General features: G+C 46.7%; 1 protein-coding gene, 1 long non-coding RNA gene and 1 other non-coding gene across 4 annotated transcripts; all 3 read right to left on the bottom strand.

The window, feature by feature from the left end:
• Nucleotides 1-42,716: 42,716 nt before the first annotated feature.
• LOC144142332 (solute carrier family 26 member 10-like) lies at nucleotides 42,717-102,911 on the bottom strand. 2 transcript variants are annotated; one of them, XM_077673754.1, is made up of 17 exons: nucleotides 102,585-102,911; nucleotides 74,721-74,984; nucleotides 67,263-67,373; nucleotides 65,864-66,033; nucleotides 64,914-65,078; nucleotides 63,612-63,767; nucleotides 60,027-60,109; nucleotides 57,896-58,043; nucleotides 57,165-57,278; nucleotides 54,086-54,163; nucleotides 52,893-52,988; nucleotides 51,671-51,777; nucleotides 50,102-50,168; nucleotides 46,357-46,493; nucleotides 45,322-45,424; nucleotides 44,208-44,262; nucleotides 42,717-43,613 (listed from the first exon to the last, which is right to left on the bottom strand). In XM_077673754.1, the coding sequence occupies exons 1-17, from the start codon at nucleotides 102,631-102,633 to the stop codon at nucleotides 43,462-43,464; spliced, it is 2,055 nt and encodes a 684-aa protein (XP_077529880.1). In that variant the 5' UTR covers nucleotides 102,634-102,911; the 3' UTR covers nucleotides 42,717-43,461. The 2 variants fall into 2 exon arrangements, with proteins under 2 accessions (XP_077529880.1, XP_077529879.1); XM_077673753.1 differs by lacking the exon at nucleotides 102,585-102,911 and adding an exon at nucleotides 87,651-88,461.
• On the bottom strand, nucleotides 92,854-92,925 carry Trnap-cgg (transfer RNA proline (anticodon CGG)). Its single transcript has one exon. It is a non-coding gene; the product is annotated as a tRNA-Pro (tRNA).
• A 26,562-nt stretch (nucleotides 102,912-129,473) lies between the features above and the next one.
• On the bottom strand, nucleotides 129,474-144,178 carry LOC144142331 (uncharacterized). Its single transcript, XR_013316944.1, has 3 exons — nucleotides 144,079-144,178; nucleotides 140,731-141,119; nucleotides 129,474-138,071 (listed from the first exon to the last, which is right to left on the bottom strand). It is a non-coding gene; the product is annotated as an uncharacterized LOC144142331 (long non-coding RNA).
• Nucleotide 144,179: the final 1 nt, after the last annotated feature.

The following is a 144,179-nucleotide window of genomic DNA, read 5'->3' as shown; positions in this document are numbered from 1 at the left end:
CTCGTCATCTATGCCAACTATGCTGAAATAATTTACAGAACGCTCAAGCAGTTCCTTAAACACTCGTTAAAGTGGCACTATGTCGTTTAAATAATGCACACGAGAGTACGGGAGAGCATAAGGTTAGTCCGCATGAGCCCGATTCACGCCCGTATTGCTGTCTAGCTGTACTTTTGATGCTTCCTTGTATGGTGTAGGAAATGCTTACTCTGAAACTTAAAAATGAATGATGCGGGTAAATTGAAACTGAAGTTATTTTTAAACACTTTGAGGTTACTTGCGCACAATAAGGTCTGGAGTCCATTAGTTATGTTCCGAACCCTATGGGTGGGGTCATACGAATTTAGTTACTAGAACAAGCAATTCGAAAGAGCTGTTTTTTTTTCTTCAACCTTCTTGCCAATTTTGTGACGTTGGCTGGCACGAGTGGAGTTTTTTCGGATTGGCCTGGCTGCGCCACTTGCGAGGTTCTCCGATCAAAGCAGCCGACAAAACGAGTCGGTCGACCGGTCACCCCACTGGTCGACCGATGTCGATCGCGAAGCGAAACGTGAGTTCATACAAGATATTTCCTGCGATTAAGGTTGCTCTTATTCGTTAGTTTTGCAGTATGCATTAGGCACAGGAAGGTCTCTGAATCCCACACAACTCTACATTAGCGCGTATGTTATCCGTATTTCGCTTTACGACGCTTTGCTAACTTCATTTCACTAGAGCTACTGCTGCATATGCGTGTGCGTCTACCACGCTTTGAGAAAACGTAAGACTATTAAGAAGCAGGAGAAGTGTTACTGAAGTTAGTCTAAACAATAATACTGAAAACAACCGAAGCATTTATCAAAACGCTAAAGCAAAGTACCAAAGGGTCTTCTGGTTCAAGAGAATTCATGGTCTCTGAGACAAGCACACATTTGCGATCACCTCGCAGTCGTTGAGATGTTTGTGTGAGATACAGATGAGCTTACTGCACAAGCATTATTTGAGAAATGCTCAACTCCGAAGCTCGGAAAGCTGGAAACGAACATGTTAACAGCAGTGCCCGACATGAATGGGTAGGCCTTTTTTTGGTATACCCGTTACTTTCTGAGGAACCTTTGTGCTCCCGCACCTCATTCGGACAGCATCTCACTGGGCAAGTTCAAATATCCAAAGGCCATTTAGGGAGAAAATCTTAGATTTCTGTTTTTATGACCCGCATGAAGCACAGAAACGTATTGTGAGGTTCACAAAATTGTTCAGGAAATTGCAGCTCCAGCACCAGAGGAAGGTTCTACGGGCGACGCAGCGCACGCCGTTATACCAGGAAACCGCACAGACGGGGAGAGTAAGCCGATGCCGCACATGCACAGTATGAGCTGCCTCGAGAAGTGAATACAAAGACGGGGCCGAACAGGCGGCTCCTGGCGATGGCTACGGTGGAAATAGCTTCGTAAAATACTGTTCAGAAGGTTGATCAAGTGCTGATGGGCATGGCCGAAAGCTCAACAAAAATTTTAACAGAAGATCCACAGAAAGTCGATTCAGGCTTTGAATTACAAAGTTCGAAGCAGTCTCTTCAATTTTTCGTAATTTTTATAGAGTATTCATCATTATTTTTTGCATAATTTTACGCCGCAACCCGCATTGCTCCCCAGCAGGGGAGTCACCGATCGCGTGCACACACTGGCGCCGACAGTTGGCCGACGGTCGGCGTCGGGGCGCCGAAAGCTTGCAGACATTGTGCAGAATCGGCCAACTGTAGGGCCTCGTGTCACTATGCCTTTAAAAACCCGGTGGGTACCCTGGAAATGAATCGGAGGAGTTCCAAACATGCGGGCGAAACACCTCACCAGTTAACGTCTACGTTGATGTAGAGCACATTCAGCCACTGCGTACGCCTAGGTTCGTCATTTGGCCGTGACTACGACACTTGGTCGCCCCGAGTGCCCTCAATGGTGCTGGCCGGCTTATCGGGCACATTCTCCAGCCTACAACCCATCAGAAGCACGGCAACCCAATTTCTAAACTATCGCAAATGTGCGACAGGGAATAACTTCGGAAGAATAACGTTGCACAGAACTGAAACAGCAAATTATGTGGACAACTCTCTCAAAATCCACAAAAAATACCTTCTGGCACTTCTTTTTTTTCGCAAATGTGACGAAAGGCCTTCTTTTAAAGAATAAAAACATTGGCACAAAGTCAGGTGCGTATGGGTGAATTTTGAGCGTAGGTTTAGGTCCCTACTGCAGTTTTGTTGGCCATCACAGAAACTCTATGGTATTTTTCTACTTTCCGCCTTTATCACTAAAGTACTGCATCGTGCACCAATGTACGAATAAAAGTATTTATTTGACCCAGTGTATAAAATACACACAAAAATAGAAATTTTAAAAGTCACTTCTGTGTCCCTTTAATTAACAATACAAAGGGCATTGCTTTGCGGCGCACTTTTACTTTTTGTCTTCTAACAAAAGTTTGTTTATTTCCTGTTCAACGCAGATGCCAGTGAACAAACATGGGCACACTTAATAATACTTCTCAAACCCGCCTCCTAATCTACTTCTATTTTACCGGGATCATCCTTACTAAGAATCTTTTTTTTACTCAAAGGGCACAAATACAGTTCCAAGTAATAGGTTTCACTGACAGCTTTTTGCAGTCTTTTGGCGTCAATGCGAATGTGTTAAAAAACTTTCGTCATTAACATGTGCGCGTTGTAATTATGGGTCACCACGAAACATTTCACAGATTGGTGTCCGATGAATGCATCATGAATACCTTCAACGTGACGCAGTCCAGCCCTAAAAACGGATTTCTTCCTGGCCACTGGTTATCTCCTTACAGCTTTTGCCTGAAACGGCAGCCGAAACTAAAACTTGTTTCCATGCGCTCTGTGAGTCATCTTCTACGCTTACCGTCTTTGTTGCTTGAATGAACAAAACACCTAATCTGATTAAACATCTAATATCATTCGTTACAGATGACAGCAGATAAAAATTGCAAACTCAACTGTCAATACAGTACCGGTAACTATCGGAGCACAATAACGTACGACGCGTTAGACGGAATGCTCTGTGGTCTATACAAAGTAAGGCCTTCAGCATACTTTCGAAATAACTACTTATAGACAGGAAGCTAATATTTATATTCCCTGGTTCTTCTAGGCGAGCGCACACGCAATCCATTTTGGGCGAGATAATTCCGGGGCACGGAAAAAGCTTGGACAATTCTTTGCCGTGTGATACGAATCGTAAAGCGTACGAGCTAAAAATATTGGCGCACTGAACTAATTTAGGAGCGGTTAAAGGTCAATGGGAGAGGTTTTCTTCCAGTCGTGGACCTGAGTAGGCTGATGGTAATGCTCATGATTATGATGATGATGATATTGTAGCAAAGTGATATTTAAACATGAACGCGTAATATAGCCTAACAAGAAGATATGTGCCAATTTAACTATCTTGTAAGGCACAAAAAGCCAATCACCCTCAGTCATTACCTCTAGCTAGGTTATGGCGGTTTTAACGCGTAAGAAACGCAATATTGTAATCATTTATACGGACAATGCCAGCTGAAAAAGCATGTTTATGTTTCTATGGGAAGCTGTACTTTCTTAGTTATTGGGACTAAGAACAGGGCTAGCTTCGTCACTGTAATGTTTAGCGTGTTGCTGTTGGCAAAGTTGGAGTGAAGAACCTCAAAAAACAAACTGCGCGAAAATTAACGGGGACAAGAACACATGAAGACAGCACAAGCGCAGTGTGCTCTCTTCATGTGTTCTTGTCCCCGTTAATTTGCGCGCAGTTTGTTTTTTGAGATGCATCATTACCAACTCGCCCAACTTTCAGTCCTTTTTTCCTTCGAAAGAGGCGAAACTAAACAGTGAATGACGACTGAACTTTTTTTTGCACGGTGAAACGTTTCGTGCCAGTTTCGTGTTGGAACTGGTTTGGTACCAGTTAGAATTTAAATAACGAGAGAAACATCGCCAAAAACAAATATGTAAAATTGAAAAAATTAAAGCAGTTCTACTTCAACGTGAAAGCTGTCGAAGAGGGGAGCAGTGATCCGCCAGAGGGAATGTCGCGCCCTCTCTTGACTAGTTTCAGTATCAGCCGGACATTGATACTGAAAGTAGTCAAAAGACCGAGCCGTAGCCCCTGAAAGACCTATAAAAAGATTAATTTTTCATTCATTTGAGGTAATTAAGGCTTAATTCATAAATTGTTCCTTATATATTTGCGTACTTATTTACGGCCTAGTAACGGCAGCCTCTGTGGCGACGCAAAGCTCAACTATCACCCCTAACATTTTGCGTATCAATAACGTGTACCCATGTGGCGCAACGGGGTAGATATAGGCTTCGTAACGCTTGGGCCCAGGTTCAATCCAGACAAGGGGAAGCGGTTATCTAAGCCTCTGTTGGGGTGCGTGACGCCGTGACGCAGGACGAGCTACGACAACCGACCGGGCCCCTAAAGTGCACCGCACTTACAATGCAACAAAGGAAACAGTTGTAGATAAACGACACCTACGCGTTACAGTAGCTGAGGGCCCCCACCACCGTCTATTTCTTTATGGCACTAGCATACACTTTGGGCTAAGATTCCAAAAGCTGCTCCCCCCGAAGATTTGGTAAGGGAAGTTAATGATTATCCGGGGCGTGGACTACAATCTTGCTTTTCGCTTGTAACTAACTGCGCATGGGGCGTGTAAACTTCTTTTACTGTTTCGTTTTTTTTTGCAACCATTCGCCAAAGCTGAGAAATGAGTCATTTGTTCACTGGAGCCTATCCCATCCTAATGCTAAACACAAGACTTTGCAGCAATATGCAGAGATCATCTGGTGGGTTTATTAGCAACATGTATTTCCAGTGCACGATTGTGTGCGTGTGAACCACCAAATTTCATCGGTGGGAGTTGAGAAAACACCGTATTCCGGCAGCATTTTTTTCTCTTTTTACACCTCTTGTTTTTTTACTCTCGACTTGTTCGTATTATGACAATTTTTTGAACATTTTGCCTATGAATATGCGGTTGGGAGAGTCACAGCACAATATTCTTAATGTCAACAAGCGTATTTATCCTGAACAAGAGGCAGATTTTATTGGCCATTGGTTCATGCCAGAATGGCACCTTTTAGGGCATACAAAACTGCATCTATTTTCTACTCAATTTTTCCCGCTGTTATTATCGTGCACCGTTTCAACATACAATGTGGTCACGAACTACGTAAAATCAGCTTTTAATATTTTAGTTATATTTCCCAATATATCATTACTAATGAACTATTTTGCCTGTCACTATTTTTTTCAGAGATGCTTCAATGGTGCTTGCGTCTGAAAACGATCACAAGGCATTCTTATAGTATAAAGAAGAAAAGTTTTGACGTGTTTCGCCAGCTGCTGCTGACCTATGATGTGGAAAAGCTTGATAATGATGAACTAAAAATGACGACGTTGAGCAGCTAGTTCAAAAACATGCCGTGTGTTCGACTGAGCACAGCGCCCAACTGCTAAGAATGGTTGATATTATAAGTCAAATGAAAGGTCACAAGCTAGCGGATTGTTTTATTATATCCAGCGAATGACACGCATTGTTCCTCCTTCAGCTTAAAAAGGGCCTCATCTAGCTGTGAAAGCAGATGACCAAGAGGCTTCAGAAGCGAACGCAGCAGACTTGACCACATGAATGAGAGCACAGACTCCGTGGTGAGCATTAGCTTGGCTTTGTTCCCACCAAAAAAGCACACTTCCTTCCAAACCCCCCTTCGTGTATGTATACTTCATCTCTGGGAGGCCCATCGGAGCCTCACAAAACGATGCAAATGACAAAGCCGCAGTCACAAGCTCTTCCTCAAAATTGCAGAGATCAATAAAGAAGCCACTGAATACGCCATTCATTTATATAAATAGAATCGGCTTAAATTGCGTCACAGCTTTCAAGGTACCCTTACCACTCACATAACATGGTATTTACTCAGGCACCTCATTGACCCACTCTCAAGCAATAGCGAGACCCAACGCAATATGACTCGGACCCTACATTCTTTCAGCGGATCACCCCAAGATCTCATCCTAACACTCATCTGAGCACCTTCCGCCATTTCTTACCCCACCCCCTTGCACAGGATTGACAAACAATGACTTACGTAAGGATTTGCAACTACACAAAAAGGAAGCAGCTCTGTCTGAGTGCGATATCAATAGCACCCCGTGACCAGACCAAGCCACTTACTGCCTTCTTCCCAACTCCCCAAGTCCCAAGTCCCCAAGTCTTCTTCTTCTTCTTCTTCCCCAAGTCTTCTTCCCAAGTCCCCTCATATCAATAACCTAGACCGATCTCTGTGACTTCCTGTGCGGGCAAATTAGTGGAACGTATGTCACTAAAGCGCCTCCAACCCTTCCTTCCGTTGCTACCCCCGGTCCTTTCTTGCCTTGGACTAAGAAGGAGCATTTGATAATGCTTGGCCTTCATTTATTTTATCCCATCCCAATCAATCGGGCTGCAGCCGCCGCAATTACTCATACATTACAGAACTTCTTATTCAACAGCAAGCTACAATTCCCGTGGGAAACGTTAAATCTCCGCCTGTTGCACTGGGGGATCAGGACACACCTCGAGGTTCAGCTCTTTCCCCAGCAATTTTCAATATCGCCCTCCTGATTTGCCCAAGCAACTTGGAGCCAATGCTTAAATACATCGCGGACTTTACGCAGACATCAGACACCGATTCCGTGGGAAACATCCAAGTCTACCTTCAGCAGGCCACCGACGTCGTTCCCAACTATTCCTTCTTTGCGGATCTTCAATGATCCCCCATAATCTTTGAACTCGGCATCGTCCATAAACATCCTCCTGCTCTTCAGAAAAGACCAGTCGGGATCCACCTCGATGTCCATACGATACGGCACAGCTCCTTACTTAAAATTTTAGACGTCACTGTCCAGGCCAATACACGCAACAATGAAACTTTAGTATCTAAACTTTCCGAGGCTTTTAACCAAGCCTCCCACATGCTTCGCCGCGTTTATAACCGCCGGCGTGGCATGACGGTAAACGATATGGTCCGACTGGTTCAAGCTATCCTGATCTCACCTGTCACATGTATCGCACTGTATACTTTACCCTCATCGAAAGTGACACGGACACCATTGACAGGTTTATACGCCTCGAGTTTCGCGATCGCTGCGCCGCCTGACGCCGCTCCTCCGCGGCGCTTACGGGAGCAGCGCTACGTGGCTGATAAGGGTTCATGCAGCGTTTTGGTTCTCTTTCGCTTCTTTGCGCCTTTTCGAACCCTAAACAACTTGTTAAGGTGATGTCTCTAAGCACATAGCACGTTCAGGGCACTTGAAAAAAAAGTCACCTCCTGTCCACTGGGTGAAGAAGGATGACCAGCAAAGCTGTGGTGCCGAGCCTCAACGTGAGCGACAATACACTTTGACCAGGTCGCAGTTAAGGAAGCAACACACGCTTGTTTGTAATTTGCGATTGAGAATACTTTCTGGTTGATTACCTTAACGAAACTTGGACTAACTAGAGCTTTATTGCGGCGGACAAACATGGGGCTGTTCGTTTATTTCCCGCAGAAGTCCATGTATTGATCGCAGACGAGAATTCTACAAAATTTACAACTTCACTCCGAACTATGTAATTTTGAAAAATATATGAAATTCGGCGTATTATTACAGTCGTCTCAGCGGCTGATTATCAGATAATTTGTTTGGAATAGTTGCAGTAAAGGAGGAGTTAGATCCACTTTCTATTATCATACTCCCTCCGTAGATGGACGTGGTTCACTGTGCAACCTTCAATGTGGGAAAGCCATCTCACAAAGACCAAGCTTACAACGATCTTGTTAAAGTGGCTTCACTTCTAAACACAAATGCATTGCTGGTAAGACATTTATTTAGGGGGAATATAAGACCACCTTTATTAAAATATGAAGGCCCAATGACTTTTTTTCTTTTCTATGAGTTTTTTTTTCATGTGGCGCTGTTTCACGATCCCTGGGATTTGAGTGGGTGCCGCCACGTGGCGCTACGCTCGCCTGTGATTCTTGTCTACAGCGCTGTATTGCCGGAGACGATCTGCTGGAACCTAGCCAGAGACAGCTTTCTTGCAAAAAAACAGCTGCGTCTTGGTAGTGCTGGAACGCCAACAAATGAGCTATTCGAGGACGCGGTTCTGCGCACTTCTAGGCCGCTCTTACGGGCGTCGGTGACGAAAGCAGCATGTCACCACTGTCACCTCGGAATACGTCAGGCACAAGTGAATTCTATTGTCGCCTCTTTTAGACCTGATGTGGCACATTGAGAGGTTGGTTTCGTTTCCAGCGGGGACAACGAATGCGGCTTTGTTTCGAATATATACGGCGTAGAAAAATACGTTTTGGGGGTGTGATTACCCAATACCTGGCAATAACTGGCGCCTTTTACGGGAATAAAAGCCACGCGAAAACGTTAAGTTCGTTCCAAGGCTGTGCTTAGTTAAATATGTGCCCACTCACGCCTTATAGCTGGGACCAAGGAAAGTTAATCAAACCACGGGAAAATAAATGGTCTTACAAGTCAGGAAGAAACAGAACTGCTCGTACGGGAATAAAAAAACCCAGTGTAGTTTCGGAAATGCTAAAGACGTTTGTCGAAACTTGAGCAACATATGACTCACCGGATTAACAAGATGCGAAATCCACTGATTTCGCAACACAGGGGGGGAGGGGGATGTACAAATTCGTAGCGAAATCAAGGAATCAACATTTTTGTAATCACATACACGAGCTGCGGGTTCACTTTCCTTTTGTTTTACGACTTCAACGAACAGCTGATCACTTGGGGGACACCCTTTTTTTTAAGTATACCGTAAGTAAGTATACATTAAGCAAGTTCACAAGCGACAAACGGTGTCGTTGGAAGAGTGTGGTATCTGGTAAGACATGTTTTCAGTTTGTGTCATATTCTGCAGTCTCCCTGTGTCATATGACGATGTTTCAAAGAAGCGTTCAGTCGCGGACGCGGATTGCTCTATAAGTCCGTCTCCACGCTGCTCGCGGAAGATATGGGAAGCAGATCGATTGCGAGCGCTTACCTCGCGACAAGACGACCCAGCATTAATTTTTTGTCGTGTGCCGATTCTCGCGTACGGTTCTGCATTATCCATCGTACTTATTTCGCAGAATGTTGGTGAAATTGATGCCACTTTGGCTGGTCCAGGATATACGGATCAATATCTGAGGTATGAAGCGTAACTGGAGTAGTCAAGTATGAGTGGTCCGCTAGATTATGTAAGAACACAAAACCGATTTGCATCGTAGTGTATTACTGTAGCGTGATCATCTGAAGAAACACTGCTTACGGAGATACTGTTAATAAATTTCCCAACAGTGGAATTACAATAAGCTCTGCACACATGCCGGTTTAGCGACGCCGGCCGGTGACACACGCCTGGCGCTCATACACACTGAATGTACCGCACTAAGATCGCGTCAGAAACATTTAAACTATCGTAAATGCGCCAGATTTGCCAACAGAGTGGTTGCTTCACATAAATAATGTATTTACAACGCATACAAACGGTAAATCTCAGTCGTGAACGTCTCGCCAAAGCAGCGGCGACAGGGGTGAGCGGGCCGCAAACTCCCGCGACTACTTTCGAAACACGCCGGTAGGTGGATTTTAGTGGCGCCCCTACAGGCAGTGCTCGAGGCCTATACGCAAGGCATTCCAACAACTACTCAATCTTCCTATGAACACCTCCACGACCCGTCTCTTCCAACTCAGCCTTCCCAGCACTGTGTCAAATTACTGAAGGTCATTTATCAGTCAATGTCTCCGACCAACCGATCAAGCCAACCCAACCCAACCGATCCGATCATCATCATCACCAGCCTATCTACACCCACTGCAGGGCAAAGGCTTCTCCCATTAATCTCCAATTATCCCGGTCCTGTGCTAACTGCGACCAATTTATCCCCGCAAACTTCTTGATCTCATCTGCCCATCTAACTTACTTCCGCCCCCTGCCACGCTTTCCTTCTCTAGGGACCCACTCTGTTACCCTTAATGACCAACGGTTATCTTCCCTTTGCATTACATGCCCTGCCACCGTCCATTTCTTCTTAATTTCTACTAGTGTGTTCTGAACACGCATTTGTTCCCTGACCCACTCAGCTCTCTTCTTGTCCAATCAAGCCAACCCAAAGACTACTTCTTTGAATATTCCTGAAAAGTATCCGCGTCCCATGTCAGTCCACTGCCTCTCAGCCCTTCCCTGATCACAGGAAAAGTCATATCCGGGTTCACCCTTTGACAAAAACAAAATACACCATCTTCCCGTAAGGGAACCCTGAGTAGTATGCGAAGCAGCCATGGGGTCGACTGAAGTTCCCATTAGTGTTCAGTTCGTCGTTTCCGTTCACGTTCAGCTTCGCGTGCTTTCGTTGCATCAGTAGCTTCTTGACGTAGTTTGAATGAGTGAAGGACATACGGCGTGTTCGTAGCACATGCTCCCGACACGGTTTGTAGCGCAGTGGGAAGAGCGTCACTTACCTCCCGTTGCGGCCAGAGAGTCGTTGGATTGAAGCCGGGCGCCGCCGAACTATTTCTTTTTATAGGGGACTGCGCTGACGTCAGCCCAAACGCTGACGGGGCTGAAGAGACGCGCATGCGCAGTAGAGTGCGGACGGCGGACAACGACAAGGACAACAAGGGAGGGAGGGACACAGCCCCGAGCATGAGATGCTTCGCATCTAAAAACATGCACCCTTACCTACATCTAGGCCGCCGAAAAGCTTGAAGCCCTGACCACGAGGCCATTTTCGGAAATCATATAGACGTCTCCTATACCAATGCCTGTATCTACCCCAACGGACAGCATGAAGTAGCCGTAGTCGCCAATAAGTCCCTCCTGTCTTCGTCAACATGGATTACCGAAGAGTTCGCCATCGCATTAGCCCTGGTTCATATGAAAATCCCATCACAGATTCTCAAGCAGGCTGCAGACGCTTCCTAGCCGGGAGGGCTGCCCGCTAAATTTTGAAGCAACTGTCTCAGCCTCAACCATTCCGGAAAGTCAACCTCATCTGGACTCAATAACGGGCAATAACTTTGCTCGCCAGCAAGCCAGCGCCCTGTCCCTCCAGGCTGCTGAAAAGGCCACATCGTTGGTCCCTCTTGTTACTTTTCAAGATATACCAGCTCAAACGACAGCACTTCCTTCCTCCACATCCTAAACATTCAAGGTTTAATCGTGAACGTATACATAAACTCAAAACCACCGTCATCACATCGTGTACGTTAAATCAACGAGCCCGCAAGAACGTGGGGAAACAACAAAACGCTGCATAAAATCCTACGACACGTGTACAAACCCAGAATAATAACGACATTGCACAATCCACCGACCTTTTTCCAAAAAAAGCCAACTCAGCGTCTGATAACATGACAGGCGGTTGACTGACGCATTTCCTTCTTCTTTGATGCGAAAAGCTTCAGTTATCTCTCCTGTGGCCCGCTTTCTGTGTGAAGAATGTGTGTGGCAACTCAGGACGGCACGTGCGCCCCCCGGGTTGTGGTTGTGCCGGGGTTGCGCCCTCCGGGGAGCGCTTCGTCCTGTGTCCTTTTAAGTGCGAAGCACTTCTTAGTCGGGCCTACTCCTGCTTCCACCGCCGTCCTCCGTCCGCAGCCTAGCAACGGAGCTAGCTACCGTGCCTAGCAACGGCGCCGGATTTCCGACGCGTGAGGGCGCTCGCATAGCGCCCCCTCTCCCCCCTCGCCTACTCTCCTAAAGACCCTTTAGGAGAGTAGGCGAGGGGGCTCCAGCTCGCAACACCCTCTCTCGGCGCGCCAGCCAGGCCACTACACTATATAAAAAAATAAAAACAGCATCCGGCGCCAGGTTTCGATCCGATGACTTTGCGGCCGCAGCGCAACGCTCTACCGACTACGCCACGGACGCGACGCTGATATCAGTGTTAGTAACGCGCCTTATATCTTTAACGCATTCAAACTACGTCGTCAGCGGCGTGCGTTGGCGACTCAGCGGCGTTATAACGGCTTGATAACTGCGTGGTGTACACGTGATACTACAAACCCGCTAGTTCTGCATTCTCTCACGTGACTGCGCCTCCTCTCCCTTCACTCCGGTCGGCGCTTCGCAGCTGCGGACATCGAAACCCTTAACGGTCCACTTTAGCGACCACAAGGCGGTCGTAATGACCGTCGCATACAACGACAACACAAACAAGTGCTGAAATAAATACTGTCGTTTCACTTTACTTTGCGTGTGTGTGTGCGTGATTACATTCCCTCTCGAACATCTCTCGAACATACACGTTAATTCACCAAGATTTCCGCAGAGGGACAAACGAGACGTGTTAAGCCGAACGTGATCACGAGGGGGTGTTAATGTAACTAACGGGCAAAATGCCACCAAACTTCAACAAACTCCCCCTCATAGCATCACCCCGTGCTTCGCACTTCCTCATACTCCCCTTCGGGGAAATGCGGGGGAATTTTTTTTGTCCGAGTTTTGTTTGCGTGGTACCCATCATGCAGGGAACCACTCTTGCTTCACCGGTTCAATAAAGCGTTTACTGCTATTACTCTACTACTAGTACGGGTCTGTCGCTGCTGCGTTTTTGGTGCATGCAGGATGATTTCGCCTACAGGTCCCGCATTGCTTGCTGACGCTGTGAAGCTGAAAGAACGCAAAGGTAAATTCAGTACAGAAGGGTAGAAGCCCCTTACGTACATTCACACCCGCGATAGTTGTCACGCTACCATTGGTAACCTATTAGAACATTATACTATGTAGGGATCCGTCCCAACTCGAGAAGTCGATCGTCTCAAGACAGTCATGAATAGGGAGCAAACTCTAGTGGAAGATATTCTGCGTCAAAAAAAAGAAAATTAGCTTGGCTTGGCATATAGCGCCAAGAGCGGACAACCAGTGGATTGCCAGTAAACGGAATGACTACATAGAGATGGGACTAAGGCGACTGGTAACTCGATCGAGGGATGAGAACAAAATTTAGTGGCAAAGAATGCATTCAGAGTGAGGGAATGTATAACTTTATTGCCCCTGAGACGGTGGTGAGGGATCATTCTTCCCCCTCAGACGGTTTCCAGGAGTCCTTGGGCCCTGGCATCGTTTTCGGCAATCTTGACTGCCCTGGGTCTTGACGTATTGATCTGAAATCCGGATCACAGTCTCCCACCTCACCGAGGAAGTGCTGTCCACTGCCCACTCAGACGGTTTCCAGGAGTCCTTGGGCCCTGGCATCGTTTTCGGCAATCCTGACTGCCCTGGGTCTTGACGTCTTGATCTGAAATCAGGATCACAGTCTCCCACCTCACCGAAGAAGTGCTGCCCACTGCTTGAAGTATGCTGTTGAATTTAACGGGGCCGGCCCATTGAATGTGTTCAAGGTCGGCCCTTGCTGAACATAATGTACTTTTTTTTCATAGTTCCCGCGGTAACGATGACTGTACGTCACCGGGCTCGAGAAGTGTTAGGATTGAAGCAGGCGCCAGGCTATTGGCTGCCACTTTCGCAAGGTGGGGTGAGCTGCGGTATATCTGGACCTCCCAAATCGTTAATGATCAATGGACCCGATAGGTCACGATGCGGTTCCTACCCCCGTGCGGAACGATGTCTCATCAGGCGTGCCTGGGCAGTGCATTATAGAGGCGGTTGCGATTCTATGGCAGAGTTTTTTTTTTACGTGCCAGTGGTCATAAAAAGTGGGATCAGCGTATTACGGCGTTTACTGTTTGCGCCGCGCAGGAAGTGCCGGTTTTGTAGTTCTCTTAGAACAGATAATTTTCAATGCGATGCGAGCCAGGTGACCCATCACGAGCTTGAAAGCACCTGGCGCTGAAACAGCTTGATAGCAGCTGTCGCTACAGCTGCCGACGATGCTATTTAAAGGCAGGACTTTTGCTTGAGCTGAGACGGTCGCTGCGCTAACATTAAAGGGACCCAGAAAAGCCTTCTGTAAAAGTTACAAAAGGCCTGTATTGTCACGTAGCACCAATATAGCGATGCAATGCCGTTGGAATTATTGATCTACATTCAGTATTAGCTGCGCCAGAAGCAATTAAATGCACCTCTCCCCACTCGCCGATCGACTCCTCCTCCCTCTCTGCCTCCTTCAAAGCAGCTAGCTACATTCCTGCGCCTAGGCTCGCGTCAATCACTGCGGACCCGCCTTTGCCGCCTTTGCCTCGGGATCGCGCAGGAAGGAGGAAGAGCAGCCGGAAGCCAATGGCAGTGACGCCGCCGGCGGCCGACCTTGCCGGCGATTGGGCGAATCAGGGGGCGCCTTCGCCGTTGCGTCAGCAGCGATCGCCGTTGCGTCAGCCGCGCTCGGCTCGCTGCGGCGTCGCGCTCATCGGCTGAGAAAGGCGATCTTCAAAAATTGTTTACAAATTATCTATACAACGTATGGGGCTCACACTTGGCTCAAAAATCCCCCGTTATGTGTTCTACCACCTGAATGCATTTGATTGCCACCTTCACAAAGCTTTTCGGGGTCCCTTTAGAGGGTTGGCTCTAACCGAAGCGTTTTGGTGGTGTTTCGTGAATCGGTGCTGTGCCCAACCATCTTTGATTAGTGTTAGCGGTACGCTGCCCCCAGCAAAAGCCATTACCATAATGTTGAAGTTTTTGGGATCTTCCGTCCAACAACGGATGGCAGTTAATGTCGCGGAAGGTAGGCAGGCAAGGTAAGCAAGGAGTGCGCTTGACTAAGACGAGGACGGCTTAGTCAAGGATTTATAAGCATGCACGTAGAGAGAGAAAATTTATTGCAAAATACAGTTAAGAGGGAAGGGTGGCCGCCCCTATGGGCCTGATGGTGGCAGCGGTGCCTCGGTTCACCAAGAAGAATCGGAACCCTGGATCCGAGCTACCCAGCGCCACTTCCACTGCTCGTCTCACCTTTTGGGGAAAAGGATCATTTGGACATGCCCACATAAATTGGGACACGGTGGCCAGAAAAGCAAGAGATTGAACCAGGCACAGTATCTAACTTATCGTGTTTGTTGTCTTCGTCGACGCGGGGAGTTACCAGGACTTTGTGACGGCACGAGGCCAGAAATGATTATAATGACAGCGTTGAATGCAGGATTACTGCTGTAAATTCAGCACTGTTTATAAAAAACACTGATGTCACGTATTCCCGCAGTAGATTGACCAAGAACCTTCCGGGCTAAATGGGGATTGGCCTTTAACACGAGGCGCTGTCTCGACTGATTCAGTAAAAACACAAATCCAAAGCTTTTCTAAAAACATGCTATCAAGCCATACTTTAAATATTGTGCTAAAGCAGGCATCCTAAACGTAATATTCTTAAGCAGTTCGAAAGCCTACTTGTTGAAAGCAACGTCTTTCAAGGGAGCAACAACTTTCACTGTGAAGAGAAGCACACTGAATGGTCGTTACGCCATTTATTTAATAAGGAGAAGCGCATCAAATCAAACACAAAGAAAGTACACAGACTTTTGTCAAAATATTGCTTTTCAGCAAAATCACAACTTTTGGAAACCTTTACAGCTTTTTTTGGAAACTGAATTTCAACAAACAATTGTAATTAAGCTGCAAGCCGACATGTATGAGCACACAGCCTAATCGTTTTGTGTTCAAGCGACAATGACTACACAAGTGTATGGACTGTGTAGCTGCCAAATAGGTTTGCCGTCGCTTGGAGAAATACAGGTCTCGGTATCGGCCGTCGTGGCTGCGAATCTCCATGGAACAATCGATGTTCATCTGAAAAACAAAAAAATCTAGATACAGTCGAACACGCATATATCCAACACGGATATTCTAATTGTCTATATCGAACAGTCCGAACATCCCCTTGGAAATCCCACGCAAAAGTATAGCGCTGTTGCACACGCGTATCGAACTCCCGATCGCGGGCACATTCGATATATGTCGCAAGTGTCCCTGAAAGTGTGCTTCTCTTGTTGGTATGGGTGCCATGATTATCACTTTATGCGGGTGCTGCCGTGCTCGGTGAGGAGAAGGCGTTGCCGCGTCGCTTCGACGGCCTTCAACATTTGCTGGCACGCTAACATGGAAGGAAGCCGCATGGCAACGAGAACGCAGGGAGTAATTGGGTGCGAAAGGCAGCAAAGGACGAGGGCAAACCGACCGAAAGCGCTGGGTTTCTAGCATTTTTTTGCGTGTTTGAGCGGTTATCAGTGGTGGATCTTGGAGGAGTACCTATGTGACGCGGTATGTCTTTTTTTTTTTTTTGTCCGCGGCACGCGTTTTGGAGCCATGGTCACGGCCAAACGGTAGAATTTTGATTCAGCAACGACAGCGGGCATTATTCGACGGCTACAGGCCGGTGAAAGGACGTCGGCTGCATTTCTCGCAGTGTTTCTGAAAGCGATGCGCCGCATCAAACCTGGCGTTATGGCGAAGGCAGCGCGGCCATGGTCCCACCGTTCCGGGGCGTGTCGTATGCAGAGCGGCCTTGTTGCCGGCTCCAGACGAGAGGTACAGTAATCCCTCGTTATAACAAAGTCGCTTTACTCGAAATATCGCTTTATTCGAAATTTATTCTGGTCCCAACCCAAACGCATGCATTTTAGGCCGCATTACTCGAAGTGCACGGACAGCTTGACCCGCTTAGAGCGATGTGGCAAGCGGAGGCATGGCCGAGCGACAGCGACCCAGCGGTGAGTCAGGCTGCCAACGGGGCGGGTAAACACAAGCTGGTCTTTCCTCAACGATTTTCTCGAGCCGGTCATGCTCGATTCGCGCCATCAGACTTTAGACAAACCGTCCGAAGGCATGATGGCGTCATTGAATTTTGTTCCTAGACATCGGTCAATGGCGTGGACGCGACGCTGCGCGAACACCAACACTCGAAGCGTAGAATTAGCAGTGTCGTCGACAGCGGGGCGCCGAAAAACTCTTGTTTTGCAAACTTCACTGCGGCACACCTCGGGAAAAAATTTCCCGGAGATCAAGCCCATAGTGCAAAACCGGTCCGTTTTCATGATAGCGCTTTGCACCCAAAATAGGCGGTTAATCGTTTTTTGAGCGCAACAAACAACCTCAGACTTGAGCCACGGCATTGGCGGTGCCTTCCAGCGCGAAACTCGCGTAGCGTCCAGTGATGCGCGCACGCACCCCTGTAAATTGGCCACAGCCACTGCCACTTTTATGGGCGGCGACCACTGCCTGATGCGATGCTTGGTCAAATTGGAGCAAGGATTGCTTGCGCCCGACAAGAACTTGAAACAGCCAAAGCATACTGCTTCTTTTGCACCTGAATAAGGCTTTGCTCAACTGAATACATTGTGTTTTAATTCCTTGCAGTTGTGTTGCCATTAAAGCTCAACTGCTTTAGCTTTTTTGGAGTGGTCGCTTATATCAAAATACCGCTTATAACGAAAATTTTCGCCGTTCCTCTGACTTCGTTATAACGAGGGATTACTGTATTCGGATACCGAAGACGATGGTGCTGAGTGCGTCTAGAGTGAATTTGGAGAGTTCTCAGCATTCCCATGCGCCATTCCCAATAGCACAATGGCACATGAATTCGTAATTGCTGACGTCGATTGATTGATTGATTGTGGGGGTTTAACGCGCCGACGCAACGCAGGCGATGAGGCGCGCCGTAGTGGAGGGCTCCGGATTAATTTCGACCACCTGGGGATCTTTATCGTGCGCCGAAATCTCGTACACACGGGCGTTTTTGCTTTTCGCCTCCATCAGAAAAGCGGCCGCCGCGGCCGGGAATCGAACCCGCGACCTCGTGCTCAGTAGCGCAACGCCTTAGCCACTGAGCCACCGCGGCGGGTTGCTGACGTCGATGTGCAGGCTGTTGCGTACCTCATTGCTGCTGAAGAAGCGAACCCTACTAGAGGCCCTTATAACTTCCCTAAGCTCCTACTGCTGCCGAGCGTGCGCCAGCGTTCATATTAGCCATTGTTTTGGCACAGTTAGGACACCCGAGTTTCTCATTTTGACGGCGTTAGTTCGTTTGAAGGCAGTCTGGCGAAGTTCATTAATCAGAAGAAGCAAACGAATATCAGGCTTCTTTCATGTTAAACTGCGCTGCGGTTTCAATTTTTCGTGCTCTGAGGAACTAGTCAGCAATGTACCGCTTGAGGCGACTCTGATGTGCGGAGTTTGCAAATAAGCACAAATAGGCATAGTGTATATTTAGAAATATATCGAACTATTTTGTGCTCCTCTTGGAGTTCGATATATCCGCGTTCGACTGTATTGCTTAAATTTGTCATTTGCCTAAGATCGAGATACGCATTCGATATAAATTCTCATAAAAGCAAACTAAGATAGTTAAGAATAAAAAATGCCCTAAGCTTAACTAGTTCTGTCATAGACCACATCTACCACCACGATAAGGAAGCAGCAATTTACCTTCAGAAAATTATCCCACGCTGTCTATATCCAACCAGCCTCCGGTGAATTAGGGCCGCATGGAAGAAAAGAACGAAAACGTGTTTTTTTTTTTTAATAACCCAGTGTATCAAGGCTGCAACTGAAGAACTTAGTTACTCTTAGGCCTGAAAAAAATCTACTTTTCAGAAGTACTTACGTTTAGCCCTGAAAGGAAATCTAAAGGAATGATGTAACCGTTACATTGGCTTCCCAGCTGCAGCATGCAGAAGTCTGAATGGCGCTAATTTACACTGATATTATCCATAAAATAACTCCATTATTTTAACCGTGACACATTTATTAGCATGTCTAATTACCTTCGCGCTGTCCTCTTGGTTGATCGTGATATGTCAATGCTATTTAGCAGTTGCGTGTGCTGTGCACTATTTTTACACGGCCTGTGGTGTAACAAATACCTGTCGTAATATTGCACCCTTCCCGTGCACAGTATCTCGGCGGGACAGCACTGATACTTACTGCCAGTGCTCCAACAGCTACGATCATGCTAAAAGCATCCCTTGCCAACAAAAACATTCGTAAACACGGTCACAATAACAACATCGCTCGGAGCAATCTGTTGTTGCCACCCAGCCTTAATCTTGTACTCGTAATTTTAACCAGTGGACAGCGTGCGTAAACTTGATACCAGCAGTATACCTTATTACCACCTAATTTATACCAGCACAGAGAGTGTACTGTTCGTCTATACACCATAATACGTCGGCGGCTACTGTAAAATACCAAGTGTTTTGTGTTAGTCTACTTGTACCAGCACAGCGCTTATCATTGTAAACAGTGCATTATTGTTCTACAGAACGATTCTACTTGTGTATCAACAGTAACCAGCATAATTGGTGCAGTGAACACTAAAATCGCGAGGATTGAAAATATTCAGCAGTAAAACAAATCCGCAGCTCCATTTTTCGTGTACCAGCACAGTACTCAGTGTCGCGAGTCAACAATGCCAGCACTAAAAGACTTGCTTAATCGTACCAGTAGCGAGTATTGCGGCTACAACCAGCACCATAACCAGCACAATTACCAGCGCATGCAACATTATATCGGTGCTTTAGGCATGTCACGCAGATGTAACTGCAGTAGTAATCACCTCTTGTTCGTACATTCTAGGGGCCAAACGCCGTCACATAAATACCAGAATAACAACATCTCAATTTATGCTACTAACACCAGCCAAATAGCGATAGCTAAACAGTTTCCAGCACCCTAAGACAAAACTGCACACAGCTGCCTGATTACATCAGTAACGTGAATTGCCGCAACAACCACCACAATACCAGGACAGTTATGATTGTACCAGCTTCGTAAATAAGTCATACTGTTGCACCAGCACCAGGAACCAGCACTATATAAAATGTGCGTTATTCTGCATTTCCACAGTCTATGAGCATGAACTTATTACCAGTACGAACACCCCAGTTCTTCCGTAAATACCAGCACAATAAACAACGCCATTAGTTTTCATTTAGGAGCGTCAACTTACTATGCATCAAATATTGTATGGGTGTTTTAAACAGGTCACGCAGATGTACCAGCAGTAGTAATCACCACTTGTACTTCGTACATTCTAGGAGAGAAACGCCGTCACCCAAATACCAGAATAATAATATCTCAACTTAAAGCACCAGTAGGAACAACTGAATTCATTCCACGAATAACACCACAATAACCAACACCATTGGCTTTTATGTATTTTAGTAAGTAATAGAGCCTATGGTCGCACTCCCATGCGCAATATCACTTTGTTTTACAATTGTTACTGCGCCATAAGTGCAAGTGGTTGCAGTTGTAAATTTGTTTGCAAGCACTTCGTGTATACCACCGCTCCAATACTAGAATTGGTACCAGCACAATACCGGTAGTAAAACCGTTAGTTTTAGGGAACTTGCACACGATGGTTACACTTCTATTATAACCCATTCTGCTCTCGAATCTGCAAGCAGCAGTGCTTTTGTGTCATTTCTAATGCGCACAAAAACTAATAAAGCAGTACTCATACCACCCAGCACGCCCAACACGTTTGCGACCAGCATAAACGCTTACGCATCAACACTCATTTCCAGTTTCATGATGACTAATGCCTCTTTGTTACACAGCCATTGCCACTTTTGGTGTACACAGGGGAAAAAAGCAATGAACAAGCAATGTGACCTCTAAGAAAAGTTTCGTTTGTGTTCAAGCTAATCGTCAGCCTGTAACCCAAACGCCTCCGCAATACATCGTATACAGCATACCAGAAGTGAACTCATTTAGGATGATGATAAACTATTGGAAGCAAACGCCTGAACAAGCAAAAAGATAGACCACCTTTGACTTCCAAGGAACACGGTCAATGAGGTGCTGTAGGGATTTCAGCCAAGAACACGGCTGCCCTAAAAGATGAGCGAATGCACGCGGTAGCACCGCATTCGAGGATAACAATAAATTACTACGTCACCCGTGGTGTTGAACTCGGGAGCTGAAAATAAAAAGGAACAGAAATTGTTAATTGTGAAATGAACACTACTCGTTATTCACGCATTTAGCAGGGCCCAATAACAACAATTGAAAAGTGGTGTGTCTGCCCTAACAGCAAAATATCGTGCAAAAGCGGCAACGTTTCGTGCAAAGTGGCAATGCATAATGTTGTTGTGCTACCTAGTGGGCATGTAACACTTTACAATGCTTCACAGTACGCACGCAGTATTCCGGGGCTCGAATTGGTTTATTATAAAGCGCTGCTCGATACACCACTGCGGGTATGTGCTGGCCCCACTTTGTGTATGTAGCGCATTCTTATATCTGCGCATGCCCTACCCTCGACCCCAGCGCACTGAACTCCACCAAGCCGCCATTCTCTCAGAGCCAAGTAAACAAACCGGCTGCTGCCGCTTGGGAGGTTTGTGCAGTCTTGTTTCTACGCTGTAAGAGGGGGCCGACATCTTTTAGATGCGGAGCATCTCGTGCTCGGGGGGATGTCACTTGTCCGTGCCCCATCCGCAGTGGTTCTGATGATGATTGTGGCAGGATGCCCTTAGGGATCGGCCAACCGAAAAACCATCACGAGATAGCTTTGTGTTTACCCACCGCCGTCATCTTCCCGTAGAGGAACCGCTGAAGAAGAAGAAGGAGAAGACAAAGCTGTGAAGAGGAGAACGTGTACGTTGCTCTGAGCCGGTGCACCAACGTCAACAACCTTTACCTCGCCAACGCTGACGGAGACTACCGATTCTACCAAAGAGATGACAACATCGACAAAAACATGATGGACGAGTTTCGGCGCCTCGAGAACCACCCCCTACTCACCGTCACACAAAAGTACTTGCGTGCCTTTGCCACCGGTGTGGACCCGGACGCGGAATTCCCTCTGGAGCTACTAAACACCAGATCACTCAACATAACGGCAACACAATGGAACCACACGGAGCCCCCATGATGCTTCGCATCCTCATCAGGGTTCCCCACGGGAAGATGGTGTAATTTTTTTCTTCTTCGCATCGCTGCGCGTTGTCTGTCATCAAGCGAAGCGGCATATTGTCCGCGCAGGCTGCCATCGCCAGCGGTCGCCGTTTAGATACGCCGGACACGTGTGCTGCCATCGGATTCAAAAACCGCCGTTTGAAGAATATATGCAGCGTGGGCGTATTTCTATCCATGTCACAGTGGGCACACTACTTCAGCAGGCCATACTTCGCGCGTCGCACCACTTTCATACCGACGCGAAATGGAAATTTTGACTACCAAGCGCGGCACTTCAGCACACGACGCACGCTCCGAACGAACGCCCGAGTGTCAAGACAGCGGGGAGTGTTCGCTTGGCCTTGTCCTGACGGGCTAGTTTGTGTAAACGGCCGCTAGGCGGACTGGTACTTGAAAGAGGAGGATTATGTCGGATATGTGCAGGAGTTCAGGAGCTTAGGCGTAGTGTTACTCTTTAAGGTGTTACGGCGTCAACCGTTACACGCAGGTTGATTTACAATAAGCTCAATGAGTGCTTTCAGCGCGAAAGCCTATTCGGCTACATCTGCCAGTTTCGCGCGAATTTCGTAAACCCCGTTTCGCGAAGCCTGTTTTGTGGAGCCTCACTTATGAAGCCTGCTTCAAGAAGCTTCTTTCATGAAGCCACACGTGTTTCCAGCTTATAACCTGCTGAGGCAAGCGTCGATGCTTAGCCGAAAAAGGGGGTGACGCAGGAAATGCAACGATCTGACGTAATATCACCCTTTGAGGTCAAACGTCGCCAACACCCCGCCTCCCGAACCCGGCTTCCTAATGTTTTACGTCTCTCTCGTACACGGAACTCGACTGGGAAAGCGTATGACGTTGATTCGCATGTTGTGAAGCTCAGCTTGAAGAGCCAAGTTAAGCCTAAACATGGGACGTGAGGCCCAACGTCAGGCTTTCAGGTCTGAAGTCCTCAACAAATATTTATTGAAAAAAAGTACTCATTGCATATCCAGCTGCGGGTGCCTGTTGACGGCATAAGATCTCAAAAGCAAGGGATTAGGCTTAAGTGGTGAATACCCAGCCGTTGGTGCAATCAGTCTAGCAGAGAGATAAATACCCCGAATGAAACTTAAAGATGTCCTGAAAGGCTTTTCGAGCCCACCAAATGAACAAGCGCTATCGTAAGGTTGGGTGGTCAACGTCATCTGTGTCAAGTATAACTTTTTACGTTCAGTGGAAAGCTCACACTTTTGTGGCAACGTTTGTTGCCGCGTTCCCACCCTTTCCTGTGTGTTTGGGCTCCGTCATACCTACCCACGTGCGTCATCGATTCTCCCATGTGGATCACGAAGCATAAATCCTGCTATTGAACGGCTTTTTATCGCACTTCCGGTAAGGATAAGCGTCGTCTGCTCAGCGTCGACGGGTCGCGACGGCACATTTGGTTATTTAGCGCTTCCTGCAGCAACCTTAACGCTATCGTGTTCGTCTATATTTATCTTTTTTGCTCTATTACCACGCTCCTCGTTTAGGCGCTTTCGCTGGGCCGACACGACGGCGACGTTGACTTGCGAGTTGGCAGACCGCCATGCCACATGACGCCGCCGGCGACACGGCCACGTCGATTGATCGAAAGTCCGCGTGGTGTGACTGACTCGCTGACCGAGCCCGCCGACAATACCGACAGGCCGAACGGTTGTCGAGAATCGATCCAGAAGCAAAAACTGCGCCCCGACAACATTAGTGCCGGAATGAATGCGACTATGTTCTGTTAGTTCCTAGAGTGTGTAAGCAAGGTCCATGGCGCCCATACAAACTCAACACTAGCGCTAATGCAATTCGTATTTCGGCTTACAACGCTTCGGCCGTTCGCTTCAGCGACAGTTGGTTTCGCGGAGTTGCAAGTTGCAAACTTCATATTCGTGTGCGACAAGCAACGCTTGTAGACGAAATAGGCTCAGTTAAAAGCAGAAGAGAATTTGCAGAAGGTTTATGAGGTAATAAAGAATCAACATCGACCAAAGTTCAGAGTAAAGCGTGCAACAAAAATACGGCAAGCCCTATTCCCGCAGGGCGATATCGCACTCGCAGCCGGGCACACATTTGCAATCCCTTTTCTCCCGCAAACAGTGATTTTGCTGGAGATCAGCTATGGTGGGGGCTTCCTGGAACCTTACTGCGCAACTGTTATTGAAGAAATGTTCGTTAATCATCCAGGAATTCTTAAAATAAGGTAGCAAACATTGATGTGACACAAAGTGCGGCCCTCTGTCTAGTAAACAGGTTATTTCCCGACAAACTGCAGCTTTTTCGTGGCGCCGTGGATTAAAGCCTCGATCGTGCTCCCTCCATCAGAGTCGAGGGTTCAAATCCCAACAAGGTCTTGTTTTTTTTGTATTCTTGTGCTTTCTTTTAAGTGGCACGGTTTCCTAATCGTATTCCTGAATCCAAAACAAAACTGTTTCGTTGAACTGTGGGACTAAACGTCAATACACCGTTGAAGTCATAGGCGCGATTTCTTCAAATTTAACTCCTTCTTTGTGTATATAAAAAGGCAATTGTTCTTTCAGAGAAAGAAATTCCGATGGGTGTGTTCTGCAAAATCGCCATGTCTTTATACATAGTAAACATCGTTTCCTACATTCCATTTAAACAAGACAAGGTAGGCTTGAAGGGAGCGGGAGGGGAGAACTACAGGGCAGCTTTTGGCAACCAAACCCTCCACATATCGCAACTGGCAGCACTGAGGACGCGAAAAAAATGGACGAACAGCCGTTATAGAGAGAAAAGGGCCTCAAGGCCATCAGGGGAAAACGCCAGGGTGGAATAACTGCTTTGTGCAATCATATGCACAGCCGAACAACGAGGCAGCCGCGCACGGCCCCAAAACTCACACTTCCGAGACCGCTCGTAATATCGGTTACGGTGTATTTGTCTATAGTTTATGAACGGAGGGTCACGTATAGTTTCCCAAAAAGTGCGGGTATATAAATGTTTAGGACCGATTGCAGTACCGGAATGGAATACTACCGCCTGTGTACGCACGTGCATGGAGTCACCACAACACGACCAAGCTCGGCATTCGCGCAAACGAGCGGTCAATTAAGCAATATATAATCTGAAGTCGGTTCGGAACGCATGTACGTTCTCACTCTAACAAATTTTGAGGCGATTCATTAGTCATTCGGTCACATATTTTAGACTATCACATATACAACGACATGTCGCCGAGAACGCGTTCTCGGGTCGTTCTCTGTTCGTTATCTTTCGGCGTGGTGTGGAAGCGTTAAAGTCCCGCCCCATTCCTTCCGTCAGCTTTTCCAACCGTGAGCGGAGGGCAGGATTCGTGACCAGAATGATAGAAAAACGGTGCGAATGGAACGCGGGAAGCCAGACGGCCCCGTCCCAGAGCGATGCTGCCCCGCAGAATATCGCAGTAGAAGACGCCCGCAACCGGATGTTCTTGCAAACGTCACTGAGAAGCAATGCATTATGGGCAGTCACGCTAGCGCATGGCAAGGAGATGTACGAAGCAAGGCAGAAACGCAGTGCTGACGAAAATGCGATGTTTGATGTGCAACAACACTAATACTCATCCCTTTAACTAAATTCTTGAGGGAGGTATTACTAGAACATAGATTTACCTGACTGTAAAACCTATGTACCGGCAAAACCTCTTTCTGGGCAGATTTACCCGAAGCGAACTATTAGACAACGCTTTATAATCTTGGTGTTCATGGGTATGCACCAAGCAATCAATTCTCCATTCAATCAATTACTTTGAGCGGGTGCACTACGAAGGTCAACCATAAAGAAATCTGTGCCCGTACTCTCAGGCCTATGTGTGTGCACCCCAAAAGCCTAACAAAGTTTTACATGCCCACACGGTAGCACATGCCCGCTGTGGGGTGCGTCTATGCTTTTTAAGCAGGAATGTGTGCTGCTGTAGCGCGATATTTCGTGGGGGGAGGGGGCCCCATACCGTTTCCAACTTTCTTTTTCGTATTGGTACTGGTAGATGCAGTTATACCTCAAAGTGTTACGTTAGGTCTAACTTTCGGTAGTTCCAGTATATCGTTACCGTGCTTATGTTACCGTATACGGTCACTGTGGGAGTCTACTGCGCATGTGCGACAGTACCCGTGAACAGTAACTTACCGGCACAGGTGTTACCGTCAACACCGAGCTCCTTGCGTCGGCAGTGTCCTTTCGCGTCCGTATTACAGCTAATGCACTGCGCTCGGCGCTTCATGTTCGGCGCTTCATAAAGGTAATCCTATAGTTGATGTTGTCTATTATGTTATTATTGCTAAATGATGCTTAGAAGTACGACAAACGACGATTTTCCTCAGATGGGCGAGCAAAATGGCCGCCCTAGTCGTCCTAAGCCTCGTCCGGCCCAAATGGTTTAAATGCATTTATGAACTCGGAAAGCGCTCTTTCACCTTGAAAATCGTACTGGGCAAGGCAGTGTAAGCTATTGCGTAATCATTACAACATATTTTACTCATTTTATGCTGAAATATCTAACGTGGGCGTGAATGCTGCTTAACGTTATTTAGTGTCAATTGTGCCCACTTTATGGCGGCATTAACATCATGTTTTCTTTTTTTAAGCTGTAGGGAATATATCTACGAGTATGCCAAAAGAAAATTATTGTATTGCGAGTGCCTAATTTAAAATTCAGAATTCTAAACTCCGAAATTCTAGCCATTTCAAGCATAAGCAAGCAGTTCTGGGCCACAAAGTTTTGTGTCATTTGCTTTCAGACATTCTTCGGAAATCTTTACTTGCATTGCGGCAGTCGGTAAGCCGGAATACGGAAATCGGAAACGGAGTGCTCAAACAAGGCCGTTTTTTTTTTTCATCGGTAAACGAAAACACCTGTTTCTGGTAATGCGTTAAACGATAACGTAAACACGGTAACGGTATGCTAAAACTCTCTATTGAATGCCTAAGCGCCAACGTTAGGTAACGCTAACGTGAAGCTGACGATAGTGTGTCGGACTGCGTGCATTATTTTGTGACGTTAACCATCACATTTCACACTCTGATGACTGATAAGCTGGAAAATACGCAGCCTTTACGAATAAGGCTTCGTAAATAAGGCTTCATCAAGCAGGCTGCACAAATTTCCTGGGAAACTAACTGAGGCAGGCTGACAAAGAGCTTTCGCACTAAGAGTAGCCCGCCCGCTATGTTCTCCTTTCTCCTCCCTTGCACAACATAGCGAGCAAGCATTCCCAAACTGCGTTCTAGTTGGGGAATGCTTGAACGGTGAAGGTTGCTCTGCAACACGCGCTCTCCCCGCCTCCCGACTTCTTTTCGACTGAGTCTCGTGGACCTAAGGCACGCTTCATATAGCTTGCAGCCACCCCCCCCCCCCCTCCCCGTCCGCATTCAGCGTCCGACTGCAGCTCGCGGTGCTTTGCAAGCCAATGTCTTTTTTAACGCTTGTTCGCACTGAAAGCGGACTTATTGCATTTCAGGGAGAACAGTGCGAATGAAGCCGAAGGACAAAGTGCGTCCAATGGATCGGGCTACCAGTAACATCTTATGAATTGGTTTAGGAGAGCAGATCAGATCAATGCCTGAATGACTTCTGCCAGAACGTGTCCCACTTGCAAGGATTTACGACGCCACGGCCAGAAATTTCACGCCCTGGAGTTTAGATTTTCCATAAGGTGGTAACATGTGAGCCTTCAGTTATTGCCTTACATCTAAAAAACAGAAGCCGCGGGTTCGTTTAGAACAATCTTGACGGGTCATTACTCGAATAACAAGTTATTCTCACTTCACGTCCTTGAGATTGAATTCACGAGAACGCTAAAGCACAGGTCTTTCAAATGCGGTTATGGCTTTGGTGGGTGACCGCCATTAGGAGACCCAAGATTCTGTGACGCCCCCATAGAGTCCCCATTGATTCGCATACTTCCTTCGATATCTCGGTTATTCGGTTCAACTTTGCGATTAAATTTGTATAATTATTATTCGGAGAGGAACTGATTTTTTATCTATAGGCCCTTCAAGCATAACGAACGTGATGACACTTTAGCGCTGTGCCAGTGGCGAGGCTATTGTGTGTGGTGCTAACATTACAGTCAACGTCGCAGACGAGAGGGCAACGATGTGCGGTCACGTACGTTCGGGCAGGTTCAACCAGGGCCATTCCCTCTTGGCGCCCTCGGGGGAGGCGGAGTCGTTGGCCCCGCTGCCGCTGTGCCTGCGCAGACCCTGTCGTCCTTGAGCCTTGGCCCAGCGTATCTTTCCACCGAACATCATTCCGAGAATAACCACGACGAAGACCAGCACCACGCCCCCCACGCAGATGCCGGCCGTCAGACACTGCCGCCAGCGGCCCTCACCACCTCCGTCCACGAACGCAGGCTCCGGCCTGGCCGAGCGACACAAAGGAGGATGAGGAATTCACGTATCAACGCGCAATCTGTTGTCAAAGCAGGTGTACACCTTTCGCATTGTGAATATTCTAAAAATTCAAATTTAAATTGTGGGGTTTAACGCGCCGAAACCAAGCCTTTTGTCGCTTTTCGCCTACATCTAAAAGTGGCACTGTAGCCAGGATCGGACACGCCTCCTTGGGCTCAGCAGTACAACGCCTTAGCCACTGAGCCGCCGCGGCAGGTCAAGAGGAAAGCATTAGACGTCTCACCAGATGCGACAAGTGGCCGTAGTTGACGTCGGCGACAACACAAATTGTACCAAAATGGCCGCCGCTGTAGATATAATACATAAAGATTCATTTCGTTTCGTGTGAGATTTGAACTTGGGCCGCCCGAGCAGCAGCCAGGTAAGCTAACCACTGCACTAACCCGACATTCTGCCAGAATGGAACCGGAATTAGCCTTAATCGACCAGGTTTAGGGGAAATCCCCAACGTGGAGTAAGTTTCTACGAAGGAAGGTTTGTTTCCAGCCGTGCGGCTACAGAGGAAAGCTGTACAGCTTTCTCAGAAACTTCGCAGTTGAAGAAAAATTCGTCCCGGTCCAGGATTCCAACCCGGGAACACCGCTTAACCGGAGCCGTCGCTCTACGTACTGATCTAACCAGGAGGCTAGCAGTTTGCAGCGCAAGAGCGAATTGATCAACTCGAAGTGATGGACAGGTGTTCAGTCTGCCTGTCGGAGTAATCTGCGTCGGAAGACGACGAACCGAAACCGAAAATAGAGACGCAAACAAGATGCGGTAATCATAGTTTCATACTAATATATACTAGAGGGAAATCTGGCGATGCAATCGCGGTCTGTCGTGGACGCCGCCATTGCAGCTAGCGACGTTCCTCGCCTACTTGGCTTGGCTAGCTACAACACTTGTTTATGTTTCGAAGCCAAAATCAACAAAAAGGGTTAACATCTTTTTCTTCTTCATATTGCATGAAGCTTCTAAAAATGCTTGACAAATCTCTTTGGAGCTTCAATTTTGTAACATCAAAGCAAATTTCACTCATCTTGTACTGTTTTTTTTTTTTTTTGTGGCCAGAGCCAACTTTCCAGCCTGTTCATGAGCCATGCCAAGGACAAGTGGAACGTGCCTGCCCGGTACATGACGCAACGCTCGCCGAAGCGCGGCTCCCGTAGACAGTGTCGCCAGATTTCCCTCTAGTATATATTAGTATTTAACCTTATGGCAGCAATGGAGATATCCGTGAAAGTAGCTGTCTTTCGTCTTCAAATCACGTAAGCAGTCTTAAGTGCCCGAGGAATTTTTCACCACAGGTGTGCATCTTAGGAATTGCGAACACACCAAACGACGTGCTAAAGGCACTCCAAGAGCGCCTTCTAGTGATAGCGCCTGGATTGAGACCAGAAGCAGGTGAGCTTGCGCGACCGCGTAAACCTAATTACTGTCTCTTCTCTCGCTTTGCCCCTAATCTTGGCTTCAGCACGTGACTTTACAATCAGAAGCGCTGTCCGTGGTACCCGGCCGGGATACAAAAGCGGAAATCAATCGGCACAGCCCTCTGTTTCCACATTTTAAAGCGAAATCTTTTTTAGTGGGACAGATGGCATCCTGTCAGAAAACTAATCTATTTGTTCACCTACCGGTTGGTCGACCGAAAAACTCTGATCAGATCTCAGGACACACGACGCGTGCATGAAACTACCTTCCATTGTGTCAACACAACTTGAAAAGCGAGAAAATGTAATTGTTCTAGATAACACAATACACACATCGATCACGAGAAAGGAGCACGATAATTTACCTTTATCTCATACACCACACATCGGTACACATTCAGATCCTTCGTACGTGCGTTTACGTAATGCACGAAAAATCGTTGCTTCGACGCGTTCATCGTTTTCGATTTGGGTTTTGAAGGTTTGGCTATCGATTGGACGCACTTTCAGCGAAGGATAGCTTAGCAGAGTTTGGGTTTGGGCTACATGTCGTAACGGTACTCCAGGACGTAGTGCAGCGACAAAAACAGACAAGGACAGAAGGCGGCGACGGGCACAAGCGCTATGATAAGGACCTAAATACAACATGCAACTTGGTTCAGTTTAAAATAACTAGCATTTGATAACTCACTAGCTCCCTTCCACCCACGAAAGACGTTTTTTTTTTAACAGGAGAAACACGAGAAACATTCATAAACCTGTAATTTTTGCGCTACCTTGACGTTATGTGTGCACCACTGACGCAGTATATGCCAGCACCATAACATTTGTCAGTGTTGTTTTACGAGCACATCGAGGGATACGATCAAACAAAAGCTCAGGCTCCACTACAATAGCCCAGCCATTTTTTTCGCGGTGGCTTTGGTAGACACCCCCCTATCACACAAACGCGATTTTGTGACGTCGTGTAGATCTCGCAAAAATAGTGACTGGGGCCCGCCACTGTCATCAAGTGATGCGATCAATGCTTGTTCCCGTCGCCTCCCTCGGTCTTCATCTGTTTCAGCGCTACACGAAACCATTGTTTCAGCGAAGCTTTCAGCCTCCGCGCTTTTTCCATCTTTCTTTAGGAAGCGGCCGTAAATTTTCTGCTCACGGCAGTTTCGTTGAATCGGCAGTCCTTTCAGGCATTTAGTAACACCATTGCAGTAAACAATTGAGCAAGAAATTCTCCTTGACCACGAAAACTAATAATGACATACTTCGCGAAACACTCAGCAAATTATGTCATTCATATCAAACATTTCTTGCATATAGAGTTACAGCTGCTAGTTTCCATGTCTCTCAAGCCCAGGAGAACAATTTCCTAAACCTGGAAGAACGCCCAACGCAAGAACCCCCATTCAATACTAGAAAAGTTTACTATACTGAACACAGCAAACAATATAGATTAACAGCGCACTGAACACCAAAGCTGCGCATTAGTCGACATGTTTCTATTTCAGAATGCGTCACGGAGTCGTCAATTTTTACAGGTGAAAGAAACCTAAAGGCGTCGCTATAAGCAATGTTTCCCCAGTCTCCCTATAGTAGGCACTGTGGAGAATAAAAATATCACCGCGTTTTGTTACGACTGATCTCGAATCTGAATCACGGTGTTAAACAGCTGTAATTCAGGAATGCGTCAATCGAGTACACCAATAAATATTTTCATGCGAGAAGAGTTTAACTGCGGCCTGTATAATAAAATTTATCCTCAGCGTGTCTACGCCATAAATCTCAAAATAAACCACTCCTGTGCTAACTTCGACCAATTATCGCCGCTAACTTTTTGATCTCATCTGCCTACCTAACTTTCGTAACTAAATTATGTTGCTTTTAATCCTCTGGCCAAACGTAATAATGAAGGAATCTTTTTTTAGCAGCCGACATTCCAGACCTGTTACCTATGTTGACGTTCGAGTCCCACGCAGTCTTGTTTTGACATTTTCTGACTTTCAAGCCGTTTCTGAATTTTCCAGTTCGCATTTTGTGAAGCAGAACCAACTCAGTGAGGAATACTTTCAATTTGGGCTCTGCAATCAAAGCCAGTTTTGGGCGCACGTTTACGAATCTTTCCGCGCTAAAGTTAGCGTGTGCGGTCAATCTAGGATTGGCTGGCACAAGGGATTAGTTGGTTCCCCATCAGATAATCCAGCAGTTGCTTACAAGCTGCTCTCATCCTATCTTACGTACAAACTCTGAAACTCCGCACTGCGTCTTAACACGCGCGAAACCACGTGAGTGTGGGCGTTATTTTGCAACCATCACTAAAGCCAAAGCAAAGGCGAAGCGAGAAATGGAGACAACAATTACACTTGGTTTCCCAGAACCAAGAAGCACGACAAAAGCGGGGATGAACTCCCCTGCCCGCAACACTAAAACATGCCTAAACAGATACCAATATCAATATACAAAAATGACAACAATTATCCTTTTTGTCACTGCATTTAGCTTTCTTGCGAGCAGCATTTGCGCTGCTGTTTGCCATTTATCGGTAAAGGTCCGTTCACACTTGCGACGAAAGCGACGAGAATTCTTTCGCACTACGAAAATTGGTCCCGACCATTTGACATAAACGATCGTCGCGCGACGAAGCGACAAAATCCCCTTCGCTTTCGCTCGCTGTCGTCGCAAGTGTGAACGGACCTTGACGCACAGACCCTCCTTAGATCCGTTCTAACTAGGAAGATATATGCGTTTAATCCGCGGAAATATGGATTTTTTGAGCGCCACAGGAGGGATACGTGAGTAAGAGCGACCAAGTTAAACGTAGCCAAATTACACGAAAGTTATAAACGGTAGAAATTTGACGTTGGTATGGTATGCAGGGCTAATCGGCCGCGTATAAGACAGTTTAGGCTGTAGTGACATTAATTTGTTGTATATTTTTAAATGGAATAGATGGCTTTGCTAAAGAGTAGACCATCTGGAGCAAGCCGCCTTGCCAAAGAGCAACAACGTGTGGGGCTTCTGCCATCGTCGCTGCTGGTGACCTTTTGTGGCTAACCACATTCTAAGCCTAGAAGCCCAGGCGAGAATGTGTTTTTCACTGTCCCTGTTGGCTTCACACATAGGAGGCTTTAGGTCTACTAAAATGTCGGTCATACAAGGCGAGACTCACATGAACTGCCTGTCGGCGTCGTTCGCTCCAGCTTCCGCCGATGGCGCTCCCTGGGTGCCCAGCCCAGCGACTCCTGCCAGACGGCTGCCGAGCTTTCCCAGGAAGGTACGCTTCCTGCAAATACCACAGTAAGTCACTCGTGCTTCATGGCTGCCCTTGGAGTCATTCTTTTAAAAATTGAACCGAACATTCCTCACTGGATCACCAGTCGCACAGCCTACCAGGTTCCCGTCCATTCCCGCTTGTTGCGAAAATTGATAACATAAACCTAGTTTTACTAGTTGGGCCGGCGCGTAGTATGAAGAGACAGCTGCAAGATTAACAAACTATAGCCTAGGGACGTCGCTGAATGTTGAATCGCTAGACCTATACAGGCCCCTGGCATCATCCCAACCCAGCATCAATACCGATCGGCGAGGGCACTCCATCGATCCATTAATTCGTTGCACCCGTATGTTAGGGCAATCATCTGTTAGCGACTACGTGCGTAAGATCACGGTGCTATATTTTGTAACGCGACTTTCATGGCGGAAACGTCACAGATAAACGAAATCACATTTAAAAATTAAAATATGCTCCTACCACGCTGGCAGAAAGCCCATCAAGTAAAGGTATGGGCACCTTTGCCTCAAATGACGTGCGACTTCTGAAAGACAATCGGTGGCGAAAACGAGAAATGTGAGAGCAGCCCTAAGGCAGCGCCCCATGTAGCGGAAAGCGGTGGGTTGCTGGTCCGACGGCGTTCCGCTAACGTTCCTCGCTTGTGTGGTCTGGCCGGTTATGTAGTTAGAAACAGCAATCCTTTTGGTCCTCAAAAAGCCCATAGCCTGAAGATTAGACGATGCACATGCTTTCTTAAAATCTGTTGGCACTGCTAAAGCACATATCAAGATAACAACTCTAGAAAGCGAACAACAGCAGCAGCTTAACAACGTAGACAAAATACTCATTAGCAATGTAATCAGCCAGCCACTTGCATGTCTTATATTCGTATTTTCTGTGTTAATGGCTCAACCATACCACCAGTACCTTACTATCGACGTGCGACATTTTGTTTAGACGAAGCTGCCCCTGACCTTCAGCACAGAACTGTACATTGTTTGGTGCACAAACTTGTGACGACTAGATAATTTTTTTAGAAGTGACAACTGGGCTAGTTGGCATTCCACTTGGAACATCTTGATGGTTATGAAAAGGAAGATGACAAACCACAGCGCTGTGGCTTGTCATCTCCTTTCTTAGTGTCCAAGTTTAAGTGTGCCACCATCAGGATGCTCCAAATAAATTTTCAAGATGCGCGTATGACATTACGCTGGATAGTATCTGGTTTTGTAGTCCCATAACCGGTGACTAGCGGTGTGACAAGCACATTAACGAAGATTACCATAAGGACTCCAGTTAAGAGGACCGAGGCATTAGTTAGGTTAGAAGTATAATGAAGATTCCTGAGAAACGTGCCACGAAGAAACCAACATGGGGGAACAGAAGTTTGATGACGATATACCTAGACCAAGACCGGGCAGAACAAGGTAACGAAAAAAAATACCAGCCAGGAAGTGGTGCTGTGAGGTGTGACGAAGGGTGAAGTGGGCTGGTTAATTGTATGATTATCCTGATGAAGCATTCATTCGTCAAATTGAACGGCAATGTAAGAGGACGTTGGTGAGCAGGGCTATACCGTCGCAACGAGGTTAACGACTATTCCTCGGAGAATATATCAACATTCCAATACAAATTCTAGGGTGAAGGCGTGGAGGAGGATCTTAGGGTGTCCTTGCGCGATCAGTTGGCCCCAAAAAAAAACAAGGATAAAGAACCTTATGACATAGCTTAGAAACTGTTTGACCAACACACATCAAATGGCTCCGTAAAAGCCCAGTACGACCCATTTGTTCGCCCACTTCAGTTAGTCATAATGTGTGCTTACATGCTCTAATTTTTCATTAACGGTATTACGCGTGATAAACTGAGGAAACTAAAGCTTCGCACGGTCATTCATTCATTATTGAATACCAGTATAACAAAGTGTCAGATCCAACTATGTCAAAGCATAATGATAACACTTAGTATTAGTAAAGGCAGCGCGACTATCTGGGTACTTATACCAGGTAAGCATAGAAGGTAATAGAAAATTTCCGGAAGAGACACGCGCGCAAGAAATATCACATCGCGGGAAATAAAACTTCGCAAGGAATAGGCTGCTTCTAATCTTACGGCAGCCGGGACTGAATAATATTACCGCCCAACGTAACCCAACATAACCTAACGTAACCTAACTAATTATACCAGAATCGTTCTACCCTACCGAACGTACCGTAACGTAACGTAACCAGACTAATTATACCCGAATCGCTCTACCCTACCGAACGTACCGTAACCTAACGTAACCTAACTAATTATACCCGAATCGTTCTACCCTACCGAACGTACCGTAACCAAACTAACGTAACCTAACTAATTATACCCGAATCGTTCTACCCTACCGAACGTACCGTAACCTAACGTAACCTAACTAATTATACCCGAATCGTTCTACCCTACCGAACGTACCGTAACCAAACTAACGTAACCTAACTAATTATACCCGAATCTTTCTACCCTGCCGAACGTACCGTAACCTAACATAACCTAACTAATTATACCCGAATCGTTCTACCCTACCGATCGTACCATAACCTAACGTAACCTAACTAATTATACCCGAATCTTTCTACCCTACCAAACGTACCGTAACCTAACATAACCTAACTAATTATACCCGAATCGTTCTACCCTACCGATCGTACCATAACCTAACGTAACCTAACTAATTATACCCGAATCGTTCTACCCTACCGAACGTATCACAACCTAACGTAACCTAACTAATTATACCCGAATCGTTCTACCCTACCGATCGTACCATAACCTAACGTAACCTAATTATACCCGGATCGTTCTACCCTACCGAACGTACCGTAACGTAACCTAACTAATTATACCCGGATCTTTCTACCCTACCGAACGTACCGTAACCTAACGTAACCTAACTAATTATACCCGAATCTTTCTACCCTACCGAACGTACCGTAACCTAACATAACCTAACTAATTATACCCGAATCGTTCTACCCTACCGATCGTACCATAACCTAACGTAACCTAACTAATTATACCCGAATCGTTCTACCCTACCGAACGTATCACAACCTAACGTAACCTAACTAATTATACCCGAATCGTTCTACCCTACCGATCGTACCATAACCTAACGTAACCTAACTAATTATACTCGAATCGTTCTACCCTACCGAACGTATCACAACCTAACGTAACCTAACTAATTATACCCCAATTTTTCTACCCTACCGCACGTATCATAACCTACCCAAGCGCAGCCCAACTGCAACGAACCTAACCCCACCCAGCCCAACGGCACACCTAATCCAACCTATACTGTGCTGTGTGTCATCGTGTGTGTCATGCTGTGTGTCGATCGCTTGATATGGTAATAACCATAATGAAAAAATGCATGAGCAAAATCACAACGAGAAAAATTCTCAAAAATTCCGAAAGTTACAAAAAATAAATTTCCCCCGTGCTGGGCTCGAACCCGGGCCTCCTCGTTGAGGGGTAGGGGGTTTTACCACAGCGCAAGAACAACAGCTGTAGGAAGTAAGTACTTTTAGGGGAATATGTTTCGTAGAACGTCCGGGTGGTGTGCTCTAGCCAATGAGAGGCGACTGCCGTGAGAAATTTATGAGAGTAATTCTCCCGGTAGCCCGGATAATACACTACCAAGAAATATCACAACGGGAAGATCAGCGTGCATGGAGGAAGTAGACAACGCAGCCTTTATTGCGCCGACGCGGCATAAAATGCATTAAAACAAAAGCTAGCGTTAACTTCCCCCGTTTCTCTATCTCGAAAAACGAGAAAAGCCTAACCCGTGGTAAGCAACGGCGACGTACAAGAGACGCAATAGCTTGAAAGCCATTAACATACCCATAAGTTACAATACTGTTTGCATGCGAGCCACACCCTGGCAGTATCTGTATGCGTTAAGAGCTCGCGCATGAACCATACAACGGAAATTCTTTCAGAACCTACGCCTCCCATAAACGTTACCTGTTCGCAGGAGTATTTGTTTTCGCTATGTTCGTTCAAGCTGCGGAATTTTCTGCTTACACCTTTGTCCCTTCTAAAAGGGTTATAGAAATGGCAGTGCCTATTCTGCCGGCGCCGGCAGAATAATTTTCCTAGAAATTCTACCGGCTGTCACCACCCATTGGCTGCCCGAAGGCTGATGTCACGTGCCGGAAAAATAAGGAAATTGGTATTTTGCCGGCGTCGGCTGAATGATTTTTTTTTTTCAAATTTTTTTTCCGGTAGTAGAATTTCGGACAGTAGAACCTAAAGTAGCGTAACCAAACCAGCTTCATTTTATTAACCTAATGTAACCTAACCTATCATGACGTAAGCTAACTCAAACCAAACGTAACCACACCTAACTCGACTCGACTAAAGTGAACGCGAACTATCCTTTGCGCAAAGTCCCTTGAAACCAAATTCTTCGGTTTCAAAACGGGTACGAAACCACATCGCCACGGGAGCAGCCGAAAGGGTGCGTTCTTTCGCAGCATTTCTCTCATAACTGCTCCATGCTAACCAACCACTGGCTACTGCCGGTAGAATTTCGGAAAATGTATACTGCCGGTGCCAGTAGGATAGACACTACGTGTAGAATTGGAGTCAACTCACCGCGTTGCCTCGGACGAGCCCGGGATGGTCCCGCTCGAACTGCAACTGGCGACGGAGGCGCTCCTCTGCGTGGACATGCCGGAGGTGGTGGCGGCCCGACCGGGCAAGGCGGCGACCAGCTGGAGCGGCGGCGGTGGTTTCTCGCCGGTGGCCGGACCCGGGGTTGGAACGCTGCGCCCACGCGACAGGCCACCTCGCGCGCTGCCGGACAGCCCGAACTTCGTCGTCTTCCACCAGGTGTAATCGCTCCTAGCGCCGACGACGGCATTCGGTAGAGTAGTTGCATTAATGCAGATGTGCCACAAATAAAGCGATTGTTTCTATGTCTCACTTGTGGCGGTTTCGGGAAAAAAACGCACAGCAGGAAAGCAATGGGTTTCTCGCAATGTGCGAAAGAATGGGTTCCCACAAAGGTCGCTTGATCATGATGATGATGATGGGGGTGATAAAACGCGAAGCTTTCTCCAATGTCGGAAAAACTCTCTGCAGGAAAGCCGACTATAAGCAATGGGTTTTTACACATAGCGCATGATGATGATGATTATGATTGTGGTGGCGGTGGCGGTCATAGAGTTTCATACTAATATCTACTAGAGGGAAATCTGGCGCTGCATTCGCGGGCCACCGTAGGCAGCGCCATTGCAGCTAGCGACATTCCTCGCCTCCTTGGCTTGGTCAGCCACATGGCTTCTTTTTCGTCTTGGAACCAAAAAGGGTAACATTGTTTTTTTGTTCATCTCGCATGAAGCTTCTAAATAATCCGTGACAAATAAATCCTTCTGGAGCTTTAATTTTATAATAATAAAACAAATTCTATTAATGTGCGACAGTATAATTGTTGCATTTTTACAGCCAAAGCCAACTTTTGAGCCTGTTCATGAGCCATGCCAAGGACAAGTGGAACGTGCCTGCCCGGTACATGACGGCACACTCGCTGAAGCTCGGCTCCCCTAGACGGTGGCGCCAGATTTCCCTCTAGTGTATAGTATGAAACTCTATGGTGGTGGTGGTGGCGGCGTATGATGATGATTATGATGATGACGATGATGAAACGGAAAGCTTTGTTTGATGCAAATGCAAAGTCCACATTCCAGCCAAAGTCCAAACCAGCGACAACGCTGAGCTGAGCGAACAGCTCATTCAGATGACGCATTCACAAACTAATAGACTGAAAATCATAACATCGGTTTCGGTTACCTCAGCGTTGTCGTACATCTGGACTTTGGCTGATTGGATTACGGACTTTGCATTTTTATCGGAGACACCTTCACGTTTCAACCATGTTTCTTGCGGAAAGGGGCGTTTATTTGAAGAAGTAGTATCAGTGGTAGTAGTTTTCGACGCTAAGGGTCGCAATTTCTTTGTTCAAGGCCAGAGTACTTAGAAATATCTCTGCAAACGTTATGGTGCCACCAAGGCAGATTGAACTTCGCAATGTGACAATAATCGGTCGCGCAACATGTTTTCATTTGGGTAGTATTCCGTTCCCCTGTGGGTACAAGTTAAAGGACTGATGATGATGATATTGTGGTGGCGGTGGTTATGATGATGATGATGATGATGATGATTAGACACCCTCCCTTGTATCGGGACGTCGGTTGTCACCAACCGACTTGCCTGTGTTATTCTACTTATTAATAGCCCTACCCTAAATTAACCTAATGGGTTTGCCCCCTCCCGCCCCGGTTTTAAACTCCCATCGCTCCCCCTCCTTCCTGCCCTTGCACAGTGGTTTACCCCCGCTTCCCCCCCTTTTTTTCTGTATTACCTGGCGCCACCTACTGTTTTTTTTTTTTAAGAACACCGCTGTTTTCTTGGGCAACTGCTAAGGGAAGCCAGCTATTTAGCCTCTGTAGTAGAGTTACGGGTTCTGGAGCGGACGGCCTTGGTTCCAGCCCAAGCTTGTATAGCATCTTTCTTAATTTCTAAATTTTAAAAACGTTTCCTATCACCAACACTGCGCATTGTTTTCTTTAATACCAGTGATTTGTTATCTTTCAGGTAAGTTTAGGTATGGGACGCAGCCTATGACTACATCTAATTAACATTGTATATGGTACGTACAGGTAGTGCCGTGCATGTACCTGCATGCAAACGGAGTGTCGCTACCATTGCACAGTTTAGTATACCGTGGGCAGTGAAAGTAATTGACAAAAACTACCAAAGTACAAAAAGAACATTACGGGCAAAGCCTAATATATAGCACGGCACGCAGTTAAGGCAAAAAAAGCAAAAATAACACCGATGTTTGAGGTAACAAAAAGCGTGGCGCTACTGCTGCCTTCGCTCAGGTACGCGGTCCACCTTTTTCTTGTATTCACAAAATGTTGTCCCGGCTGGATTAGCCGCCAGTTTTATTGGTCACAATAAAACACCAAATATTTACGCAATAAAAAATAAAACACAACGGCCACACAATGTACTAACTTTTATTAGTCGATCGGCCGACGATGTATGCGACACCTGCGGTTACCATTTCAGTATAAGCACCTGATTTCAAGTAGCCAGCCAGGCTTAGTTTATACCCTGACGTCATTTCTGATCATCAATTTTAAAGTGTTCGCAGGTCACCCATAGCTGCAGCCAAGACGCAAAGGCACACGGACGCGGTTTTCCAAACCCTTCACTGCACAGCGCCCCAAACATGACACGTTTGACGTCACTTCGCGAGCTATTCTAATGAGCACCTACTAAAGAGAGAGAGAGAGAGAGAGAGAGAGAGAGAGAGAGAGAGAGAGAGAGAGAGAGAGAGAGAGAGAGAGAGAGAGAGAGAGAGAGAGAGAGAGGGCACCTTCGGACCACACAATGTCCGTCCGCATAGCATTTACAATCGCAAAAAATCACACAGGCACCACGAGGATTCGAGCCTGAGTCTGGTAGACCAGACAGAGTCAGTGTCAGTCGTCTTACCCATTGGGGCTACGACCGTGAGTTAGTACTCGAGAGTCAAACCGCTTACTCCCTCGCCTGTAACGGTGCGGAGTACCTTAGGACCTCCCAATGTCCGCCCGCGTCCATCCGTGCGCACACCGTCATCAAACGAAACTCAAGCGAAATTCGATTTGAGCCGTGAGTTGCAGTTTCATTTAGGGAATAATCAAGGTGTCACGGCTCAAATGGAATGACGGTCGGGGTGCAAATCGGATGTCACTCGGGGCGCAACTTGGATGTCACTTCAAGTTCTCCTACTCCGCACCCTCGCCATCATCCCCGGAGTGGAGATGCTGTCACTTTTTCTTTGGTTCTCGTCTTGTTGTCCTTTACTGAATTGGCGCCTACCCACGGAGGGGGATTGTTTTCCCCTTTTTAGCCCCATATATATTCGCTATTAGTGTAAGCATGGTTTGCTACTCCTGTAATTAGCGGGCTTTAATTACTCCTTCAGACTTCAATACAGTCTATGAAGAAGGCCGCAACGCAATCCCTAGTTACATCTTTTGTTTCCTAAAGCCAAGGTTCGCCTTGTTGGAATCCCCGACCCACTTAATTTCCTTTTCTTTGTTGTTATTCTATTTGCGCTTCAGGCCATTTTGCACAACATATATACGTGACGCCGACAATTGACGGCAAATTTTCGGTAAATGTGCGTTTATTTTTTCGCATTAAATACCTTCGCTACAAGCTTTTCAAACTGCGCTAGGCCTTATTGCGAGACTTTCCCCCGTGCTGTCCTACGTTGCCCAACACAAGCTGCATCCTATCTACTACTGACGTGCTGTCCTCGTCGAAGACGTTCATTTCCAATAGTCTACAGATAACCTCCTAAGTATAAGGGGCTTGTCCCTTAATCCCAATACCGCCACTCTAGAGGCATTGCGTATCCTCCTGTAAAAAGTAAGAGCAAGCGAGTGTTTTCTAAATTTCAAGCATTTATTTCCTTGTTTTTGCATCTCTCGCATAATTTTTTCACCTCAAAATACAGTAAATCACAAGACCGCATTAAACGTCGATGTGTCCGCCATAGCTAGTACTTGTGCATGACACGTAGATAATTGTATTTGAACACGCCATAGGATTCGCTAATTTGGCCTTTTTCGTAACTGCACCCCAGATTCATCCATTCGTCGCTTCACCACCACTACAGAAAAAATCGGCGCTGCTAGCACTAGTGGCGCATGGCTGGAAAAACAGCTGATCCGGCGGCCCCTCTCCCTTCATTGGCGATCCGGCTGTTGCGCCTTACATTTATTCCTGAACTTGCCACTGAAAGTTCTCCATATGGTTGGCAGGCCCAGATCGTTTCGTCTGCAGGCTTTCACATCTCTCCCAAACTGGTCCGCGTTAGCACGCACCAGAACCCGCGGCCAAGTCCAAAGCCAACGCCCGCGCTACGAACCCAACGGAAATGGCGTGCTTCAGGAATGCGATAATAGCTCGATCGTGTAAACGTCGGCTTCATAAGGCTAAGGACCCAGGTTCGATTCTGACCACGCGAAGAGTTGTTGTTTCTTTCCAATTGGCTGCACATGTTATTGTTCCCCCACCCCCCTCATCACCCCGTACCCCTCGGGTCTTTGGGATGGCCCAGCGGTTAGGTTTCCCGTTTCACGGGCGTAGAAGTCCCGGGTTCAATTCCCAGGACGTCCCTAACCACATTTTGTTCTTGAGGCTTCGAGGTGTTCGTGGTGCGACGGGCGGATTTGTGCCGGCCTAAACAGCTCTGTCATTAGGAAACAGCTTTCTTGCTAGGTGAAACGGAAAGGTAGCACTGCTTACTTGATCCTAGGTTTTTATTTCCTAACCTTTCGGGATCTACTGTTCAAATTTCTGCATGTCTGCCTTGCGTACTTTCTCGCGTTAAAATCCCGTAAGATAGTAGATAAAAGCGTTGCAGCGGTGCTATATTGGGTTTTTGAAAACGAGGCGATGTTCCTGATTGTCTGCCAGATAAACGCTGCTTGCTTATTATTTACGTAGTGCCCATGTTTTTAGCGCGTAGGTTTAGTTATAGCCCCAGTCTCGATCTTTGTGTTTCTGTTCGTCATTATGTTTCTGTGCAGGTTTCTAAATGAAGGAACGCAGGACGGCATTAAAGTTCTAAGAAGCAAACTCCATGAGTTTCACGTTTTTGGTTGCACTCTGTTGATTGTAAAGGTGTTACTCAATTAAAAAGAATTCCTTTTATTTGCCGCAAAAAAACAGAAACTTTGGCGGTAATACGAGGTCTAAACCTGTTTTAAAGCAGCTTCACAACGCTTGCGAAACAGTCACAAGGAAGTAAATTTCCGCATAGATGTTCACAACACACCTAAAATCACACGCAGAATAAGAAACGAAACTTTCATTTATATGACTGGCAACAAACTTCATACAAACAAAAATTGTACGTTTAACAAGTACGCAAGTCCCATTTTACACGGCTTTTTTGCAGAGGAGCAAAAGAACTTCATGTCTAGCATTGCTCGAGGTGAAAGCATATGGTTAAACATTTTGGCAAGCTTAACGGAGCTTAGGGAAAAAATTAAGGTATTAAGAAACAGGACTGACTTGTAAGCATGTCGAGCTTTATACACGCTTGACGCTGCAATCACCTGAGCGCCAATTTTGTCACCTTTTGAGTTAGAAAAGCAGACAAAACCAGCAGAATTGTGAAATTTTTAGTTTGCGCGTGGCTGTGGCACGTGCAATTGCGGCTACACAAGCAAGTGCAGGGCTTAGATTTGAGTTCCCAAAATGCCTTGAGGATGGAGATACGTTCTGATAGGCCAGGAACACTGTTCACGGAGTCATAAGACTGAAGTATCGGGCCTGTGATGCCCCTTCGGAAGCATGGGAGCCTTCCTACTTGCCATGTCACTGTCCGCACACAAGCTGAAGAATTCAAAAACATTTCCTACTAGTTTCTTCACGTCAGAGATACGTCTTCACTTTGCGGTCGATAACTCGCTGGGGAATTTCGTAGTTCGCCAGGGTGACTGCGTCTTGGATGGTGGGCGTAATGTGGTCCAATCCGATCTTGCGGACGAGACTCTCTTGGGATTTTATTGTTGCCAAGACCGAATCTTGAAAACAAAAAAACGTTCGAGGTTGCTAAGTACTTCAGCTACCAGTTAAACTGCTACTTATATCAATGTTTGTAAACAAAAAACGTTTACCGGTCTTTTTATTGTGAAATCAGTTGGAAGGTGCTTTACCAGGCCATCAAGCGAAGAATCACTTTATTACACGCTCCGAAAATTACGGAAGCACCTAAAACGTCAACAAATAAGGCTGTGATTATAAAATGTGCAGATAAGCGGCTTGACTATTCAATATCTCATTTACAAGCCTTCAATGTAAAGCTCCACGCTATCTGCTACATATTGAAAACTTACTGATTGTGGTTTTCTCAGTTTAACCTCCTGAACAGCATTCTCGTGTCTGCTGGCTCCAGAAGCCTAGCCTAGACTATATCAGCTGGATTAAGGGCCGTATTCTGAGTCCCTCCTCCACGCGATTTTCTCCCTCCACTCGGCTGTGGGGGGATTTCGCAATGCTTATGTCTGAGGAAATCGATTTCAAGGATCTCAGGAGGCTCGAGTGGAGAAAGGAGTCACAATACCAGGGTAAGTGTTGTAACTTTTCTTTCGGAAAGCTTTTGGTTTCATAACGCTCACCTTGCAAAGCTGCCAAGAACAGCAGACAGTTGTTGTGACCGCAGGTCTCCGCTACCTTTAAAGAGAAGAAGATAATAGTCTGATTAGTGCACGTTACTGGTATATATCTCTCTCGCAGCTACGTGAAGAGTTACTCTCTTTTTTTCATTTTATTGGCTGCTCACGCACTCCGCTAAGCAACATCTCTGCAAGGGCATTCATCCGGCATGTATTGCACTCTGGAATAACCGTTGCTCTGTGAATTTAGTCAACAGGCATGCTTAAAGTTCGCAACAATGTGCCTGTAGCAATGCACAAAGACTGCGTTCTTAATGCTGCCGTATAATTTAAAACGTTGATTACTAAGTCACTCCTTTCATTACTACGTCACTGCATCGCGAGATTTAAAAGTTCTTTATATTTCTTGCGCTTTTCGGTTAAAAAAACGTCTTTCGCCGGTGGATGGAGCTAAGGGAGTTTTCCAAAGGCTAGTTCTATTAAGCTTAACAAAGTTTTTTTTTATTTTCATGCCCCTTAAAAAACCCAGCCGGCTGGCTCGGAAACCTCGAATCCTACTTTTAGGCACATCAGGCAGTTTGTAAACAGCGCGGTCGGCGACGAAACTTGCTTCCTTGATTCACGATTCTTGCCAGTAGTGAACGAGTATTTCTAGCAAACATTTTTATGAATTTGTCGCTATGGTGTTTCATCCTGTTGAATATCCACGCAACAAGATTGTACAGATATCCAACCAACCACAAAATTAACCGGCAGTGACTGAAATTGGAGAAGCTCACTCGAGTAAAACTTTCCAACGAATGCTCCCACCATGAACTCCAGCAACTAAATGAAGCTTGTTATGGTTATATCAGGTATCAGACTAGCAGCAGTTTTTGTGAGGTGTTTCCTAGACGGAACGTGCAGTAAGTTCTTGCTGATTCACTTGCGTCATTTATTTAACAAAATTCAGTTTCTTACACTATTCCTCGTGCCATTTCTAATAAAATGGGTTCTTCACTTTGTTACATTTCATTTTTGCACGAGAGTTCCGAAGACACGGGGAACTGTAGCATGCACCCTCGCAGCTGCATTCTCAGGTACTTTGACACTCGTTTGGTTGAAACAAATTACTCACAAGGTCCAGGGACCGGACACCACTGGAGTCAAGAAAGCTGATGCCCGCGCAGTCTATCACGATTGCCCGAACAACCGGCGTAACTTCGATATCTGCTTCCTCCCTGAAAACAAAACGGGATGTTCAATCTTATCTACACATAATGCAAACCACACAGAAACAAAGTACGTGCAGAGTAATTCTCCAACGAAAGTCTGGCTAACTTTGAATCTGAAGTACATCGACGCCCCTGGCGTGTAAAAGTTCGGAACACTATACAAGAAGTGGCAAGAACAAAAAGATAATTTTTGTTAGAATGCGACTTTACAAACTTTCGCGAAACTTGCTCAGTTAATCCAGTGTTCCCCTCCCTCAGGAGCCCAATTTTAAGAACAAATAAACTCCAAGCTGTTTCCTTGAGGGTCAATCCTTAACATTTGTTCGACAAGAATCCCATTTTCATACGGCTTGGAACCAGTCAAATTTATCGTGAGAGTTACACCTGGAGAAAGAACGTCCGCCTCACAGCTATACGGCTCGTACAAGCATAGATAAATCAAGCTTGAACATAAACATATGAACCAAGGCAGGTTCAATCGAATATGGTCGTTCGTGGACGCTCCACATTGGCGTTGCTCAGGCATGTTCAAAAAACGCTATCATAACAACTGTATGCTATGTGGGACATGCGATAACCGTACTTCCGTGGAAATAAATCCAGTAATTTGTGCGTTCTGGTCCCCATTTTTGTGTCGTGCTTCTTTGTACATTTTACTGTATGCCAAACCCCTGCTTATTATCCTTCTTGCACAAGAACAGCCCTGTACCACATAGTTTAATTTGCCTGCCTATAAAACCGCTACTGTAAGCAGCCAATAGACTGCTTGTCCATGCTTCTGAGCACGCGTAAAGAGTTAGTAGAAAGTAGGTCTTTACGTCGCAAGAGCGTATGTGGCCAAACAGCGCCCGAAGAGTTTCCAGCAGGTGTCCAGTGATCAACACATTTATGCTTACTCTAATGAAAGTACGGTTCCGCGGGCAATACAAGACACTCACATATCTCTGAGCTTTTTGTGGACCTTGTCTTCTGGAGATGAGTGGCTCTTGAAAATTTCTTCGATGTCAGCGACGATGCTGCTGTGGGTGGCAAAACAGAGCGGACTGCCGAATCGGTAGATCACCACTTTGTCAAGCTGAAATGTAGGGAGAAAAAAAGCAATATTATGTTGTACACGGGTGGTATTCTGGTATGTCCGTTTTGAAAACGCGTTGTTTCGCGTCCGTTTCATCGTGACGTACTTCCGGTTGTCGGCAGGCTTTGGGTAGACTTTTGCGCAACTGTTTTCGCAAACACTATTTAAACAACTAAACCTATCTTCAACCATATTTAATGTGTTTATTTGAACGTATTTTGAAAACCTAGACGTGCTAACATTGTTTTATTACGAAGTTGAAAGTTTTAAACTCAAGGGGAAGAATGTACGCAGAAAGCAGCTGCAGCCAGCTGTTCCCTGTGGCAGTAAAGAGTAAATTTAACAAAGATACAGCTGCTCAGTTTTTTTCGCTCTAGAACAACATTTTTTTATGTCCGTTACAGTGACCGTGTATTAAGACAATAACCCGCTGTTACGTATTTCGGCTTCGAAGCACCACCGACACACTCACGAGAGCTTTTTGCCAAGAGACTCGAATAGTTCCTTATGGCATTGGCATTTCTGTGGTACTTTCCGCGTGAAAAAACGTGTGACTGGTCGGGATTTTGCTTCCTAACTATGTACCTGCTTCGCGTCGAGTCTACGAAGGTTAAGCTGGTATATGTATTTGTCAAGTACCAATAAAAGGTAACCAATTTAATGCCGAGTGCTTGTGTAATTTCGGTCGTCTGCTCGACAGCTACGAAACTTGCAGGTGGTCGTTTTGATGGCATTGGCATGGATGCACTGGCTCACGGACGGCTGTGACAGCGATATCGTTTCTTCGCTACCGACCTCTGACTATAAGACACCGGTAGCGAAGAAACGAAGGGTGCATATCACTTGGCCCTCAACACTGAGCCGGCGCTGCAGCCGGCCAAGTTCTTCTCGCAGCTCGACGCACAGCCACGAACGGAATGCTTCCGCGGGCATTTCGAATGGGTCAACATAACTTCTTGCCCTCCTGTTCCGCCAGCGAGCAAACAGATTCACATTAGAACTGCCGACATCGTCTGCTTCACATCGTCTGCTCAGAGAAGCCGCAGTTCAACGCAGCAGCTCCACCGTGTGAGCGTTGCGTCACATCTGGCTGTTCGTTCACTTTGAGCCAGTCTGGGCTCTCTCAAAACGGAGACTTTGGAACGGACAAAATTTGAGAATACCCCCACCCCCTGTGCGTCGTTAGCCATTTTGGACAGCGTTGTAGTTTTAGTAGAGTAGAGTAGAGTAGAGTAGAGTAGAGTAGAGTAGAGTAGAGTAGAGTAGAGTAGAGTAGAGTAGAGTAGAGTAGAGTAGAGTAGAGTAGAGTAGAGTAGAGTAGAGTAGAGTAGAGTAGAGTAGAGTAGAGTAGAGTAGAGTAGAGTAGAGTAGAGTAGAGTAGAGTAGAGTAGAGTAGAGTAGAGTAGAGTAGAGTAGAGTAGAGTAGAGTAGAGTAGAGTAGAGTAGAGTAGAGTAGAGTAGAGTAGAGTAGAGTAGAGTAGAGTAGAGTAGAGTAGAGTGAGTGAGTGAGTGAGTGAGTGAGTGAGTGAGTGAGTGAGTGAGTGAGTGAGTGAGTGAGTGAGTGAGTGAGTGAGTGAGTGAGTGAGTGAGTGAAAGGGAGAGCATAGCCTTGTCAGGTATGCCGGCAATAGTTGCACCCGACCAACGCCTTTTGAAACTGCTACAGACACATGTTCACAAGTCACAAAGGTTTGTGTCCTCCAGACACGAGAGGACTAAACACGAGACGTCCCGCGTAAGAATCCAGTGCCCACTGGGAATTACGAAATCCTCCAAAGAGGCATGCGGGACGGTTCTTCAAAATTTAAACAATGCTGACCGCTCCAACGTATGATCTGGGCAGTTCATGAACAAATGGCTGACGGCAAACTCTGGACACTTGGCGATGATGTTGTCAGCTTATAAGCCCGCTTGCCATCTTGCGGAGTTCGTATAGTTGCGGAACAGAAATAGAATCTGCGTTTTTTTTCTTTGCCACACAAAGCTAATGTGCATACCACGAGTACCTAAACGTTTGATAGTAACCTGCTTTAAAGTTTACCGTTCGTCTGGGACCACCTACAGCAAGTGAGGGTATGAAAGCGCTTTTCGGGCAACTCGACAGCGGCTTCGTTTCCTAGCTCTCGTTCGGGTGAAGAGTGCCACTGGAACCGAGCACTAAGGCCGTGCCAATAGACTTTTTTTATGTCATTTATTACGCGGATCACTTAATTTTCTCACGCTGGAACCAGAATGTTAAGAGAAACATTAGTTTTAGATGCGACTGCATCTCATTCACTCGCCGTGTCCCTCCATACGGCATTGTTGTCCGTCCACACACCTCCCCCTACACTATAAAAAATAATAGTTAGCGGCACCCGGTTTTGATCCCACGACCCTGTGGGCGGAACGCGAGGTACATGGTGCTCTTCCCACTGCGCCACAAAACCCAGACAGAATCAAATGCTACGAACGCGCCTTATATCCTTGACTCATTCAAACTACGTCAAGAAGCTACTGATACAACGAATGATGGGGCAATGATTAACACTTGCAATAAAAGAAAAGAAGCTCCCACTTTCAGCAACAATGATGGAGTAACGGTCGTTGCGACAGCGAAGCCCCAAGCATACTACTTAGAGAGATTGACCAAGATTGGCCAATAAAACATAATAATATTCATAAAACATAACAATCATACGCATTCCCGACACGTTTCACGCGATTTCAGAATCAATCCAACGGAAACACCAATTGGACCCCACGATGCGTCGCATCTACACAGGGTTCCCATCGCGGGGAGGTGGGCGCAATTTTTTAGATAGCAAACACGCTGAATTAACTCACTGGTTTACTACTTTATTTATTAAAGCGGAGCTTTAGTGTGCTCACTGATGCCGTTCTAGGCCGATCCGCCCCGCAGAAAAGCCAACTTTCTCTGACGATAATGATGAACGATCGTGGGTGAGGTGAAAAAACAAAACGCTTCCCGCGGCTGGAATCAAACCTGGTTCCCTCATGTTATGAACCGGCGTCTATCCGATTGCTCCATTTCAAAACAGCCAAACCGATTTGGAAAGCGCAGACGACTACCAAAGAATCCGCCACGAGAAAAATGGCGTTGCTCTTCATGCCGTAAGGCTGTTAGCCACAGGACGTTGGGCCTAACTTCCCCTTGTGAGGTTTAGGACGTTAGGCCTAACTTCGCATCTTGGTGTTTAACACCTCAAACGGGCACCCACTTAAAAACTGCTCAGTGAACGCCAAGCAGAAGGTAGCGATTCGCGCCGTACACCAAGAAGCCAAACGTTAGGCCTACGGACTGCACACCCGAGAGTTACTGTGAGTACTGTGGGTACTGTGGTGCGTACCTCCAAGTAGCACATACTCGCAGTGTGGTATTGGTCAACCGAAGAATCCATCACGAGAAATCTTCGCGTTCAACCATCGTCGTCGAGAGGGACGGGTGCGTTTTTTATTTATGTGTGCTTATTTATGTATGCTTTTGTAATATTGTTTCAAATTAAAAGGAACGCTGTTGTTCTTTTCACAAGCGCTTTCTTTGTTATACTTTCTATTGCATCATTCGCTGTCGATATATATTCGTGCAAACGTGAGTTCATTCGAACCTTGAGGTTTGAGTCAGATGCCACGAAGACATCAGGTCGGCGAGGCTCAAGTCGTGTCCCCCGGTGCCTGCGTAAATAGAAAACCTGTTTTGTCAAAGTCATCAGCAGCAGACATTAAGTAAAGCCTCCAAAGCTTACGCCCACGCCTAAAAATTCTAAAACCAAAAATAATACTACCTTGATTTGAAAAATGCGTAATAAAGCTTTATATTACATTGAAATCTAAAATATTAAGCTTCTTTAAAGAGCAGAGAGAGGGAACTCCCTCAGCATATGCCACTTTTGAAAGCAGCATCCGCAATAACTCTTGTTATTTTGCGCTGTTTAACGCGAAAGCCTTCCTGCTCTAGAATTAGGCCGCAATTATCAATGCGAGCCGCGCTTAAAGGTGCCATGCAGACAAAATACTCGAAAGATTTCGTGTTTTAGTGCCTCCAGCGCTTATCAGGCAGCAAAGGACGCCGTATTCAGTGAGAAATTAATCAATTTAGGTTAATGTTCTGACTCTCCTGCCAAATCGTGTGTTTTCGTGACGTCTGCCATGAAGCCACAGGGGCGAGTATTGAAACAAACTTCCAGGGCGTCATTAGGCTCTTCAGCCTTGCTTACCGTCAGTCCTTCCAATGGCGCTACCCTACTGAGCCGTGGACCGTTGCCCACCGTTGCTTTGTTTTTGACCGTATTTGGACCTGGCTTGTTTTTGTTGCGGTAGAAAGCAATCGTTTCGTGAAACATGGGGTATGCTCGACAAACAGGGTAACGTAAGACACCGTCGCTTACGCCAATCGGCCAGTGTCGTGTAAGACAACTCCAAAGCGGTGGACTGCTGTGCAGCTAAAACAAGCACAGTGCGCCCAATAACAAAAGCAGTGCGCATCCGTACTATATGCTTACGTGTATATTCGTAACTGTCATTTTTTACCCCACCATTCTTACTGCTGTAAAATGAGTATGCATTACATTTAAGGGCAAACAGCTCGCTCGGCAGACTGCCTAATTTGCGTTTACTTTTTCTGGCCTCAGCCAATCTCGCAGCTGGGCATATGACATCATAGGTTCTGTTGCGCGAAATGAGTTAGTAGGCCGCGTGCCCATTACCTTTTTTCTTAATTGCATACCTTATTTTAGCGAAGTGTTCGTTAATAGTGGTGTCAGTATGATTCTAACTAGGCAATCTTTCGAATGAACCAAACTTTTGTTTTGTCTGCGTGGCCCCTTTAAAACTTACGTCACCACACAAAGGCGGTAACGAGAACAGCAGAAACTGGTGGGTAGGGGCCGGACGTTAATCCCAACTTTATGCTTCGTGGTGTTGCATCGTCAACCCGTACCCACAGCTCGACATGCATTGAGTTTGACGTCCCTTAACACGTCGTAAAGCTTAAGTTTAGGCCTAACAAGCGTTAAGCCTAAATATAAGCTGAATAATGTCGATTGGTAAAGGTTCTAGTCCCAGTAACAAAGAGAAGGCAACCACTGCAGCAACTGCCTGGTATGCGCCGGACGTTAACCCCATCGTTTCATTTTGATATTATGTAATCCTTAGAAGATGTAATGACCATAACTCACACATTTAGTCGAAGAAATATTATTAGAAGCCCGAGGACTGTTCCTACCAAGAGTCCGTACGTGGCGTCCAGCAACACCACGCACACGAAGCTGAGCGACCATAGAGCCTGCAAAAAGAGGTAAAATAATATAACACAGCTTCGAAGTTTATTCCTTGTAACAAGGTTTTAGTTAACATTAATAAGATATCTAGAGACCACAGCTAAATCTGACCTTCAAACATGAAAACGCCTAACGCTAAAGGCATTACATTTCGATTTCACACTTTATATGATATATCACTAACATCGAATCAGTACTAAAGCAAATGCACAACATTCGGCGAAGTTTCCAGTCATATCGTTTAGAAAAACAAATAAGGTTCAGGCAAATAAATGTGAATTACCAGGCACCCAAGCCCCACATCGGCTATAAGGCACCTTGTGATTGAGGGCACCCAAAACATTACCCCGCTCTAAGCGTCCTAGTGTCGTTTGCGTTGAACAAAGGAACAGCCACGGCGGCAGTATGCATTTAAATCGCACGACTTCGTCCTTAGCATACAAATTACGTAGCCACATAAATAAGAATGGCGGACCTTCGAGGAGCGGCAGTCACGTGATATTTTATTCTCAACGAAAAATCTTTTATAACGTCAGAGAGTGATACCTCCGCGAAGATTTTAACAATAGCATTGCCCGGGCCTTCGGCAAGAAGAATCTTTTTACATGGGCACCGAGAGGGCTCAGTTTTTCGTCCATTCAATGGTTTTATTTGTCGCTATCTTCCAATCATCACTTTGCTTCTTTACACAATGCGGTGCAAAACATTTAAACATCTCGTTGTTTTGTGGCGTGGCCTGTGGCGGTCATCAAACGCAGCCAACAAACATATGTTCGTCTTTCCTGCTGCAATGGTAATATCCTTGAAAATGCATTCCATGAAGCTTAACATCGTCAAATTGACAACGCAGCCAGCACCATAAATAATATGTACGAGTGTAAAACGTCGTACATACAATTCTAAAATAAGGTTCAGAAGTCTGCATACAGCAAAAAGTAACACTCACAAGGAACTAACCACGTATGGTGATGAGACTAACATTGGTTTCGGCTGAGTAGTATGGGGAGGCCCAGTAATGTACAAATCATTACTGCTACTACTTAGCGCGGTCAAAAAATGGAGATCCTAATTAAACATATATCTTGCACTTTTCACTCAGGATAAAAACAATATTACTTACAACGTCGCACTTGCTGATCGTCCACAGGATGCGTAGATTTCGAAGTTTGAACAACATCGGAATGAGGACTACAATAATCACAGCACCAAGGATACACTGAAAACCGATGAAGAAGAAAAACATTTTGTAGGCCAGAAGACTACTATGTAGGCTACGTGTTTTGTTCAAGTATACCGAGCAAAAGGGTTCGCGTAAAACCAACAAATTAGGGTAACTTAGTTCACTTCTTCGACATTATTTTTATTCACAAACGCGGATGACCTAGAGAGAATACATTACACAACGTGTTATGTAACGTCGCATATTAATAAAGGGCCCCAAGTTTTTAAAAGCAAGAAAACACTTTACGAACAGTACTTCTGATCTTTCCGGCCTTATGTATTGCACAATGAAAAACCACCTTGACCTCAGTCAAACTTTTCTACCTCTTAATCCCCTTGCGCATTATTCTCTAATCTCTTCAATTCTTTATCTTCTTGAAGTAGTTCGCACAGCCACCTGCCTTTCATCTTACCCATTTAACACTGAAACCATGGCCTGAATTGTTGTGGATAAAGGCGACGCCATTATTATAGGTTATAAAGCGCAAGCTTGAAATCTGATGGCTTAGGCTTATATTTCCTCATACGCATTTTATTCATTACCACCTGTACAAGGGCAGGAGCGGCAGGCCAGTGTGATAGATCCCCGAATGTATGCATGTCTATTATGATTTAAAAACATTATGTGTTAGGCTACGGAATTGCGATGCTCAAAAATAAACAGATTCGTTGATCACAGTAGGCTTCAAATTAGAGTAATCCAGATTTAGTTACTCGTGTGCATTGTAACATATTTCACATCCTGTTTACCTTGCAAAAGTGTTAAAAATATCTTAAAGGTAAGGAAGATGTGTTTCCTGCAAATCTATACAGAGTTCGGAAACAAAACGCCCCACCTTGCAATGCTTACTTTCTGGAAAGTAACTTGAACGCTGTACGTACCGCGACTCTATCCCAATACTGCTAGCACCATCCAACGCAATCAAATCTATCACATTCAATACTTTGTACATGTACATTCTATGCACGGAGATGGCGAGCCACGGTTCCGCGTTCACATTGCCACGTTGTAGGTGAGTGTTGTTCCAGAACCGCCAGGTGACGACACTGGCGAGCAGGAACAACGAAAGCGAAATCAGAATCCGTATTTACCTCGGGCAGTGGGCGAAAAAATGGAGCGAAGGCCATGAGTGTCACCGCCACGAATACGCTTGACACTAAGCCAGACACCTGAAAGGTAGAGTGGGCTTTATTAGCACACACGCGAATATGAACCAGTTTCCGCGCTTTCAGCCGCTATTTATGATTAAACACAGTCCTTGAACAATTCCGCTCTCCCTCATCTTTAAACTGGAGTTTGCTTCGTATCATGAGTACTTCTGCGCTTAGTATGACCGGAGTCCTTCCAAATTCCTGAAGCACATAAGTGCGCGCTGTAGTGCACTCGGTAGTTGTTTAGAGGAGCTGATACTCTTCCAACTTCTGAAATCGACAAAAATGGCTTCACTGTTTCCCCGGTCAATAGGCACCCCGTGCGTCCTTCTGTCAACTATTGCGAAATTGACGACTCCAAATATCGTTTTGTTCTATGCTTTTCCTCTCTTCGACGAAGATGCGAATGACGTTGGAACCGATAAGTTATTCGCCCACTTTATCTGGTTAAATGTGACTGGATTAGCTTGCCTTCCCAATTTTCGTGCGAAAAATGTGCCTGACAGTGCTACGTCCGGATACAATGATCCTTTCGCTATGTGCCGCCCCATTATCGGCAAAAGCCTCTCCGGATTTACAGACGTATAGAAAGCTCAGAAAGCACGAAGACGATCTCAGCTGAAGTGAAAACACCTAAATTATTTACTTTTCACTCAGACACACCACGCTGTCCAACGCCACTTCCAAATCTTGCAGCGTACTCCGGCACCAGCCGGGCGTTCTAGTTGATGCTGAGCACGGTAGAGTTAAGATTGTCACCAAACCTCGTACAGTTATGTCCGCTGTTTTTTGTAACTTTGGTACTTCTGTCTGGGCATTTGTTTTTGCCGTGTAGTCCCTTTACCAGGACAGCAGCCCTGCACGAGTGTGATTTAGCAGCAGCTTAATTAGAAAGGCAAACGTCTAGGTCAATAGCTGGTTCATATTAAAAGTCCGACTAAGCGGCGTTATAAATTACAACGCACGCAACAGGAGAACAAAAACCGAAGCTCAGACTAACGCGTAAGACTTGAAGGTAGAGCATCACCACGGGTTAAGTCCACGATTCCGATTTGTTTTTTCTTCGCTGCCGCAACGACCTTTACTCTGTCTTTGTTGCTATAACGGCAAAGTAGAAGCCAATCGAAGAAGCAGAACGGATGACCGGAACGTGCACAGTTAAACTAGGCACCCGTAGTTGCAACATGTACCCTACTAAGTGTTCTGTGTCCAGCAGGTAGCGCGATTCCTCTGGCCCCAGTCACAGCCGAGTGAGTAAGTCGTTTCACTCTCGGGTACTAAGTCACGGTCGTAGTCCAGTCAATAAAAAAAGGTGGTAGTTCAGTGGGTAAGACGACTCACTCAACCCCATTGATCTGCCAGACACAGGTTCAAATCCTGCCGGTGCCGATCATTTATTTTCTTTATGCTGTTACACTGTGTTTTGTGAAACGCCGGAATTAGCGAGTTGCAAAACAGCTTCGCTGTTAAAACATGAAAGAGGACAAAGTAATCACTTCAGCCACTTTGTTTCAGAATTGACTGAGTGCTTACAAACATGCTGACGTCATGAGAATTGAGGTTGCACTAACACAAGTACATCGGTGCAATGTTAGAGACATGAAGAGTCGGAGGCACTGAAAGAATGAAGGACCAGCGCGGCAGAATGCAGATTAAAGAAGCGTGGTACCAGTACCAAGGTGAGTTTAAGATTAAATTAAACTAAAAATACATCCTTCAAAGTTTAAGTGATGACTTCGCGGATTGCCAATATTGCCATAATTCTGATTGATTGATTGATTGATTGATTGATTGATTGATTGATTGATTGATTGATTGATTGATTGATTGATTGATTGATTGATTGATTGATTGATTGATTGATTGATTGATTGATTGATTGATTGATTGATTGATTGATTGATTGATTGATTGATTGATTGATTGATTGATTGATTGATTGATTGATTGATTGATTGATTGATTGATTGATTGATTGATTGATTGATTGATTGATTGATTGATTGATTGATTGATTGATTGATTGATTGATTGATTGATTGATTGATTGATTGATTGATTGATTGATTGATTGATTGATTGATTGATTGATTGATTGTAGGGTTTATAGCGCCGACGCAGCGCAGGCGATGAGGCGCGCCGTAGTGGAGGATTCCGGAATAATTTTGACCACCAGGGGTATTGTAATAATCCTGTACAACTGCACAACTTAAGTATCAACTTCACTGAACGCTCACCTGAAGATAGTTACATCAACCAACAAAAATAACCGACGGCTACGTAGAACGATAACCTGAGCAAGAAAACTCCAAACACATCCTCTGGCACTTCGTCTTATTGTGCTTCCGGTAGTTCTGCGTAGTGGCGTAGTTTACTAGCCATGACTAGTGGCTGGCATCTTCAGTGCGCCAAGGGGTGGATAAATCTTGACCAACAGAGTGGTGTATTTCACTTTTATAGAACTATTTTATTTCAGCTATCTAAGGCCTATGCAACGTACTGCAGAAACACGCACAGACATCATAAAAGCCACTTCATAGGAATCGCGAAGTGAGCCTATGAAGCGCTCGTTACACAGGGTCGTTGGTCAGCACGGAAGCGTTATTAGGATTGATTGATCGTAGGGTTTAACACGCCGACGCAACTCAGGCGATGAGGAGCGCCGTAGAGGAGGCCTCCGAATTAATTTTGACCACCTGGGTATCTTTAACGTGCGCCGAAATCTCGAACGCGCGGGCGTTTTGGCTTTTCGCCTCCATCAGAAAAGCGGCCGCCATGACCGGGAATACAACCCGCGACCTTGTGCTCAGCAGCGCAGCGCCTTAGCCACTGAGCCACAGCGGCGGGTGAAACGTTATTAGATTTCGAGAGACATTATGCATGGTACAACGCGTGATGCTTCGGTTCTGAGAGGCTGAAAGATGTTCTTGCTAAGCTCCTGTGCCCCAATGTTATTTCGGGCACCATAGAATGCCCTTTATTTTTTTAGGGTGCCGCTGGCTTCAACGGAGGCTCTTACCTGCGTCTTGGCGCCGACGTTCTTCAAAACCACAGACCGAGCCAGTGCCGACCCCGTAGGTATGCACAAAAAGAAGGAGCCTACTACGCTACTCACGCCGTAGGCCAGCATTTCCTAAAACAAAAAAGGACGCTTTGAACTCATCAGAACCAATGAACAACTCTCAACGCTTCCATTGACACGCCCTCGTTAGGCCGGCGGACCCTCAAAGACAATGCACGGATTACTAAATTAAGTCTAGCGGAGAAAATGCGTGCTACAAAATAAACTCGATAAAAAACAGGTGTCCAAGATGTATTCCAACCGACTAATGTGCGCCGTTGGCAGTCGGCCGTAATTTTTATAAACCGCAGGGATTGATTTTCTAAACTGTTTTGCAAACGGGAATATATGTACACCCCGGCAACAGAAGGCTTTAACACATGCTAAACTGCAACCACGTCCTAAATTAAAACAATTAATGATTGACCTGATAACGTTGGTTCTCTGTTCACGAGAGGGCTGGTTTGGGCCTGTTGGTAGAACATGACAAAGAAATAAAGCGCTAGGATAACCGCGACAAGCGAGTTGACACAGACAACGCGTTTGTGTGTGTCGACTCGCTTTTCTCTGTTGTCCTAGCGCCTCAGTTCGTTGATTTTTTGTCTTTTCAGATTTTCTAGTTGTCGGCGGTGTTCACGCCTACCGTGCACTTTTAAAAGCATGTTTCCGTTTTAATGATGTAGTCCCACCTGGCTAGCGTCCGCCCTGACGCGTTGCTTGCGCCCGAAGAGATCGGCGATGGAGAATGCAGACACAAACTGCACGATAGCAATGGCCACGGCGTCCGGCAGCAGCGACACCAAGTCGTTGACTGGTGGCAACCTGGGCCCTGGGAATCTGGTAGATTGCGACGTGGTATTTACAACATGCCACAGACATGTCATTGCAAAGTCATGTGGGCCCCTTCAGCCCTTCTAAATCTTTACCATTTCAAACGTCTCTCGACCATGTGTAACGAGCGGGTCCTATGCTTAGGTTAGGTGGCCATGACATAATCCAAATATTACTGCAATAAGCGCATCAGGTAAGCTAGATTCTCGCTTCGCCTCTTTTCCTGTCGCTTTTGAAATTTCAGCACTTTTTTGCGTGACTATGTAGCGTCACACAATCATTGCGCGTACAATGGCCGGCTGCATTTAAAAGGTAGCTATAAAAGCAATCGATATCCTCTCTACAAAAATACCACAAAAAATGTAGGAAGCTTCTTACACTAACGCGTAAGACTACGTAGCGAAGTTGTACGAAACCTTCACGACCATCACGACGGTTTAAATCCACGATTGCAGTCAAATTGCTTCTTTGTCGCTGCCGCAACGACCTTTACTCATTCGTCGTTGCTATAAGTGTAAGCTTGCTTCATTTTTGGAAGTGATAATCATTGGACATCACCTTGGAGGGGCGTACGCTATGACGTGTCTTTCACGTTCCGAGCAAGTGTTTCCACGATTACGGCGAACACTGAAGGAGTGGAAGCTTGAGCATGTTGGTCATTCATATTCGACACAGATGTACAGCGCAAAAGACACGGACGAGAAAGAACACAGTACAGCCGCTGACTTCAACAACCTTTAATGACGATACCACCCGGAACATACACGGTGCGTTGCTATATGAATTCTGTTGTGCGGCCTGTGATAAGGCGGAGTTCGAGACAGTTCGAGACAATGTTCTTTCACAAGTTTTATACCCCTCGCCAACACCGACACCTCTTTCACATTCTGCAAAATGGCTGATAACGGCGCCATTATCAGTGGTTACACGCTTAACTCGTTATGGGCAAGACGCGCGTAGTTTGCTTGGAGGAAGAAGAGCGGGAATTGAAGGAGCATCGGCCCGCACAGAAGCACGAATGGAACGCCGACGTAAACCAATGAAGATAATGTATAAACTTGCTAAAAAAAACCCACCGTAGCAAAACCCGCCATAGCTGCAGCTTCTCTGGCTTCCATCTTCGGAGTGGAAGTGCCCTGAATTTTTATGAGCCTAGTTCACACCTTAAATTTGCAAAAATTGAACGATTCCAGATTTTGCGCTTGTGAATGATTTTCATACAACTCTGTGCGTTCATTGTACATATCCTATGTATGCAGCAAGCCAAGCGAAGGACAGATACATATCTGGTACTACGACGTCTTTTCTGAACAATACGCGCAAGGTGCAAATAACTTATTTATTGTAGGGTTTAACGCGCTGATGCAACGCAGGCGATGAGGCGCGCCGTAGTGGAGGGCTCCGGATCAATTTTGACCCCCTGGAGATCTTTAACGTGCGCCGAAATCTCGTACACACGGAAGTTTTTGCTTTTCGCCTCCATCAGAAAAGCGGCCGCCACATCCGGGAATCAAACCCGCGTCCTCGTGCTCAGCAGCACAACGCCTTAGCCACTGAGCCACCGCGGCGGGTTGCGAGGCGCAAATGAATAACCTGAACAATCCTACAAACTTCATCATCATGCCTCTGAACGAAACGATTTATGAATGTAAAACACTGGGTAAGTTAATGTGCGTCAATGGTGACAACAGCTGCAAATAAATAAAAGCCAATGGCATGCAGCTTAAGGCATTTTTTGTTCAAAAATTCATGGGCATCAATCACCTTTTCGTACGACTGCATCTATAAGAGGGGCGCGTGGCAACGTCTTGCGATGGACTACCTACGGGAGAACTTGCAATCTTTGTCAGTTCACGAAGCCTGTAGACATATAGCGCCGTGCTTGTGTGTTGTATTTCTTAGTCTTCGTATTTTTTCCGCTGTTTTCAGCATGAAGAATTCATAACTGTTCAGAAATATTTTTGAACATAGCGTAGTAAGAAAACTCACCCTGCTGCGATGTGCCCAATCACCTTGACGTTGTACTTGGAGTCAAGTTCCAGCAAATATGACGCCACCGTCGCCACTGCAACCTAAAAATAAAACACGCGAAAATGTTATTGCTTTCAACATCATGCCAGCCAATGACGAGAAGGGATTGCAAATCGGCATTATGGCGCCACGATCGTGACCAGGCTATAGCATTAGAGCCATGCTATCGCTGAATGGCTGAGCGCTACGCAGAAGTACTGGAGCTGCACTTGATGTTTCACATCAGGATCTCAAGCTGGAGGCAAATGCGAATAGAAATATTAGCCTGAGCTGTGATTTTAATTGATTTGGAGGAAATTGAATTGAATTTTATTCGACTGCAAAACGAATACATCGCGCTAAAAAAACAAGAAAAAGGGTGGAGAGCAGCTTTACTGGCCCTTCTGACTATATTCGTGTAGACTTGGTTTATCCGAACCATCACCGACACGCATAAACAATTCCGAAACCAAACGTCAGCAGCGAAAATAATGGTTCATGTTGATAGGTAGAAACTTCGATTTATCGCAATTCTTTTTTGTGGGAGTGGGCGCGTTGCGCCAATAGTGGGATTAATTAAGAGGGGGTGATCACAGTTAGCACTGAGTGCCCTATAAAGAATGATGCCGCACCGATGTCATAACCGCTGTATTCATCAACGCCTCGCCGAAAAGAGTATCTCACGCATCCGGTCATCGCAAGGCATCCTTATCGTGCAAAACCAACTGAGAGGTGATATGGTGAGCGCGCCGCCACCTGTAGTACATCCCAGCTTTTATCAGTTACAGCAGCCTCGGTGCAGCACCACTAAACATCGATTGCATTTTGAGGCCATTGCTACGCTGCTTGGAACCACAAAGGGGTGTCCTACTGTTTGTGCAGCATATCTCGAATAAAATCACCGTCGCTACTCAAGCCTCCTACTCTGACAGTTAAAAGGGCTATAAAGTCACAATACAAGTTCGGTTCAGTAAAAAGAAAGCTTTGTGCGAAATGTATACTGATGTTATCGCGAACTTGAAACAATGATCTAGATTAAACAGATCGAGCCGTGGCGACCTCTCAGCCACTTTCTGTAGGGTCTCCATGATTTCGCATAGTGTCACGGCATAAGGTTACAGAGTATCGGCACTCTTTTCTCCTATTGTTCCGTGCCGCCGCCGTGGTCATTGGTCAGTTCGCATCACGTGACACTTTTTTACACTGCGACGGTTCATGAACGTCGCCATTTTGTTGTTCACGCGTTTTCTGTCGGTCAGCTGTGGCAGTCTCAGCTTATCCTGCCTGCTCTGCGGGTGCACGCGACTGGCGCCGTTCCGAATGCGAATCAAAGATAACGCGCTCCGCAGCATTTCAGCTGCGGAAGTGGGTCCGAAGGTGCCCTATTGCTGCGTCTTCAGCAACGTTGTTTACAAATGACCTCATCCAAGTTATCGGTGAGGCCATCGGAGTGGCAATCTGGCAACACTGATAAGCAACAAAATGGCCACCGTTGCTTGCTTACTTGCATGCCTCAGTGACGGTACTCCATACCTTCTCTAATGACACTAATGTCACAGAATCTTGTTTGTGCGGTTCCAGGCCTCGACCACAGCCAAGAATTATAACTGGGCGATCGTAGTGGGAATTCCAATTCCGTTAAATCGTATCTTTTGAATGCTAACGTGCACTTTACACACTGATGACCATGTTTTAGTGATGCCCCTTACTGCGTTATTGCTGCCGCTATGCGTCGCCATTGACGTCGTGTGCAGAGTTGAAAGGTTTTCAATATTGCTTTCGCTTTCTTTTATGAAAAACGACTTTCTTGGCTGGAATACAATTGAATGAGTTGCCAAAGGCTAGTTCTTTCAAATTGAACAAGATTGTATTCTGTCTTCACGTCTGCTATAAAACATGAGAACATAAACGAAAAAATCCGGCGCAACTTGCACTAGTGGTGCAAGGTTGTAGGGACCGCAGAGCTGGCAGCCCCTCTCCCTTCATCGGAGACACGGCTCGTGCACCTCACACGGATTTTCGAACTAGCCGCTGAAAGTTCACCGTGTCTAGCAGGCCAGGATCGTTTCGACCGCAGCCTTTTACGTCTATCCCAAAGTGGACAACGTTAGCACGCACTAGAACCCGAGGCAACCGGCTTCGCGAACACGGCGTCTGTAGTGCGAGCTGCCTGTGCTCCCCATTTGAGGCGCGGAAGCGCGTGAGCTGTTTTTTTGTTTTTTGTTTTTTTTTGCGAGCTCCTCATATGTGGCGTAAGCCCACGCGCAAGCCTGGACTACGCCACGCCACCGGACCAAGCTTAAGCTGAAACATCTCTGCTGTTAAGATCGGCTCAGTTGCGGCAGTGAGGCCTAGGCGAGCGAGCGAACGAATGAACGCCCACATTAGGTCCCAAGCCAACGCTACGAGTAAGGAAAAGAGAATAATGCTGTTCGCCAGGACTATGATGATGATAGCCGAGTCGGATAGACACCGGTTTCAGAACGCGAAGGACCCAGGTTCAATCACCATCAAAGGACGCGTTTTTTTTCTCTTTCGAACTGGAGGTTTTGTGTTCACGTTGGACAACTTACGGCCGTACCCGCCGCGGTGGCACAGTGGCTAAGGCGTTGTGCTGCTGAGCCCAAGGACGTGGGTTCGATTCCTGGCCGCGGCGACCGATTTTCTGATGGAGGCGAAAAGCGAAAACGCCCGTGTGTTCGAGATTTCGGCACACGTTAAAGATATCCAGGTGGTCGCCTCATCGTTTGTGTAGCGTCGGCGCGTTAAACATCATAATTAATAAACCAACGGCCGGGGTAAACAGCTCCGTTGTTGAAACACAAGAACAACACCGAGAACGTGACAGCCTGCGCAGCCGTAAAATGTGCGTAGTGTGCTATGAATTCGAATAAGAAGAGGATGGGGTTCCGCAGTGAAAAATAGAATCAGGAAAAGTCAATGTCCCCTCTGAGCAAACTGGCGTCATGGTCACAGACTGTACCGTCATCATCACCCTCACCTTACCTTTACCCCATTAGCGGGGACGTAATTAAAACACGCTACATGGAATACGAGGTCCAATCATTTAAAATTTCAGTGCAACAGTCAACTTGTCTTCTAGTTCAGGCATCAAATATTGTCTGTCAAAAATATCAAATGGAGGTGGACAATTTTTTAGCGTTAACAAATGAGCATTGTGAAGACAGCCGATTAATTCCTCATTTAATGAAGTTGAAGAGCGCGAAGTAGCCTACAGGACAGAGCCTTTAAACCTCTATCTCATTTTAAAACAAGATTACCAGCATAATAAAACCGCTCTTTGACGAAACAGAACCACCAAGTGTATAGCGGATTTTGAAAGGTGTCTGTCCACTAACAGTCACATGCAACCTGCCGGATTCCGCCAACTATGAGGATCCCCCAAGCTTGCTGTCCTGGCATAGCTGCCTACGGCAGTACATGTTAAATTAAGTCCAACATTACATCAAAACACAATCAAACTTACATAAAAATGAGTGCAGCCCACTCTGCTAGGGAAGATTGTGGAGCCCAAAGAAGAATGCGCCTCATTCCCTCACTCACCAAGATAAGGTCCGATGGCAAAGGCACGGCTGTAACTCGTTTCAGCTGGCGAGCGAACACTACCTTGGAGACGCCAAGCACGACGAAGGCCGCCAGTGAGAGCAGCACGGTGGCAAGGTTGCTCAGGGCGATGCTCTTCACCACGTAGTAAATGGTCTGGCCGCAGGCATAGACGAAATACAACAGACAACAGTCAGTTTTCTTTAATTGGTTCCGGGGATTTCACATATCTTGGTTCAAAACTACAATTTTCCCCGATCGCCAGCCGCACGGCCCATCGACTAACCTTAGCTATCTTCTGTTACAAACAAGGAAGCTATCAGTGCGTTACGTTACCTTGCGTTATCGCGAAGCCAGAAAGTTATGTCTGTTCCCGGAGTGCATTCACAGGGGAGGCACAAATCCAAAAAAAAAATCTGTTTCACTCTCCCTCTACGCTGCGGTAATAAGATGCTTACCACAAAACTGTGTATACATCGCTCGTGTTTGTCATTTCGAGCGTCCCCGTCTTCGCGCTATTTTCCAGTATGTTCAGTTCAAACCAACTAGCCAGGCTTCCTACGTCAGTGTATAGCTTCCCGCTAAAATGCACTGAACAATCGTGAAGCCTTGGAATAATGTGCTGGAAACCAATCATCGGCCGTGTTCGGTAAGTAGCTAGTTGCTATCTTCAGTACAGTCAACAATAAACGGCAGCTTCACTGGAAATCGTTTTCTTGCTCGGCCGATTTACGAAACAGACCTACTTTTTAAGCAAAGCGTGCTTTTTCTAACGGGTTCCTACAACTGCTCAATCTAAAGCCAACACCACCGGCTTCTCTTTTCGCGAAACAAAAAACACCTATTCTCATTTCGGTATAAATGAAAAATCACACTTAGAAGAACTGCCAGTTGGGCTTGTTGGTACAGATTCATGATTCATGATGATTGTGTTGTGTTTCTTCCTTCGTCGTCGTTTTCAAGTCGCGCTTTTACAATCATAAACGAAAAGGCCAAGTTAGGATTATGGCTCAACATTCAGAAGCTATAGGTGCGTTTTGAAACGCCCTAATTTTTCTGCAAACCGCAGATACGCAGATTGACGGGTTCTCTATCATTCACCGAAAGCGCGTACTGGAAGCCGTTTTGACATTTCGCCCTCATCAAAAATGGCAATGGAACGCCTGACCTCGCCACCTCGCGAACATCAGCCCAACGTCGCGTCCACGGAGTCTCTCAACGGGTCTTTCAGCACAGCGAAATAACACTTTGCTTCCAGATTTAGCGGATATACAGAAATCATGTCTGGCATGGCGAACTTACCAGTGGCGTGCCGAAAAGACCTTTGCTTGAACTGACGCCGCTTCCGAATACGGAAGGCAGTTGACTCACGATGACCATCACGGCGCAGCCCGTCAGGAAGCCTTCGGCCATCGCTGGAGAGACGATGGCCGCCAGCCGATCTATCCGCACCATCCAAAAACAAACCTGTAGAGGGTGCAAAACATAGCCAAAACATTGGCCGACGATTACAAATCATTGTAATACGAAATTTTAGCGCAGCTGTCGAGGTGCGTTCATAACAAATATAGTACATCTCATTGCGATGCTATGACTTCGTCATTCCAAAACCAAAGGCTACCACAACGAAAATAGCATAGGATAGGATAAAGTTTATTTACACATTTATTACATGGGCTGTACAACGGGCTGCCGACTAGTCACTCCCGAAACGCTCTATTAAATAGAAGAGTGGCTGCCCCCAACCGCTCGCTTGCCACCGTACCACCAACAATTTCTTCGTGACGCTCCTGGCCGCTTTTCCTTTCCGCGTCACCATAACGGCGAACCCGTCCCAGCCTCCTTATGCAGCGCACTCTCTCGTAACTATAGTTACGACCTTAATTGCGCGGTCAGTTCCGGAATAGAACGAGCAGGTAGGAGAGTACCAACAACTAAACGCTCCTCCGCAACTTTTCTCCCTCGCTGTTTTGCCATTCCCTCCACCTCTGCTTTCCTTCTTGCGCTGTCTTCACGATCACCTTCCTTAATTCTCCCTCCTCCCTTGTGTCAATAGATCATTTACTCGGTCACTCCAAGAGCGACGCCAAACGCACGAACGGGCACTTAAGATGCGACGTTTAACAGTACATAGGACATTGCCTTTATCTCTTTGTGCATTATAACCCGGTAAGCTACGGTCCTATCCACTCATACCAACATTTCCACTGCAGCACATACTACCGCTAATGCGACGCAAGAGTAATACTCACCTGAATAAGTCCTGTCAACAGCGTCAGTGAAATAGCAACTCCTGTGGCCGATCCTTCCAAAGACAGGTCATCCAAGTCGTCTTGAGACCCTGTCATGTTTCCCGCCACAACGCTACCGCTGTACCTCTTCACCACCGCACCCGTCATGAGGGCCGTGACCGGAAACATACCTTTAACGGAGAACAGTACCAAGTAATGTTCCTTAGCACCTCTTCAACCACATCTGCCTCGTATTAGTTACGAGGAATGTTCAAGCCGTAAGAGTTGGAAACAGCTGACGCGCTTGTAACAGCATCTATACAAGCGTTTCATTTATTTCACCTGAACCAGAAAAGGAGAATTTGCTCATAGTACTAAAAATGGTGACCATATTCTTGGCGCTGGAAAATTTCAGCCGTGGCTATATCGCAAACGACGATTAGCCTTCAATCACGTAGTACACTAAAAAAGACTTACAGCATGTTCTTACTCTTGCCTACCTCGTCCCACCGCAATGTTCTATCAATAACAGGCGGATACTCCCGTACACAGAGTCGACAGGTTGCTTTTTTAAGAACGTGACCATAGTTATTAAGTGCAGTGCACTTGACAGCTCGCCTTGTCGTATCTCGCTAACGGTCGATGTCAAGCGTCTGCCGGAATCAGGTGGCGCAGCGAGATAACTAACCCAAGTAGGGCGTTCTGTACCGGCGTCAGGGAGTACGCTGAGCTTAGAAAACCACGCGGTTTAAATAGCCATAAGCGTTCGAAACTCCTGAACCGCTGGCGCTTATCATACATCGCTCCGTTGTTTAGCCGAAAGAATACTGTATGTACATTTGAGGCAAAATTGGTGTATATAGCCGGCAGCCCGCGTTCATTTACTTAGGAAGGCTCGTTGGAGTGGTTTTTAGGATAGTAAGTGAGAAAATCGGCCCCGCAAGAAAAAAAATGGCGCATTAGAAAGGACGCAGAAATGCTCCAGCCGCGCGACAAAAACATTACGTGTTCGAAATGACGCAGAACAGCTCCAGCATACGAAATTAAAGCGAGCACAAAAAGAACAGAAGTCCCGTTGGCGCAGTTTCAGGCAGAGGGCGCGTGACCACTGCGAAGGCGCGAAATTTGAATTACATATTATGCATCAAGAGAGGAGTGAAAGGGCAGCGAAGAGCGTGTTGGGTGGTAGCAGTGAGCGGATAACGGCACCACCACCCATTATGTCGAATCACTGCTCTGCACTCCCTACAGCTTTCACGTTGAGTGGAACTGCTTTAATTTTGTTTTATCCAGTTACATTATAAAATACTAAAGTACCGGAAGTGCAACTACACTATAGCACACACAGGTCTTGTGGCGCATTGTCTCTGGCCTCACTAGCTGTCACGTAGCCACAATAAATACATTCAATCGTACGCACCCATCGAGATGTATGGCGAGCTTCCCATGACAACGTAGACCAGCGCTGGGAAGAGGGAACTGTACAGGCCATACACTGGGTCCACGCCGGCGATGATAGCCGACACCAAGCCTACAGTAGAAATAAGAAAAAAACTACACCATGGCTCTTTCGTCTTGTTGGAACACTGAGGCAGAGAATATTTACTTCTAATAGAAGAATAAATCACGCCACGGATATCGTAACTTCACTCACAGCTTACTGCGTTTTAAAAGCAGAGCTGTTTAAACTTTTAGTTCCGCGTCGAGCGTTACCAGACAAATGATAACAAGAAAAAAGACCAAGCGCACATGAGCGTGAGCCTCGATCGTGAGGAGCGCCCGGCACCGGCCAGCTCGACCTTCGAGAATCCTCTGCCAGCACTCGTGGCGCGATGTCCCCACAGACGCCGAGTTCGCGAAGCCGGTTGCGCGAGTTCCAGAGGCCATTGAAGCCCTGGACCAAGTGTACCACCCCTGCTGAACCCCGTCGGGTGGTGTAGCACGCGGCACAAGACCCCGGTGGAGTGCCGCCCAACCAGGCAAAAATACTTACAAATCAACGCTTCCCCAGTCCAGTCCACTATGTGAATGTGGATAATGAACGAAGTTATGTAAACTACACGTCGCACACATGCTTGGAGAGAGAGAGAGAAATAACCTTTATTTACATAGTGGATTAGGGCGCGGTGGGCGCAACCCTGAGAATGTGCGCATATTCAAGCAAATCTCTCTGAGCCTCATTGATGGCATTTGATGTCGCGCCAGAACTCACGGCAGGAAAGCCTATTTTACACAGTGGGTTTCACGAAACGGTGATGATAATAATCGAAGATACATCATTATCAGCATCACCATAAATGACATCACCAACGATAACGATAATGCGCCTCAAGAAAAAAAAATTGGCTCCAATCCACGCTGTGAAGGTGGTTGGACTGCGAATCTGTAAGCGACACCCACAACGATTGCCCATGCGACCTAACTTAAATTGACGCACGTGGCTCTACAAAGCGTGAAACCAGAGACAAGTGAAATGTACTTAACCGCTCTTTCTATTACTGCACAACGACCTTCACGACTGCTTTATGACCAGTGTGATGCACACTGAGATTTTCAGTTCTCACTGTAGAAACATTCATTCCTAAATTTACATCAAGGCATGATCCATGGATGGTGGTTGGTTGGGTTGTATTGGCGAAGCACACGAGTGCAAACTCTTCCATGACGAATGGGATGGACCACTTGCTTTGCGTTTACCCCAGTTTTGAGTCCCTGACGATGACGACGGGTGTGGTGTGATACATCGCCAGTGAGAAGAAGTGCGTTCGCATGAAGCACTCGATGTCAGATTTGGGTATGTTCGGTGAGATGTAGGCCGTGAAAATAAAGATTCATCGCTTGTATTCACAAAACACACATCACGGTGGTAGGCTTGCGTTCTTCGCATTATTTGCAGACACCTTTATCATACATCATGCGGTTTGCACTTCACACGAAGGATTTGAATGAGCGCAGGTGGTAGACGCGCCGCTGTGCTCGTTGAGTACACCGTCTGTCTCCCCGTATCCTCGTCAGTACGCCCGGGGCACCCGACTCGGACACTGAACTGGGCCAGGCCCTTGCACGCTGCTGCCATGCGACGGTAGCCTTTGAAACAAAGGAAATAGAACGCTTTAAGTGGCCATGCCAGAAACCGGCCAGGTTGCAACGGAACACAACCCCTTTTTTTTCCCGTAAATGTTCTCCCCATATGTATGAGTGTGATTTCCCTTAAACAGGCAAACACGCCAGTCTGAAAGGTGTCTCCAACAATGTAACAAAATGTATGTGTCTTTGCCTGTACACTGCATATTTATTATGTAAATAAACCTGTTTTTGTTGGGAAAAAAAGCAGAGTAGCATAGTCGGTAGGATGGCAAGCTCTCGCTTAGTTTCTCTATTCGGGTTTACGTTCGATTCCTGGCGGTACCAGTAATTTCTCTTATTTTAGCCTGGTGTTTTCTGCTGAAAATTTCTTTGGCTGGTAGGGCTATACTGTTTCGTTGTAAAAATTCTTCCCATGGTTGGAACCGAACCTGGGTCCCTCGCGTTGTGAAACGGACGTTTATCCGGTTGCACCATAACACCGAATAACCGAAATTTCAAATGCGTCCCAACCACGCTGTGACTGCCCCCCACGACACTAAGAAAATTTACCAGTCTTGCTGAAATTTGCAAAAACCTCACACAGCCAAACTTCCGAATGCGTTCGGTATCAAATGATTACCCGTAAACTAAACCAATGCAACAATGACGGTACGGCACAAACACAGTCCGGCCCATATTACGCATATTTGACCAAATGCTATATTCTTCAAAGAATTTATGCACATGACTCCAAGCAAGTTTTTATTGATGTACACAAACTGTTGATATTGGCTGTCTGTAGTCTGCCATTTTGATTCATTGTTCCGTCGCCCAGATGAATCGCTGTCTAAATGACGTCATGGAGTCACAGGACGAGCGTCACGGCGCCACTGTAACGCAATGACCACGACAAATTAATTCCAGGCTTTTAAAGCAGAGCTTTCTAGCTCTACCAGCCAACGGTACTTTCGTTGCGTGCGGGACAACAAACTCCAAACGTGGCGGATTCAGCGGTGGGTAGGGGGGTGGGTGAGGGGTCGGAGGGTTTCACTTACGGAGTACACTGTAGATGGCGCTGTGAATTTAATTTACCTAGGGAGCCTACATGCACCGCGCCTTCGTCGTTTAAGGCGCGGCACATGTAGGCTCCCTAAATTTACCAAGCGTTCCCCGCGCGCTGGACCTGCTCACCTCGGCGGTCGCGTCGGCGGGACCATTCAGTCGGCTTTGTCGTCTGCTTTAGCGACGGTTATTTTGGGCCTGTTTTGGAGGAGCTTCGCGTCCATCGCGCACTTCTTTCGCACGGCTTGATTAAGTTGTTCGACAGCACCTCCTGGGTAATCCGGACCCGACAGAATTATATGGTCGTACGGCAAAGACACCGTAAGGATTAACTTCCAGGGCGGGAAAACAAAATAAAGAGACCACATACAGACATCTGGCCGCTGGAGAAACGTTACCTTCTGTGCACTGCTTGCCACGAATGGGACTCCGCTTTCTAAATTGGTGAATGCCAATTCGGTTGTGTTTTAACAGATATTACAAAAGGCGAAAGGAGCAACTGGTTCTGATAAATAGTGATTATAAAAGTTCCCTCAGCTTTCTCGCAATTCTCAAACTTACTAAGCTAAGTAGTTTAAATCGGTATAAATTGTTTCCGTGTCCGCGCTTGTGTTGCGCGGTGATGTAGCCCCGAGCTAGCACATCGGGATGGCCAGATTCCGCTGTCTGACCCTTCGAATGACACAGCTTGCCGTTTTCTTTCAGCCGACGCACGTCCGTGCTACAGCGTCAGCGTCCCCCGCTCTACCCGGGCCGTGACCGACGCTTCTGCGTTCGGGACGCGGCCCCTGCGAATTCTGGGTAACACCAGGCATAATTTCTGGTTTCGCTGTTTGTAGAGCCACGTGTGTGAATTCAAGTGTCGTCTCATGGGCAGTTGTTGTGGGTGTCGTTCAAAGCTTTCCTTTCCAACCACCTTCACAGCCTGGATTGGAGCCATTTTTTTCTATCACCCTAATCTCAATTTTTTTACCAGCAAGCATGACGACTTGATTATTGTTGCAAATTCAGAGTGACTGGGTAAAGCGAAGACTATGAATCTAGTTGGACCGTATTGGAGGCGTGAAACCGGACTGCGCAGGCTATCATCATCGGTCCTTTTGGAAAGAATCTTACCGCTGAGGACGCCATAAAGTGGTCCTCTCTCTACCTCGCCCACTCCTCTGTATTCAACAGTTCTAAAGCCCAACGCCAAATAAAATTGTGGTTTACAAATCCAACGAAAAATGAAAGCCCCTTTCTTAAGCGAAAGATGGTTAAAACATGAAGCTTTCTTTCATGCAGCCTCAGTCAAAGTCCAGAATCCAAACTGCTTCGGCCGTGTCGGAATTACGCAGTCGGATAGACGTTGGCTTTGTAACGCAAGGGACCCAGGTTACATTCCCACCACGGGAAGCGTTTTCTTTTCTTTGGCGTGTTTGATGTGCTTTCGCTTATCATGATCATCATAATCATCATCATAATCGTTTTTGTGGAACCGATAGTGTGAAGTTGGCTTTCTTGGAGTACGTTCTACTCGGACGAACTGCGCCATCACTGAGGCATAGAACGCTTTATTTTGAAATACCATGACGGTTTGATGACGGCATAGCATGAGCCAGGCAAAGGCAGATAAACGGGGGTTCGCTTCGCGACCGATAAGGAGTCTAGCTAAGTGGGCCTCAGTCGCAGCTAAGTGGACACTTCGTAACCTTTTATCCTCTTGAGATACCGCAGCCGTTTCCCACCCTATACGTGTCAGAATTTCACAAGAGCTCCCAGCATCACTTTTCTTGGAAAGGAGTTTGAACCATTCTGCGAATTCTGGCTTAAACCGGCGGTTCCCATTTAAAGGGTTGATAACTCTCCCTTTAATCTCCAGATATAAAAGAACCGTGGGACAGGCTATGAGTTGACTTACGACTCTTTTTTCGTCCAGCCATGCAGAGAGAGACAACTGGTATTCGTATCTCGGCCACTTAGAAATTTCTCGACCCCAAAGGACGTAGTAAAGCCCGAATCAGCATACTTCCGTGATGACGTCATCATCAATCTAGATAAAGATGGCGCAAATTGATCATTTCGAGCTGAATTTTCAACTTTTTCTTAGGTACATACCTTCATTTTTTTTGGCGGTTACCAGAGATCTAAGCTATGGTAATTGTAACAGTTAGACAAACAGCGTCTGATAAAGCTGCCGGATGGTTGAGAGTGGCGCATTCGCATTTTCCATTCTTTTTTTACTTCCCAAATTTAATTATTTTAATTATTTCTTATCATAGTGGGGAAACTCGTATTCTACTCTTCTGTCATGCATCACACGTTTACAAAATCAAACTGTTCGCGCAATTTACTTTTAGACCCCACAAGGCATCGCCACTTTCCATCTACAACAGTCCGAACATCATTCCGCTGGTCCCTATCTGCCGCGGCGGACGATTTTCTGATGGAGGCAAAAAGCAAAAACGTCCGTGCGTACAAGGTTACGGCGCACGTTAAAGATCCTTAGCTGGTCAGAATTAATCCGAAGCACCCCCACTACTACGGTGCGCCTCATCGCCTGCGCTGCGTCAGCGCTTTAAACCCAACGGTCAATCAAATCCTTCCGCTGAAACATCCTTTCCAGCTAAGATTCCGGCTAAACCGTTTTTTTTTTTTCAGCTCGTACACGCATCATTTTTGTTAGCAGCATTTTATATTGCCACCTCACACACACTAACTTGGTAAGATTCGGATAACGCCAATTTATTGCGACCCGCCGCGGTGGCTCAGTGGGCGTTGCGCTGCTGAACACGAGGTCGCGGGTTCGAAGGCGAAAAGCAAAAACGCCTGTGTGTACGAGATTTCGGGGCACGTTAAAGATCTGCAGTGGTCCAAATTAATCCGGAGCCCTCCACTACGGCGCGCCTCCTCGCCTGCGTTGCGTCGATGCGTTAAAACACTACAATCAATCAATCAATTTATTGCCACATAATCCGATCACTCATTACAGGAAAAAAACATCTATCCAGATTTACAACACGTTACCAGTAAGCCATTACCGAGGAACCCTTTGAAGCTTCTAGTTATGAGACCCTTATATGCATGACATTTTTGTTTTTACTACTTTTTTGTAGACATTAATAAACTGAATTAGAAACTCAAACCATTACAACGTCCCATCCCCAGTGACAATGTAACAGTTATGTTATTGCTGCAGATTTTTTTTTTCTAAATAATATTTTTTATTCACGTCTTCACGTCTTTTTTATTTTACTCATTACTTTATTTACTCATTATTTACTCATTATTTTATTTTACTCATTTCAAGTCAATGTTGCACATTCTTTCTCTGATGGCTACCCACTTTACTGTTGCTGTTGGACTGATACGTTCTTTGACTGCATACATTTTTTTCTGCAGATATTCAAGCTTACTAACAAGAGGTTCCTGAACAGTTTCGCTTTGAGAACTCTTCCTGTTCTAATAATTGCCCCGCAGTGCATGGGTAGTTAAAATGGAAGCTTGCAGTCACGCGCAAGACTTGAATGTCGAAACTGTTGTAGGTGGGCATATCCGGACACATGGTTAAGTTTAAATATCATTGTTTATTTGCATAGTTGCGGTGCTAGTAATCTTCGTCATCTGCATCGAAAAAGTCGCCGTTTTCTTCGTGGCCAGTGGTTGATGTGAAGTCATCCTCAACATTGTAGACTTCCACCAGCTCTTCATCATCGACGCGAGACAGTGGCGGCGGGATCTGCAAGTCGTCTCGGGAAGGAGTGACACACTCGCAGTCATGTCTGCAATTATCCATAATGGCTTCTAGAGAATGCGGCGGCCGCGGTGACCCCTCCCAAGCAGGGTGTTTTTTTTTTTTTTCATTTTAGCATTAGCACTGTAGGTTTTTTTTGTTGTTGTTGGTAAAGGAGCCATGAAGAGAAAGTACAACATCGTTTAATTCGAAAGAACTAGGATTCAGTATCTCACTCAGCTCTATTACAGCCACAAAAGGTGTTTTCTAACAAAAAAAGCAAGAAGTATTTAAAAATTTCAAATTTTGCGCCACAGTGACGTGTTATGAGCAAAACGGACGTCATACGCGCCAACAATAAAACAATTTTCAGTGCGTTAACTGCACGTTAGCATTCAAGTGATGCGGTCAAATGGAACTAGAAGCCCCATTACAGACGTCCAGTCATGTGTCTTCGCAACAGGTCAGTTATGCGGCCGCCAATCGCACAAGCAAAGTTCCGTGACGTCATAGAAAAGTTGCGGGAAATTGGCTAGGGGGTCGCGACTGCTTCACACGTTTTCTTTTAATATCGCCGTTATTTGTTCGAAGATTCCTAGGATATTGGTATCATTGTTATCGGGACTAAGCAGTCTTTCTAATAAACCCGACTTGTATTTTGTTTTCATGGCTCCTTTAAAACCACTGCGCCAGCGGTGACTCTGCGGTCACCGCAAGACATGCGCTCACGAGCGTTGGTCATTTTCTGGCTCAAAATTTTTGCCAGTTTTTCTTATTTTTGTTAAAGCCACTGCGCGTGCCGAGGACGCTGGGCGGTCGCCGCGGGGCCCGCGCTCGCGAGCGCTCGGCATTTTCTTGGTATTTTTTCCTGCAACGGCGAACTAATTACGGCTTGTACAACAGCTACGCTGTTAAAATCCTGGACTCCTCGTTGAACAGCGTGCGGTAGCTGCGGAAACAGAGTACCCACCACTGTTCCGTGTTGATTTGATCGGAGCTCCTTCCATATCATTTCGTGCGTACAAAAATTACGCTTACCTTGCGGCACGTGCAGAACGGCTGTTGAGAGTCCCGCCAAGACGTCCGGAATCAGGTACGACTTCACGTTGTAGCTCCTGACCCAGGCTATGCACGGGAACAGCCCCAATAGAAACGACGGCGCCCCGGCCAGCGAGCTGCGGCATGATTGGGCCACCCCCTCGGCGAGCTTCGGCTGCGGCTTCGGCTGCGGCTCCCCGAGGGCGTCGTTCGTGAGCGCCTTTCGGTCTACCACCACCCTGGCTTCCGGTGGACACGCCGGAGCTGTAAGGGAGGCAGTAATCTGCCTTTCAGTGTTCAAGATTCGTAAGAATTTAAGGAGAATAAACATCTCATTTGGGGTTTGATGTGTCTGAGTACGCGTGCTTGGACCACGATAACCCTTAGTTTTCGTCATTCCTTGGCTATATATGGGCAGACAACAACACCGCAAGGAGCACCGCTTCATATCCTTCAGTCAATCACTGGCGAATTCATTATAGAACTTTCGCACACTTCTGCAGTTTTGTGCCTCTATAACCTGCTGCAACACGTCGCCACCTCGTTGAGATGCTTACCGTTCAGAGCGGTGGATACCTCAGAAAACAGCCCGACATTGCGCCGCATCGTGTCTTCACACATTCTCCAGGATGTCGCAAAACCGCCAGGGTCACAGATTTCCACGGTCCGCGCTATAAAATGCTCTCGCGGGACTTCACGCACTGTTCATTATCTTCTGACATGACGCCTATCGAGAAGCTTACTATTACGCGCGGAAAGGCGGTGGCTGCTGCGGCAGCTGCTGCAGCGACAACTGCGGGCCACACCAGATTTTTCTTTTTATTTTAAGATACTGCGTGCAGTGTGGCTGTTCAAAGAGGCAGGTTTACAGGAGAAATGCTGGCAGGAAGTGTTCAAAAAAATATACATAAGACCACTCCGCGAAATCAGATTAAGAACTTTCTTGTTCAACTGCACTGACCAGGCACATTGAGTGGCGACCCCCTGATTCACGTATCAGTGCTTCAAGCTGACGAGCAGCGAATGCAGTCTAACACGTGACGATGTTCACGTCTTCACGTGTCTGTATAACTAAGAAAAACACCGTAAACTGTGCGCAAGAATAACTGAACCCGCGTTGCGCTTGCTTATGAGCATGCAAACACGCCCCGTGTATGGCGCGTTTTCACATCGATAATTGCTGTGGTGCGCATTTTAAACACACACACCGAACACACTCTGTGTGTGTGCGCACGCGTGCACGTGTGCGCGCGTGCGTTCCTGCGTGTGTGTGTTGAACCACTTGTAAGTTTGAAGAACTTGTAAGCTTTTGTACAAGCCATCTTTTCCGTGTTTGAAGTTTTCCCAGAAAACTCAACTTGCGGTTTCGTGTTGTATAGTAAAAACTTTTGGGAAACGGGGCACAGCTACTGTTGCCCATGTGGAGCGTTTCGGTGGGGCTGATGGTTTAAACCGAGAGTTTCAACCATCAACGTCATCTGAGCTGTTCATCAATGCAAAATTGTAGAAAGTTTTCTTTAGAAAAACTGCTACTTTGGGCTATCATTGAGCACCTGTCGAAGCATTGAAACTATTGTCGAGCGATCATGTTCTTTCGCAATATAGTCACTTAACTCTTAGATGCGACCCTGCGCGAGAACGGTTCAAGATTATTTTCAATTTATTTCAAATCAACTGTATTTTATATCAGGCATTTATACAGAGATAATATTGGTGTCCATAACATCTGGGCCCTTAGCACAGCTGTGGACCCATGAAATTCGCACATACCCATACACCGACTCAGGTTATAGGACATAAGTTAATTGTACACGATTCACCCAGTAATATTTGCGTGCCACAAAAGGTGGAAAACAATTTGGTTAACACAAATATACGTTATTTATGACAATCGCCACGCAGACATATACGCAGCCCCTGAACTACATAAATTAGCAAGAGCACCGACAAATGGGCAAGTTGGTATGGAGACATAGTGACGAAAAGCGCAGAAAAGCGCAGGACAAAGAGAGGAACTACACAGGACAGCGTTCATCCTGTGTAGTTCCTCCCTTTTATTCGCCGCGGTGGCTGAGGCGTTGCGCTGCTGAGCACGAGGTCGCGGGTTCGATTCCCGGCCTCGGCGGCCACTTTTCTGATGGAGGCGAAAAGCAAAAACGCCCGTGTGTACGAGATTTCTGCGCACGTTAAAGAGGCCGAGATGGTCAAAATTAACCCGGAGCCCTCCACTACGGCGCGCCTAATCGCCTGCGTTGCGTCGGCGCGTTAAACCCTACAATCAATCAGTTCCTCTCTTTGTCCTGCGTTTTTCTGCCCTTTTCGTCACTATGTATAAATTAACAGCTTCAGAAAGAGAAAACAGCCCGTCTTCGGGAACTTTCGGCAACCCTGAACCTTCCTATCTCACTAAAAGATGTACAGTCATGGAGAAATGAAATCTGAACACAAAAATATGAACCAAAACACGTAAAATTCGAAAGTACTGTTCCTGGAAGTCCAATAATGGCGCGCTATTTGTATGTTCGGAAGGAAAGATTTCCAAACATTGTTACTGTATTTAGCAACGCGCTAATTTGACCTAAATGGAAAGAATACGCACTATTTGTGTGTTCTGGTTCATATTTGCCAGATCACGTTTTATTTGTTGATGCATACTACGCGCTATTAAAACAGTTAAAAGTGCCAATACAGAAAACAGCTATAGCTCTCAACCTAAGAACAAACAGCTCTGCTGTACCGAAAAGATAAAGCGTCCAACACACGTGCGAGAACTGAAGCAACAGCTTATTTTGAAAAATACTACACGCACAAACATATACAAGAGCGGCGACCAGTAAACACAATTCACCGGTCAGGCTTCACCGGCATGCTGGCGTAAAAAGATCAGCATTTTTTGGCGTGCAATAGATGGGGAGCTGATACGCGTGCTGCCCAGTCTGTTTGTCAAGTCAGCTTGAATGTTATCGCGCGTGACACGGTAGGTACATTTCTGGACAACTTTTTTTTAAGAATGCGCGCATCCACACGTGGAGCAGTGAGAGCTAGCAAGCCATCGCGCGCATTCCGTTCACGAGCTTCTTTTACATTGTAAGCATGCTCCCTTAACATATATCCTTAAGCAACTTCCGGTCTGCTCCACATAATATCTCAAACAACTAAGGGGAGCTTTGTAATAGCTTCCGCGCCTTAACCGTACAGCCTTCTGTGTTTTTTTACCACAGTTCTGCAGAACTGTGGTAAAGACGCCTCAGTGACGCAGCAAAGGAAGTTTTACCACAGCTGCGTAGAACTGTGGAAAAACACATAAAAGGGCAGACGCCGAATGCACAAAAGGTGTTCTACTATCTACAAAATTTCCCCCAGTTGTGAGAGACATTATTTGGCAGAGTGGAGGATATAGCTGTATAGGTATACAAGTATAAAGATATAGCTGTACCTTTCAGTGTTCTTTTTGTTAAGAAGTGCCGCTATAGTTACTGCACATCGTCTGTTGCCGTTACAATGTTGTTACCCTTTTTTTCAAGTGCCGTGTCATGCCCACCCCTCATGTAATGTCCCAATGGGACCTTTGAGGAATCAATAAATCAAATAAATCAAATCGTTTTTAATTATACCAAAGAATAAATGCTCCAGCGTCGGAACCATGCTGAGCTCCATGCCAATCAGCAGCCACTCGGATCCCAACATTTTTTTCCGCACAAGCCTGACTCTGCTGTACAGTAACAATACATGGAACATGTTCCGGTCTATTAGGTTTTAAGGCACCCAGAACTACGCTGCTAAGACACAAATACATACTCGTAACTTACAACCATCGCGGCTATAAGTATCTTGCGATTGAATTTTTCTGCAGTCACCCTTTTCTAGCTAAAGCCCACTCCCTCTTTCAAAAACAAAATAACTCGCGTGCTTTGACAGGCTTCTTTGGCCTCTCACCAAAAATATCACATGATAGCCATTATGCTCCGTTAATACTTATTCCACACATTTGTATCTCCAGAACCGAGCTTTGGACTTCTAAACGGTTTTTAGCCGTTCCTTTTCTCGGGTAGACGAATGCATGCTTTGCCTGAGGAGGTTCTTAAGGGACCAGTGCATCAGCGCAAAATGAGTTGAGTGCATCAAGATGTGTGCAAGATGAGTGCAAGGTTAATTCAATGCATCAGTGCCAGGAAGAAATCGGCTCGATAGCTAAATGGAATCTATCCAACAGCAGCTTTTTTCTTCGATTGCAGGAAGCTCTCTACCCGCGCAAGGTCGGAGGTGCACTATAATCTAGTATTTCGTACCTGCATCACACAACGATGTCTCCTGAGTCACCACGTGGTCATCCATACTTTGTAGGTGTTTTCCCACGCACAACACATGCGGACGCTTGGATTCCTCCCTTCCTCGCGGCGGTACAAAGGCGAAAGGGCGTTAACAGCTGAGCGACGAACCTTCGTCTGTTCGATTAGACTGTTCCCCACGTTCAACTCCACTTAGCGCATGCTATGTCGTTCCCAGCAGCAGTCTGTTCTGGTTCATAAGACAGGACACTATCATAAACGCCGACAGGAAATACCCCCGTTGCGGTTTCCTGGCGTTCACCCACACTTCGAATGGGCTGCGCACACGGACAATGTATCGATTCTGGATACTGTCAGGCAGGGTGGTTATCACCTACTCTTCCTTTCCCTTATTCTCTTGACACATATCGTACCTTCTCACCTAGCTCGTTCATCTTGGCAAACAGTAAGTACCTTTTATCGCACGGGCAATTGTCGTGCCGACTAATCCTCATAACCGATTTCAAAAATGTTTTTTGGTAGCTGGAGGGCACCACGCTTAGAGCGAAGCCAACTCCAAGGACGCAAGGCATGGTTTCAGTGCACAGCTAATATTACCATATGTCAACTCGGCAGCCAGCGGTGCTCATAGAGGGAACTTCGTTTCTGAAACAGCGCGAACTCGAAGGCTGCGATTTTATGTTGTGCTCACCAGGAGTGTGTTGCGCGGATGTGAGATGCTGGTGGACGCAAGGGTCGTAGAGTGCCTCGTAGCGCCAGTAGCAATGTCATTATTTAGCCATTTAGCCACAACGTCATAATTTTAGCGCCAGTAGCAATGTCATTATGTGGTATTATCATGATCAGTAATAATTTACGTAGTTTGGTAGCACCACTAACGGCATAATATAGCAGCTTAGAATGTACCTGATGTATCAGCCCTGATACGAACCGCTATAATATACTCGCTGCATCTATGAATGAGGGAATACGTGTAAAAAACGCAACTTCGTATACAATACAGATGCAGCCGCTGCCCGGTGCCAACGTTTCGACAAGAGCACCTCTTTTCGTCAGGGTCTGAAAAGCCGTACTGTCGAAGCGTTGCCACCGGGCTGAACTTGCCACCTTTCCCAAATTGGTGTCACTCGTTTTCTCGCCCTGTTCCGAGCTTCATTGTATGCTTAATGCATTTATTTAGGCGAGGGCACGTGATATGCCTCGTGTAGAGGAAATAGGGGGCTGTAGGGAAAAGAACAGCGTCCACAAAAGGAGGACTGGTCTCACGACGCGAGTGCACCTGCGATAGCCGATCAGAGGGCGAATTTAAAAAGGGTCACTAAGGAAGAATACACGTCACGAGTGGGAATGATCCCTTGTTTTTTGGCGGTAACTTAACGGGGCAAGCCTATAGACTCAGCGGCGAGTGTATGATCATGATGGTCGGTTTTTAGTGACGCAATGCCAACTATAGGGCAAAGCTAAGAAAACTGAGTTAAGAGAGATACTAAGGTAAATACTAAAATGGGCAATTAATAGTTAAAGTAAAATCAATGAACTACAATGAAGATGACTGGCGTAGAGGGATAAAGCATAATAATGGTTTCTATGAGAACGGCTGTACAAAATGTAATCTCTACCAAAAAATTAAAAACACGCCTAACACAAAACATGGGATCGTCGGCTAAAAAGTACGATGAGTGCAGTGGCATTCTGTACTCTGGAAATTGTCTGGATGTTATTGTGGGGACTGCTTTGCATTGAATGAGGATGTGGATTACGGATAGGCCCTCCCTACACCTTTACATAGAGAGTTAAACAGAGTCCAGCATTATGTGATATACAGCCTTGCAGTTACCCTTTGGGATAGAGGTGTGCATCGGAATGGTAGCATAAATGAGAAATACCCACTGCAGCGTATCTTCATGCGTAGGTTCCTTTCTTAGGCATTCTCCAATTTTACCCACCGACGGTGGCCAACGTAACGGATAAGCTGTTTGGCCATGAAAATGTCGCGTTCCGATTGCAAGCCGCCCACGAGCACGCTGTCAAGTTCTTCCTCGCGAACGCATTCAGCTTTGTCACGCACTCTGCGGAATTGTAAGGGTTGACTGACGCGTGAGTTATTTATCACCAGGAAGGAACGAAAAAGCAACCTTCACTGCTTCCTTGTTTTAAATGAAAACAGCAGCGCGTCACACGGAACAGAGACAGAAAAACACCACCTGCGCATGGTGTTTGTTCCATCTCTCTGTGTACCATACGACACACTCTTGTTTTCATGTTAATTTACAGCGCAATACACACACAAGGACAAGTAAAGGACATACGCAGCGCTGACTTCCAACCAGTGTTGTGGAATGGGCATCCCCATTCCATTCCAATTCCATTCCGAGGAAATAGAACTTGTCGTGATTACATTCCTTACAATTTCTCGGAATGACAGAATTTAGCCCATTCTAACTCCTGGAATTGACGGGCAGTTCAATTCCATCCCTTTAATTCTTCAACGTAATAACTGCCTCGCTGCTCTATCAAGTTATCGAGAAACGCAACATGAATCACGTTGTCATACGCGTTGAAAAGTGCAAAAGTATGCAAAATGTGAAAACGTGTCACTTGCCACCGATTTCAGAGGTGGTAGCAGCTTGGCTACCTATCTGATGTCTCGTGCAGAACCACCCTTTTAATGGAAAAATTACCATCTCTTCCTAACGAAAGCAGAGAGAAGTGTGAAAGCTAAAAGTGCGTCCAACTTTTACTGAAAGTGCGTCCAACCGATTGTCAAACCTTCAAAGACCCAAATCGTAACCCAAGAACGAACCCATGCTACAGTTTTCCGCTCACTAAGTAAACGCATCTGAGAACGACCTAAATGTATATCGATACGTGGTTTATGAGATAAAGATATACTATTGTAGTCAGTCTTTATGATCGACGCGTGTGTTGTCTTATTTAGAGCCGTTCCTTTTCCGCGATTTTCAAGTAGCCATTATGACACATTGAAAGTCAGAGAGAGAGAGAAAAAGACCACTTGCGGTCCCCGGTTTCCCACACGCACCATGCGCCCAGAGATTCTATCAGAAATTTTTGGGTGGAGCAACCGGTCTATGGGGAACTGTATGTTTTTTTGACAGAACGCCATCGGTGCTAGTCAGAAAGCTCCCGCTTTAACAAGGGGCGGTGTCCCACTCCCCCTTTTCGCATAATAAGTAGCGGTATTACCTAATAGCGAATACCTGTTATGGTATTCGCATGTTATTATGATTTAATGGTTTGCTTTTGCACGATACAAGATGAAGCAGCTGTTATTTTGATGCCTGCTTTTTTTTTCGTTGCACAGTTTGTCACGTTCAATCTTGCAATCTGCTTTGCGTACCGTCATACCAGTGTAATTAGTATGCTGTGGATAACTCACAGGCGTGTCGCCCGGAGCTTTCTCACATGTACACGCATTCTAAATGCTTACTTGAATTATTTCAAATAGATTTACAGAATTGTGTACTAATGCTACTGTACCAACGTGAGGGACGGGAGGGCAGCATCGCGGAACACCGTTAACAGTTTCGCATTCAACGCACGGAAGTCGCCACTACTTCCACATTGACCTCCATTTCGCTTGTTTATTGCCCTGGAACGACGGCAGCCCAATTCGTTCAATGCAGGACATTATTTATGACCCCCTTACCTTAAAGGTGACACAACTATATCGTGACTGGAGCCCTGGCAAAATAAATTAGGGTAAGGCAGTTTGTTTCCATGAACGCGCAACCAATATGCATGAGGACCTGATCTAAATTTTGAATTGAGGCCTTCGTAGGTGAGTAGTGGCGATGCTCCGGCTGTCAAACCAACGACTACGGCTTCAGTAATCAAGTATGTTTGTATCCAGGCGCCAAGACCACGTGCACAGAAACATAGCAACCAGACCACGAAACAGTTTGGCCTAACTTGATTAGAGGGCCAAACTTCCGGGTCGAAGCAAAACACGGTGTCGCACTGCTGTGAGCCTCCAAAACGCTCGCAAACAAGGGCGCTAACATTTAGAAACAAACGAACTGTGGAAGCTGTGTCTACTGAATTGTCCTATTTAATATCCAATGTAATCGTATATAACAGCTGCCCACTACCGTAGCAAAGCGTGGAGGTAGAAAGCTGAGTAACACATCGGAACGTCGCTTGTTACGCCTATGGCGGGTGCCGGGCACAGAAGGCCCTCACCCACAATTTCCTTTTTGCTGCCTTGGTTTTGATTTTCTGGGGCCCCGGGCCCCACTCAACAGACTGCAGAGGGCCCGCAGGTTGGCGCCGTATTCCCGGTAGATGCCTACCAGGTTGGCTTACAAGCTACAAAGCTATTCATTGCGCGCCGGGCACGGAGGGTGGGAGGATAACGCCAAGCAGACTCGTTGTTTCATGTTTCATGCACGAACGCTTCATATTGGTAGCTCCAAGATTTCGCAGCAAAAACTTGCGGTGAGAAACAGCGCGACATTGGATGCGTGCCGTTCGTCCTCCCCAACCCCTGCTTCTCGATGCTATTCCCCGCCTGCCGGCCTGGGCACACGGCGCCAGCCACTGAGACGCCGGTATGCCATCGGCGCCACGAACAGTTGTACAGCGAAAGCTATGCCTCAATAAGCCTGCCATAGCACGAAGAGCCTACCTAACGTCGCCACAGGCCGGACGCGCTTGCGCAGCTAGAAGTTCACTTTAACACGTGCTTCCGCAGGCTGCGCGGATTTGGTTACTCAAAGCGCAGGGTATGCGTTCTCGTTTTCGTCGCCGGTGCTCCCTTTGAGATATACCAACGCAGTCATCGCCGCAGACTAATTAAATAGCGGGAAGGCGCCAGCGATGGTCACGCCATCGTCTAATAATCACCATTCCATTCCCATTCCATTCCTACAAGCGTTGTGCTCATTACATTCCCATTCCATTCCGGCAACTAGAAAAGGGGGAATGATTCCGGAGTGATTCCCATTCCGAAATGGCTACTCCGCAACACTGCTTCCAACTGATACTTTAGTGACACGGGAAACATTTATACATGCAAGATATAGCGACACTACAGCATAAAAGCAGATCAACAATATATTAAATGCACTACACTTTATTTGACCGCCGTTCCCGTCCAGTGCCAACACGTGCTTCGTGTAAGTAAGTCATTCCCTTTGCAGTTAGTGAGATTGAAGGAACACTGATGCAGTCGTCCCCCGACCATATAATCTCTTCTGCTTCGATTATCTCCCTTGTGGTCTGATTGCCACTTTTGCTGGTCTGGTTGCCACACGCTTGGGAACGTGAATGTTCCGGAGCACGTGCGGAGGGCCTCGTCCTTGGGACTGAAGTTTGCCGTTCCACCAAAGCGGACGGCGCCGGAACTTGTGGCCCTTGTGAGGCAGGTGTCCTGACTTGCACCCGCTTGTGAGACCAATAGGTGTGTGTCTGAGAGGGTGGACGTTATAAGACGGTCCAAGCCTGCTAGTTCCGCGTTACCATTGAAAGTGTTCCGACGTTCCTTGGGACCAGTGAACTCTCTTTGATTCCTGCTCATAAGGAAGGGGGATTCCTTGTTCTGCCGAGAGGAACCTTGCTGCGCAAGGGATCTGAGACAATCTTCTCACACTTAAGAAAGTGCAATGAGGTGCGTTTGTCAATAGTGAAGACGAAAGCGAAGAATCTTTCCAGCAGACTAGACCTGAAAGGGCCTGGCATACGAGTTAATAATACCAAGAAGTCAAGCTTAGAGATGTTTTTGCCGGGAAGACACACAAGGTTTATTGCCCGTTACGAGTTATATCAGAGAGAGGTACGTGGCAAAAGACAATGGGCCTGTTCATTCAGCAGAAGCTGAAAGTTCTTACCATTGATGACCCATTTCTGGTCAAGAACTCTAAGGAGGTTATAGATTACTTTACGGCCCACCCCCACACTGCGTTCAGCATGGTCTCCGTAGATATAAAGGATTTATTTTACTCGATGCCACACGAAAAGTTAATGCCCGCAGTCGAGGAACGCATCGACAGTTTTGGCACCGTTGCATTTCAGAATAAAATAGGAACGTTTTTGGTTTTCTCGAGCTTTTGCACATGTACCTCACTTCAACGTATTCCACTTGGAACGGCGATGTGTACCTGCAAAAGCATCGTGTTTGCATCGGATCATGCGTCACACAATATTGAGTGACATTTTGTTAGCCAGGTGCGATCGCGATCTGCTTTCACAAAATGTAGCCAGTGTTGTTAGGATTTTCCGATATGTAGACGACTTCTTGGTGGTCCTCGAGAAGGAAAGAAGGTTGGGTGAGTTGCATTTCTTGCTGACTGGGTTTGATGAGCGCCTTGCTCCTCTGACGCTGACGCTGGACTTGAGATTGTATCTGAGGAACGACCATGTCTGCTCGAAGTATGAGCCGCGGGATAACAAGACATTACTGCCGTATCCCTCGGCTCATTTGAAGCTTGTGAAGAGGGAAATTGAGAATGTGTGCCTAACCAATGCCCTCCAAAATCTTGTCATCACGTTGTTCATGATCAGGTTGTACGGCTGGCAGCATCTGGGTATCCTGAACATTTATTAATTTCTTTGTCTGACGGCATTCACAAGAAGACAAAATCAAAACGACTGCCCCATGACCCTGCGCAAGATAATCAGCCGACAAACAAAAAATAAAAACGACACTAGTACCTTATATTCACGGGGTTTCCCATGGCCTAAAACGGATAGGGAAGCGGGTAGACGTTCGCGTGGCACTTTCCGCGCCACATAAATTGTTATGCTTGTCCCGAGTAAGTAGTGGAGCCACCAAGCAATCTCGAGGAGGTCAGACTAAGCACCAGAATCGTTATGTGAAGTGTGTTCAAGGTATCGCGAACCGCATTTCTCTTTCATGTGGAAAGTGTTACGTAGGCCAGAGAGGCCGATGCCTAAATGACCTCTTGCGGGAACATGATTGCAACGTGAAAGGGGGGCTGACAGGACACTCGGCAGCCCACTGTCGGAATCACGAGTGCGTACCGAAGTTTGAAGACTGTACGGTGTTGAGCAGAAGTGGCCATCAGACCACAAGGGAGATAATCGAAGCAGAAGAGATTCTACGGTTGGGGAACGACTGCATCGGTATTCCTTCAGTCTCACTAACTGCAAATAAAATGGCTTACTTACACGAAGCACGTGGTGGCAATGGACGGCAACGGCGGGCACATAAAGTGTAGTGCATTTAATATCTTGTTTAACTTTTTTATCTGCTTTTATGCTGTAGTGTCACTATATCTTGCATGTATAAATGTTTCCCGTGTCAATAAAGCATCAGTTAGAAGTCAGCGCTGCGTATGTTTCTTACTTGTCCTTGTCTGTGTCTTTATTACGCTTTAAATTTAACAGGTTGAACCAACTAGTCCGGACATCAACGTTGCTATGTTGTTTTCACTCGGGAGGTATGCAACAACGAGCCCGAGCTTCAACTCTCCTGCGTTTACAGCAAAACCTGTATATCGCTACCCCCAACGGTTTCGTCGCCGTGGGCAAAAACGATCTCCGTGGGCAAAAAAATGGTCCCCGTCCCGCCCGGTGAAAGTGGATGTCCAGCAAAGCCGTTGCAAACCACTACAACCCGCCGCGGTGGCTCAGTGGCTAAGGCGTTGCGCTGCTGAGCACGAGGTCGCGGGTTCGATTCCCGGCCGCGGCGGCCGCTTTTCTGATGGAGGCGAAAAGCAAAAACGCCCGTGTGTACGAGATTTCGGTGCACGATAAAGATCCCCAGGTGGTCAAAATTAATCCGGAGCCCTCCACTACGGCGCGCCTCATCGCCTGCGTTGCGTCGGCGCGTTAAACCCTTCAATCAATCAATCAAGCAAACCACTACAAATGGTGACGGAGGAGCGTATGACATATTTTTCGTTGTCTCGGCGGGCTTGTCGCTTGCGCTCGGCTATAGTGTCACTATAGATAAGGGGACTGAGTATCGGCACTCTTTTCTCCTATTGTTCCCTGCCGCCGCCATGATCATTGGTCAGTGACATTTGTTTACACTGCGACGGTTCATGGGCGCCGCCATTTTGTTGTTGGTGCGTTTTAGTTGGTCAGCTCTGCCAGGCTTGGTTTGTCCTCCCTGCTCTGTGGCTGCACCCCACTGTCGTCATTCCGAATGCGAATAAAAGATAACGCATTTAACAGCACCGAAGTGTGTCCAAAGTTGCGGCAAATTCTGGGTCTTCCCAAGCCTGACACAATCTCTCGGTGTGGTGCGCACACGTGCGTGCGTAGGTGCGTGCGCGTGTGCTTGTGCGTGTGTGTGTGTACGCGCGTGCGCGCAGTCTGATTGATCCCTGTTGCATCGTCTATCCGGAAATCTGGTGTGATAAGTCTAGCACAAACAGTGCAGTCGGCAGAAGGGGGTTTTGAAAGTCCAAAAAGTTGCTTCCGTGCGCCCTCTTACCATCAATGGATCAATGGAGACAGCTGAAGGGAGTTGCGGAAGTCGAAACTCCCAGAAATGTTTCCGAATTCTCTTCCCCGTTGGCCACAGAGCAGTAACGAGGTGAAGAAAAAGGAAGAAAGAGGGGCTGGAACCCCCCGGTTGCGTTCTCATTATTTGCAAAATGTGTTCTCCAAAACGTTTGACAGATACTACTGACTAGCTTAGTAAAATATACCTTACCGCTTTGTGCGGGCGTCTCCACATCCCCCGTGAACGCCTCGTTGCTCCTTCCGAAGTCAGGCATAGTTTCCCGCATCGCACGGCTTGCACAATCCACTCGGTCACGACGCCTACACGTGCGCGAAGACTACGCGCGATGCTCGCTCTTCGAATGCCGCACAAGTCGCATTTTGAAGTTCGGGATGGGGACGCCAGATTTTTGGAGTCCCACTGCCTGATTAGATGACCAGTCCTCCCATCGTTGTTGATAGTAGTCTATAGGATCAGATTATTAATGACGAGATAGTTCGAGCAGTTTGTACCACGACGAGTAGCGACAACTCGTTTTTTCAAAAGGCAGATGGTTTAACACCCCAAAAAAAAAAAAACAAGTGTAGGCGAAATACCGAAGGAGTGAATAGAACTAGACTCAGTCGGTTGCCGCCTGGTAGTACACAACAGAGGTGGTACGAAGGGACGAAATTAACGTCGACTTTGAGCAGGGCAAAGCCGCGACAATAGAAATGGTACGAAGGGGCAAAATCTACGTCGACTCTAAACAAGGCAAAGCCGAGTTAGTGCGACTTCACAGTACACGCTCGGCAGTTCTGTTGCCTTCCTTTTCCTTCCCAGCAATCACTGATACCAGAACTCGTCCTTCACAGTCACTGTGCACTCGAATACAGACACGTGCGTAATACATCCAGTCCAACCACAGCTGTTTTCGTCTCGTCGCAGATGTTTCAACGGACAGTGATGAAAGGCGGCAACCCATGTAAAACACTGCGCGCCGAACCAAATGTGCTTCCTCCCGCGCTGCCGTTTCATCCGAGCGAGGTAGAGGCTTATTAAAACAAGCCGCGCGAGGATGGCAACTTGGCGCCCAACGTGGGGCAAGGGAGTTGTACCCTACCCGTACGCCCTCTCCACTCCGCGTATGAAGCTGTCAATACACCATCGACTACGCCGAGGACGCTGCGAACAGCGCGCGTTTCGACACTATACGTCCAATGAAGGCGCGGCTTTCTTTATTTTTTTGCTTTCCTTCCTGAATGCTTCAACGATTTTCGCTCCCGGCGAAGGCGTGCGTGCTCTGCTTTCCGGGTTCCATACTCGGAAATCGAGCGAGCAATTTGCCTCGGGCCTCTGTCACGGATACCGGTCTTACCGATGGGCGAACGTGTGCCGCGTTGCGAAGTCGAGCCGAAAAGTGGGAAACCCGTACATTCGGCTGGTTACGATGGCTGATTTAACATGCTCTGCGCATCATAAAAGCTGGCACAGGAAGTAACCGGTGCACACTGAAGCTTTGGTTAGTTTAATGAATTTCCGTATCCGATTTGATAAGCGACGCTTTGTACGTGTTACTTTTAGCGGCCTAGCTGTTGTAGAGGCCGTAAGTTCGCCGTTACAGGAAAAAATACAGAGGAAATGCGGAGCGCTCGTGAGCACGTGCCTCGAGGCGGCCTCCGAGCGTTCCCAGCTGCCGCAGTGGCTTTAGCAAAAAAAATAATAATAATAAGCCCAGCGCTGTCGTCGGCGCTACCGCGTATTTAATGTTTGGCATGAGGAACACCATCGAGGGTATCGATGCATATGACGATGACAACTACTAGCACAGGGCAAACCAACGACGGAACATGTAAATAAATATAATTTCAAGTTTGTACCAATGAGTGGTGATCTGTCCTTCAGCGCTCACGGAGAATGAAATCCAACGGGAAGATGCGTTAACGTGAGATTATGAGAGCATGAATTATCGGTACAGAACAGCGCAAGCGGGCATCTCTCCACCCACTGTTCGGCATGCACGTGTAAGGCGTGTAAGCCACTCTTGAAGGAGGTCAAGGTCTTGTGTCCGTGTCGTGACAGCCGGGCGAAAGAATAGCGAGGCATATTACATAAAACAGCTGGGTCATGAGTGCGTCAGTGAAACGTCGATCTTATTGCGCAACAGTGGGATGAAGTTTATTGAATACCGGAGTTAGGGTGTTTGTTTTCGTTGGTTTTTATTGTTATGCGAAGTGCCATCGTTTTCTTTCGCGCATGCGCAGTAGCGGTGGTTCCGGGTGTACTTATATGTGACTTTGGTGTAATAAATGTTAGTTGCAAGTCTGCGCCTGTCTGTGTTCCTTCCCTTTTAGATGCGACTGCATCTCATTCACTCGCCTTGTCCCTCCATACGGCGTCGTTGTCCGTCCACACCCCTCCCCCATTCTCCTCGCCGCGCGAGCTGCGCTCTCCGCCGCTCACCCCCTCTCCTCTCTGATAGCGAACACTCTCTCGCGAGGGGCATTGGATTGGATTCGATTGGCTTGGCTTGGCTTGGCTTGGCTTGGCTTGGCTTGGCTTGGTTTGGTTTGGTTTGGCTTGGCTTGGCTTGGCTTGGCTTGGATTGGATTGGATTAAAGTGGATTGTGTTGGATTGTGTTGCGTCATAGCCGCGCCACGTTGCGTCATAGCCGCGGCAGGGAGTTCACGGCACGTTTCACGCGATGGGAGAATCAACCTAACGGAAACAACAACGGAACCCCTTATGCGTTGCATCTACACAGGGGTTCCCGCGAGGGGAGGTGGGAGTAATTTTTGTGGGCGTCTCAAATTGCGCAGTTTTTTACTACACGTTGAAGATGCACCAATTCGCCCACCAACAAGTTCTTCTAAATCCTGAAGCTTCGCTATAGTTCAAGCCTTGCGCAACGTAGTGCAAGCTTCACCATTTAATTGAGCTGGCGGAAGTCTACAATGCTGAGAATGACTCTGCATCCACCACAAGAAGAAGACGACCTCTTCAATGCTCATTACGACGATTACTAGCACCTCAACTATGCAAATAAACAATGATACCGAAACTTAACTATGAGTCCGGCAATACTCATCCATAACAGCTTCGCCATTCAGTTCTTGCGCGTGAGTGCAAGCGTCCCTTAATTTTTTCCTGTTACTTTTTTATAGGTTAAAACTTTACGCTAACGGGGTGTTACCATTACTCAATGCCATGTCCGAATATATCGTTGCTGGTAGCATAATTCAGTTAATAGAATTTACAGTAGTCAAATTAAAAGTGGAAATTTTAGCTTCATGTGAACGGCTTAGCTTTGTCTCTTTTGTAGCGATTACATCACACTCAAACGATGAAGGATTCAGTTTGTTGAGTTTAAAGCCAGAACTTGAAACAGTGCGTGTAACGGGAGCTCAGTTTGTATTAGTCTATCGATTTGAAGGCGAAGTTTTCTTTGCCGACTATCGCAGTGCCAACATTGCAATACTTTTTGTCGGCACAAAATTGCGCAATTGGCGTAGTCACGACATTTTATTGATACAACAATTGAAATGGCTGATTTCAATCCTTTGATTGCCAAAGACTCGCTGTTTTGTATTTTCACGGATGAGAAGAAACTGGTTATAACGGAAGCTAATCTTTCGCTCCCGTTCCCTAGTTTGCTCCCCCACTTTGCTCTGACGACAGAGGGCAAATAATGCTACCTCCATACAAAGAAACATCATATGTGAATTCAGAAGTGACGTGCTGTCCGCTAAGTCAAGACCTACAGAGAGATAAAGCTCAGCCACACCCCAAATTAACTATTTTTAAAGTATTTTGTTCAGAATGCCAAGAGCAGAAGTGAGCATTGGGTCGCAACCAATTTGGTAGTTATGGGGGGAGATTCCCTGAACATATGATCTAGCGACAACCAGAACGTATACCTAAGCCAAAATGATGACTTTAACAAAACAGCGCGAAGCACGGGACAAAGGGAAGATGAAGACAAAACAAGCGCTGACTATCAACTGTATAAACAGTTGATAGACTATAAACAGTTGTAGACTATAAATAGTTGATAGACTATAAACAGTTGTAGACTATAAACAGTTGATAGTCAGCGCTTGTTTTGTCTTCATCTTTCCTTTGTCCCGTGCTTCGCGCTGTTTTGTTAAAGTTATGTACCAACTTGCCCAACTACAAACCCTGCTCCAAAATGATGAACCCTACCTGCTTTTTGCCAGTGTGCAAAGAGTGCCCCGAAGAAATACGTTCGATTTATTGAGGAAAACGGAAATAAGAGCACAAAAAAGCAAAAAATAGGAGCCCTTCCACCCAGTGGGGTGGATGGGCAAGAAGCTGTATAAAATACACGTCGCACACATGGTTAAAGAACATGCATGCATTAATTATTGCCGTCATTCTGTAATGGTAGTGGCTGCGGCTTTGTGATTACCCAATGAAACTTAGAAACACGAGAGATTTCTCCTAGCAGACAAGCATGGGGACTGTGCGTTTTTCCTCGTACAAACCCATGTATTGGCAACAGACGAGAATTCCACAACCTTTGCAACTCCGCTGCGAACTACCAAATAATGAACAGATAATGAAACTCGCCGTAATAACATCTTAGTCGTAGCCGGTTATTATCACGTCATTAGTAGTGGGATAGTTTGGATGCAAAAAGGGGTTGCAGCCAGTTTGTGTAACCATGCTCCTCCCGTATACACCCACGTATTGACAGCAAACGGGTAGTTTGTGTTGTTTACAATTTTACTGCCAAGCAACTAACTGTGAGGAGTAACTGAAACTCGAAGTAAGGACAGACTCGTCTTAGCGGTAAATTGTCATGCAATTTTTTGTCGAAAAAGTCTCGATAAAGAAAGAGTTACTGCCGCTCGCTGCTAAGCACTCACGGTAAACTTGTCATTGCCCACGCAGAGGAAAAATGCATGAAATCCTAGCCATGTTAAGGTTTGCCCTTAAAAACTGTACGACGCTTAACCGTCGCCTTTAAGTGTGCAACGCGATATAGCGTCATCGTACTCGGCGAGGAAGACCCTGCAGAGCACCCGACACAGACATACGGCCGCGCATCCTTCAGACCTGTGCCAACAGCGAGTACGCGCTACGGCGTATTACACCATAGTTCTTACGTCATCGTAACCCCAGCAGGGCCCACGAGTGGTGAAAACTTACCGCTCCCGCTCACACGCCATCTGTTGGCGCAACGCCTTACGATTGCGAGGTTTCACTGGGTAATATTAAAACAGCAGCATGACGCTCCCGTTAAAACATCAGCACGATACCAGACGAGGGGTGGGAAATCCTGCTGTCGTGTGACGAATATTGGAGTTCAGGAATTCAGAGACACGTGTTATTGCAAGGTCCCGTTTAAATCACCTGTGTAAAGGTGTAATCACCTTAGTCTAATGAACAGGCCACCAAAAAAATAAAACAGGGCTCGTCCGGGATTTGAACCCGGGACCTCTCGCACCCGAAGCGAGAATCATACCCCTAGACCAACGAGCCACGCTGCGTCTAATTGCCTGCCGCCCCTTGTGTTCTTCTAACCTCATACAGGATCTTTAGTGTCGTCAGTACATTCTCTGTACCAACGGTCGCGAAGAGGTTCTCATTGTGTGGCAAGTGAGAAAATCGATACCTGTGTGATTCAGCGCACAAACAAGAAAATATTTCAGAGGAGGTTAAAAATGCGTGCTGATAATTTGCGCGCCGTCTCAGTTATAAACTTCCCTTTTGATATTGATTTCTCAAAAGAAATTGTTTTAATTTAATTCATTCATTGATTTGTATTTTTTGTTAGCTGGCTGCTTTGCCAGACTTTGCCAATAGCGATTAGTAAGCATACCCTAGCAAAAATTCTGATACAAATTCTAATACACGTATATGCTTATTGCCACTAATAGACCTATCAGTCTGTATTAGTCTATTAGGTCTATCAGTTTGTATCAGCCTATTAGTCCTATCAGTCTGTATTAGTCTATTAGGTCTATTAGTCTGTATTAGTCTATTAGGTCTATCAGTGTGTATTAGTCTGGTAGGTCTATCAGTGTGTATTAGTCTGGTAGGTCTATCAGAGTGTACTAGTTCTATCAGAACCAGTGCAAGTTCGAACAAAGCAATGAAACATGGCAACACATTTTATTATCAGGGTACACAGGCAAATTCCTCTGGCTGACAGAAATTTGGCTGAATAATTTAATGTTACATCAGTTCGTAACCTGATTAAGAACGAATGGATAAATTGCAATGCGAATCCACAAAATAGCTGCAGCATGCAATCAGAAAAGCTCGTCAAACCTGTACGGTCCAGCCGTAGGTACATATCGAGCGCATTAATGGCCGATTGAACACCATTCCCATTTCGATGCAACTTCAAAACGGCATTCACCCTTCCGCAAAACGCGATTCGAATGGAGTCTCTTCTTCGTGAGGCATTGCGTTGAGAAACAAAGGAGTCCGAAGCGGCGAGGTGACGGGTCAAAGATGGGTCGGGCGGCGGCCCGGATCACATTTGTCAATGTTCGGCGGGCGGTAGACACATCGCCAACACTTCTGGATGACGTGATGCACACGCTTTCTTCGATGTCAGGCGTTCGATGTCAGCATAGCAGACAGAGCAAAGATGTCCGGAGCCGCGAGGTGACGGGTCCATGATGGATCGCGCTGCGGCCTGGTTCATACTTGCCAAAGTTAAACGGGCGTTAGACACATCTCCAACACTTCTAGATGACGCGATGCACACGCGTCTGATGTGAAATAACGCTAGAAGCCGCTTCCTTCTAACCGTCTTCTTCCCGAACGTACACACACGCCAGCCGCACTTTGATACCGTCGCCATCTTGGCTATCCAACGAAGACCATTGGCATGGCTTGGCTTGACTTCGTTGCAGTTTTTTCGGCTTAGTTAGATTTCTTGCTGCTCTTCTTGCAGCCTCGCAGGTACGGTCAGGTTAAAGTCCCATCATCTGCTTTAAACGCCGATCAAGGGCCTTTAGGTCAGGTTAGCGTCACTAAATAAAGGCGTAGCTTATTTAGTTACGCTAGGTCAGGTAAGGTGGCTTATCGCTGGCGCAGCACTCCCAGCGCATTTTTTAGGAGCGAAAATGAAAAAAAAAAGTTGACCTATTTTGCATAAGAATTTGGTTGGAGATTTACGGAGATTTGTTAGTGAACAAAACGTTTCATAATAATATACCAAATAAACATTATTGCTCAAGGACGATCATTTCAACCTTTTTTGGCTTGTGATTTTCCAGAAAAAATAAAAATTCAGGAAATCGCACTTTGCGGGTCCATTTGTATTAGTTTTTATTATAACCAATACGTCTCTATTAGTTCGTATTAGACTCAGGTCTATCAGATCTATTAGTATTTGTAAACTAATACAAACTAGGTGTATTTGTATTAGTCTAATACAACTTGTATATGAAACTTATAAAACTGATACAAGTTTGTATAAGACTAATACATGTCTTATACACCTAATACAAAAATGTATAAGACTAATACAAGTTTCTATCAGAATTTTTGCTAGGGTACATTCCTACTCCCTTTGGTACGCAACCGGTTTACAACAACCTGCATGCATAGAGTTTCATACTAATAGATACTAGAGGGCATAGGCGTGCGCACAGGGGGGGCAGGGGGGGCGGCCGCCCCCCCTAATCATCTGAAGGGGGGCGCCAAATTGGCCCATATTTTGCCAATGTAACACATTAAAGTAAAAATTTCTGCTCAGAAATATTTTGTATGTGCTGCAATTTCATCGGAGGATGAACAACTCTATTAGAATCACCGGCAGCTAGGACGTGGCCGCTACGTCGCGGAGACCTGCCTGGTGCCCGGGCCTATTCACGCTTCCCAGGTGGGGTTGCGTGCGTTTTCGGGCCGCTGGCGTGCCAGGGCAGCCTTCGCCTGCTGGACGGCCTGGATTTGGGCACTGTAGTCTTTAGCGTTCATAGCTTCTGTGATATGAGAGGGCAGAGTTCCTTGCGCTGCCTCGGCAGGCTGTGTCCTGCAGTTCCAGAGTATATGGCTGAGTGTCGCACGCGCACTATCACATACACGGCACATTTCACTTTCGTATACACGTCGGGGCACCATCCATCTTTGCACTGCGTTCGGACCGCTAGGCCTTCAGTGGGGAGAGGTCGGGAGTTGCTGTAAAAGGGTAGGGGGGGGGGGGGGGGGGGGGGGGGGGGCGCAGCGGTAAGACTTTGCCCCCCCTAATCGAGAACTCTGCGCACGCCTATGCTAGAGGGAAATCTGGCGCTGAATTCGCGGGCCGCCGTGGGCGGCGCTATTGCAGCTAGCGACGTTCCTCGCCTCCTTGGCTTATTTAGCCACATGGCTTCTTTTTCGTCATGACGCCAAAAGAGGTAACATGACGCCAAAAGAGGTAACATTGTTTTTTGTTCATCTTCCATGAAGCTTATAAATAATCCCTGACAAATAAATCTTTCTGCAGCTTTAATTTTATAATAACAGAACAAATTTGATTAATTTTCTGCAGTAATATCGTTGCATTTTTGCAGCCGAAGCCAACTTTTCAGCCTATTCGTGAGCCATGCCAAGGACAAGTGGAACGTGCCTGCCCGGTACATGACGGCACGCTCGCTGAAGCGCGGCTCCCCTAGACAGTGGCGCCAGATTTCCCTCTAGTATATATTAGTATGAAACTCTATGCCTGCATGCACATAGGATCGATACCACTTTATAAAAAGGTCGTTTTATTAAAAGCGGATACCAACTCGATATTCTTAAATGAATGTCTCTGAACACAAATACAGCGGCCCCCGCGTTTCTATCACTTATTTTACAGCACCGCAAGCAGTCTTCATCACGGACATGTCTCTCACACCACGCGTCACGGCTGTTGGGGCCGTAGCAATTATTCCCCTGCAGACCCCTTCCCCACTGTCGAGTAGCAATCCGGACTTAAGCCTGGATAACCTCTCGACCTTTCCGTTTGCTTCTCTCTCTCTCTCTCTCTCTCTCTCTCTCTCTCTCTCTCTCTCTCTCTCTCTCTCTCTCTCTCTCTCTCTCTCCCAATGCGGTGTGCTCGTAGGATTAGTCTAATGGACTTTTTGCAGTAAGTCGGCCAACACTGAGCCCTCAGCGGTGGCAACACTGGTGGTTAACGCGCCGACGTCATGGGAAAGGAAGCGTCGTGCAGGAACGCCGTTGCGGTTACGCGTTTTGACCCGTCGATTCACCATTCTGCGGCTTCATAATGAGATTTTAATGCGTAGCATTCTTTGCCGAGTACTCCCACAGCCAGAAGCGAGTAACGCCCTGCATTTCCACAAAAGTGTAGATATCGCGCAAGTTTCACCTGTAATCGCAATGATATCCTAACTGGAGAGGACTGATTGAACAAAATTTTGAAAAATAGGAAAAATATAAAATAATTCCGGAAAATGGTGAAACGTGTAACGCCCTGCATTTCCACAATAGTAAGGCAGATTTCGCGAAAGTTCCAAAATGTAATCCCTATGCATAACGTAAATTGAGATAATTGATCGAACGAAATTATGAAAAACTAAAATATCAGAAGAATATTTAAAAAATTCCCCCGCATTTCCCCGAGGGGGAGAATGTGAAAGTGCGAATGCACGGTTGTCGGCCCGCTTGCGGCGCTTGCGCTCGGCCCCCGCAGCCCACCACCTCGCCGCCTTCTCTTCCATCTCTTCCATCGGGTTTGTAGTATCACGTGTACACCACGCAGTTATCAAGCCGCTATAACGCCGCTGAGTCGCCAACGCACGCCGCTGACGACGTAGTTTGAATGCGTTAAAGATATAAGGCGCGTTACTGACAATATCAGCGTCGCGTCCGTGGCTTATTCGGTAGAGCGTCGGGCTGCGGCCCGCAAAGTCCTCGGATCGAAACCTGGCGCCGGATGCTGTTTCTTCTTTAAATATAGAGGAGCACTGCGGACGCCGCCGCCGGCGGTGGATGGTTTGGGGTCGCTTATAAAGTGTATTCACACTTAAAATTCCGCAAAATGGCTGAACGTATAATGCATACAATTTCCACAATAATGCAGATTTCGCTAAGTTCCACCTGAAATCGTTATGATAGCGCAATTGATATAATTGGTAGGGCAGGATATAGAAAAAAAAAACAAAAAATTTGGCTGGAAAAAATTCACACTCAAGACAGGCGCCAAAAAAATGCATGCTACGCATTAGTAGTTATTTCTGTGAATTTCTGCAGAATTTTTTGGTTGTTTTGTATACGCTGCTAATGCCATTTAGCATTATAAAGCCCGATGTCCATGCAGTGCACCGTACATGTTTCTAGCGGTACGGATACATGAAAGATGTCTCGAAAAAGGAACCTACAATGCGCGCCTTCAGCGTCTGCCGTTTCATTTTAGCAATCTCTAGAGTAATGCGCCCTTTCTACACACCATCTTGAGAGCTGCGTTTCAAGGCCGGTCACGACTGCCGCCTTTAATGGCACCCAACGTTTAGGCAGCAGAGTTGTTTTGGTGCAGGCAGATTGCAGCCTGCATGCCTGCTTCGCTCTGCTCATGCAGACGGACGTTTTGACAGCTGCTTTACCGCAAACGCGCTTGCCTCTTTCTTTTTCTTTTCTTTTTTTTTTTTTTGAAAAGAGCCGTTTTGTGACACAGTTTCACGTGAGAGTCGAGGCTACCGCACGTTTAAAGCGGACGTTCAGGCAAAAGACTTGTGTCACTGCAGCCAAAAATTCGAGCGTGTAGGTGTGTTTCGTTCTTGTTTTGACATTTCGACCGCAGTAGATCGGTAACATGAACTAGGACGTTGTTGTTTGTTTTTAGATTATGCGCATTCCGTTCTCTCGTGGTCTTAACGGCACATACCGTGCAGTAACCACGCCGTTCTCGAACTGAATTAGAATGCTGCTTTTTTTGTAAATTTTGATTTATGTAAGAATTCCTGACACAACGTTTGTTGCACAATGCACGAATTGTATTGCTTATAAAATACAGATGAAATATGCACCAAATTTTTATAGTAACTTGCATATCAACTTCTTTGCAGGTGTCCTATCACAAGTTTCCAACTGACATACAGACGAAAAAGGTGGATCGCAGCAATCAATGGAGATGAGCAACAACGTTTTATTGCCTGCAAGGCAACGAAAGCTTGTTCGCAACATTTGGTGGACACAAGAGCCGTGTTTTTATGTATGTGTTAGTCCTTTCCGCGAGTGGTTTAAAAAGCTTGATCACTAGGAAAGTGAACGCTCAACAAAGAACGGACTCTTACAGTCCGTTCATAACGGCCAGCCACAACTACCACAGGGCAATGGAGCATCGAATAAATACGTTTAGAACTCAACGACTAAACGAGTACACAGCGGTAAGGCTTATCCTACAATCACGTCATGCTGTTCGTCATCACAAACGACGGTGCAACGCAAGATTATTCGACGCTAAAATTGTAGGATTTCTTGTAGTATCTCCTTGTTCACGATACCGTCGAAGAAAAGGCCAAAATATAGAGCTGCTCTTCTAGCGATGGAAGAGCGGTGAGGTTGTTCTCCCATCCAGTTATGGTAGAACCTACTTCACGAGAAGCGGCTGCCTTGGATGACACCCCAGCGGACGGTAGCTACTCTGCGTTCGCAGCTTTCTCGCTTCCTGCATGATGGCCCGTGCAGCGCATGCACAGTGTTGCCAGAGTGGCTCGCCGCTCCTCCGCTAAAGCGCTCGGGCCATTCTCCAAAGGGTCTATTGAGCCCCGGAATCCCGAAGAAGTGTTTCGGGGCTGGGCCTGGCAGTATTGCCGCGTATTGCTGGGCCAGAGGTTGCTCACTTGGAGCGATGAAAGGAAAACGCGGCATCCCCAGATCCCTGTGGTACAAATCTTTCGTCAGAAGTCGCATTTGCTGCGTGTAGCCAGAACCGTCGAATCAAACCTTCCCGATGACTGTACCGGCCTGACATCCCCATATGCGGCTGGGAACGAGGGTATTCGTGGCTGTGAAGAGGAGGCGGCTTGGTGTCTTCCTTGGGTATGCTGCCCCCCCACCCTACCGTCACTCGACGTACAATGAGCTTTCAGTTGCTTGGCACGGCGTTAGGCTGAAAGTTTAATGTGTAACGTTAAAGCTAAATAAGGTCGAAACAAAATAATTGAATTGTGACGGTGACAACAGCCGTTAGAAGGCCGTGGACGACTCACCAATTCACCCACCCGTTCCTTAGCTCTGGATATCTAGCCCCAACCAAGAACCTTCTGACCAGGCTCCAACGAGTGAACTCAGTTCTTTTGTTAAATACACCCTCCATGCATCTACACGAGACCGCACATCATAGCATTACTCAATATCAATTGCGGCATTCGTAACGAATGCAGCTATCCTGGACCCAGAGTTACAGCTGCCGCCGTTAAAGTTCACTTGGAATTTCGGTGAGGGATTCTTAAGCAGAGGAAAGCGGCAGGGTAGCGTTTACTCGTAGTATACTTGTGGTTAAAAGGCGGCAGGATGATTACAGCTGTTACCGATACGACACCACAAGAAGCTACCTACACTGCAAATCATGCGCCAAGGATTGTTACGCTGTAGTCAGATGGTTGCGTTAAGGCTACCAGGTCCGGGAAACTTCTAGCCTCCTCCATACCTAAAGAGTTGAAAGTTCAAGAACAGCTTCCTGCTGTAGAACGATACAGCACCTTTATTGACGACAGCTTGCAGCTCTTCGCAAAACGTCCGATCTGTATTGACTTGGTGCTTGGTCTCTCGCCTGCGATGGCGTTTGATATTAACGCAACGAAAATCGATCAGCAGTTTCATTAGTTCGTTCCCTTAACTTCCTGTAGTGGTTCTACTCGTTTACATTTCCGTTAACCAATAGATGCGCTCGATTCACTTTACTCCGCGCTGCTGAGCAAGCACAAACCTGAAACATTCCGCGATGACGTCTAATATTTACTCCATTCACTGCGACCACATACATATTGTAACAAAAACAGACGGCAGCCTGTATTCCTCTCACGTATGAAGCGGTCACCAAAACACCTTCCGGAATTCCAAATATCTCCGTAAACGACGGATCCGGGTTGTACGGCGAGCAGCGGGCGATAATGAGCAATTATTGTATGTGGTGTTTGAACGCGCCTGTGGCATGGCAATTACTTCGGGTGGCTTTAAACGGCTATTCGGTAGGGCAGAACTTGACAGCTATTACAAACATTTCTGAACATTCGGATCACGTTCTTCGTTCGCGCGCTTCTACAAAAAAAAGTGAGGAAGCCCGGAAAGCTTTAAAATTATCTGTAAAATATGCACGTTAGAAAACGTTTGTAGGTAGACAGAAAAAGGTTTGAAATAATATTTTTGTCGTCTGGCTGCGTGTGCACGGACATCCTTGACTGAGGACGTTGCCCATGCGATCCAACGGGTCTACCATTTCCGTTTCGCTCGGAATAAACGTTCATTCCTCCCTGTAGTTTTTACCGTCGTCTGCGGCCACCTGCACCGATCACACATGCGAATGCATCGAAAAGTCACCCTTTTCAAAAGGGATAGCCGAAAGTCGCAGTTCCAAATTGATTTCTGAAAGGGACGATGAAGCCCAAATTCAACTTTGTTTTCTTTTAAGCAAATGAAGCTTTTCTTTAAAGTGAGTTTTCTTTTTAAAAAAACTAACGTCAGGTTACCTACATCGACTGCATGCCAGTACCGAAAGATGTCTTTTAACTAAAAAAAGACTAAACAAATGAAAAAAAATCAAATTTTGCGCCCCACGACGACACCAGTGACGAAATGAGGTTTGGGATACTGAAAACGTAGATATCAGTGACTTAACTGTACGTCAGCGTTCAAGTGACACGATCAAACGAAACTAGTGGCACCACTCCAATCGCACCGTATGTTTCTTGGCGGTGGATTTAATTGGTAGTCGCCAAGCGTGGCAACCAAGTCCCTGTGACGTCATTAGCGCTTGGCTACAATTGACTGGTGAGTCGCCCTGCTTCGTGTGTTTTTCTAAGTATAGGTTGGTATTCACTGAAAAATTCAGCTGTCAGTTTCTTCGCTTGGCAACCCCGGAAACGGCCGCGGACATGGCGCGGCTTGGCAACTGCGCCCGCACGCCGACGAAAAAAAAAACACCAGCGTGCGTCCTCTACTCCGGTTCAACTCGATTTTCAACGGTGGGGTTAGTGTCACTAGATAAGATACAGAGTCCCGTGACTGAGGCACGCAAGTGAGCAACGGCGGCCATTGTGGTGTTTATCAGTGTTGCCAGATTGCCTCTTTTGCGGCCTCACCGCTAAATTTGACGAGGTCATTTGTAAACAACACTGCCGAAGACGCATAAGCACGGCATCCTCGGACACACTTTGATGCTAAAATGCACCTACAAGCGTTATCTTTGATTTGCGCTCGGGACGACGACAGTCGCGCGCAGCCGCTGCGCAGGGAGGACAAGCTGAGGCTACCACAGTTGACCGACAGAAGACGCATAAACAACAAAATGGCGGTGCCCATGAACCTACACAGTGTAAACAAATGTCACGTGATGCGAACTGACCAATGATCACGGCAGCGGCACGGGACAATAGGAGAAAAGAGTGCCGATACTCTGTAACTTTAGCTACTGACACTAGGTGAGGTCAACAGAGATATTATTCGCACTCACATTGCAGTCGAGGCATTACTTCGCATTCGGTGGGGTAGAATTTGGAACATCCAAAGCACATAATGTGCTTAGAACGGACAAGTACCGCCATCCCGACGAGCCCGATGTAACCACTGACTCACATGACCAGTGACTCATAGACACACTCACACGGTTGCCTGCATACGTGCCTCGCCAGTGAATACAACCTATAGCGTATTTGTTAGACGTTCGCGTCAAAGTTCTTATCATTGGTATTGGGAAAGTAGTTTTCTCAGGTAACTGAACTTGCACATTGTTTTCATGGTCATTCTAACAACGGCTAAATGTGAGAGCATTGATATACCTATATAGCACCGATGCTGTGTTTTTTTAGCGACCAATGACGACAAGCAAACCCAGGTTTCAGCTCTTCTGAAACTTCCAATGTAGCCCTAACCATATTAAGCATTGCAAGCTTTGACTTTTCGAGCAAGAAAGCGCCAGCTGTAGGCAAGTGAATGTCGGGATACCATGCCCAAAATCACGCTAGTACATAACCACGTACCTGGACAGGTCAGCGATGTCTCCTCTTGCGATGCCACGTCCTCATCCATGACTTCTCTTGAATTGTTCAGCCCTCCAGCCTTACAGAGGTGTTCTTTTTTTTTCCAAAAAATGCCTCGCCACAATCTGCGCAATTTCCCACCCCGTTTTCGGCAGTTGCTGTTGATGACGACTTGAGCGATGAACTGCGGCCACAGGGTCCTCCCGTCCCGATGTCGACAGTGACAGACCTCAGAATAAAGCGCGCCTCTTTTGTGTTTTAACCGATCGCGACGCACAGCAACATATGCTCATGCCGACAAAAGCGCCGCCCTTCACAGCGTTAGCTGCATCACGACTTTGCTTCGGTACAGAGCAGAGGGCTCAGTCACGGTTTAATAGATCTCAAAAAAGCTCAGCTGTACTTTATTTTTTTTTACTATGTGGACGTGCGCCCCATGCTGTTGCTCTCTTCCCTATACCCCCTCCCTCTCGTTTCCGCCCACTTTCTGAACGAAAACCTAAAGTTCACTGAGAAATAAAAGTACATTGACCATCCGGCCCTTTTATTAGCCGCCGGTTTTGGCGCCTACTCGACCTCCTTTTTATATCGAAAGGGTCCTCACAATCTATCTCGTCAAGCAAAATGCATAGCTTCAAGGGCCGGAAAAAAAGCTTCTGTGTGTGTGGCAGCCCACGGATAGATAGTGCGCTACCAAGAGTGCTTGAAGAGCCGCCGGCATTCATTGGGTGAAGAGCTCGCGCTGCGAGGCATTGACACTTGATAAAAGAAGTACCAGCAGGCGTTCGTGCGTGCAACTATTGTCTCGGTCGATTACAGACGCAGGCCTCGCGGTGAGGCACTTTCTTTCACAATATAGCACGTCCAAGGCGTGAAAGCGGCAAGTCTTGTGCATTTACGAAGGCATTTACGAAGTTCGCATAATCGAGATCAAGAGGCGTGGCAGGGAACTAATTGGGTTTGAAGTGATAGACGTAAACAGGACATAGCACTGGACATAGGTAAGCTTTTCGGTGGGACGGGATTAACTTCAGCCCCGGGTAGGGTGGCGCTTTGGTGGGAGAGCGGTAGCTTTTTTAGGGGGCCTCGCGGAGCTAAGGAAGGCAAACTAGGAGACAAATGGGAAGCGAGGGATGTATGCACACTCAACGCTGGGAGACAGACAGGGCTAGAGCTAACCGGAGAACATATAGACAGAGCTGACAGCGCAGACAAAGGCGATTTTTAAGTGGAAACAATAGAGCGAACAATTTTGTACGCGTAAGCGGAAAGCGAAAGGAAAAAAACAAATGCAATAGATATTTAATCAGCTACTTAAAAATGCAGGAAGGCAGGAACTCAGAAAGCCTGATAAGTGAAATAAATTAAAAATCAACTTGAACGGGAAGAAATAAAACGTGTATGGTTTAGCCAAGACTCACGTCCGAGACCTAGAAGCCCCACCTGTCATAGACAATTATGTCTAGGAAGGTTGCAGCAGGACCACACGAATGAAGAGAAGGAGAGGTGTTGGCATGCTTATTAAACAACGCAGCGACTGGCAGAGAGTGCAAGAAAGGTGTAAAAAGCATCTATGGGTTGGAGGCACCATAGCGGGAAAACATACATGGTTAGGAATTATGTATCCGTGGACTGGAAGCAGAGCTAGGGTGGAAAATGTGGAAATGGTAAACTGTTTGAGCAGAGATATAAACGAGTTGAAAAGATTGGTATGAAATAATCTTAGTTGGAGATATGAATGCCCACATAGTAGATTTGGACGGGTCCTTTTCCCCTTTTCCATCAAAATCTCAAAAGAAAGAAAGGTTGATACAGAGTACACAACGGTTCTCTATTGATAGATCTATGTCAGGAAAACCAGCTTGTAATAGTAAACACAGAAAAAAGTGTGACTTTCATCCTTGCGTGTTTCATATTGTCAACCAATTTGCTCTTGCAGCTAAAGGTCGCCCAAACCCGTATGTGCAGCCTTTTGTGTGTATGGCTTTTCCGCACTGCTGGCGTGTCGTGCAAGTAGCCAACGTTAAAACATTGGCTACGCAGAGAAATGAAACATAGAATTCAGGTAGCCAAGCCATCAGTTTGCATTTCCAGCAAGGTTTAGTGAAAGAGAGAAATGATCGGGGGGTGGAAGAGCTTCGGGAAGGGCTTCGAGGACCCCTCAAATGCCTGCGTAAGCTCCTACTTGCGAATCACAGAAATAAGCTATATAACCGGGAAAATTGGGAATAGGAGTGCATCTCACCAACTAGCTTTTTCGTTATGAACTTGTGGCGCATTACGGGCCGCTTTTTGCGGTTGGATGAGTCCGACAAAATCAAATGCAAATTAAATAGGGATCACAAGATTAAAGAACGCTATTTGCCCCTGAAATTTAGTGCATAATATATTTGTAGCTGTAAGAATGGTGGGGTAAACAATAGAAGTTACGAACGAATCCGTAAATACCATCGCCTCTTGTATTTTACAATGAGAAAAGCACCGCCCGCTTTCCAATGTGATTGAATGATACGCCTGCAGTGCCCACATTATCGCCCTACTGTAACAAAATTCGAGAGCGGCTTTGGCCTGGCTGCCAAGGCAACCGATGTTTTAGATTGCCGAAGTAACGGCGCTCTCGCCAGCGTTAGAAAACTCAGGACCGCAGCGGAGCACGTTTTGCCTACGTCGCCGCTTTCCACCACGTGTCGCCCCAAGATTAACGGGTCGCGAGACTAAAATATTGGGAAGGCTAGCAATCGGAGTATATGGAAAGGAGTAGAAGGAAATGACTTGGTTGGCCGCTCAGGGCTGATGCGTTGGGCATTGTAAAATACAGGAGGCGAGGGTTAACACAGAAGCCCTGCTTACGGCATTCGTACGCGAGCAGACGCTGCCGATCCCAGCTATTGGGCACGTTGGGCTTGTCTGACCCGGTGGCACTGGCAAACTGACTTAAGCGAAACTGCCACTTCCGTGGCCCTGTTCATCAAGTCATACTCAATGTTTCACAAAATGATTACTGCCAGCCGTAACGAAAATACGGAAGGTACAAGTACTATAACCGAGCGCGAGAAGTCATTGAAGGGACTCGCTGCGCCATCTAAGGAGGCAGGCAGCCTTAGTAAAGCAAGAAGGTGAATTTTGGGGGCAGCAGCAGCCTTAGTCAACATACTAACTTTCACTTTAGGTACCTACCTCTAAGATATCATTGATTACGTCGCACAACAAGCGATGCAGTCGGGAAAATTAAAACTGAGACTTAATTCTTCCGCAAACAGGGCATTGTTTACGGCTGGGCAAGCGCTGAAGGTACTATAAAACACCAAATCTTGAATAAAATCAAGTTTTATATTTGCCTCCCCTCCAATTCAAAATATTTATCAATATTTTTTGATAAACCTGCAAACCCAATACAATTTGAAGTGTTCTATGCAGTGTTTGCTGTGCAAATTTTAAATTCAAAGGCCTGAGGATTGAACGACGATGGTGATGCTTTTGATTAGTTTCACACTTACAGACGGGATGGGATTGGCCAGGTCTAAAATGTTGGACTGTGACCTGGTTTGAGAGGATACGTAGAATTTCTATTGTATGGTTTAATGCGCCGACGCAGCCCAGGCGATGAGGCGCGCCCTAGTGGAGTGCTCTGGATTAATTTTGACTACCTGGGGATCGTTACCGTGCACCGAAATCTTGTACACACGGGCGTTCTTGCTTTTCGTCTCCATCAGACAAACGGCCTCCGCTGCCGGTAATCGAACCCCCGTCCTCGTGCTCAGCAACGCAACACCTCGCCTTGGCCACTGAGCCACAGCGGCGGGTGGATAGGTAGAATTTCGAAGATTGCACAATGTAATATGCAATGTAAAAATGACCTGAATTACGCAATAACTAAGGCATTCTTAGCAATGTGATTGGCCTGCAGAAAAAAGGTAAGATTGCATAAAATTACAAATTTCCACCTTTATATAACCAAGATTTGAAGCCTTGAAAGATCGAGTAGATGGCATATAGATGGTCCGCTCCATATAGTTTCGCCTCCTGCAAAAGCAATCGTCTAGCCGCGGAGAAACGGTACAAATGAAGAAGAAAATACCACCACTAGGCCAAAAAACCCGAGTATGACATGTCAATTACCCTTTTACTTTATTCGTTTCAGATTGCTTGAAAAGCCATGACTGAGGCCAAGTGACAATGCCTCACAAATATTGTGCCTTTGCACAAAAAGCACTCAAACAATCAGCCCAACAGGAAACACTCCTTCTACTGCCATGAAAAAAAAATCAAACCATACAGAATACGCGCTTAGCTGAACATTTTGCACAGAACACGCGGAACAAGAAATCACTAGCCACGGTATCAGTTTTGCCTGCTCAGTATACCAACTAAAGCCTACGCACAGTGTTAGGGTCTATGAAATCAGCATAGCAATCATTAAAAACTTTGCAGTACTGTACACTCCAAAAAGTCCCCAAACCATGCGTTCATCACAGGTTTACTTATTGCTTCAGATGTAACCAGTCACGTTCAACAGTATTTTGCTCACGAAGAATTTTAGTGCAAAAGCTTTATTACTCCATGTACAAATCGAGACAACAACTCGTTCAGCAAATTTTTCGTAACGTCTAGATGACCTTCTAACACGGCCAAGGTCCCGTCAGTGCTTTGTGTGGTTGGAGAGAGAGAGAGAGAGAGAGAGAGAGAGAGAGAGAGAGAGAGAGAGAGAGAGAGAGAGAGAGAGAGAGAGAGAGACAGAGACAGAGAGATCTTTATTAGAGAAGAAAGCCGACAGGTCTGCCAGAATCTCAACACCGACATGCTACTCGGCGGGGGAATGGATAGGGGAGGATAGAAAACGTCCTATAGATAACAGGGCAGGAGAAAGAGGAGAAAAGCAGCAAAAAAAAATAACAGAAATCATGCAGTTTGTATGAACAGTTCGATGAACATTACGATCACAGTAGTACTTTAAATCATTCCAGTGAGGCCTATCTCATCCAGGTATACAAATAACGCCACTATTGATTTGCGTTGAGCTGAAGGGGAAGGCCATGGACTGAGGATCGAGTACCTTTAAGCTGACTGGTCCTAGGCGTAGGTGCTCGATCTCCTGCAGAGTACGTGTTCCACGGTTTCCGGCGATCCGCAGTTGTCACAGTAAGGATTCGAGGTTGCACCAAGTGGGGAGAAGACATGGCCTCGGGTCGCGCAGCTCCGCCAGTGAAAATCTCCCGCTCTTGTAAAGGCTCAGTTAGCGCGACCTCGTTTTTACTTAAAGAAAAAAGAAAACATGGCGCAAAGTGGACGTGGACGAAGGAGGGAAGATACGACACACACAGACGCCAACTTCCAACTGTTTCTTCAAAAGAAAAGAGACTAATTTATACACGACTACAGATACAAAACCAAAAATAGCAACCAACATAATCATGCTAACAAGTGTAGAAGGTGGTGACAATGACAACCACCTTGTATACTTGTTAGCATGATTATAACTTGGTTGTCTGTTTGGATAAGTGGTGTATAAATTCGTGTTTTTGCTGGGAGACGCACCGAATGGGACGGACGGCCGGGGCAACGGCGCGCCACCGGCCATAGAGTTAACTGACTACCGGCAGCCGATCGCGTAGGCCGTGGTTAACCGTGGCTATGGTGGCTAGATGGTGGCTACGGTGGCCCCTTCTAGCCACCATACCGTGGCCTCCGCAATCGGCTACGCCGCCGGCAGCAGATCACGGAGGCCACGGGTTAGGCTAGATGGCGCATGCCGTCACCCCGATTCAAAGAGACCTTTTATTGTCATCATCATCAAATGAAACTAGCCAAAGTCGTTGATTATAGAGACAAGCGCCGTTAGTCGTTATTGTGACAAGCGCCAACTTCCATTGGCTGCGGCAAAATGTCGTTTATCCGCTAGCTTTCGACAGGGCTTCCAAGTGGGGTTTCGTGAATATTGTAAGAACTTTAAGTATGCCGGTGTTCCACGCGCTGCCTCGCACAGGTTCCCTTGCAGGCTCCGCGCCTATCACAGCCTTCCACCTGTGCGGAGGGAGCACGCGCGCACGTGCGGCGGAAATTTCCACGCCAGTCACCGTCACGATGGAACAGTGGAATGTCGTCTCGCTCCATACCACTCCCGACTCGTCCGCGGCTGCTGGAGATAGTGCGGTTTAATCGGTAGCCTGGCTACTTTTATTCGATGAGAAAGAGGCTGTGTCACCACGTTCGTTCTCCTTCATGCTGCAACGAGAGTGATTGTGCTGCACGCCTTGACCATTTGACTCTGTGAAATCTCGAAGCGACCCCATACCTTTGAAGATGTCCTCCTCAGGTAACTCCAATGACTTGGGCGATTGTCCGCCCAGCTCCTATCAACGTCAATGTAAGCCCAAGCAGAGAGGTTAGTGTGGGATAGGCGAGGACACGCACCGCTAGCAAAAGTACAAAAAATTGACCCAACGTGAACACATCCTTCTCCAACCCGAAAGCTACGTCGGATCTATAGAACAGGTGGCTCAAGTTCTATGAATACGAGACGGCGACAGAGATGCTGTTGTGCAGAGAGAAGTATCGTATGTACCAGCGCTGTACAGCATCTTCGACGAAATCGTGACCAACGCCATAGAAAACAAAAAGACGAAAAGATGGACTGTTTGATGGTGGACATTGACGGCAGACGAAACGTTATCAGTGTCTGGAACAATGGCAGCGGAATTCCAATTACGAGGCTCGAAAACGAAGACGTGTACCTGCCTGGCTTCTTGTTCGGAGAGCTTCTGACATCCTCTAAGTTTGACGATTTTGAGAAAAAACTCACCGCCGGCCGTAACGGTTACGGCGCTAAACTGTGTAATGTGTTTAGTACGAAGTTCACAGTGGAAACCTATTCTCTCACCGACAGGAGGATCTTCAAGCAGGTAAGGCAGGGCATTTGCTGTGGGCCTCCAAACGTGATCTCGTGGGGTAAACAGTCAAGCGTGCCTTTCTAACGTGTGACGCGGCGAATGCTTTGACCGAGGCGCAGTAGACATGACTTATAACGAGCGAGTTCGTTTCAAACGAAAGTCTAACTTTCCCACAGATATTTTAGCATTGATAAAGATGCCTTAATTGCTGAGAAATCGCTAATCAGACGTGACACGAACAGCGACTGCAGCAGCTGTTTGCGTCATGATCAACTGGAAGTAACTGGGGCAGTGGTGAAAGCAACCGAATACAGTGCTACTACATATTGAGCGGTTCGGTCAGTTTTGGTCAAATCAGTTGTGCTTTGCTGAACTACCACATCCATCCCTTTCAGCTTCACATCGCTACGAAAAATGTTCCTTCATATATTGTCGCTTTGTTGAAGAGAAACGTATTGCCCTTTTTGAGGCACCACGAATGTTGACGTTGAACCAACCGCTTGTGTGTAGTGTGCATGCTTCCTCAAAAAGCAGTACCCCTGCCCCAAGTATGGACGAGTAACGCCATCCAGCGGCAGGCAAGGAAGACGTTTCGCACGCAACATGTTTTGACCACTTCCAGTGCTTGCAGTGTACGTTGCACGGTATAGCCAGTGGCGGTAGCACCTTTATTCATGTTTCACTATTTTCTACATTGTTTAAAAAAAAGGTACGCATAACAGTGGCATATTCATGTTCTCAGTGAGCTAATTCATCTTTTTAGAGTAAATTGTATTTTTCCTGCAGTGTTCCTTTAACGAGGTGATGATTTAACAATGCCCTAGCTTCGCACCTGATATGTTCAAATGCTTATAGTATGTGCTTGACCCCATCTACGACACTGATGGAGGTGAAAAGCAAAAACGGCCGTGTGTAAAGGTCCCCAGGTGGTCAAAATTATTCCAGAGCCCTCCATTACGGCGCGCCTCATTGCCTGCGTTGTTTCGGCAGGTTAAACCCTACAATCAATCAATCAATGAACCATCTATGACACAGAGTGTGTAATTACAGTAGTAACCCTGAGTGGCAGTTGTTTTGTTCATTGTTCAAGTTCATTCTGGAGGTATCGTTGAATTTTATTTCTCTGAACCTAAGTGGGAAGGCCATCAGAGGCAAGCAGCCTCCAGTAATCAGAACCATTTACATATTGGATGCAATTCTCACAATCCACCTCAGTAATGCAAATTCTGTTTTAGATTTGTCTCTTTTCACAAGCTATATGCTATTAGCATTGAAAGAATGCTAAACACGTTTGTGGTGGTACTGTAGCATGGTTTAGCTATGACATTTACATGTGCTGTGTTTAACCCTTTGAGGGTCAAATTTTTTCGCCAAATGCGACCCGCCAGGTTCGATTTTTTTTTTTTTTTTGAAATTCCTGGGATGAATCTATTACGAGAAAAAATAATAGTAATTCTTTTAGGGTGACCATAAAGCGACAAAAAAATCGTTTATCTCGTTACATTTTTGGGGTTTATTCATGAGTAACACAAGAAAAATTCTAATTAAAAACGAGAGAGTAACAAGCCGGCACCTTTTGAGTGAATCAAAATCAGATAGACGTCAGTTTCGCGGGCCAAAAAGCGGAAAGCGCCCGGAGGACGATAACGAAACCAGCCGCTGCGCGCACACAGCCGGATGCGGGAGCGATAGACGGCGCCACTCATAAAATACAAAAAAAGGAGAAACGAGTTCCATGAGTTTCTCAGGCGACCTTGGTCTGTGGCAGGCGCAAGGAGCGAGAGGCGCCTGGGCACCAGGTGGGCGATACCCAGCGCGCCCCCTCGTTAGCTGCAGCGCAAACGATAGCCTCTGAAGTAAATCATAAAAAATAAAAAGAAGAGCCATCGGCGCAAGAAAAAAATTTGACGAGTTTCCGAAGTGTGGACACATGCCAAGCAAGAGAAGTTGGCGAAAAAGGCGCGCTTTTTAAAGATACAAGCAATGCCGTACATGTACGTCATTGACCAAAAGTGTTTGGCGATGCCGTGCATGTACGGCCGTGACCCTCAAAGGGTTAAAGGTTTGTCAGACGTACCCTGAGTCATGCACACCAAGGACTGGGATTTTATTGCTGTTCCCAGGGGTATCGCAAGCATACTTTAATCCCAGAGGCCAAATCTAGCGTATAGAACATTGTTGCTTGATGACCGGTCAGGCGCTACACCTACTCATGAGCAGGGATGTTTAAATGTTCATTGGAGTTGATCTGCTTATGTGTGAACTACAGAGAGTGGTAGGGAGGTAGCGCCACCAGGGGAATTCATTGATTTATTGATTGTCGGGGTTTAACGCGCCGATACAACGCAGGCGATGAGGCGCACCGTAGTGGAGGGCACCGGATTGATTTTGACCACCTGGGGATCTTTAACGTGCGCCGAAATCTCGTACACACGGGCGTTTTTGCTTTTCGCCTCCATCAGAAAAACGGCCGCCGCGGCCGGGAATCGAACCCGCGACCTCGTGCTCAGCAGCGCAACGCCTTAGCCACTGAGTCACCGCGGCGGGTACCAGGGCATTCAGATGGGAAGCAGTCAACAGGAGAGGGACACGTGAGCATGCATTGGGTGGCAGGCAGCGGAGGCAATGGTCAGCCCACGCAGCTGTGTAAAAATAATAGGTGGAGGAAGCATGTGTCATGAGTTAGGGAACAAACTCTACTGAAAGATTACTTGGCCGACTTACAATGCAAAATCCTAGCGATGAGTAACATAATTATGAAAGGACGGGTCGGAAAGCAGGGGCAGTTTGTAATGATGCATGATAAGAAAGGACATAAACAGGCTGGTGAAAATGATCCTTTGTGCATGACTTCGTGACGCTTCTTATGCGTATGCTCCTGTGCCATATACAGTGGAATCTCGATTATACGATTCCGGGTGATACGAATTTCTGATAAGTCCCGGCGAAATTGCATTGTTTGCAATGGGAAAAATTTCGGCTCTTACGAACGGACCTGCGCGGTCAAGCAGAAGATACGAACAAATCGGTGAGGGGCCCGACTGCCGAGCGAGCAAGCGACAGCGACGTAAGGGCTCTTCCCCCCCCCCCCCCCCCTTTCTTTATCGCTCCTTCTCCAGGAACGGCCAAGCTGTTGTTTTCTGTTCGTGAAAACGTGCCGCGCACTCCGCATGTGCGCTGACGCCACCACGAATTTACCCGCGCACTGCACGGGGCGCAGCCGGCCGCGGCAACTTGATGGCGGCTTCGGCCGCGATGTGGTGCGGGGCAGCGCCTCTGATGATGATTGTGGCCGGATGCCCCTAGGGACTGGCCAACTGAAGGATCCATCACGAGATAGCTTCGCGTTCAACCACCGTCGTCATCTTCCCGTAGGGGAACCGTTGAAGACGAAGGAGAAGAAGACAAAGCTGCGAAGAGGAGGGCGTGTACGTTGCTCTCGCCCCGTCCGCAGCACTTCTGGTGATGATTTTGGCAGGCTGCTCCTAGGGATTGGCCAACCAAAGAATCTATCACGAGATAGCTTCGCATTCAACCACCGTCGTCATCTTCCCGTAGGTGAACCGCTGAAGAAGAAGAAGTAGAAGACAAAGCTGCGAAGACGAGGGCGTGTACGTTGCTCTCAGCCGGTGCACCAACGTCAACAACCTTTACCTCACCAACGCTGACGGAGACTACCGATTCTACCACAGAGACGACAGCATCGACAAGAACATGATAGACGAGTTTCGGCGTATTGAGCACCACCGCCTACTCACCGTAACACAACAGTACTTGCGTGCCTTTGCCACCGGTGTGGACCCGGACGTGGAATTCCCTCTGGCGCTACTAAACACCAGATCACTCAACATAACTGCAACACGCCAGCTGCGCGATAAGCGCGCATGCGCGTCTCCTCTCTCATCTCCTCCTCTCCACTCCATCTGCTCTATATAATAAACCCGGTCCGCGCGCCGCTTCTTAAGTTGCTGCTTCGGTTGAGACACGCTGCACCGTCCGATGAGCTGAATGGACGCCAACAATTCTGCTTTGCATCACCACATAGTTCCCTTCTGGGAGATTGTGTAATTTTTATTATTGTTCTCTTCTTGTCTTTCAATGCAATCGTTTTTTCAGTGCTTCACTCGCATGCACCTCATTTTAGAAAATACTAGTTGGATTTCTCCTGCAGCTACTAAACATGCGGTACACTACTCGCACGTATAATTTTATATTAACACTTGTGACTCGCAAGGGCCAGCTTGTAGAGACAGGCTAAGCAGTGCATGCTAAAGCAAGATGGTGCTATGCAAAGAAGCCCTAATGGTAATTCATTAATTTTTGGGAAAAAAACATAGAAAAGCCATTTTAGATGTTAAATGCGCTCTTGTTCAATAGGGAAACAAGTTCACTGAAAAGTGTGCTACTGCCATTTCTGTTGTGTTATGTACAAATAAAGCGCAATATATTTTGGATCTTCCTCGAGTGGAACTTGTAGTTACACAAGCACAAGAAATAGCGGGCGAATCAAATTGTTTTGTATGGCACTATCAGTAAATGGCAAATACAAGCCTGTTCAACGGGGAAACAGGGGCACTGGAAAGCAAGAATATCATAAGGGTCATGGTCTGAGTGGCAGTATGTTCATTTAGGTTGATTTCATTGTAGGTCATTTTTGTTTCGACAGGTTTCACTGTTTTTTATAGTTTACAGTAGCATTTATTTTGTATGCTTTAGAAAAGTCCTTATTAAGAGGCAGCCATATTTCAAATATTGCTTAGCTAAATTAGAATTGAAGGGCTGTCTTCTTGTTTGTTTTTGTATGCTTTCTAATAGCTTTTTAATCATCGGTAGATTGCTCGGATAATTGAATTGTTTTACATTTAACTATCAACGTACCTAATTATACTAAGTACTCAGGTCCTTTACCCGGGCTTTCCACACCAAAAACTAGCTGAGGTTTATTGTCGAACTAGTGTCTTTCAAAATTTATTATTTCCACGGACCCTATGCGAGTGCAACTGGCTTCCAACCAGCTCGATAGACTGCTCTGCATCCTTTATGCGCATGCTTCAGGAAACTTCGGCATGCACACGCGCTTAAGTTCTCTTGCTCCTATATGAGGCGTATTGCGGACAGGGTTCATACGTGCCGTGTATCGTTGTTCCGCTTTTTTTTTCTCTTGTTGTGATCGGTCCTTCTACGCGTAGAGCAATTACGTGTTTATACATGACTGGTGCAGTTTATCTCGCGCATAGAGTCCTCCTTCTGTTGGCAGCATTGCTTCACTTTTATTGTTATCTGCATACGATTGCAGAATGCGTGTTCGTTTGTGCAATGCGCATGACCGACGTTGTTTTTTTTTATTATTTCCTTTGTTCTTTTTGGTGCAGTCTTGTTGGAGCCAACTCTTGTTATGGCCCAGTGTGCACTGTGTTTTTCTGTCGTGCATTGTATTATCACCTTGTCTGTTCTGCACACTCCTGCCTAAGCCCTTGTTTGAAAAGTGGCAGTACTGAATGAATGAATAAATAAATGATAAATGAATAAATAAAAATGCAGAAGAAAAGTGTTGCAGGGCTACCGCTGCATCACATGTTGAATGAGTGTATTTCTCCAGTTACATATTTCAAGTGCAAACTACATTTTCTAAGCCTGCCGGTGGCAGAAGTAAGCATTGTTCCATTGATTGAAACGCTGGCAGTTATGTGGGACAATCATCATGTGAACCAGTTCTCATGTGGCTGCGTACTGGCGTTTCTCGTTTCAGCCATCCTGCACATACGAGTCATCGGAGGAGATGTCGAGCTTGAGATACGGGCGTTTGATGGTGATGACGGATCAGGATGAAGACGGTTCGCAGATTAAGGGGCTGTTAATCAATTTCTTCCATACCACCTGGCCAGCACTGCTCAAGCAGCCCTTTCTTGAACAATTTATTACCCCAATTATGAAAGTGATCAAGGACAAGGAGGAGCTGGCCTTCTACTCGATACCAGAATTTGAGATGTGGAAACAGAAGAACCCGGAATGGCACCGAAGCAGGGTGAAATACTACAAGGTACGTGTCTTTACCCAAGAAGCATATACAGAAACGCTTTTACAATGAAACGTCATTGTTTTGCCGCTTTGGAATGCCTTGACCCAAATCTTCAAACTAAGCACAAACACTGGTCATTGGGCTCATCATCTGCCTGTCTATGCCCACTGCAGGGAAAAGGCCTCTCCCATGAACCCCCAGTTATACCGGTCCTGTGCTAACTGCGAACAATTTAACTGGTCATTAGGCTAGCTCTTCAATAATTGTGCATCACATGAGGTCCCTGCGTTTAAGCTCCCATTATTGTAAGCTGGAATTTTTTTAATGTGCAGCATCATGTCATGACACTTGGGAAATTATAAAAGGCTTAAGTAAGTGTGTGTGGAGTGAAACCTCGTTGATTGGTTGGGCTTCGTTTATTGGCAAAGGAACCCTTCACTTTGGAACTCGGCAGTGATGGGAACAAAGAAGATCAGACGAGAAAGCGACGATGGCCAGATGACAACAAAGAAAACTGTATTTACAATAATTTACAAAAAGAAAATGACAGAGCATTGCTGTCTTAGTGGCCGCCTGACTGGTTACACTCTAGAACTTGTCTTAGTGACCCGCCATTCTGCAGGTACGCCCTAGACTGCAAGAACTCTTTTACGTGCATCAAGCACAGAGACTTGCTGTTCTCACACGAGTGTCTAAAAGCTACAGCCAAGTCTGCCGCTGTCGGCCGTGCACCCCAATTTGTAACTTCGCACCCAATGTGCGTTGTGCAGCAGATCCGATTGGTCAGGCCCCATCTAATGAACCCAGCTTCGTACAGGTCCTTGAAAACCTTGAAAAGCCCTGAAAATTCTTGAAATCTAAAATGAAGTTTTCGGGGGCCTTGAAAACCTGAAATCTGTTGCTTTTGCTTGAAAACTCTTCATACCTTTGAGTAACAAAGAGGAGACCCGACTACGTTACTGGGTTTTTGTTGCTTATATCAGTTTGGCCCTGCACAGTCCCCATTCAAAGTAATTTAAAGTCAGCTTGGGGGTGCAGTAGTACTGCTCTATGCAGCGTTTACAATTTAAAGTGCGTTTGGGAGCACAGACGTGCTGCTGTACGGAATGGCTCGTACGGAACCAAAACCCTGCATCGGACGAGGCAGAAATCAGCATAGGTCCCGTTCCAATTTTCCATACGGCTTTCTGCATTGCCTTGTCCTGTTGTTCATTTTACATATCTTCCTGTTGCTGTGCCCCGCCATAGCTATATATGCCCCACTACGTTTCGAAAACGAACAGTGCTGACACTCTATGGTGAAATAAAAATGAGCACAGATAAGCAAAACTCTGAATGTGAAACACAGTGCATCTAGCTCCTAAGCTTTACTGGAATATATAATTTTGACGGATGTGATGGTGGGCAGAACCAGTAGCATCCCCCCCCCCCACTTCCTTATTAAAGGAGCCATGAAGAAAAAAGACATGTTTGGTTCATTCAAAAGATTGCCTCGTTAGAATCATGCTGACACCACTTTTAACGTAAACTTCGCTCAAATAAGCTACATAATTAGGGAAAAAACGGAATGGCCATGCGAACCACTAGCTCATTTCCCGCAACAGAACCTATGATGTCATACCAGGCAGCTCTGCGATTGGCGGAGGACGGCAAAAGCAAACGCAAAATAAGCAGGGCTTATAAGCTTGCCGAACGAGCTATTTGCCCTTAAATTTAGGGTACAGGCGGGGACTTAATTTTGCAGACCATGCGAACGCGTGGCAAAAGCCACCGATGCGCGCTCTGGAGGCCCGGCGCCTGTTGTCGAGACCGGCGCGGCGCGCATCCTGTTTTACTCGCAGGCACGCCGATTTCCTCGCTCCCTGCAGCGGTGCTGAGATGGTCACCGAAGCACCGCAGAGTGACGCCTTTGTAGCATTCCTTTCATCCCGATGGCACATTTGGGGCCTAATATGACGATTGCGCCGGCTTTGGCGCAAGTGCTCCTCTCGTCCTGATAAACACTTGCGTGGAATGTTTCATTTGTGTGTTTGGTGCTTTACCGTTTATAGACGATGAGACTAGCGGCTTGCGAACGGCGTAGCCAAATCAAGCGCGCTCGAAGTACAGTCTCACGGTACCGCGTAACCAACAATGAAATGCCAGTAATATGAATAGCGAACCTTTATTCACCTTGTTTATTTTGTTATTTGGCTACTGAACATATATTTCAGCTGACTCTCCGCTGCCCATAAAGTAGGAGATTTGCAAGTTTTATACAAGAAATTATTTTGGTTTTTTTGCTGCCTACTTCCTTGCTTAAAAACGATCGAAATACGTACTCACATAAATTGTCTGTTCGCTCTGCCCGTCGCATTCGTAAAAATGGCACCTCGGGTTCCCATTGAACACCGTAAAATTATTGGCTACTTTTGAGAACCCGTTTTTCAAAGGGACATTTGCCAGCTTACTAATAGGCCACTAGATGCTGTTAGCCGAAAAATTCTTGCCTACGGGGATGAATTGCTCCAAGGCCGGAGCAATTCTTCAAAATCGGCTCGCATTGATTGATTATGAGGTTTTAACGCACCGACGCTACACAGGCAATTAAGCGCGCCGTAGTTGAAAGCTCCGGATCAATTTTGATTACCTGGGGATGTTTAGCATATGCCGAAGCCGAACACGCTTGAGCATTTCCGCTTTTCGCCGCCATCAGAAATGGGCCACCTTGCATATGCCCAACGGAGCGGAAGGACAAGGTCAACAACAACACAGGAGGACAAGCTGATTGTTTCTCATTCGTTGAGCACCCGTTCATTAGTGACAAAAACATTCGGAAGGCCCGAAGTCGCGATTATTATTACGGCATTATCGGCAATAACATTATCGGCATGCCGTTCTTCGATGGGAGCCCGAGGTGCCGTTTTGAATAATGCCAACGCGCATAACGACAGGCAATTTATATGGGTATGTCTTTCAATCATTTTTAAGTAAGGAAGTAGACATTAAAAATAAAACGGAAGATTTCTCTTATGAAACGTGCAAATCGCCTACTTCATCGGCAGCGGAGAGGTAGGTGAAAGATAAGTCCAGTGGGCCATAGAGTTAATACTACTGACTCTAGAGCAAAAGCTGCCCGGCCAGCCCGTGCATTGAAACCGTGCTACACCCGGGCGCTGACATGATGCCACCCTCACAGCGTTGCCCGCTGCCTTTTTGCCTACTAGAGTTGGCGGCAGTAGTCGGTATTCACCTAGTAACCAACGCATTCCATCATGGCAGCCACCGTTGCTGTGAGTGCGCCGTGAAAACTTTGCTGTGCAGAAACGTTGTGTGAAGTTTTTCCTGTGGTGGGTAGCGAACTTTTGTGCCATGCTGCCGCGTTAGATGCAGTTTTGCATTCTCCGCAACTGAGAAGGGTAGCGCCTAGATTAGCGGGTACTTCGTACGCTCGGAGAGGTAGCTTTTGCGGGTGCGTCAGTGGAGTTCGGTCGTCGCTTCGGAGTTGAGCGGACGTGTTTTTTCGTGCTCCTGTGCTTCGGAGGGGCTTCATTTCGGCGGCCCGTTGCGCGCGGGCCGTTGGACGTCGCCTGGCTTTCGCTCTGCTGGTGTGGGCGGTCGAGTGCCAGCTCCCGCACCCCCCCGTACCCGTCTCCAAAGCGGTCGGGACCGCCGCAGACTTCGCTCTTCGTCGCACCATGCTCGCGTCCGCGCTTCACTGTTCCCTTCGAGGTTTCTCGGCTCTCGGACGCAGCATTAGGCCAGCCAACAGTGTTCGTGGTGTGTTGTGTGCGACGGAATCGACCACAGTGGAACTACTCTTCTCTACTCTTTCCTCACCTTTCTAACCTTTACTTTTCTTTCTCCTATCCTATTTCACCAACTATTCCCGCTTCCAGACTGTGTTAAATGCAGGTGAGCGCCCATGAGAGCTTAATAATATCCCCAGTCCATTTATTTTCCTGCTTCCTTTAAAAAGGAATCACTTCCCCCTGATTGCTTTTTTCCCCTGATTTTTTTCCTGGTGGCTTCCCCTGTATTCGCGCATGCGCTGTTTCTGTATATATCATTTTGTGTGTGCTAAAAGAGTTCAGTTGATATGCATAACTAGTCCTGTGTAGTCTTTTCTTTGTTGTCCCGTCTGTACAGCGCTATTTTAACATGTTTCACACGCCTCCCCCCTGTATGCGTCAGCTGATTGTTTTCGCAATCTATTGAGGTGCTCTTTACAACTACTTGCTTTTCTAGCGAATGGAAGTTCGAACTGGACAACGCTTCGAAGAAATGCATGTAAATGGAAATCGTATTTGTGACTACACTTTATGCTAAACAAACATGCTTTCTGTGCCTGTTCCTGTGCCTGTCTACGAGGCCCCTGCAGCACGTGTGTCAACTTTTTTCTCCGGTTGAAATGCTTTTAGGTAGTGGCCCTTGCATTAGCTTAGATTCAATAACCGTGAAATACCCAAGCCTAATATTACTAAGTTATGTGCATCAAGAAACTCTCTCAAGAGATTTTCCGTTTTTCTAGGTACGCTTAGAGGATTTGTCATTCATTGTATGCTTGGGACGTCACACAAGGTACATGATTAATGTTGTCAGGTTACATAAGGTCGCAATAATTCTATTTAATAGCAGCTTAAACAAAATCTCGATAAAAAAAACAGAGACTAGAAGATATCATGTAGAACGCGCATTTCCATTCTGGGTTTGTGGAACTATAGCTTTCAGTACTTCCAACTACAAAGAAAGTAGTGCAAGTGTTCATTAGTCACTGCAGGGCTATTTACCTTTTAAAATTTCATGCCCCCTCTCCAAGAATAAAAGAAGAGGAAAATTGTGTGAGGAACTAACTATTTCCAGCAAAGCTATGGCAGGTTTAAAGCCAATAAACAGACAGGGTTAAAAGCCAAAAAACCTTTTTGAAGAAAAAACAATTTCATGATAAAAAAACCTAAGCACTGGAGAAGAGGAGAAGAACAAAATAAACAAATACAAGCAAAGGCAGCATAAAAGAGCAAAAAATGAACAAAACAAATGCAATTCTATGAGGCAGTTAGTCACGAAAACTTCCACGAAGGAGCAGACACTTCAGGAGAAATTTTAAAAAATTAGAAATTATGTACCCTAGTTTACATTTTCTACACAGAAAATCAGACATATTTCAGTGGTTTTAGACAAGATGGAGCTGAAGTAGCCAAATCAGTTCTTGCCTTGAAGAAGCAGATTGCAGTGATTTTGAGAGAAAAAAACAGTCACAGGTGCTGTAGGGGTGTTACCAGCATGCAGCATCCTTCGTTTGCTCATTTTGTCATTCTGCCTGCTTCTTTTATGCCTATCTTTTTTTCGCCCATGGTGCTGTCTTTGTACTGGCCATTTCCTCGCCATGTTTTTTTTTCTCCCGAATTTTTTATCCTTTATTTTATGCCAGTCCTTTCCTTTCAAGTTTACTGTTCCCATTTCCACATGTAGCACAGCCAGCTGGACAGTTCTTCTTCTTTCCTTGGTTAACCTCCCTAGCTTTCTTCTACAGTTTAAATTCTTCCTTTCTTTGAAGTCGCACATTAGGTCATCTTAGCCTTGCCCTTACTATCACAAACTTCCCTAGAGGTCTGGTGGTATTACTGGTGGTGAAATAAAATTTGTTCGATAAGAATTGCTTGTACATATGACCCTCTTGCTTTTTCTGTGTTTATTTTTGCTTCTGATACACGGACTGATTGCATTGCGATGGCCCATTATTTTTGATGAAAATAAGAATGCTGATGACCACAATCTGAATGAACATTACCAGAACTTTCATAATCAGCTACAGCATTACTGGAACCCAGCTTCGGTAATACAACTTCGTCATCATCCTTGTTGCTGTGAGCACGCTGGAATGGAAGCGTGGAAATTCTACAAGGTCTGGTGTGGCACCTTTGTGGCCACCGGTTTGATGTTGGCATAAATGAGAAGGCTGTGCTACACATATCGAATTCCATCGTTCTATCGCGTATCGCATTCACATATCGCATTCCTTCCTTTTATCTAGTGTATACAGCTGAAGAACGTCTCCAGATGGCCCTGGCTGAACCGATACGTGCAGATGTGACTGTCGCAAATTGAGAGTTCAATTTATTGTCGGCTTTCTTAACGACTGCCATATGCAATGCACATTAAGTGTCTGAATACTCTATATCTCGAAAACAGGCGCGGAAAGACGTAGACTAAGAAGAGAAATACACAGGACGACGTGCACAGAAATACACAGGACGGCACACAACAAAGCGCGTCGTCCTGTGTATTTCTCTTCTTAGTCTACGTCTTTCCGCGCCTGTTTTCGAGATGAATCAGCACGAACTCGCCCAACTTGCCATCCTGTTGAATACTCTATATTAGCGATTGATGGTCTCATGCGAGGCAGTCTGATTCACCTGTCATAGTTTGGCAGCTGTTTCAAAATTAACCACTATGATTGAACTAATGAGCGGCAATAACAATTTATAGGTGCACTCAAATTAATTTACTTTTCAAGGGAGACGTATATCCTTCATCGAATTCGCCTTGCACAAAATACATGACGGTCCCATCGTGACTCAAGAAAGCGCATATGTGTTACCTCAACATGCTTCCTAGGCGGTTTCTGTTGACAGATTTCCGGCCGAACCCGCAGGCATTTCAGTCAAAACCGCCTGCAGGCGGGGTGGTCCTGATAATTGGGTGTGAACAGAAGTGGCCGTTTCTGTTCATTGGCGAAGGCATCCAGGGAAGGACAGAATAATTTTTCTTAACGCCCCACCACACGGGTGCCCATCTCACATGAACGAAGTTTACTCCTCCCCCACCTCCTCTGTGCAGGTATATACATGGGCCATATGAGAGCAGAGGTGCAAGTATACGTAATTAAACAACGTCGCTGATCCGCCGAATATAAGAAATGTGTCATGCAAAGCATCAAATATATTCTCGAAAATTTCAGATTGCCTGTTTCAGCGATCGAAGGAGCATGCACCAATCACACACCCATACAGGAGATTTCTGCACCTACATTCGGAATTACCTTTCGGCTTCGCCTTGTCCTCCTCTAGAAAACCACCTTATCGTGCAAATAAAGTTACCATTATTATTATTAGTTGGCGGTTGTTTTATCTCTGACTCAAGTAAAACACCGTTGAGTGGAAGTATAACAGCACCCGTAAACAAGAGCCTGGTTATACGCTAGGCATGGTAAAATGGTTCGTACATTTGTTTGTTTTTAATTTACGAATCATATACGATTAAAAGGAGCCGATCTGCCCAGACATGTTTCGCGTAACATGATATGACCGGCTGACGGCGAGTTCAAATCGGGAGCAGCCACTACGGACATGTAGAGAAGGTGTCCTTGAAGATAGGTGGCGGCGGCTTTATTCCGTATCGTCGGCAGTCTTCGCAAGATTCGCAAGCAACGAAGTGCACAGCAGACACTAAGGCGTGTTAGAGTGAACCTTTGTAAATTAGCCCCACACGACTGACGCTCCTCACAATATACCGAAACTGAATTTGGCGCCTCATCCCGACGTCTTCTTTTTGCTTATAATTTCATTTATTTTTGTTCGTCAAGCATGAATATTTCAAGAAAACTAATAAAAAGCATACAAACTCATAAAGAAACTCAGTTATTGCCATAAAAGTTGCCTAATTTTAGCTTAGGGCCCTAAATTTGTGCCTCATTTTCAAGAAAAATTGTTAGCCATATCTTCAACTACTGATCTGACAACTACAGCGTGGCATCATGGCGGCATTCGTGTTTAGACACATTTTTGAGCCAGCTTTACCCGCCTGCAGTGGGCAAATAGTTTCCAAAATAAACAACATTAATAAGGGTTCGTGATTCATATCGCTGGCATTCCGTCGTACGTAGCGCGGCCCCGTGTGATTGTGCTTCGTACACGCCTCATTCGGGGACGCCGTTCGCAAGCCGCGAGCCTCATCGTCCATAAAAGATAAAGATCAGAACAAACAAATAAAAAATTCCACGCAAGTGTTTATCAGGGAGCGAGGAGCACTTGCGCCAAAGCCCGCGCAATCGTCACATTAGGCCCCAATGTGCCATCGGGATGAAAGGAATGCTACAAAGGCGTCGCTCTGCGGTGCTTCAGTGACCATCTCAGCAACGCTGCAGGAAGCAAGAAAATCGGCGTGCCTGCGAGTAAAACAGGACGCGCATGCGCGCCGCGCCGGTCTCGACAACAGGCGCCGGGCCTCCAGAGCGCGCATCGGTATTTTTTGCCACGCGCACGCATGGTCTGCAAAATTAAGTCCCCGCCTGTACATTCTTTTTAAAGCCGTAAGAATGGTGGGACAAACAGTATAAGTTACGAAAGCACATGCATATATACGCCTCGAGATTCGCGATCGCTGCGCCGCCTGCCGCCGCTTCTCCGCGGCGTTTGCGGGATTAGCGCTGCGTGGCTGATAGGTGGTCATGCAGTGTTTTGGTTCTCTTTCGCTTCTCTTTGCCTTTCCGCGCTCTAAACAACTTGTTATGGTGACGTCTGTAAGCTAACTGGACGTTTCGGGCACTTAAAAAAACAGCTGCGTCTTGGTAGAGCACTCTAACGCCAGCAAAAGCTACCCGGGGAGGCTGTTCTGCGCGCTTCTTGGCCGCTCTTGCGGGCGTCGGCGATGGCAGCAGCATATCACCGCTGTCACCTTCGAACACGTCAGCACAAGTGAAATCTATTTATTGTCGCCTCGTTTAGACCTGATATTGGCACTGTAGGAGGTTGGTTCGTTTTGCAGCGCTGACAACAAATGCGGCTTTGCTTCGAGTATGTACGTCGTAGAAAAAATTGTTTCGGGGGCGTGATAACCCAATAGCTGACAAAAACTTGTGCCTTTTATGGGAATATAAGCCACGTGAAAATGTTAAGTACACTCAAAGGCTGTGCATTGTCAGATATGTGCCCACTAGTAAGAACCAAGGTATATGTTAATGAAACCACGGGAAAATGAATATAAGGAATAAATAGAATAGTCGTACGGGAATGGAGAAAAAAACCGAGTGCAGCTTCTGAAATGCTAAAGACGTTTGTTTGAGCAAGGTAGTATTCACCAGACCAACTAGATGCGAAATGCACTGATATTTCGCTAGACATGGGGGGGGGGGGGGGGGGAGGGGGATGAGGAGGAGGACGCTCAACTATCGTTGTTTACAAATGAGGAGCGAAATCAACGAATGATCGAACGTTTAAATAACCACACACACAAGCTGCATGTTCACTTTTCGTTTGTTTTTCGCCTTGAAAAACGGCTGATCACTCGGCGGACTCATTTTTTGAAGAATACAGAGTAGGCAGTTCACAAGCGATACGAGGTGTCGTTGGAAGAGTTGATTGATTCATTGCAGGATTTAACGTGCCGACGCAACGGAGACGATGAGGACACGTAGTGGAGGGCTCCGGATTAATTTTAACCACCTGGAGAGCCTTAACGTGCGCCGAAATCTCGTACACACGGGCTTGTTGGAAGAGTGTCGTATCTTATAGGGGTCTCTGATTTCGGTTTATGCTAGATTCTGCAGTCTCCCTGTGTCATATGACTCATATGACGATTTTTCGAAGAAGAGTTTGGTCACGGACGCGGATTACTATAAGCCCATCTTCGCGCTTCTCGTGGAGGATAAATGTAACAGATGAATCTTTGCGAGCGCTCACATAGGGACATGACGACCAAGCATTAAATTTGTCGTCGTGTGCTGACTCCGGAGTGCAATTTTGCATTATCCATCGTACTTCTTTGGTACAATGCTTGTGAAATTTATGCCGCATTGTCTTGTTGATGGTACTGATCAATATTTGATATGTGATATTGGCAGGCGCGCACTTGCGTGCTGTCAGGTATGAGTGCTCCGCTAGATTTTGTAAGTGCACAAAGTCGATTTGCATCATAGTGTGTATGGCCGCAACATGACCATCGGAGGAAACACTGCTTACGGAGACATTGTCACTAAATTTCAGGGCAGCGGAATTGCAATCAGCTGCATGCAAATGCTGGCTTCGGGACGCCGGCCTGTGACACCCGCCCGGCGCTCATATAGATCTCACCAATCTCACTAAGATCGCGTCATAAACGTTTATACTCTCGTGAACATACCAACAGAGTGCCTGCTCCACGTTATTCGGTATTTCGAACGCGGACAAACGGTAAATCGCTGTCTTGAACGAGCCCCAAAAGCAACGGCGACAGGGGGGAGCGGGCCGGGGAGTCGGGACTCCCGCGCCTGCTTTCGAAACGGGCCGCTAGGGGGATTTCAGTGGCGCCCCTACAGGCCGCGCTCGAGGCGTATAGTACCAATGAGTACTACTGTTGGTACTGCGCGCACTACGCTTATTTAGATGCACAGAACTGCGGGGCTTTGCGGTTGTCTCAGACGACACTGGCCGATTGATTGACGCTACGGTGTCTTACGTGAACATATTTGTTGAGCGAGCACTATGTTTCACGGAACGATTTGCTCCCAGAACAAGAACAAGCCAGGTTTAAACACGGTCAAAAACAAACCAAAGGCAGAAAACCATAGAGATAATATACTGACTCAGAAAACGGCTTGCCACGGTATGGTGGCGCCATCTAGGTTCAGTAACGTAAACAAACGCGTGAGTACCTCGATGCCAGCGCTGCCGTACAGGGTGGAGACACACTTTGAACGGTCCTGTGCGGCTGCAATTAGGTCAACGTGCTCAACGCGTTGTTCTTTTCGTTTCCCACGAGACCCAGCACGCGAAACATATAAGATGATTCAAACTTCGCCAGTTAACCACGTTGCAGCGATAATTTTAGCGCGGTTTTGATACAATTACTTGCTTCGGCGGCGAGCGATTGACCCAATATGGCGGCGCCAGCGTACACGTGTCTCCACCTTGTACGGCGGACGCGTGAATCAAGGCACCCTAGGCTGCAGAGCGGTCAGTTCCTGTGATGTCATTGCAGACCACAAAAACACAATTTAGCGGGGAAATTAAAATGTTAAGTTAAATTAATTTCTCAGTGAATAAAGCATCGCTTGCATTCGGACAAGCGCTGGGAGCACAATAAAACACGAAATCTTTCGAATAACACAAACTTGTATTTTGTCTTCATGGCTCCTTTAATTAATGAACACAGAAATTTGGGGATGAGTATTACAGGGGGTTTATGTTCCTCGCTATCCGAGACTGTGCAATAAGAGCTCGAAAAAGTTCCAAGATGGCACGGCCTTTGTAAAGCTCCCTCAGTATTACTGTGAGAGGGGGTAAACTTGTCCACTTCCAACGGGTGGAGCTGTTCCACAGAGACATTTCTTGAGGTCATTTTTTGAGCTGTAAACTAGCAGCAAATGGTTATAGTCTGAAAACTAGTACACATGCTCCGCTGCACCCTCAAAAATGCCTTGGTAGGAACTTGAAAGTCCTTGAATATCTTTAAATTATTGTCCCTGAATCCTGTACGCACCCTGTGCACTAATCGCGGAGCAGTACGCTTTCTCGCCGAATTCCAGAGTTCCACTCCTGTCTTCAGTGGTGGTCTCTGAAGAGTCGAAACGGCTGTCACGCCCGCGTGAGACTTGGTGGCCCCAAGAGCATTGCACCTTGCGGGCGTAATGTCGAGCAAACATGGGTCGCATGATGACGTGGCAGGTGTGGGTCCAGCGAACCTGTGACTGATGTTTCGTGATCCCCAGACTATGTGGTCAGGAATGGAGCTCCTTGTAACGCCATTACGGCGGCTTGCGAAACAAACAGGCAAATGAACCCGGCAAGTGCCTTCAGCTCGCATCCGGTGGGACACAAGGCGTCAGCAGTCCTACATATGGCCTTTGGAAAAATTAGCAGTGGCTTAGCTCGGCTATGCCAGGATATACGTAGCGTGAGCTGAGGTTCAGGTGGTTATTGTTAGGTTTCCTCGTTGTCTAGGATTAGCTGATTATCATGCTTACTGCTGCTAAAACAATTTTCAATCCAATCTAGTCCAGTGCAGTCGTCACTGCTCCTCGCGCAAGCGCAGCACCGCGTCCAGAAGCCACGCGAAACGGCTATCAAGCGGCTCCGGCGCAGGGTCAGACTTGGCTACTGCGCAACGGAGACGCGCAGCTAGGCACGCGCCGGCGCCAGTGCGTCTGCCGCGGCTACACCCTCCCTCCAATACGATTGGATTTCAATCCAACACAATTCAATTTAATTCAATCCAAGCTGATCCGATCCAATCCAATCCAATGCTCCTGGGGCTTGCGCAGAACGGCCCTTCACGACCCACGCGAAATTGCTCAACCTCGGCCAGTGTAGCTTACGCTACAAAAATGTGCTGGCACAACAGCTGTGCGGCTGCAGTGTGCAGCTTCCTTCAGGTCATTGTCCCTTGTTCTGTGCTTGGGCTCTAATTGTGGGTTTAAGCGCAGTTTTAGTTTCAGCGCGTTTGATAGCTAAGCAAGTTGATTTTGGTACATCATTCAAAAGGTGCAGAAAAAAAATGGCAACACAAAATAGAAAATACGCAAGACGATGCAGTACTAGCAACTGAAAACTTTATTTGGAGACAGAACTACTAGTTTGTTTTATTTTCACGCAAAAAAAATGCACACAAGGTGAAAAAATTGGGCCCATCTCCCCGCGAGGGGGACTCGAGTAAATGCGTCGCATAGGGGGTGGGTGTATTGCGTTAACGTTTAGTGTTTGGGGAGTTGGTGGTAGTGAATGCGTTGTATCAGCAGCTTCTTGATGTAGTTTGAATGAGTCAAGGATATAAGGCGCGTTGTATCAGCAGCTTCTTGATGTAGTTTGAATGAGTCAAGGATATAAGGCGCGTTCGTAGCCTCCCATTCTGTGTCGGCTTTGTGGCGCAGTGGGTAGAGCACCATGTACATTGCGTTCCGCCCGCAGGGTCGCGGGATCGAAACCAAGCGCCGGATAGTAGTGTAGGGGGACTAGTTTGTTTTATTTTCACGCAAAAAAAATGCACACAAGGTGAAAAAAATTGGGCCCATCTCCCCGCGAGGGGGACTCGAGTAAATGCGTCGCATAGGGGGTGGGTGTATTGCGTTAACATTTAGTGTTTGGGGAGTTGGTGGTAGTGAATGCGTTGTATCAGCAGCTTCTTGACGTAGTTTGAATGAGTCAAGGATATAAGGCGCGTTCGTAGCCTCCCATTCTGTGTCGGCTTTGTGGCGCAGTGGGTAGAGCACCATGTACATTGCGTTCCGCCCGCAGGGTCGAGGTATCGAAACCAAGCGCCGGATAGTAGTGTAGATGGAGGGTTGCGGACTACGACTACGGACGTCAACGCGGGTGACATCGTGAGTTACTGAAATGCTCTGCATTTAAAAACGGATGACGGGAAGAAAAAGCTGCATCATTGGAACTTGGCTAGGCTCCAGCCACTGAGAACAAGCAATAAAAGGCACAAACACTGCATGAGAAAAAAAATGTGGATATGTACACACCGTGTGTTGTTTGTACATAAAGCAAAATACACATGGAAGCTACAACAATTTACATACAACACATTATCACAAAAAGGCAGATATCAACAGTAGTTGCTCACTGGTAGGGAAACTAGACCAGGCACCACAGAAAGATAAAGGAAGGTTGATTACAGGGGAGCGTACTGTTTATTGCAGTTAAAAACAACTTCATTGGGATAAAAGAGTAGCCCGGTCAAAAATTCAAGATATCGCTCATAGGTATACAGCTTAAAATGTACAGGCCATTTGTATTCATATGAAAATGAATAAAGTGACAGGAATAGTATTTCATGCATTTAGGGACAAAATTTTACAATAAACTTTCACATAAAAATCATTAACTGTTTCACTTTGATTGATTGACTGATAGCACGGTTTAACACGCCGACGCAACGCAGGCGATGAGGCGCGCCATAGTGGAGGGCTCTGGATTAATTTCGACCACCTGGGGATCTTTAGCGTGCACCGAAATCTCGTACATACGGGCGTTTTTACTTTCCGCCTCCATCAGAAAAGCGGCCACCGCGGCCAGGAATCGAACCCGCGACCTCGTGCTCAGCAGCGCAACGCCTTAGCCACTGAACCACCGCGGCAGGTCTGCTTGGAAATGGCATGAGCCTCAGTAATCTCACATGGAACTTTATCGCGGCGCTTGGATACGATTGTGGTGCCCTTGGAACTCGGACCGCTGCCACTCGTGCAAGTATGCGTGGCCAGGTGCGCCAATTCTCTCTTGAACAAACATTAACGCACCTCCTCGGAATGCACAGGGCAAGGGCAAATTGTACATTTTTTTTTTTTTTTTCGCGGGGAACTAACTTTGACTCGTGGTCGATGCAACAGCCCTTGTGAGGCACCTTTTGTAATAACTCGGCTGCCTTGTGCACTGCTGGGAAAATGTGCCCAAGGCATTTTGTAGCACTGAAAGCAACACTGACACCGCACCTTGAAGCCACGTTTTGTAGCCCATGTGATATTTTGTAAACATAGGGCACAGCCACAGGCCTGTCCCAATGCAAACATCAAGATGGGTGCAATCACCACTTCCCTTTATACCCCACAACACTTTTTCACACCCTCGTGACACCACATGTTCTGGATACCTGGTAAGTTCTAACCTACCCACCTGTTGATCCCAAAGACTCGACAACACAGTATGGTGGCAAGATTTCAGTACGGCTGCCTTTATGCATGGCACTGCAACACCGTCCTTAATAATGTAGTGACCCAATTTGCGACTTAACGGAGGCTTCAGCGTTCATAGCTTGTACACCTAACAACTGTGATCGGGGCAAAATGCAAGTTCCAGGTCCAAGAAATACAGCTAACCATTTGTCGGGACTTCTACCGTGAATTCCAGCCCACAACAGTTTTCCCTGAAAGCCATCAAAACGTGAACTTCTTCATCGAAACTTTTGGTTTGTAGAAAGATGAAGTCATCCACATTACTGATCCTGGTTTGAACTGTTGCATCATGAATTCCCACCAACTTGCCCAGTTTGGCACACTCATAATGTTATTCCTTACTCATTCCCAGCACTAGGAGTAAAACAAGGGATGCTGGGTAGCAGCGACAGTGATACAGATGAAGTACCTATTTAAATCTTCTAGAAGAGTGTCAAAACTCTAACCTGCAGTACATAGGAAATGATGCTTTGAGCAGTGTTTGCAGCACCGTGCTGCTAACAGCTGAAAGCAGCTGATGGTTTCCTTTGCTTCTTTATTTCGAGCAACGCAAGCTGTCTTCCATACCAAAATGAAAGCGCTTTCATAGTCAATTATTCATCACTGTGATGACGTCTAGAACATGGTGATGCGTCTCTGATGGCTGTGCTCTCCTTCGTCCCTCCCTTTCTCCCTACTTAGGGCCTGGGTACCAGCACAGCCCGAGAAGCCAAGGAGTATTTTGGCAACCTGAACCGCAACAGGATTGCGTTTACATACCAAGGGAAGGATGATGATGCTGCCATCCGGCTAGCGTTCGACCAAAGCCTGGCGAAGAAGAGGAAGGAGTGGTTGGGAGCGTACATGCAGGAACGCAAGCAGCGAAGGGAGTTGAACCTCCCGGAACCCTACCTGTATACCGAAGAAACCAAGAGCGTTACATACGAGGAGTTCGTGAAGGGCCTCGGCACCAGCACAGCACGAGAAGCCAAGGAGTATTTCGGCAACCTGAACCGCAACAGGATTGCGTTTACATACCAAGGGAAGGATGATGATTCTGCCATCCGGCTAGCGTTCGACCAAAGCCTGGCGAAGAAGAGGAAGGAGTGGTTGGGAGCGTACATGCAGGAACGCAAGCAGCGAAGGGAGTTGAACCTCTCGGAGCCCTACCTGTATACCGAAGAAACCAAGAGCATTACATACGAGGACTTCGTGAAGGGCCTCGGCACCAGCACAGCACGAGAAGCCAAGGAGTATTTCGGCAACCTGAACCGCAACAGGATTGCGTTTACATACCAAGGGAAGGATGATGATGCTGCCATCCGGCTAGCGTTCGACCAAAGCCTGGCGAAGAAGAGGAAGGAGTGGTTGGGAGCGTACATGCAGGAACGCAAGCAGCGAAGGGAGTTGAACCTCTCGGAGCCCTACCTGTATACCGAAGAAACCAAGAGCGTTACATACGAGGAGTTCGTGAAGGGCCTCGGCACCAGCACAGCACGAGAAGCCAAGGAGTATTTCGGCAACCTGAACCGCAACAGGATTGCGTTTACATACCAAGGGAAGGATGATGATGCTGCCATCCGGCTAGCGTTCGACCAAAGCCTGGTGAAGAAGAGGAAGGAGTGGTTGGGAGCGTACATGCAGGAACGCAAGCAGCGAAGGGAGTTGAACCTCTCGGAGCCCTACCTGTATACCGAAGAAACCAAGAGCATTACATACGAGGACTTCGTGAAGGGCCTCGGCACCAGCACAGCACGAGAAGCCAAGGAGTATTTCGGCAACCTGAACCGCAACAGGATTGCGTTTACATACCAAGGGAAGGATGATGATGCTGCCATCCGGCTAGCGTTCGACCAAAGCCTGGCGAAGAAGAGGAAGGGGTGGTTGGGAGCGTACACGCAGGAACGCAAGCAGCGAAGGGAGTTGAACCTCTCGGAGCCCTACCTGTATACCGAAGAAACCAAGAGCATTACATACGAGGACTTCGTGAAGGGCCTCGGCACCAGCACAGCACGAGAAGCCAAGGAGTATTTCGGCAACCTGAACCGCAACAGGATTGCGTTTACATACCAAGGGAAGGATGATGATGCTGCCATCCGGCTAGCGTTCGACCAAAGCCTGGCGAAGAAGAGGAAGGAGTGGTTGGGAGCGTACATGCAGGAACGCAAGCAGCGAAGGGAGTTGAACCTGCCGGAGCCCTACCTGTATACCGAAGAAACCAAGAGCGTTACATACGAGGAGTTCGTGAAGGGCCTCGGCACCAGCACAGCACGAGAAGCCAAGGAGTATTTCGGCAACCTGAACCGCAACAGGATTGCGTTTACATACCAAGGGAAGGATGATGATGCTGCCATCCGGCTAGCGTTCGACCAAAGCCTGGTGAAGAAGAGGAAGGAGTGGTTGGGAGCGTACATGCAGGAACGCAAGCAGCGAAGGGAGTTGAACCTCTCGGAGCCCTACCTGTATACCGAAGAAACCAAGAGCATTACATACGAGGACTTCGTGAAGGGCCTCGGCACCAGCACAGCACGAGAAGCCAAGGAGTATTTCGGCAACCTGAACCGCAACAGGATTGCGTTTACATACCAAGGGAAGGATGATGATGCTGCCATCCGGCTAGCGTTCGACCAAAGCCTGGCGAAGAAGAGGAAGGGGTGGTTGGGAGCGTACACGCAGGAACGCAAGCAGCGAAGGGAGTTGAACCTGCCGGAGCCCTACCTGTACACCGAAGAAACCAAGAGCGTTACATACGAGGACTTCGTGAAGAACTTATCTTCTACAGCCACACGGACAACGTACGTTGGATTCCCTGTGCCATCGATGGCTTCAAACCAGGACAGAGAAAGGTTATTTACACGTGCTTCAAGCGGGCCGACAAGAGTGAGATAAAAGTGGCCCAGCTGGCTGGATCAGTCGCCGATAATTCGGCGTACCACCATGGGGAGGCCTACCTAATGTCCATGATTGTTAACATGGCCCACGAGTATGTCGGGAGCAACAATATAAATTTGCTTGAACCTGTCAGCCATTAACCGAAACCGGATTGCCTTCAGTTACGAAGGCAAAGAAGATGATGCTGCCATCGAGCTAGCGTTCGACCAAAGCCTGGCGAAGAAGAGGAAGGAGTGGTTGGGAGCGTACATGCAGGAACGCAAGCAGCGAAGGGAGTTGAACCTGCCGGAGCCCTACCTGTACACCGAAGAAACCAAGAGCGTTACATACGAGGACTTCGTGAAGAACTTATCTTCTACAGCCACACGGACAACGTACGTTGGATTCCCTGTGCCATCGATGGCTTCAAACCAGGACAGAGAAAGGTTATTTACACGTGCTTCAAGCGGGCCGACAAGAGTGAGATAAAAGTGGCCCAGCTGGCTGGATCAGTCGCCGATAATTCGGCGTACCACCATGGGGAGGCCTACCTAATGTCCATGATTGTTAACATGGCCCACGAGTATGCCGGGAGCAACAATATAAATTTGCTTGAACCTGTCAGCCATTAACCGAAACCGGATTGCCTTCAGTTACGAAGGCAAAGAAGATGATGCTGCCATCGAGCTAGCGTTTGACCAAAACCTGGTGAAGAAGAGGAAAGAGTGGTTGGAAGCATATATGCAGGAACGCAAGCAGCGAAGGGAGATAAGCCTGCCGAAGCCCTACCTGTACACCGAAGAAACCAAGAGCGTTACATACGAGGACTTCGTGAAGAACTTATCTTCTACAGCCACATGGACAACGTACGTTCGATTCCCTGTGCCATCGATGGCTTCAAGCCAGGACAGAGAAAGGTTATTTACACGTGCTTCAAGCGGGCCGACAAGAGAGATAAAAGTGGCCCAGCTGGCTGGATCAGTCGCCGATAATTCGGCGTACCACCATGGGGAGGCCTACCTAATGTCCATGATTGTTAACATGGCCCACGAGTATGTCGGGAGCAACAATATAAATTTGCTTGAACCTGTCAGCCATTAACCGAAACCGGATTGCCTTCAGTTACGAAGGCAAAGAAGATGATGCTGCCATCGAGCTAGCGTTTGACCAAAACCTGGTGAAGAAGAGGAAAGAGTGGTTGGGAGCGTACATGCAGGAACGCAAGCAGCGAAGGGAGTTGAACCTGCCGGAGCCCTACCTGTACACCGAAGAAACCAAGAGCGTTACATACGAGGACTTCGTGAAGAACTTATCTTCTACAGCCACACGGACAACGTACGTTCGATTCCCTGTGCCATCGATGGCTTCAAGCCAGGACAGAGAAAGGTTATTTACACGTGCTGCAAGCGGGCCGACAAGAGCGAGATAAAAGTGGCCCAGCTGGCTGGATCAGTCGCCGATAATTCGGCGTACCACCATGGGGAGGCCTACCTAATGTCCATGATTGTTAACATGGCCCACGAGTATGTCGGGAGCAACAATATAAATTTGCTTGAACCTGTCAGCCATTAACCGAAACCGGATTGCCTTCAGTTACGAAGGCAAAGAAGATGATGCTGCCATCGAGCTAGCGTTTGACCAAAACCTGGTGAAGAAGAGGAAAGAGTGGTTGGGAGCGTACATGCAGGAACGCAAGCAGCGAAGGGAGTTGAACCTGCCGGAGCCCTACCTGTACACCGAAGAAACCAAGAGCGTTACATACGAGGACTTCGTGAAGAACTTATCTTCTACAGCCACACGGACAACGTACGTTCGATTCCCTGTGCCATCGATGGCTTCAAGCCAGGACAGAGAAAGGTTATTTACACGTGCTGCAAGCGGGCCGACAAGAGCGAGATAAAAGTGGCCCAGCTGGCTGGATCAGTCGCCGATAATTCGGCGTACCACCATGGGGAGGCCTACCTAATGTCCATGATTGTTAACATGGCCCACGAGTATGTCGGGAGCAACAATATAAATTTGCTTGAACCTGTCAGCCATTAACCGAAACCGGATTGCCTTCAGTTACGAAGGCAAAGAAGATGATGCTGCCATCGAGCTAGCGTTTGACCAAAACCTGGTGAAGAAGAGGAAAGAGTGGTTGGGAGCGTACATGCAGGAACGCAAGCAGCGAAGGGAGTTGAACCTGCCGGAGCCCTACCTGTACACCGAAGAAACCAAGAGCGTTACATACGAGGACTTCGTGAAGAACTTATCTTCTACAGCCACATGGACAACGTACGTTCGATTCCCTGTGCCATCGATGGCTTCAAGCCAGGACAGAGAAAGGTTATTTACACGTGCTGCAAGCGGGCCGACAAGAGCGAGATAAAAGTGGCCCAGCTGGCTGGATCAGTCGCCGATAATTCGGCGTACCACCATGGGGAGGCCTACCTAATGTCCATGATTGTTAACATGGCCCACGAGTATGTCGGGAGCAACAATATAAATTTGCTTGAACCTGTCAGCCATTAACCGAAACCGGATTGCCTTCAGTTACGAAGGCAAAGAAGATGATGCTGCCATCGAGCTAGCGTTTGACCAAAACCTGGTGAAGAAGAGGAAAGAGTGGTTGGGAGCGTACATGCAGGAACGCAAGCAGCGAAGGGAGTTGAACCTGCCGGAGCCCTACCTGTACACCGAAGAAACCAAGAGCGTTACATACGAAGACTTCGTGAAGAACTTATCTTCTACAGCCACACGGACAACGTACGTTCGATTCCCTGTGCCATCGATGGCTTCAAGCCAGGACAGAGAAAGGTTATTTACACGTGCTGCAAGCGGGCCGACAAGAGCGAGATAAAAGTGGCCCAGCTGGCTGGATCAGTCGCCGAGAATTCGGAGTACCACCATGGGGAGGCCTCCCTAATGTCGACGATTGTTAACATGGCCCACGAGTTTGTCGGGAGCAACATTATAAATTTGCTTGAACCTGTTGGCCATTAACCGAAACCGGATTGCCTTCAGTTACAAAGGAAAAAAAGCTGCAAGAAGGTCAAGGTTGTCTTTTTCGAGTTTATCATGGGTAGCCCAACTACACCAGTTTTTTTATTGTTGTGGTATTCTACGCATCAAGGGAAGGCTATAAAACCTCACCGACAGCAGTGACGTGAAGCCTTCAATACTACTACCAAGTAGACATCGCTTTACCGAACTGGTGTTTGCAGATGCCCACCATTGAGTGATGCACAGAGGAGTAACAGCAATCAACGCACAGGATTGATTTTAATGTCCAAGAGCTTGACAAGAGGCAAAGAAAGCAATCAATGCCTGCTACGCACCCGGTTTTCCACCAAACCCATCTTGACGCCGTACCCACCGCTTTCCATTTGCAGGGTGGAAAAGATGAAACCGTTCGACACAACAGGACTTGAATTTGCCGGACCACTGTATGAGGTCATGAGAGGGCTCTCACTGAACAATGCATTTCGTACTTATCATGTGTGCTGTGACAAGAGCACTGCACTTGAAAATGGTCTCTGGCGAGTCTTCACCTGCATTCCTGCTGGCTTTCCGGCACTTCATTGCAAGAGGATTACTAAGCGCAGTTTATTCCAATAATGCCCCAATTTTCTAGGGAATGTCTCGGGAATTACAAAAAAAAATGCGCAAAGTGACCGACTTTTGAATTGAAATTTTATCGCTGGTCAAAGAATGTGAAGATCATAGTCGAAGCGGCCTCATATGGTGGGGAGGCTGGTAGGAACGGTTGATCGGAACCGTAAAAAACGGCACTCTGCAAAGTTTTAAGATGAAGCTGCCAGTACTCGGAAGAACTTCCAACTTTTTGACTGAGATTGAAGCAGAACTTAATTCACGGGAGCTCACGTACAGGGATAACCCAGCAGCGGTAGCTCAGTGGCTAAGGCGTTGCACTGCTGAGCATGAGGTCGCGGGTTCGATTCCTGACCGCGGCGGCCGCTTTTCTGATGGAGGCAAAAAGCAAAAACGCCCGTGTGTACGAAATTTCGACGCATGTTAAAGATCCCCAGGTGGCCAAAATTAATCCGGAGCCCTCCACTACGGCACGCCTCATCGCCTGCATTGCATCGGTGCGTTAAACCCTACAATCAATCAATCAATCAATCGTCGTCTGAAGCAATTGTGCAGTCACAAAGAAGGTCAGACTCGCTCTCGGAGACAAATTCGAGGTGTTAAGCAGACGCTGCTGCTTGAAGTATTGCAAAAAAAAAAAAAAAAAACTTTTTCTAGAGACAATGCCATCACTATCATTCCTCGTGTGCGACACCATTTTTATGTTATCTTTTCCAAGGAGGTTTTTACCAATGTTCTACCCTTGGTGTTAAGTACAGGTACTAGAACTGATTACCGACCGTAAAATCACCTTTGGTGCCGAGAAGCACAGCATTGACCGCAACGAGTGAGCTCTGGCTAGAGAAGTCATGAAAACAAGAGTTTGTTCTCATGACTTCTTTAAAAGTTAATCCTTGTGACTGCTATAACTGCTTCTAATGACAACTGCAAGATAGCTACAACGAGGGTTGGGCCACATGCACTGCCTTACTGTGGGCAAATTGCATGAGGCCCAGCCCATGTTGTTTACAGAGCAGCATCTCAGAGAATTCATCCACAGTGTCGTCAGTTTCTGCAGCTGAGACTTTGCGTTTGACGAGAACCACTGCACATTAGACCACTCAGGAAGCCAGCGCTGCTTTCCACACAGCACCATGACGCCTACTGGAACCAGTTCCGCAAGTGCCTCGCCCCGGTGGAGCTGGTGAAGGGGGTAGAACTGTTCCAGGATCTGGTCCACTGTGCCACGTCACCAATGTGGAGCTGGACCAGAGGCTACTGCAGCTGAAGGCAGCAGTGTGGAAAGCAGGGAAAAGTGCTCCAAGTCCGGTTGCTGAATGGATGGCCTACCGGCACAAACTGGCTGGCAGGCAGGGATGAGCTGGATTGCGCATTGGCTCGGAGGTTTACCCACACGTCGCAAGCTCTGGGGTACCTTCCAAGCTGTCCAGAGGCCTCAAAGCAACTGGAACCCACTGGAAGTGACGTGGTTGGCCCGAGTCATTTTGGACAGTTTGGGAGCAGCAGTAAGTCTGTTTTGGAGAGAAAAAAGAAAGGATGTTGTAGCAGACAAAAGATTATTTCGAAGCGATAAAAATGGGCTTTAAGCATAGAAAAACCACCAACAGGAACATTATATATACAGTCCAACCCACTTGTAACAATATTGGATATAACAACAAAGTCACGGCTTCATCAACTTCACTAATGTTGTATGGTAAAATAAACCGCTTAATTACACTTGTTTTTCTTTATTATTGGTTCTAACAGTTGAGCCTGATGGTATCAGCCTATGCAAAATTTAGTATTTGGAGATCTGCAAAAGATCATGGGTGCATTGTGTGTGTGACCAAGCTGTCACCCTTTTTGCCCACCATTTCTCTGTTGCGATGCTGGATTTTAGCCTACCCAGTCAAGCAGTGCTTTCCCATTTTATAGAGCACAGCAATGGAACAGCAGACATGAGCCCGATATCTCTAAAACCATGACTGCAATTTTTAAGTTACGTGGCATTAATGTGCACGTCTTCCTCGGTTAGGGAATCCTGTGGAGGAGCAGGAAAATGAGGGTGCATTGTCTTGCCTGCTGTTTTAAGGTCGAGTAGACGTGCACAGTAGCAAGACGCACTGTGTGATTTCTACAATCTTCCGCTCCTCTGCGATACTTCCAACCACACACACACACATTTGTGCACCAATACCGCATCACTTCAAAATGACGACCGTCATTTTAGAGAATCTGGTGTCAGTTGAGCCACAGTCAGAGGCAGATAGCTGCTTAACATAAATGCACCAATTGAAAATATATCTCTCCTATTACCGGCTCAAAGACAAGATGGCCCTGAACTCGGGCAACTGCAGCATACAGTCAATCAAACTAAGACGGCCACCCGCTGGCCATAGCTTCTTATCCCGTACCAGTTTCCTCTATTGCTTCAATAAACGTTCACAAAAGCACCCCATCTGTATGTCTAATCTTAGCCCCTAGAAATATACAGCCGCCATTTATCTCTGAAGTCCCACCTGAAGTGATGGTCACCATGCTGCGATGAGAAATTGAAGTCTGCTCTGAGCAGCGGTGCAGCCCCTCCAGGTGTTTATAAAGCACACCACACTTTTTCAGCATGCAAGGTTGAGAGGAAGGAATGCCCCAAGGACAAAATGCCACCTCTGCCGATACACCTCTCCTCAAAGATATTTTTATAACACTCAGTAGCTTCTTGTGAATGAATTAATTGAGGACACGGGGCATTAGCTCTGTTTTTCATAAAACCAGACACAAAGATGGCCCTCGTGCCTTCGCTGAAGCAAACGTCCACAGGGACAGCCTGCATGTGAAGAAAATCCAACCATGGCGAAGAACAGCAGCCTAAAGAATTTATATATATGACATACACAAGAAAACGAAACTCTGAAAAGGGGGAAAAAACAATGTGAGCGCCCACACGCAAAATTTTCAGCCAAACCACTTAAGCTGTCTAAGCAACGGGGTCAGAAACACCAATCTTTTACCTAAAATGTGCATGCATGCAGGGCAACAATAAGAGTATTTAATGAAAAAAAATGAGCAGGTCAACTAGTAGAAAAGCTCTGGCGACTTGATCTTTGTGTCGGTAGGTGGGAGGGGCAGAAAATTAAACACTCTTTCTAGAGGCACGTCAAACATACCCACAAAATTTCTTAAGATACGCTGGTTGTACTTACAAAATTTCTTAACTAATGCAGCCGGATTGCCTCATTTAACCTAATAAAAGCGATCGTGCATGCCCTTCTCGGCGACACAAACCACCGCAATTTGAACGGCATCATGTTTCACTTGCAGCTGCACAGACTTCACTCGTTGCAACCTCATTTTCTTCAAACAATCTTTGAATTACAATCCCCCTTTTTCTTTTTTTCTTGAGAAGGTGCAAGGCAAGCACACAACTTTCAAATTATTTGCTTTCAAAGGCTTCCAAAGTGGCCATCTGCCACCGCACTGTAAATGCTGGGAAATCTGAAACGGTCAATCGGAAGACCTGATTGGTTCCTCCAGTTTGCCGCCCATGAACTTCTCTGGCCTCGCTAGATTGGCGGCGGGTGACGTTTTTTCGCTCCATATACCGTATTTATTTGATTATAAGGTGGTCACTAATATAAGGCGAGAGTGCAGTTTGGAGAGTAGAAGAAACTGCCGTAAATATACAAATATAAGGCGGGGTATGACTTTGAGAATACAAATTTTGGAAAAAAACCTCACCTTATATTTGAATAAATTCGGTATTCTGGCATATTAATCCTGCAGTCTCCCGGTATCATGTTTCTAGCAACCCTCTGTGGATATACAAATCTCCTCACGGATTGCAATGTTGGCTGAAAAGCCACAACGGAAAAGTGAGCCCGTGTTCGTGAACCCTTGTTCCGCCTGTGTTTGAAGGCACGCTGAACTCTCCCTGCGAGTGAGGGGGGCTCTAATTTTTTGTTTACCTGAGCTGCACTACTGCAGCTTTCAGCAAGCCAGAGGAAAAGTGCTGAATGTTCAGTTCGAGCAAAGCAGTGCACGCAGCAGTAGGGGGGGGGGGGGGGAGGGAGGGAGAGAGAGAGAGAGAGAGAGAGAGAGAGAGAGAGAGAGAGAGAGAGAGAGAGAGAGAGAGAGAGAGAGAGAGAGAGAGAGAGAGAGAGAGAGAGAGAGAGAGAGAGAGAGAGCACTGACCGCCTCCAGGTGGATCGGGAGACACAGCTGAGTACGCATGCTGTCCTCGTCCACACACTGCACGTAAAAGTGGTGCGGAGTGTAGACATGCGACGCGCACACGATGCTGAACTGCTCGGCGAGACCGCATCCGGAAGGGGCCCTCCAAGTCCACCAAGGGCAGCAGAGGGTGCTGCAGCTGGTGGGCTTTGCAGACTGCCCCTCCTAGCCCCTGGCCAAGCCCCGACCCCGGTGGTGACCCCAACGACCCCAAAGGTTGTTCGAATCACACCGGGGTCGGGTCGTGGGCCGGGGCGGGCTCTGACCCGTTGGGGGCCACGGCAGCGGCCTCGATGTGCGACGCAACTGCCACCATGCTAGGTCGCCTCCTCTCGGAATCAGGAACTGCCCTGCAGAGAACAAGCCACAATGGGAGAGTGACCGGCATACTGTGGACGCCCAGCAAGGCACATCCTGATGCACGGCTCTTGGTACATTAAAAAATATCACACTACCAAGAGCAGCGCTCGTGGCTGCAAAGAAGCTGCATTACCAGGCTAGAAAAATGTAACGCGAGAAACACAGAACTTAATGCGCAGTGCGACGAGCATGCCGCTGAGGGTTCGACTGATGCACTGAAAGGTGCCTAGAATGAAAAGGCAAAGGTCGGAGCGATTAAAAGAGCATCTGCCAAATGCACAGCTTGAGAAAGACCCAATTGTAAGAGACAGTAGCAAGGCAGTAGTTCACAACCAGTCCCACCACCCAGAAAAGACTGGACGCTGGGAGAATGTCAACGTGGTGTTTTCGGCTTCCAACAAATTGCAGGCCCGGCTCAATGAAGATACGAAGATGGAACCTACCTGTTCTAAAAACCACAAAAACCCCGCTTCACCGATTTCAGCAAAATGTTGTCGACTCGGTACGCTTAAAACCAAACTCAACAGTCGTTTAACGTCTTACTTTACGCCATAAGATGGGGAAATAACACTAAGGCAATGAATGAGGATGAATTTAACAAACCAAACTTGCAGAGCAATTGGTAAGCAGAGGCCTCAAGGGGCGTCGCTTACAACGGAACTTCACCAGCAAAAATTTTCACTGCAAAATGGACCCCCCTGACCGACCCGGGCAACACGCCTCTCTCTTCTAGTACATCATAGCCCCATGTCGCTAATCAAATGGTGAGCAATGTTGAAAGATTATAGAAAATAAAAAAGATCAACTTTGCAAATTATAAGTGTTGCACTTTAAATCCTGCTGGAATGGGCCTGACACAGGCCGCTCAGTGGAAAGACAAGTGTGTCTTCTACAGCCGTCTATTTTTTCATATAAGCAGGGGTGACCCAGCTGAACCAGATTTGGGAGCAGTTTTTGGAGCAGCGAAATCTCGATTTTGGAGCAGAAGAACCTTGATTTGGAGCAGAATGATGACATTTATTATGTCACCTTATGAGCCTAAAAATCAAATTTTTGGCAACTCGGGGGGAAGGGGGGGCACTTTTTAATGGGTTTTGAACGTACATAACACTGAAACAGCCGTTCAATGAAGTTTTGTCTACTAGAGTATCACAAGGCACGAACTGCACTACGTTAAAGCCATTTATAAATTCTTAGGCGCTATGCATGATAGCATGGAGTGCCGTTGAAAACATCGAATTGAAAAACTAAGCAATCGCAAGGCATTTTCATTATCATGTGAATGCTGTAATTATTATTTTTGTAATCCCAGACTCTGCTTTACACACAATTGTAGAGGCATGGCAAAAGTTGCGCAAAGCGAGGTGACAATCTTCGCCCCCCACCAGCCGTCCCCTTTCACTCCCCAAGGTGCGCATTCACTACGATCGCAATTTGAATAACATTGGTATGTTTAGCCACCTCCCTCTTGGCATTAAATTTCACTTCAGATAGATAAAGCAGTATTACTAGCGTGCAATTACTAGCCCGCCCCGCTGTCGGCCACTGCTTGAACATTTTGCGGCGATGTAGCCTGCGCCGCCACTTCTGCAGCGTCGATCGTCCCATTCCCGCCGCTTGCTCGCTGTCAAAGGCAGCAATAACTCGGCATTTTATTATAACACCGCAATGAGTCCGAAATTTCACTTCAAGCACGCACCGCGCCTCGCACTCGAGGCCGAAACACGGCGAATTCCCGGGCCCCACGTTGTTTTTGATCAACTCCCGTTCTTCCGAGTCACGCAACTTCCCTCAACAGATCGAACGACTAAATGTAAACCCAGCCACCTCCATAACCAAAACCACAGTAGAAATCGGCGAAGAGCACTCCGCCTGCACCACGAGCACCTGCTTCGCCCGACGGCCATGTTTTCCAATATTCACCAAACAAAGATGGCGGCGCCCAGTAATGTAATTCCGGAGATACGGCGCTCCAAAAATTGCCGTCTTTCATCAATTTTCACCAGTAGTTCGTCGCCTGAGTACACATACATATTTTTTATACAGGACTTTGTAATTGTTTTCCCTGGGAAAACTTAAAAAAAACTCACAGAAGATAACATGTGCAACCCGACATGGTGACATTCGAAAAAACTATCTTGGGGACAATTTTATGCGGTTTTTTTTATTGAATGATCAATCAATTAAACCTTTCAAAACAGGATCATTTAGGGGGTGCTGGAAAATTATGCCGTCAGTAAGCATTTTCCCCCACTGAAACTGGTGGGAGCGCTAAAATCCTTGGCTCTCAGACTGTTTTGGAGCAGTTTGGCGCAATTTTTGCAATTTTCAAGCTTCTGGAGCAGCCTGGCGCAGGAAAACAAATTTGTATCAAAATTGCGCAATATGCGCAGCTGTCTCACCCCTGTATAAGTGACCTCTATTATCAATGCAGCCTGTCAAGCCAGCTCTCGCGCATATTTTTGTACGCCCCCCCCCCCTTCTTTTTTTCTTTTTCTTTTTTTTGGCCTGCTATGTGCTTCGGCGATGTCGCACAAACTATATCATTTTGTGTGTGTGTGTGTGTGTGTGTAGCAAGGCTGCAACAGTTGCCTGCAACTACGTTTCTGTATAATTGCCCATTGCAGCCATGTACCCAAGGAGCAGGTGTGCCCGTCAAGCCGCTTTGGCAGCTTTTTTTCCTCAGTCCTTTTCATGTTATCAATGTATAAATGGGCAAATAAACTAATCTCATCTTATCTTAAAGCTCAGCAGCACGAAAAGCCCCAACCATGCTGGATCCATCATTCTGCACAAGTGCTCTCATTTGATTACAAAGCTACTTTACCCAAACCAGACAAACAAGCTACATTGCAGGGACGACTAACAAATAGAATGCAATATTGCGAGCTTTTCTGACTGAACAGGCAAACTTTTGATGAGAAAGGAGCATTCGAAAATGCCATTTACCTTGCACCACCTCCTTTGTCGATTTGTTGACGATTGTTGTCACGCACGCAACAGCAGTTTCACAACAAACCTCCAAGAGCGTGCACATCATGGTGCAGTCC

Source organism: Haemaphysalis longicornis, unplaced genomic scaffold (assembly GCF_048455015.1).
Source record: "Haemaphysalis longicornis isolate Haplotype H1 unplaced genomic scaffold, Haemaphysalis longicornis Haplotype H1 scaffold_6, whole genome shotgun sequence".
In the NCBI taxonomy this organism is placed as follows: domain Eukaryota; kingdom Metazoa; phylum Arthropoda; class Arachnida; order Ixodida; family Ixodidae; genus Haemaphysalis; species Haemaphysalis longicornis.
Note: the sequence above shows the minus strand (reverse complement) of the source record. Positions and strands in the feature narration are given on the sequence as shown.

Bases quoted from the DNA above. Each gene is read 5' to 3' on its own strand.
- LOC144142332 (XM_077673753.1), bottom strand. From the start codon at position 87,726: ATGCGGGAAACTATGCCTGACTTCGGAAGGAGCAACGAGGCGTTCACG. The intron at 65,079-65,863 runs GTGAGTATTACT...CACCCTCTACAG, and splicing joins TGTTGACAGGACTTATTCAG to GTTTGTTTTTGGATGGTGCG. The intron at 43,614-44,207 runs GTGAGCGTTATG...TTTGTTTTCAAG, and splicing joins GTTCTTGGCAGCTTTGCAAG to ATTCGGTCTTGGCAACAATA.